This window comes from Lycium barbarum, chromosome 10, assembly GCF_019175385.1.
Source record: "Lycium barbarum isolate Lr01 chromosome 10, ASM1917538v2, whole genome shotgun sequence".
In the NCBI taxonomy this organism is placed as follows: domain Eukaryota; kingdom Viridiplantae; phylum Streptophyta; class Magnoliopsida; order Solanales; family Solanaceae; genus Lycium; species Lycium barbarum.
The window spans coordinates 123,280,948-123,418,198 of NC_083346.1; the positions used below are offsets into that span (position 1 = coordinate 123,280,948).

Consider the following 137,251-nt stretch of genomic DNA (forward strand, 5'->3'; position numbering starts at 1 on the left):
TACTCCCAGTTTTTAGTCTAAACAACAGTTGACGTGAATTAGACGTGGAGTCGTCTTCGTTAGGAAGGGTTTTACCCCAATATGTGACTTTTCGGCGTGAATTCTGACTCAGTCGGCCCCAATGCAAGTACCGAACACCATCTGGGAAGCAAAAAAAAAAAAGATTGAATTCTACCATCTCCATCACTTTTAGCCTTCTGTACACCCTTCAAGAAAACATTAATAATAAGAGTTATTTGATTCAAGTATCTTTATTGTTCTCTCATCTTTCAATCATTTACTTCTATTTTAGAGTAGTCAAGGTGAAATTGGAAAAAAAGTAATTTATTCTTTCTTGGTTTTCATAAAAGACAAGTATTTGGAATAAATATTCTGGTTCATAGTTATCTATCTTTTAAGGATTTTGTGCACCCCTTAAGAAAGTATCTAAAACTTTAATCATAAGAGTGTGCTTTTTTCTAACCTCTAAACTACCCTTTACCTCCCCCTTAAACGTCTCACATCATTAACACTCCATTAATTAGATCAGTAAGGATATATCTGGAAAAAAAATATATACAGAACTTCATGTTTTCTAAATCGTTAATGCATTTTGAAACAAATTCAGTCGGCTAAAGACGACAAATAATTGGAACCAGAAGGAGGTAGTAGCAACTTAAATTGAGTTGACTACCCTCTATAAATAGACCTCTTCCCTCTATTCACCCCTCATTACAAGTCAGAAGAGGGTGTCTATAAGCAAAGACATATTTAGAGTTTATAGAAGAGATAAATGGCAAAGGGAAAGAGGCTATCAAAGACACTCTTTGGGTCTCTGTTAATGCTTTTGATACTGTGTGAGATGATCACTTTGCCCATTTTAGGGTGCCCAACAGATGGTGATGGATGTAGAAATTGCATAGTAAATCATATGAAAAACGACTGTCCAAAATGCGCGCCTATTATGCGCTGCATGGCCAAGTGCTTGTGGGGTGGAAAGTCGCGTTCCAAATGCACAAAGAAGTGTGATTGCAAAGGTACTTACCCCAGGCTTTCTGATTGCAAGAACTGCTTGAAAACATGCAAATGTAGTTGCAGCTCTGTGTAAAACATCTTCTTGTTTTGCATATAGGTTCAATGTTTTATCAGTATAGAGACTACATCATGAGAAAAGAAAAGGTTATTTTTGGGTGGGGGGACTAGTCTGTCATGTTATTATATTCACTTGAAAGAAATATCAACTGCTAAAATGATGTAGAAAATTGATGATGGATCGATGTATAGCTTGAGAAGCTACTGTATCAGTAATAAGAACGTATTATTTCGTTGAGATGATGAACTGCACACATGCTTTTGCTAGGGTACTACGTACAACCGTCACACACACACACACACAGGCTAAATCATTAATTAACTTGATGGGTTCATCAACTTTTAAGGTTCTTACCACTCAACAGGTTCATACTTCTTCATACACTTCTTTCTTCTTTATTCTCAGTTAGTGTTAGTACTCTTTTCCCAAAATTTTACAATAGAAACGCTCTTAAGACATATATTAACCTTAAAATGTGTTTTTGTAGTTGGCTATATCATGAAGATTTTGATTACAACGTCACTTTGATACATTGAAGAAGTAACTAATACCACCTTATTTATGCAATATACTTTTCGAATACGCTTGACACAGAAACAGGGACTGGAGGAAAAATATACATCAATGTCTTATCCAGTTTCCTATGTGTGGGAAGAATTTTAGATCAAAGTTTCCAGAAAACATAGAGAAAGAAAATGTATGTCATCAGATGTTATTAGCTATATATGTTGGTTGGACTCTTCGAAAATGTCTATGGGTGAGTAGCTGTGATTTTTGGAAGATCAAACACGAGTGCGGCTGTATTGAGCAACATAGGTTATTAGCACAGAACGAAGGCAAGAAGGAAAGAGAACTCATTTACAACAGGATTACAATTCAGATATAGATATATATAATGTATTAACAAGAAAGGAAAGATGATAATACATTTCCGAACATTAAGATCATTGGTCACGGAGAAACCTTTGTAGGCACCGAAAACCCAAATGCTCAGCACAAAACGTCTCCAATTCATTCCCGCCGCCTCTCTCTTTGCATACCTCCATTTCCATCCTCTCTACAACATCATCCCAGTCCATCAAATATCCATCCCAGTTTTGAATCTTAGTGTCAGAAACAGCATCTAATATCTCTTGCAACCCCACGATCCGGTGGCTCACTTCTCGTCTAAGCTCCCTGACTCTTGGATCAACTCCTGGCACTGAGTCTAATCTCAATAACAGACCCATTAGTGCCTCGTTCATCCTGATTCTCTCTCGTTCACTAGACCTTACGGCATCAACTGTGTCCTGATATCAACAAGTCACATGTTACGGACGTGATTTGAGTGACATGATCTACAATTATAGCTACCAGCTAGATGATTTGTGTATTTTGCAACAATAGTTGATAAGATTTAACTTTGATATGGTCTACTCGTATCTAAGTGACATAATAACCAGTAATAGGATGTTCCATCATTACATCAGAACCGCAAAAACTTACAAGTTGGTATTACAGATCTGCATATATATTCCGCAGAACATTGATCTTCAAAGTATGTCAAATGGAAGAAAGTAGAAAGAAGTAATAACACCCTACTAACTAAAGGAGTCTTATACTTATACATGGTGCAACTGGAATTTTTACATCCTCTTATATGTACAAGCTGGCCCGGACACCACGATCTAATTGTAGATCATGTCACCACGGACGTGATTTGAGTGACATGATCTACAATTATAGCTACCAACTGTATGTACAAGCTGGCCCGGACACCACGATCATCAAAGAAAAGGTCAAAAAAATGCTATGGTATGTATGTAGCCCCTTCCTTCACCCAGATGACTTTATATGCCCCCCCTTGCCACAAGTTCTGGCCTTGTTGGTTACTTAGGGGTCGTTTGGTTGGAAACAAGTTATCCTAGGATAACTTATCCCGGGATTAGTATCCCTCGATTAGTTATTCCACCCTCTCACAGGGATAAAATAACACCACAATCCCGGGATTAGTTATACCACCATTTTATCCCAACCAAACGTGGAATAAATTCATCTCAAATATAATCTCGGGATTATTTATGCTTATCCCTTGTACCAAACGACCCCTTAGTTAATACTCTATCAATCATTTTGAATGTAATCAACATACAGTAGCTCGAGGAATAACAGCAATGAAGCACATCCAAACGTTCGTTCACAAATGTTCTGCATTGATGGACATACAAATAGAAGCTTATATGAAACCCACAAGCATCCCCTGTTTGGAGAAACCAGCTTGGGATTGAGGTTTAATTATTGTCATTGTAGTCGACACTAATCTTAAGCAACAACAGTTTTGCCTACATGCTTTTTTGCCTTCTCTATCGATTCCGTAAGAATTAACAGGTCTTAGGAAAAAACTGAACAAGGAAAGGATTGTACCCTCAAATCCTAGCCAGTGTCATTGTCCCAACATCTTAAACAATTTTCTTTTTGCTGGAAACACCAATGGGTAAAAGATAAAGAAAAACCATCTGAGGTCAATCTGAACTGTTTTGCGGAATTCTCATATTTCAAAAATAGCAAATGTGGTAAGTGTGATTTCGACTCAATCACAGATAATTGTATCCATCCGTTTAGCAAACAGCACACAACGTTACTTCAAATTGAGTTCATTCAAACTGGGACAACAGAAAGGAAGTAAAAAAAAAAAAAAAAATGAAAGTCCCTGACCAAAATTGAGACAATGCAATATTTTTCTGGTCCTTTCTCTTGGGGTTCATCGGTGGAAAAAAACACTGTTTATGTTGGGTTTGCGAACAAAGTACCACATTGATAGCTGAAAAGAAAGTGAAGCTACTTATAAGGTGTTGGATACTCTTAATGATGAGAGGCCTTTTGGGGAAAACTGTGCGGGCTTGGCCCAAAGCTGATAATATCACATCATGTTAAGAGTATCTTTGGGCCGTTTCAGCCCAACAACTGATGTCAGAGTCAATGGTTTGGCGAAACGAGTACGAAGATGGCAGAGTGTGGCGTGCAGAGGCGGAGCCAGGATTCGAAACTTGTGGGTTCGGGGTTCTAATTCTTTAAAGTTACTGGGTTCTTAATTAATAATTTGTACATATTTGACAAAAATTTTAATACAAATATATGGTTCGGACAAAAGCTACTGGGTTCGGCCGAACCCCCACCCGAAGGGCTGGCTCCGCCCCTGGTGGCGTGGGGCCCGGCATAGTGCCTTTGCCCGTCTATGGGCTGGTTTACGACATTTACCCATAGCTTTGAACGTGTTGGATACTCTTAATGATGAGAGGCTTTTTGGGAAAACCGTGCGGGCTTGGCCTAAAGCGGACAATATCACATCATGTTAAGAGTATCTTTAGGCCGTTTTAGCCCAATAGTTTAAACATGGTTAAATTTATATATATATATATATAGTAGAAAAATAAACCCCCTTTGGCTTGCACATGTTTACTTTTTTATGTTTTGAACCCCTAGTGAATATCCTAGCTTCGCCACTGAGACTCACTGCACCCACTGACTTAAATCATGAATAAGTCTACTATATGAATTAGATGAGCTGAAATTGTTCCAAAATTTTATATCATCCCACCACAACAACTAACTTAAAATCAATTCGCCTCTTGAATATCCTAATATATGACTAATAAAAGCTGAAATTGTCTTAAATAGTAGCAGAGCAAGAATTTTCACTAAAAGATTCAAAATATAAAGAAGTAAACATGGATGCGAACAAAATTTAACATCGTACTATATATACATTAAAAAAAATGAATTTTTATATACAGTGTAATTTTCAGGCAAAAGGATCCTAGCTCCGCCCCTGGTTTCATACCCATATATTTATTTTAAATCTGCAATCATAGGCCTTACACCAACTAATATAAAATCCCAGATCCATATATGAATTTGATTAGCTGTAATTTAGAGACCAATAGTAAAAGTGTACAATTAAGTGATCAAGAGTCAATACCTGTCGTTGGATAAGACGTTGTAAATAATTGGCTTCAGAATCAACGGCTGAGATCTTCTTTACAAGGGTTCGAATTATATGAGACCTATAAGCTGACTGTATCTTAATAGCAGCATTGTTTTTTGCTGGTTCATTTACAGGCGGGGACTGAATAGGAATTTGGATAACTTTTGGGGTTGATTTGTCATTTTCTGAAAAGTAGGTAACGGTGGTGGCAGAGGAAAAGCTGTTTCTGCTAGAAGACTTCATAGCTATGACAGATTTAGAACAAAGTTTTTTTTTTTTTTATGAAGGAAAGGAAATAGTAAGAGTTGAATTATGACTCTGAATAAAGAGTAAGAGAAAGGAAAAAGACTAGTAAATAAAGGTTTGATAGGTAGCGTAACTCTTTAAATTTGACAGTAAATTTCATTCAGACATTCGAACCGGAACTTATTTCAATAAATCAACTAAATACTTGATAAAATGTTTCGGTTAGATATGTTCGGTTCAAATTTTGGAATAACTTTCGCGCGTATTCTCAAGAATTTATTAGATAGTTAAGTTAACCATATAAAATATTTCATATCCTTTAATTATACGCATTCGCCTCATTAAGTTGTAAAACCCCAGATGTTTTTCAGTTGAGATTGATGCGTATTAAAGGAGATGATATATGTGATTAACTTAACTACTTAATATACTCTCAAGAACACGCGTAAATTTTTTTCCATAATTTGAACCAAAAGAGTTTATTACTCTTTTCGTCCCAAAAAGATTGTCTTACTTTTCTTATAAGTTTGTCAAATATTGACACATTTCAATATTTAGAAACAATTTAACTTTATGAGATGATTTACAGTCACACAAATATTTAAGGCTTGTTTTAGACCACACATTTCAAAAGTCATCTTTTATTTCTTAAATTCGGTGTCAAGTCAAATTAAATTTTTTTTTTTTGAAATGGAGGGAGTAAAATATTTAACATATATTCAAGTTCTCAATCAAAACAAACTATAATTCAAATGGCAAAATGAAATTTGCGATAAATTTAAGGGACTGTCCATGTATTAGGTGAATAGTAAAAGATAATAGCGAAAAGTGGAAAGTATTAAAATGAGTGGATGAGTATAGAAATTATTGCTGGGAATTGAGATCATACTTTTTGGCGGGTATTGGGCAAAGGTGCCGTTAGGGGACCCTCTTCTTTTATTGCCTCACTTTAACGGTCTTATTTTATTATTTTTTTTTTAATTTTTTTTTTCTCATATCATACGTTATAGTGGGTTCCATGTCCATTTGGGGGTGGCTGTAGTTGTCGGTTGTTTTTTTTTTTTTTTTTTAATAATACTAGACTGCTTATGCCGTGGGCACGAGCCCAACATTTTAGATTATAGTATATTTATGTGTGTATATAATTATTTTTAAATAGTGATAATATATATATATATATATATATATATATATATATATATATATATATATATATATATATATTATGTTCAAAACACGATTAATATAACATTGTAGTTTGTGCTCCGTATTTAAAATTTTATTATATGAATGTTCGTTATGAACACAAAATCGGCAAATTTATTAATATTTTTTAAAAGAGAAAACTTGTTTAAAAGGAAACTATTTTTTTCTCTTTGAGATAAAACAATAGCAATATTTAAGCATCAGTTGATATTTCAATTTTAATTTGATTAATTTAAAGGTGTAAAATACTTATTATTTTTTATCAAATTTTGATTTGGACAATTCTAATTCAAATTATTAAATTAATTTTACATGTTTAAAACGAAACAAAGTAGAAATTGATTTTTTATTTAAACGAATAAATACTATTTTTTAATTTTTTAGTAAATATTCTCGGTTTAGCTCATTTTACTTGTCATGTTGTCTTTTCATGGTTTTTTAAGAAAACGTCGATTAGAATTATAATTTGACTAATTTACCTTATTCATTATTTGATCTGCATTTGATATTTTTTTTTTTACTTTACGACATTAATTTCTTTTCACATTTATTAGAGTAAGAATAAAAATAAAAAAGTAATTAAATTCTGTCTTATTTTAAAATATAAATATTTTAAGTATATTTATTTTAGTAAACATAACAAATAAATGACATGGCGGAATAGCAAATACAACAGTTTAATATCTAGATTAGATCTCAGGCTAATATAAAAAAAAAATTGTATGGTTTGACTACTTAACCTTTTGAAGAAAAACAATTTCATGGATTGACACGCACGTGGTAATGAATTCATCATTATTGACTTAATGAGATACATTGGAAATTACATGAATATTGTTTGATTTTTTAATAGGGGGTGCACTTTTTTTTTTTTTGACATTATTAATTTGCACTATTTTTATGCATATATATATATATATATATATATATATATATATATATATATATATATATATATATATATATACTATATTCAAAACACGATTACTATAACATATTATATTAGTGTTTGCTACGAATATAAAGTCTGCACTTTTTTTTTTAACATTATATTTTTTTTAATATGAGGTTCACTTTTTTTTTTTATATATTGCTTGATTTTGATAATATGGGATCCACTTTTTTTTTCCCATGAGTTTAGAGACGGTGAGTTCCATTTTTTTTCTTCCCTTTTTTTTATTGCTCGGTGTTATTAGTATGGGGCTCACCCCTTTTTTTTAAGGGACAACGGACGACGAAGCATGGGTCTAAACCCATGCTTTATATAGTTTTTGTTTTTTTTATATATTATTTGGTGTTGTTTAGTATGGGGCCCACCCTTTTGGACATTATTAGTTTGCACTATTTTTATGCATATTATATATATATATATAAACACGATTAATATAACATTATAATTCGTGCTCCGTATCTAAAACTTTATTACATTAATGTTTGCTATGAATACAAAGTCTGTACTTTTTTTTTGGCATTGTTTGTTTTTTTAATATGAGATTCACTTTTTTTTTATTATTATTGCTTGATTTTGTCAATATGAGATACTATGTTCAAAACACGATTAATATAGCATTGTAGTTTGTGTTCCATATCTAAAACTTTATTATATTAGTGTTTGCTACGAATACAAAGTCTGCACTCTTTTTTTTGACATTGTTTGTTTTTTTAATATGGGATTCACTTTTTTTTTTATATTGTTTGATTTTGTTAATATGAAATCCACCTTTTTTTTCCTGTGAGTTTGGAGATGGTGGATTTCACTTTATTTACTTTTTTTTTAAATATTGGCTGGTGTTTTTTTTTTTTTTTAATATTGGTTGGTGGTTAATATGGGGACCACACTTTTTTTTTTTAAAAATGCTTAATTAGTTGGTGTTTTTTTGAATTTTTTAATATTGATTGGTGTTTAATATGGGGACCACACTTTTTTTTTAAAGTGTTTTAAGTATGTTGTTGTACAATAATTTCATTTGCTCCCACTAATGGGTTGATACGCATGTGGCAATAAATCCATCATTATTGATTTAATTGTTTGATTTTCTAAGCATTTTTGTATTTTAAGTATGTTGCTGTACAATAATTTCATTTGCTCCCTCTCAAAAATTGCAAAACGGATATATATAAGTATTTTAAGTATGTTGCTGTACAATAATTTCATTTGCTCCCACTAATGGGTTGATACGCATGTGGAAATAAATCCATCATTATTGATTTAATTGTTTGATTTTCCAGCATTTTTGTATTTTAAATATGTTGTTGTACAATAATTTCATTTGCTCCCTCTAATGGGTTGATACGCATGTGACAATGAATCCATCATTATTGATTTAATTGTTTGATTTTCTAAGCACTTTTTTTTTTAACATTGTTTGTTTTTTAATATGGGATTCACTTTTTTTTAATATTGCTTGATTTTGTTAATATGGGATTCACTTTTTTTTTCCCGTGAGTTTGAATGTGGTGGATTTCACTTTTTTTCCTTTTTTTTTTTTATTACTGGTTGGTGTTTAATATGGGGTCCATAATTTTTTTTAAAATATTAGTAGTTGTTTAAAATATGTGGGCTACAATTTTTTTTTAAAATATTAGTAGTTGTTTAAAATATGTGGGCTCACATTTTTTTTAAATATTAGTAGTTGTTTAAAATAATATGTGGGCCCACAAGCTAGCTCTATCAACAAATCTTTATCAGCCTGTTTGAGCAACCCTTTCACAAACATATCCACGAGATCTCATAAAACATAAATATTTGTCTTGATTTTGGTCTTTTAAAGTTGAGGATTCACATAATAAGGTATACTTTGAGCTATAAATGGTTGAGTAGTTGACTGATTTAATACTAATGAAATTTCCATTTGATTGTATCATTTACTTTCAAGATTCTTTGCCCTTCTTAAGTTTATAACCCAAATGAAAAGTTATGAATTGTTAAAACTTGAAAGTAGGTAGGTGTGATTTAAGCTACCAATTGTTAATGTTTATAAAGTTTGGTCGCTGAACAGGGGAAAAACATGCTTAACTAAGACAACTCTTTTTTTGGCTGGATTTATGGTTTATTTCCTTACTCCCTTCTATTGTTTGGTTTGGTTATTTCACTTTTGAGACAATTAGTGAAGAAGCTGTGGTTAAGATATTCAGAATTTCATCTGGATATCACATAGAACTTCAAATGTTTGGAAGAGTTACGTTTCAAAGGGGAAAGTGAGGAAACTCACTCTTCTAAACAGTTAGAATATATATAACCATTTAACATTTAAAATTTGTTGCCTCGATCAATCTAGAATCATACGGTGTCAAGATCAAATTAATGCACAATCACTCTTTATGGAGAATCTTTTTATTTTCAGAACTGTTAATACTTTTAGCATTTTATTTCTATGGCACTAGTATTGATAAAGAAAATCTTACTCATGCATAATATATGCATCAAATTAATGAGGAGAAAGTACATAACATGCATTTTTTATGTATGTTTTATTAATTTATTATATTTAATTAATACGTAGTCTTACTTCAATTTATGGCTTAATTGTTATAAACTAATATGGTTTGGAGTTTACATCCGGTCTAACATAATCTGGCGACTTAAGATTAGATAAGATTAAAAATGATCATATTCGCCAAAAGGTGCAAATAGTTTCATCTCTTTGACTTCTTAGTATTTACTTCTTTACGTTTTGACGTTTTGATTGCCATTCGTGAAAATATGGCTCTGTCACTATTCCCCTTTAGGCTTTAGCTATATATGACACTTTCCTTGATGTACTCTTTACTTTCAATAATTATACAATGAGTAGATTCATCTTTCAGAAAAGCCAACCAACAACATTATATTGTAATGTTGTACTTAACATTGAAAGGAGAAAAACATACAGACAGGAGAGAAAACATTTCCATAATCGAATAATTTTTATTGCTCGAATTCGTGATACTGCATTGTTTGCCTTACAAGTTACAAGTAGAACAATTTTATGCACGCGTTTGCTCGTATTCTCATTTATTTCGATGATTTAGGAGGGGACTACATTGGAGTAACAAATTCATGGTCTCAGGTTGGTGATGGAAGAATTTTACCAGAGCATTTTCCAAAACCAACTGTATAGTCATTTCCCTGCAATGAATAAAGTCTCATCAGTTTGCTATGCACCATCAACTTTCATCAATTATGTAAACAGAAAATAAATAGTATAGTTCTGATCGGTGATACAACAGCAACATATCCAGTGTAATCCCGAATGCTCTCAATCTAGTAGAAGTTCTTCTGAAGTATTTCTGTAACTAATTTACATGTTTGATAAAAGATACTCCTTCTATCCCACTTTATATGATGCAGTTAATATTTGGAGAGTCAAATGAGTTTTTCTTTTTCTGCAAATTTTCATATGCCTTTCAAATTTTTTGAATTGTTAAATGTGACTTACAGTACTTGTATAATTTTATTTTTTAAAATCTTGAAGATTCTATGTCCAAATTTGTATGGATAGTTTGACCCTCGTGCTCCTAATTGTCTCACATAAAGTGGGATGACAATAACAACAATATACCCAGTGAAATCCCACAAAGTGGATCTGGGGTGGGTAGAGTGTACACAAACCTTACCCCTACCTTGGGAGGTAGCGAGGTTGTTTTTGGTAGACCCCGGCACAAGGACAGACAACTCAAATCAATGTAAACAAGAGATGGCAAAATACTTTAAAAAGCATTATAAAACTGCCTGATATTAGGGGTGTAGCACATGAAGAAAGATAAAGGTGAAAGTTGAAACTGGATTTAAAGTAGGTTGACATTTAGTACTTTGAAAATGTTTTGTGCAACTTGAAAAGAATAATTGGAAAGGACTTTTGAATTTCTCAAAGTTAGACTTCAAAACAAGTTGCAGGAAGTGTTCAAACAGTAATAGAAAAATGTTTTACAAGCAGTGTGAATAAAGAATTTTCATGAAGTTGTCAAGCACGAACTTTCTCTGGTTTCGTTCCTACCAAAAGTAGTTTTGCTTTCAACCAAACAACAACATGATCTAGAGGATACTGCTTACCAAAAGGCTCTTACATCAGTATATCGAATAAAAAAAGTTCAGTAGATCGAACCTTGCAACACCCGGTGAAGATAATTTCATCTCCATCTTCTATGAATGTACGAGTTACGCCACCTAAAGACAGTGGCTTTGTTCCGTTCCACGTTAGTTCAAGAAGACTTCCATAAGTTCCTGGTTCCTGGACGGAATGTTAAGCATTACTTCAGAATACCAACAAAAGAAGTGCCTTCTAAGACTTGAATTAAGAAGACAAGAACAAGGAAACCGGCAGACTTAAAAAAGATGTTAGCGACTAAATTCTTACAGGTCCACTCATAGTTCCGGATCCAAGAAGATCACCAGGCCTTAGGTTGCAACCATTGACAGTATGGTGAGCAAGTTGCTGTGAAATTGTCCAATATCTATACCACGAAGAAAAAAATAATGTCAGCAATTTCTAAATTGCCATTAGCATCTTTAATGAGAATAAGATTCGCTATGAACCAGTTGATCGGTGAAATCATCTTAGCAAATAAAAATGCAGGAGGAGTATGGTCATGACAAGGATGAATTTGCGGGTTTTTATTCCCTCTGGCCTGTTCAATGTGAGACAGTTCAACTGCGCATTGACACGCGTATTATACTGGTAGGTATGGAACAAAATAATAAAGTAACAGTTGAAAAAATAGTTGATAACAGAACACTACGACAAATTCGAATTTGAATATTTAAAAGGGGAAACCAAGACAGTATTAGTGATTCAATAACGTAACTACTTTGGATTTTGTGATCACGAGAATGACAGTGGTTGAGACAGAATTCTTACAAATGCTTGAAGTTGCTTTTTGTGACAGCATAGGATTGTTCCTGTCCAGCAGGCTTAATGAAAATCTTTAAGAGAAAGAAAATCATCAAATCCACATTAAGCAATTATATAGCACTAACAAGTTGGATGCGCATGCAGCCAACGACACACTGGAAGGACCATGATACATAGCAGAAAATCTAGAATACCTCTAACTCTATGTCGTAATTTCTGGATTCCTTCTCCGCAAGATATGGTAATGGAGGAGGATTCTGCAGGGTAAAATGTGTTGGCATTTAATGGCATTAAATCTGCAGTGATTGGCCTAACACTTCATTGACTGAAGTAGTAAAGCTACCTGCTTTGGAGCGTCACATACAAAAGGCTCCAGAGCATCTAAGGTCACAATCCAAGGCGATATAGTTGTGCCTGAAAGATACCATAAGAAGGAGATTCAACATTTGTTACCATATATTAGAGGGAAGAAGATGTTATACGAAATGTGAAATTAACCAACAAGTTTTATCTTTTGCAAGTAATGCAAGCAGAAAGTACAAAATTCCTTACCAAAACTCTTCCCAAGAAAGGGACCAAGAGGCACACATTCCCAACCCTGGATATCTCTAGCTGCAGAGCTCAGTTTCTAATTAGTATGTTATCAACATTTAGTGCTGATGAAGTAGAAAAGTAACAAAATATATCATGCATATACCACTCCAGTCATTCATCAAGACGAGGCCAAATATGTGATCTGCAGCTTCATTAACATCTACAGGCTTTCCGAGTTCATTTCCAGGTCCAACTACAGCAGCCTTCAACCAGATATTAGAAAATTATGAAAAGGAAGTCCAAATTAGTGCTTTTAACAGTCATAAGGACTTACCATTTCTAACTCAAAGTCCATCTTACGAGATGGTCCAAAATATGGCGGTGAATTCCCTTTTGGACGATCCTGTCCTCTAAATAAAAATACGAGCAGCGGAAATATGAGAAGAAATTCAACTAATATCTTTCTATGAGCTAATAGCATATACAATCAAAACATATATTTAGAGACATTATACTTCAAGATGTCTAGATCATAGATGGTTTTTGTAACATTTTCCATGCAGAAAAAGGAAAGCAAACAGTTACTTCTTACATGGTCAGACCATGGCATGTATTTCTAACATTTTTAGAGAAAGTTGTCTAAAGAATGCAGAATGATTAAAAATGGAACCTTCTATCTTCAGATAAGAACCATGACTTCTCTTAATCACATAAGAGCAAGTAAATGCACATTTTTTTGTAGGATCTTGATTGGAGAATATGTCTCACCTTGGTCTTACAATGTTAGTGCCTGATACAACAATAGATGAGGCACGTCCGTGGTACGCGATAGGAAGACAAAACCTGACAGTAAGTTGATAATCCCAATGAGTAAAGAACACATAAAGAACAGACTGCTTTACTTTTTTCATTTTTGGAGATCTCATTGGGAGAGTGATATCTGTTTTAACTATTTTAGTGTCGTACCAGTTTGGCTTAATTGGGTTCTCAGAGCCACGGAACATGAGCCCACAATTCGTGGCGTGATTTATGTTTGAATAGAAGTCTGTGTAGTCTCCTACTGCGACAGGAAGAAGCATTTCCACCTTGTCCTGCAAAATTATGTACAGCAGACCTCTATATAACCATCCTCTATAACAACAATTCACTATAACGGCCTAGATTTCTTTGGAACTGATTCTTTATGTTATGTCCTATATAATAGCTAAAAAGTATCCAGACAAACGAAGTTGTTATAGAGAGGTTTAACTGTATCAGCACCGAAGAAAAGCCAGACCAACACGAATAGAATCCTCTATTACATATTGCATTAATCTGAAAATGCCCTACCATAAGGTGAAGAGCATTTTGCCTCAGACTTGCATCGTCTCGCAATGTTGGTTCAGTATCTATACAAGGAATAAGTAGAAAACATAAATTTCGAAGAATAAGTAGAAAACATAAATTTCGAACACCATATTCAAAAGAGTGGTCTCCATGGACCAAATCTTCTAATTCGTATAGAGTACATAACAAACTTCAAACAGATGCAAAAAAGTTGCTATTGCTAAAGAAAAGTGCAGACCAGACAGGAGTTTTTGTAATGTAGCACGAGCTTCCTTCCATGCAGGTCGTCCCAGTTCCAGGAACTTGTTAAGATTAGGCTGCAACATAGATGAGAAAAATCAATACCAACCGTAGATGCCAATCATAAATTCATAATCTCAATGAAACAAACAGAAGACATGTAAAAAAGCAAGAAGAAGTCTCTTAATAAATGAGATCACTAAAATGAATCCAAATATGCAAAATTTATTTCCAAATATTTTGAAGAATCTATTACCTTATTCACACTGAAAACTAAGTACCTTGATCCTCGTCCTCTAAATCATGCCAAACAAAGTGGAACAGATGGAGTATTTGTTTTTCAAACTCACAACTACTGCTCTAAGTAGTGAAGTGGAGTATTAATTAAGCGAGACGTTATAAGAGAGATGAAGGATAGTTTAAGCATATACTCTTATATTAAGGCTATTAAACGTCTTTCTTAAGTAGCGTGCATAAACCTTAAAAGACATTATAATGGACATGGTTATTGCTACTAGTTGCTACTAGTATATAAGTGAAATTATCGTCTTAAACTCTGTATTAAGTCAAACACTATCATATAAGATAACATGTAGAAAAGAAGTGAACAAATTGACAAACCTGATTGAAACAAGTGGAATTTTTTAGAAGAGGACCATCAAAAAGACCGGCAGAAGCAATAACAGAGAGGTCCAAAACGTAATCACCAATGGCAACACCAGTTCTAGCTTCACAACCCGGTGAAGGCCTGAAAACGCCATAGGGCAGGTTCTCGAGAGGAAACTGGGAATCCAATTGAACTTCAACAAACGATTTCAGCCCCATGCTTACTGGAAAACGGCACGTTTTAAAGCTCCGGCAAAAACTTGAATACAGAGTAGACTATATATATGTATACATACTTCAAATTTGTTTGTAGTAATAAAAGAGCAGTGAGTACAGTACTATAACAGTGCACTGAAAATTATGGAGGACAGTAATAACATATCAGTGTAATCTCACAAATGGGGTTCGGTGAGAGTGGTGTGTACACGGCCTTACTCGTATCTAGTGAAGGCAGAGAGAGTTTTTTAGATAGACCCTCGGCTCAAGTAAGCATACGAAAATAAACATGCATACAAAGCAAATACAGTAAGAAGTCATGCTGAAAAAAGAAAATAGTAGCAAAAACAAATAATATGATAATTGAAGCAACTGAAACAATAACTAATACTACTAAAATTGAAGAATAAGATACCAAGAGAGTAATAATAAATACTCTTATTGATACGGAGGACAGTGATGGGCATAAATAAGGCGACGTTGAATTATAAAGTTTTTGTTTTAGGCAGGGAATTAAGAAATGGAAATAATTGATAGAAGAAGATTACAAATTATTGAAACCCGCCATGAATAAAATAAAGTATCAATTATCTTGAGAATCTGAACAATGAAGCATGTTTGTCATTGCATGAATCATGACGAGACCTGTTATGAATATTGTACTCCCTTCATCTCAATTTATTTGATATAATTTAACTAGCAAATTATGAAAGAGGAAGTAGTAAATATTCTTTTTCACTTATCCATTTTATTATATGCGCTAACAATTTCTTAAAGCTTGGTTTAATTATATTACACGATCATTCTAAAATATTTTGAGTAACCTGCCTTATTTTTCATGTTTGATACTCTTCATTTTCTTCTCTCTTTTTTTTTCATGTGAACAAGGAGACTAGATTCAATTGAGCTGTTTTCAGGATGAGCAGTCCATTAAACGGAAAAAAATAACTCTTTCTAAGGCTCCACCGATGCCTCGAACTACTCAACGTTGTTGTCAATTGCCACGTCTCGATTCATAAATTTTTAACCTGATTTCCTTTTAAAGAGTATGTGCGGAAAGACAAGCAGTGGGGGGCACCCCGACTCTTAGGATTGACCAACCTATAAGCAAGTGTCATGCACATACAATTTTTTTTCTTCGGCCTTCAAAGTTCTCATTTAAGTGACTCTAATAATATAAAAGAAATAGCCTAAAAGATATATATTATCAATGAATATAGAAGTAAATTCTTTAGCATTCTGCTAATAGAAGATTAAAAAATTTCATCGTGCCTTACATGCATACTAAATTACTGAATATAAGATATGTATGTTTTATTAACACACTTATCCTTTAATCATCGAATTCTCATTTTAATTTTTCGCTGCTGTGTTAATGTAATTATCTCATAGAAGTATAAATAGTTGGATAACACTTATATAAACAAAGTGTCAATATACTACCCTCGTTGATGTCACCATCCCTATGATTGTTTTCTAAGAAATGACCCCATGAAAACAACTACCTACGTGTTCCCAAACAAAATCTATTTGCCATATTTAATTTCAAATGACTATTATATTGGAATTAGCTTCAACTGACAAGAGTAAAAAATATATAAAGCATAGATTTTTTTGTTCCCTACGTGGGGATTATTTGATGCAAACTCTTTTGGTGGTTTTCTTCACGCATTTTTACCAACTAATCATAATTAATCCAAGAGTCTAACAATCATTGAATAAATAATTATTTATAGAATCCTTCTAAATATTTTTATAAAATGAACCTTTGCATATACAATCTGATAATCTCATGCAGTCGTTATTGCAAGTTTGCAATAACACAGCTTTAAGTTTGCTAACGAAAATTGAAATTACGTCTTTTGAGTATGTTATTACAGCATACTACTCGTTTACACATATATAGAATTAACAAATTGATAAGTAAATTACAAATTATAATCAGTAGTTATAATACAGAGTACGTTGCATTACCAAAATTAAATCATAGAAATGGTAACAGCTTAATCAATATAAAGTTAATTGCTTCAATTTGTCTCAACGAGCCAAAAAGAACAAAACAAAATGGGAACCAACAACTCCAATCAAAGGAGGGATATTATTCTTAATTTTCCACGTAGAAGAAACCCAAGGGTGCGTTTTGCGTGATAGATGATATTTTTCGAAAGAAAATTTATTTCACTACCAACACTCTTTAAAAGATAGAACCTATTTTAAATAAACTATTGGAGGAAAACATAAGGGAAGAAAATCATTTCTTTCGCTAGAGAAATACTTTTTTGGTGTTCCATTAGAAATTCATCCCACCGACCCAACTTGTTTGAAACTAAAACGTAATTGTCATTGTTATTTCATTACCAAAAATATTAAATTATTATTTGAAAAATATTTTCCTTCGTACCGTACACACCCTTATTCTTCAAAACTCTTACTATATGGAGAGTAAAATATGACAATATCAGCTTCCTCAGGTAACCTAAAAGTCACTTTCTTCAATTTTCCACTTGGGATTCTACTCATTGCTTCAAATCCTTCCATTTTGGCAGCTCTTTCAGATGAATTAATACTAATTCTTGGAGAAAATAAATCTTTTTTGTTGATGACTTCTGGTGACAAGTAAACTGTAGAGAAATATAGCAGAAGAAAAGTAAATCGGAGAAACCTTCTGCTAGTCTAAGATCGTTACTAAGATCGGAAGATTCAACTAAAGAAGAAGAAGCTTTGGAAAGGAGAAGGAAAATTTTAGATAGGAGAACTTGGTTATGGAAGAAAGGATTTCTTGAATTTTCTTATATTACTTGGTTACAAATGGTCAAGGTCACCCCGATTTATACTTGTCTAAGGATGGTTCTAGAATTCTTCTAGATACATCTATAAGAAAAATCTTGCAAGCCTTATCTTCTAGCAATACTCTAGACTATCTAGAAATCTCTTCAATATATTTATGCAAGATACTATACTAGGCTATTCTAGAATCATTACTAAATATCTAGGATTTTTTGTACCTCCAAAAAATTAACTTTATTTCTTCACATTCCCCCTTAAAGTGATTTTTTGGAAACTACCCCGAGCTTGTTGTAGAAGAACTTAGACGAAGCTTTTGGGTGTGCCTTGGTGAAGATCTCAGACATACTTTCTTGTCTCCTCTTGCTTCTTCAAATGATGAAGGTTTTCTGCCATTAATTGGGCCTACAAAGAAGCATGAATACGTACCGGCAAACTTTTCATCTTTATAGCTATCTGGCTTAACAATATTTCCTTTTGGCCTTTGAGAACCACGTGAATCATCTCCATGCTGAGTTTTACGTTCTTGAGTTTCCAGACTCCTTCTTTCTCTTAGTTCATTGACAATTGTGTTATTTGGAGAAGCACCTGAGTCGGTGACGATCTGACCATTAATTTCTTGCGAAGACTCAACACCACCATAGGATCCACCACCAGATTCCCTTTTCAGCTCCTCAATAAACTGTTTGTCAGCTTCAGAGCATCCGAGAACCATATTATCTGTCTCTCCATATGAAATCGAGCCTTTAAGGTTAACCTCTTCATTTATTTGACTGTCAGCTTCTCCATCTGCTTCCAGTATTTGATCTGAGTTAGTGATTGACTCTGATTTGGCAGATGATTGACCAGAGACTTCAACTTCTACTACAACTCCCTCAATGCTTTCTCTAAAATGGTCACCATTGTCATATATAGTTTCAGAAATTTCATGCTCAGGATCTACTTCAACATCCTCTACGTCCAGACTTTTATTACCAATTTCAGGATCTACTTCGTTGATTTCCTCGATGGCAACTGCCATGTCACCAGTCTGAATGTCTTCAGAATCTTTTTGCTTTTTGTTGATGACACGAATGCGTTCTCTCTCCACGTGATGGACTGTATTATCTCCTGAATCCACGATCCGGTCTTTTTCGAAATTGAGTGAGGCTAAGACATCTACTGCTCCATTCTTAGCTACGAAGCACCTTCCCCAGTCTTTTTCTTCTTCAGCAACTTTCTCGGTTTGAGTCATGTTGCTTTCTTTGGCTCGGCAAAATCTTTTTTATGTGTCCTACTTCACCACATCGATAACATTTAATAGACTTCTTACCATAATGATTAGAAGAATCCTCCTTCTATCTTGACGAGCTTGAAGCCTCATGGAATTGAGAATGTGTCATGGGTCTTGAGCCACTTCGGTCTTGTATTTCTTTAAAATTCCTCTTGTTAGCAACAAAAACATTTCCTTCCCCTTCTTTGATAGACACAATAGCCATTTGTTTGGCTAGTAGCTCCTGTGATGACAATAAATTCTCAAACTCCTCCAAGGATGGTTGTTGAGCCATCCTTGAACTGATGCAACAAAAGAAATATATTCTTTCTTCAAACCACGAATGATAATTCTTCTCATTCGTGCTTCAGAGATATCCTCATCCGGATTTAATAATGAGATCTCTGAACATAACTTCTTAATCTTCAAAAAATATTCGGCAATAGAAAGATTACCTTGAATGATGTTAGCCAATTCATTCTCCAAGATTTGTAGTCGCGCTTCATCCTTTTTGTTGAACAGCCGATTGAGGGTCCTCCATATCTCATGAGCTGATTTGCACCTAATAATATGATCAAACAAGTTGTGAGAAATGGACCTCTTTAGGATGAATTCCGTCTTTGCATTAATCTGCTTCTACTTCTTGCATGCGTCGCTATTTTTTGGTCCGTCAATAGAAGGATTTGTGTAACTACCATTAACAACATCCCACAATCCTCTCCTACAACGTATGACTCCATGGATGTCTTCCATACCTTGTAATTGGACTGATTCAACAACTCCATCCCCAGTCCATTAACACGACCGCTCAAATCCATTCAGAAAAACCAGTTGAATCCACTACTGACCCGATCTTGAAATAAAACCCAGAAGCCAATTACGGCTATGGCTCTGATACCATGTAGAGAAATATAGCAGAAGAAAAGTAAATCGGAGAAACTTTCTGTTAGCTCAAGATCGTTACTAAGATCGGAAGATTCAACTAAAGAAGAGGAAGCTTTGGAAAGGAGGAGGAAAATTTTAGATAGGAGAACTTGGTTATAGAAGAAAGACTTTCTTGAATTTGCTTGTATTATTTGGTTACAAATGATCAAGGTCACCCTATTTATACTTGTCTAAGGATAGTTCTAGACATTCTTCTAGATACATCTATAAGAAAAATCTAGCAAGCCTTATCTTCTAGCAATACTCTAGACTATCTAGAAATCTCTTCAAGATATTTATCCAAAATACTATACTAGGCTATTCTAGAATCATTACTAAATATCTAGGATTTTTTGTATTTCCAAAAAATCAACTTTATTTCTTCACAAGCTTGTGCTTCACCACTAGAATTATTGGATTGAGAGTTTATATTTGATGAAGCCAAGAGACAATCTTGTAAAGATTTGGGAATTTTAATAGGACTTGTATTTTCATGATTTCTAGAAGGAGGATCATTTTGTTTGATCTTTTTTGGTTGCTGCACTTCTGAATTTGGCTGGTTGCGACAACAGAGTTTTGCACCCATGGCTGCTAATTTTGGAATAGTTTTATTCAAACAAGAAAAATATATATAAAATTTTTAGAAAGTAATCGTGACAAATATCAAAGGTTAGAGCAAGCGGTTGAATAAGAATTTGGAAAGGAGATTATAATAAAGGGATTTTTCGGAAAGATCAAGAAAAATAATGTGCTTTCTTGCTCGATACTGTCTTAGTTATTGTCATAGTTTACATCTTTGATGGATAGTTATCCAAATTCATGATATTCACTATTGAAAACTAAGTAGATTTCTCTTTAAAATGGCTTGGATATGTCACTGTCGATCTACAAATGTATCTTGTCCCGTAGACGTATGACTATAATTAAGGGTGTACATGGATCGGGTTGGTTCAAATTTTTTAAACACCAAACCAAACCAATAAAATTCGGATTTTTCAACCTCGGGTTTTCTAGGGTTATTCGGTTCTCGGATTTTTTGGGTTTTTTTTCCGGAATAGTCTTCATACAATACATATAACCTTTACTTCAAATATCTCTATCCTAGTAAGATACAACTATATAATTAAGGTGTTTCTTAAGAAAATAACACAAAATGTGAGAAGAGTGATGACATTGTATTAAAATATTCAACAAAAACTAATAAAATCGGTTAAAATAAATATTGCTAATTAACAAGCCATAAATAAAATGACCATAATCTAAAAATACTAAGTCATGCTAAAATAAGCACGACTAATAAGTATTAATTACATGACAAAGAAAAAAAAACTTAAGTTATGTATTTTCACTCTCTAAACTAATTATGCAAAACTAAAGAATAGATATCCAACATTATTGTCATTCCTAGTGGTAAATTGAATTTCTTTTGTTAGCGTTAGTGTTGAGCTGGTTTTGGTTTGAACTTTATTTGAGTTATAAATATCCATAGGATATAAAACTTATTGATATTCAAAATTCTAAGTTCAAGCTTGAATAATATGATAATAGATAAAAAAAACTACAAAAAAATAAAAGAAATATTTATAAATTCCATTACAAATAAATATTTTTATGTATAAAATATTTTAAAAATTGGATACATAGAATATCAGGTTGGTTTGGTTCAGTTTGACTTATTCTAGTTAAAACCAAACCAATTATGATCGGGTTTTTTTTCTAAACACCAAACCAAGTCAAACCAAACCACTAGTCGGATTTTTTTCTCGGTTTGACTTGGTTTATCGGTTTGATGCAGTTTGTCGGTTTACTTTGTACACCCCTAATTATAACTATGAAGGTGTCAAAAGGGGATAAAGTAGACCCAAAATTACAAGGAAGAAAATTGTTTGGAAGATCCACAATTTCTTGTGATGAGGCACAATGAAGAAAAAATCCATATAAATGATAGCTACTAATGGGAAGTAGAAATTATTGTTGTTGTTACTATACAAAATTTTACTAAGTCTACAAAATGCAAACTCAATTGTAGCAATTTCCAGTCTTTGCCATTCGGTAACGTAAGTTGAAACTCAAACGTAACGGGAAAAGAATATTTGTAATATTAAATGGCAAATCTAATTAATTACAAGGAGTATACCAGAAGGGAAAAGAATATATGTGCTAAACTAATTAATTATTAGGTCAATTAAGCACGTATTTTTCATCTCTCTCATCTATCTGTCTCTTATCGTTTCAAAAATGCCAATTGATTCTTGACAACCTTAGCTCATTATTATTATTCCATAAAATCACCAACCAAAAAGATGATTACGACCTCTAGCTAGCTAGGAGATTATCTGCCTATTTATATCAAACTAAATAATTTAGTTAAAAGTTAAAGATAATAAATATCATTTAATCATGATTAAGTGATAAATATTTAAGTGACGCACCTCTTGTTTTTGTTATTTGATATAAACACTAGGTGCAAATAATTAATTCTTACAATAGCAAATTAACCATTCAAAAGTATGATTCAGTGATCAATAAAATGGATTGAAAACTATGTCCCAGTGAATGGAAAAAGCAGTAAGTGATTTAATTTCTTCCCAATAGTCGGAGGCAGTACCACCCCCACCCCCACCCCCTCCGGGTATTAGGCATTTCAGTCCACAGTCCATACAAAGCTTCATTATCAATGGCGGAGCCAAATTTTTTAATAAGAAGATGAAAATATACAAAAATTATTATTTGTCTAAGCTTCTCTTATGTAAGGTAAATTCAATAGTTTATATATATACGAAAAAATATTAGTTTTTTACTGTACTTACACAATTTATTTTTCAAATGAAAGGGATCAAATTGAACTCGTCCTGACAGTTAGTTGCTTATCATTAATGAATTCGCTTATAATTAGGTAAGACTATGTCAACCTTCGACAGGGAGACAATAATGAAGATTCTAATGTTCCTTGTTAGTATATGATAAAGTTTATAGCAAATTATGTCTTCATATTAATTTCCAGAACTTGAAATTATCTAGAGAGAGAGATAGGAAAAACTAGCAACTGTTAATCTTTTGTTACGAGTTCTTTCATTTGTTTGCTTAGCGACTTCGGTCACCATCCTTACAACCTCCTCCTCTGATATGAGTGTTGCCTCCGTATTTCACAGTGATGTTGAAGTCAAGTATCGGTTTTCTGATTTCTATGGTGTTTGATTTTTACCTTAACATATATAGTTGCATTTTTCATTTTAGGGGAGTCTTGAAGCAACAGTAAAATTGTCTCCGACCTCTAGATTAGGGGTTCAAGCCATGAAATCAATCACTAGTACTTGCGTCAGGATAGGCTGCCTACGTTCACACCTCCTTAGGGGTGTGGTGCTTTCATAGACCCTGTATGAATGCAGGATGCTTTGTATATTGAATTGCTCTTTTTATAGTTGCATCTTTCATTTTTGAGAACCTTGGAGCAACAATAAAGTTGTATTCACGTGACCTATAAGTTACATGTTCGATACATGAAATTAGTCGCCGATGCTCGTAGAAGAGTAGGCTACTTATGTCGTAACCCCTTTGTGTGCGATTCTTCCCCGCATCATGCATAAGTACGTGAAATGTTTCATACACCGAACTCTGCTTTTTACAGTTGCATCTTTCATTTTGCATATATACGATTATTGCTAATATCTAGTCCTGTGAATCTATTGTTTTGATGCGAGTTTTCTGTGTGTAAACTATTTATATGATCAGGTTCAGTTGATTTATAAGAACTTGTAACTCTTTATAACAAGTTTGTTATGGTAATTTTTAAAATAGAGTAATAATCAGTTATTGCTCGTAAAATTGAACTAATAATATAAAAATAATTATGCTTTTAAATTTTAATGTATATAATTTAATTAATTAAATCTTTAGATTGTATTTCATAATTGATGCTATAAAATGATGGTTTCACGGGTACATGCTTGCTTGTTCTGGTGCCGGATTTGTGTGTTCCCTCCTACAAACTGCAATTGCAATAATCCAAGCGAAGATTGGAGATTGCATATGTGATAAACTCAGTCACTTTGACGTAAATATCGTGACAAGGTATGTTCATCTTCCTCACATATTTAATGCTTCCCAAAGTAATTTATGTGCATTATGTAGCTTGAACGGGGGAGTTTAATAAAAAAATATTTTCTTTGAGGTGATGGTTTTAAATATGATTATAATATTATGTGGTTATAAAACTTTATTAACTCAGTAGTTTTAAACATGATATACTCCCTCCATTCCACTTTAATTACTTTGACATATCTTAGTTTATTCCAATAAGAATGGTAGTATATTTTTATATCCTCTTAATGATAAACTTTAATAGTCAAAGGTGTTATGGCATGTTTAATAGTCACAAATGTTTTTCGTGTGTGTCGAGTCAAACTATGAGAAGCAGATTGAAATAGGAGCAACGTAACATTATGACTATAAAAGATTGTCATAGTGGAATAAATATGAAGTTCATATATTTCAAAATTTTAATAAATGATCATTTAAACAGATCAATAAAAAAAATGTCATTCTTTTAGGAATGAGGGACTAAGAAGTAAGAATAGAGAGCAATCTAACTCTTCCATTCATATTCACAAATTTGCATACATATATTACTTGACTTCTGTGGAATCAACCTCTAATTCTTAAACCCTGCGTGATATTTGCTTATTCGATCCATATAGTGGTTCAGAAAATTCTGGACCGACACAACATGCGGCAAACTTTGCAAGAAATGAAAATTCCAACCTGGAAATGGGAGGCGATCAATATGGATTTTGTTGTTAGATTACCTCGCTCTCGGCATAGATACGACTCCATTTGGGTGATTGTTGACAGGCTCACGAAATCAGCACATTTTCTACCGATCAGGTCTACATATTCAGCAGAGGACTATGCTAGATCGTATCTCAAAGAGATAGTACGGCTTCATGGCATTCCTATAACTATTATTACTGATAGAGGAGCACAATTCACAACTAAATTCTGGAAATCCTTTCAAGAAGGATTGGGCACTCAAGTGAAATTTAGCACTGCCTTCCACCCGCAAACTGATGGACAGGCTGAACGTACTATTCAAACCTTAAAAGACATGTTGCGGGCTTGTGCGTTGGACTTCAATGGTAATTAGGAGGATCATTTGCCACTCATTGAATTCGCATACAACAATAGTTATCATGCCAGTATCCAGATGGCCACTTATGAAGCCTTATATGGAAGGAAGTATAGGTCGCCTATCGGATGGTTTGAAGTGGGAGAAACATAGTTAATAGGCCCAGAATTGATCCAAAAAGCGGTTGAGAAGATTAAGCTTATCCGAGACCGGTTGGTGACAGCTCAAAGCCGTCAGAAGTCCTATGCGGACAATCCCCGTAGGAATTTGGAATTTCAGGTCAATGACTGAGTATTTTTGAAAGTATCACCAATGAAGAGGATAATGAGATTTGGTAAGAAAGGTAAGCTTAGTCCTCGATACATCGGGCCCTACAGGATCGTACGCAAAGTGGGCCAAGTAGCTTATGAGTTGGACTTACCCCCAGAGCTGAACTCAGTCCATCCAGTCTTCTATGTATCGATGCTTCATAAATGCGTTGGAGATCCGACCAAAATAGTACCCGCAAGCGACATTCAAGTCACTGAAAAATTAGCTTATAAAGAAATACCTGTTGCCATACTAGATAGACAAGTGCGAAAGCTTAGGAACAAAGAAGTAGCCTCAGCCAAGGTTTTGTGGCATATTACAGGAAAAACTTTGGCAAAATTTTCATAGAATTCTCGAGTGTTTAACATTCGAGGACGAATGTTCCAAAGGGGGGGGGGGGGGGGGAATGTCACACCTCTCATTTTCATATGTTGAGTTTCGCCAAATGCTAATTTTCCTAGTCTTGGGAAGTAGGATAATTTTTTCGAGGTCATGGGGATAGATATGTCCATCTTGAGTATATAATGGATAAAAACCATGTTTAGTAAGCCTCGGGAAGGTTTAAGACTCGTCGGATCATCGAAATTAAGTTTCGGTGGAAGTTTGGTAAAATGTTACATTCTGGTGCGCTTTGCGGCACAACATGCGAGCAGAAAAGCACGCTTTGCAGCCACGCAGTTGCGCAACAAAGTGTGCCAGTGAAATTTTGTGATTCTGCAAGGTCTGCGACACAACATGCGTTTAGCAAAGCATGCTTTACGTCTAGCAAAGCTTGCCGCGTGTTGTGTCGGTCCAGAATTTTTTGGACCACTATAAATAGACCCAATTTCGATCCTAACTCATTATTTTACCATTTAGTGGACATAGAAACCTCTAAAATTCTCTCCATTCTTCATCCACAAGAGAAGTGAAATAGAGTTTTGGTGCTAGAAGAGTATTTCCATTCATGGTTTGTTCATCCGCCATCTAACGTGATTTTTATGATTATTCTTGGTTGTTTAAGGTGTTGAAAGTTGATAACACTTGGATTGTAGAAAGGTATAGAAATCGGGTCATAAATGTGGAAATAGAACCATTGTTGAGTAATAGTTTGGAATGAATCATGAATGTAGATATGTTGCAATTGTAAGTATATTATCAATGACATTAGAACGTTGAATAAGTATTATATGTGAGAAAATGCGATAATGAACTATGATCATGAATATGGAGAAAAATAGGTGAAATTCAGAAATGCGGATATGATGAATGTTGCCAATTGTATTGTAAATGTTTGGGAGTTGATATAGGATATGAGGAAAGTAGTAGGAACAAACGAAATGGTGCCCCATTTTCGTTAGCCTTATTCGTTTTATTTCAGGCTTAGGTATACCTTCAACAATCTAACCTTCGTACGAACCCCTTTGTATGTAGAATTGTAAGCCGGAAGGAAAGCTTTTAGCTGACATCGTTCAAGAGATACAAAGGTATGTAAGGTTGTCCCCTTGGAGAACTTAATATACAACTCTCTATCTCAAAGGATTCTAAGCATTGCTCGTAAATGTTCCGCATGTTCCGCCCCTGACGGCGAATAAACCAGTATATCATATATAAACACAATCACAAACAGATCTAGAAAGGGCTTGAATACATTATTCATCAAGTCCATGAACACAGCTAGGGCATTAGTTAACCCGAACGACATAACACGGAACTCATAGTGCCAAATCTAGTCTGGAATGCCGTCTTCAGAATGTCTTCCTCCTTCACCCTAACCTGATGATACCCCGATCTCAAGTCTATTTTTGAGAAATATTTGGCGCCTCGTAGCTAATCAACCAAGTCATCAATTCTCGGGAGTGGATATTTATTCTTTACAATCACCTTATTCAATTGCCTATAATCAATATACATTCCCAAGGAGTCATCCTTCTTCCTTACAAATAATACTGGTGCTCCTCACGGCAATGTACTGCCCTTCTCAAATAAATCCCTCAACTGCTTCTTTAATTCTTTCAACTCCGCAGGTGTCATCATATAAGGAGGAATAAATATTGGCCGAGTATGGCAATAAATCGATAGTGAAATCAATCTCTCGCTCTGGCGGAATGCCTGGAAGCTCATCTCGGAACACCTCTGGAAACTCATTAACCACAGAGACAGACTGAAGGTCGGTGACTCTGCTTGCACATCTTGAACCCTAAACAAGTGATAAATGTACCCCTTTCTAATCATCTTCCTTGCTTTAAAGAAAATAAACCTACCTCTCGGCGAAGCAACTGTTACATCCCGTATTTTCGTACGTCGGAAAGCGTGCGAGTTAAATGATATTAGTAACGGACACGAGGTTATCGCCCAAGCTTATAGGTGGTTAAAGTGATGGTACACATGTACTGTAAGGATTTGAAGTTAAACAAATCTAAGAAAATAAGTTTTGTCGAGGATAGAAATTTATTTGATGAAATACGGTCCAAGCCATAATATGCCGTATTTTTGGACTAGGAAAAATTTAATCGTCCAATATGAGCAAAATTTACCCAAGCCCGGAGAATTCGATCATATTCAAGGATGAAAATCAAGAGCTCGGTGTATACAAGGAATGAAGTCCCAAAATGATTTAAGACGAAAAAGGGTGACGACGATGATTGAAAATAATATTTTATGTGTGGCAAATGAGGCTATGGACTATGTTATACTACATGATTATGATAATGAACATATGAAGTGTATCAAAAATGATTTATTTAAATAAATTGAGGTTAAAAATTAATTATGCGTGTGATTGATTAAGAGGGGAATTATAGTGAAAGACAAGGAATTAATGGATATAATTTAAGTGGGCTGCAAGCACTACAAGTACACATGCACGTGGTGCCTTGAATTAGTGATGACTAATGAAAAAAAAAAAAGAAGCTTCATTTCTATGGAGCAGCAACGTGGAACTTCATTGAGCAGCAACATTAGAATTATGGATATTCGTGAGAGACAATTCAATACATTAAAGGAATAGTGGATAAGTGATTGAAGTGGAGACCTTTACACGTGGTTTCATGGAGTAAAAATAAACTTGGTGACTAGTACAACCTATTTGAATCTACAAGAATTATTATATCAAAGAAAAGGATTGTTGGGGGTGGACCCCACGGTCCACTAAATAGTCTACAACTACTATTTTACTTTGATGAATACACTTGCCTCTTGAGAACCTATACATACTACACCAGCAACGTTTTTTTTTTAGCTAGTATGGAAATAATATGCATTTTTCTACTTCTCAACTTAAGTTAGGGAAAACCCCACTATATACCCTCTCAAGGATTTCCCCACCAGTTAACGAGCTACTTGCTCACTAAAATCCCATTTTAGTAGCTTCTTGCTTGTCATCATCTTGGATAAGCTCGTATATGACTCACTTTAAGGGTCCTTTACAACTTGGTGTAGTTATTTGGAAAGATAGGGAGCTTGTTTCATCAATTTAACAACTTGGTCAAGTGAAGAAGATAAGAGAAAAAGGTAAGAATTAATTCCTTTTTATGATGTTATGAAGGTTTGTTTATGTTGTAGTATGTAGAGATGAGTGGAATTTGTGGAAATATGGAAGTTTGCAAAGTGGGTGTGTATATATATATATATATATATAGCCATGGGTATGTATGTGTGTAGAAGGATGAACCAATTTTATTTGTTATGTTAATTGTGTTGTTGAAGCCTTGCAATGGAAATGGAAGGAAATGGTTCGAGTTGGTATGGGAAATTGTTGAAAATGATTATAGGAAATTATGTGATTTTAATGTAGTTTTTATGTAATTATGGAAGTGAAGTTCTAAATGTGAATTATTATGTTAGTTGGTGGATTTGGAGGGATGTAAGTCCATATTAGCATGAAAGGTTGGTTGTTAAGTTGTTATGGGAAGTTTTGTGATTTTATGGTGGATTTATGTAATAATGAAAATGAAATTGTTAAGGTGCAAATTATGATTATTGTTAATAAAATTGGAGGATGGAAATGTGTTATGGATATTTATGTCGAAGATTAGAGGTTTCAGATGAATTATGGAATTAATGGAATTGTTGAATATTGGATATATGGCTTGGAATATTCTTGGCTTATGTTTGAATGATCTTAAATTAGTGTATGAATGTGGAAATGTTGATATTGATTTGAAAGTGCAAAGTTGAATTGGAAATTGTTGCACTATTTGGAAAAGAAGACAATTTATGATAGAATGCGTTTCTAATCGATTGTTGATGATTATTGGTATTGTTGTTGGTATGGTTGTTGATATTTGAGCCGAGTTAAATCTCGGGGATGTTGTAAAAATAAGGGAGATGTTGCCCAAATTTCTGTAGACAAGAATTGGGTAAGATTGAATTCTTAAAGCCTTATGATTAATATTTGGTAAATATGACCAATTGTAGATTTTGGACGAAACGGGATTTGAATTTGGAGAAGCGTAAGGAGCGAATAAGGTATGTAAAGCTTTACCTATTCTTCTCTTGGCATGTCCTAGGTATGATAGGCTTGGATACGAGCCTTGGGGACGACTCTACTCTTAGAAATCCGCACCTAAATTTGCCCCTTTTTCATTCAGTAGAATTGAATTGAATATGTTATGAATAGTTGGAAAATTGCCTAAACATCTAGAACTTGCACAAATAGGACCCGACTACTTTAAAACTCTCATAAGTGATGTTATGAAGTGTAACATACGTAAATTATGTACGCCACCTCATTTGATCCCAGGTGGGCCCACTATTCCCGGATTTTTCTGATTTGTTCCGTTTGACTTATTTTGAAGTGGAATTCAAAGGAAACTCTTGGCTACTTTTCTAACTACTATACGACAGTTGTTTTGAAGTATTTCGTAAGTCCCACAACGTATTTTGAAACATGAAAACGATTTCAGAAAACTTATTTTGACATAAACCATTGTGACATCCGTAAGGCATACGCTATGATTACCGTTTAGTTTCTTTATATGGTTTGTCATCTGAATTATGCTATTGAGTCTCCGTAAATGTGTTATAATTTATATTGCATTAGTTTCTCACTACTCCATTCGTGGATGCCTCAATGTTTCCTTCACTGAGCCCGGGCCAGGATATGTTATCACGCGTATTCCACTGCATTGTTCGCCGTGCCTCGATGTGAGGGGGCAGGTATATATGTACATGGGTTGTGGAGTATGATGTGCCATGTACACACATTCTGATATATGATGATATGATATGATATGGCCATCTGATATGTTTGATATGTGCACATTCTGATATAATATGATATGTTACGGAGCTATTCCCTACTCTGGAGTATGCTGTGTTGTGGCGCCAGTGACAGGGTGGCGACCACGTTCTGTTCACCGTGTCCCATAATGGGGCCCGGATATGGCATATGTTCTGACATGCATTACCTATGTTTTATGAGTAAGCATTTTTTTATACTCCGGTTACTATACTTATTTTCTGTATCCTCTGTTCAGATTATGATTCTGTTTATTGCGCCTTATGCTTTACATACTCAGTACATATTCCGTACTGACCCCCTTTCTTCGGGGGCTGCGTTTTCATGCCGCGCAGGTACACCCAGATGATGCGAAGTTATTATAGAGGATGTTCCAGCAGAATTGGCAAGCTCCTTTTGCTCCGGGAGTGCTGCCGAGTCAGAGTGTATGCTATGTTTTCTGATTATTTGTTAGAGACTTTGCAGACAGAGTCGTGGGTATAGTATGTCAGTTGTGTATGCGGCTTCATCAGCCGATATGTCATTCTGTATTATGTGTTAAATTCTGCACGACCATAGATTCTGTTTGATTTGGAAAGCATCGGACAAGCATATTTTGAGAGTTTATTATATATTTTATTTTTATTTGATTTAAAAAGTCTACCAAGATTATGTGTATCCCAAAGGTATGTGGGTTCGCTCGGCTCCGGATGTGGGGCCGGGTGCCCATCACACCCTAGTGGAATTGGGGTGTGACAGCAACCTTGCCATTCCACTCAAGGACTGGCTCGCCCGGAAACTAGAATCGAACTACCTTCATTCTGCAATCAACATTAGCGTAACAGGAAGCGAACCAATCCATACCCATGATCACATCAAAATCAATTATGTCAAACTCAATCAAATCTGCTAAGGTACGGTGATTACAAACTATCACTACACAGCCTCGATATATCTGGCTAGCTATGACTGGATCACCAACTGGTGTCGACCTCAAACGGTTTAATCAATTCAGGTTCTATCCCAAACTTGATGGCGACAAATGGAGTAACATATGATAAAGTGAAATCTGGGTCAATTAGTGCATACATATCATAGGAGGAGACTGATGATATACCTGTGACGACATCAGGAGATGACTTATGATCTTGCCTACCGGCTAGTGCATAAACGCAGTGCTGAGGACCGCTCGAGCTGGATGCTACACTCCTCCCTCTGTCTCGTCCTGCTGGTGACTAGAAAGTTTGTCTTGAAGGGCGTACTGCAGAAGAAGAACCAGCCATAGCCTCTGTAGGCTGAACCATACCCTCACTCTCTCTCATCAGACACTGTTGCATCCTATGACCTGGCTAGCCACAAGCATAACAAACATCTGATCCTAACCGGCATTGACCTTCATGTAACTTGCCACACTGGGAACACCGTGACAAAGAGGGTCTCATCTGCCCTGACTCCGGTCTGTGCTGAGAACCCGAAGCTCTAGAACTCTGACCCGCTCTGGAATAAAAAGACCGATCAAACGTCGGACCTGAAAATCACGGTGGGGCACTCCCTGTCTAATGGAATATATATCGCGGATACTGTTGTCTCTGCCCTCCCCTGGACTCACCCTCGATATCTAACGATCTGGCTCTCTTTCCATGGCCCCGATCACAGTCACGCTCTGTCCTCCGCTGACGCTTGCGATCCTCCAAATTCTATACATATGACTGTATACAGGATATATCCATGTCCGGCTGTAATGCGGCAGTTGTACAAGCATCTATCAAATGCGGCTCTAAGCCCGCCACAAAACTGTGAACTCTGTTCTCCATCTCAGCCACCATGACTAGGGCATATCTAGCCATAGAATCAAATACACACAATACTCCTGGACACTCATACTACCCTGTTCGATAAGTAGAAACCTATCTTCTTGGGATCATCTGACTTCTGGAGATAAATAATGGCGAATGAAAGCATCTGAAAACTCTCGCTAACAGCTAGAGGGGCATTCTCTCCTCTAGATAGCTCCCAAGTCTGATACCACTGCACTACAATATCACGAAGCCTATACGAAGCTAACTCCACAGACTCGACCTCATCCGCGTGCATAACCCTGAAGGTCCTCTACATACCATCAATGAAGTCCTGGGGGTCCATATTTTGCTTTATCACCGAAAAATCTGGAGGGTGTAATTCGAGGAAAGTCGTAACCCTCAAACTACTAGACCTATCTGCTTGACCAACAACAACCCCCTGCCGTTGAGCCTGGGCGGCTACCAATCTAGTCAATAACTGTACAGCATCCCGCACATCCTGTCCTAATGCACTGGCTGAGGAACTGGGGCAGGTGCTGGAGGCGGGGTATGTGAAGTTTGAGATGGGCTCTCACTCCGAATCTCATCCCGAGTCATAGTAACCCGCTGGGTACGACTAGTGGCCTCACCAGACACTCTCTTTCCCTTCTGGTCAATTGTAGCTTTCTTGCTAGACATCACTGAAATCCGAATAAATCATTAGAAGTCAAACTCTTAACTCATGGCTCTATCATACGATCTAAGTGTGAAAAGAATAACATCATCCTAAATTCCCTATTGATTCATGTTGTGGTGCACAACACACCCATAAACAGGACTCTACTAGACACGGTCTGTAGACAACTCTAGGACGAAACTGCTCGGATACCACTCCTGTCATGACCCAAACCGCTAAGTCGTGACGAGTGTCATACCTCTAGTGACCAAACACCCCTATACTCATACCTAAACCATACTGAACATCAAGGGCCTATAAGTGACTTAATCTGATCTCATACTGCCTCACAAAGAGGTGACATCCTGAACTTTGTACATTTACATACATACAAGCTAAAATAATAGTGCAGCCAACTAGGCCGATACATATACTGTACACAAAAGAATAGGAGCCGACAAGGCTATATTATCTGACATACACATACGCCTGTCTATAGACCTCTACTAGAAAAGAAAATTATAGAAAGGACGGGACAGTGCCACGTTATACCCATATGCATATACATCTCAAAAGAATAGCATACCAAAATAGACTACAGCTCCGGATCAAATAGAGCGCACTGACCACTGTTAGATATAAAGGTCCTACGGAGTTAGACCACGTGTCTGTCTACCTGAACCTGCGGGCATGAACGTAGCCGCCCGAGCAATCAGGGAGTCAGTACAGATAATGTATTGAGTATATGAGGCGTAAGAGTAACATAAGTATAAGCAAAAGAATCATGAACAGAATCTATAACTCAAAGCTAAACGGACTGTCTGTATAGATTTGTATGAACATGTATCTGTATAACTGAGAATGCCTCTGTGGGCCCATAATCTACATGCTCTCAATGACAATAATGCTCATGTATATAGATATAGGTCATAGTACTGAGGAGCGTTCAGCCCGATCTATATCCTATCTAATAATGTCGTGGAACGTACAGTCCGATCCATATATCATATAATAATGCTGAGGAACGTACGGCCTGATCCATATATCATCATCAAGGTGCACCAGCTGATCAGGTGGTAATGCGTATATAACACCTATCCATTTTCCCATACCCCATGTACATATAATATACGCGTATATAATGCCTTCTGGTCATGGGTCAATATGCATATGTATATGAATGCAATGCATGACTGAAATGTATACATAGAACTCTCGGAGTGACATAAGGTCATATTACCTTCGATGGACAACTTTTGAACTAACATCATCAACATGAGTAATTTCAAGACCCATGAACAAAAGGAACAATCATACGGGGTATAGGGACATCGAAGACTGAAATACTCCTAGTGCTTCTAGTAGTAGAGTAATATGGAAGCTCGTTTACTCGCTTATTGGTTCATATCATAAGATCATGCCAAAAGGAAAGAAGTAATAGCCTTAACATAGCTTAACGTTCTCCTTCCACGTTCACAAGATCTACATTTAAAAGGATCATGTAAGGTTAAGTCTTAAAGACACTCTTAAGTTCAAACTAGAATAATTCATGAACTAGCGAAAATTGGGCAGCATTTCCCTTATTTTATTGACTTCCATTATATCATAAAACAGCTCCAAATCAACAATGACATTATCAACAATTTCGTAATTAAGAGACTTCATTACATGCCCAAAATTCCTTTTCACAACTAACACACAACAACGATTTCAATAAAACTCTATATACACTTGTATACCACACTTCCTCATCATCATTACTACCATTCATAGCAATATTATACCTGAAGTACTCCAACAATTACAACTTAAGTCAATTTACTACCCATTGCATCATCAACCCACATTTGAACTTCTTCTTTTGCTTTCTTTTCCTCAATCAAGTTATTCAACAACTAGACATTCTTAGTAATATGGAAAACAAGTATAAAAACTCACCTTTGTCACACAAGAGAAAACTTTGAGTCAAATCATTCACTTGAGTAAAACCCCAACTTCAACACCAAAGAACATCTTGAGTTCTACAAACCCTAGTGAGCCTTCCCACACTTGAATCTCTTGATTATTGCTATTTGATCTATGATCTCTCTTGGTTTGTGTGGATATGCTTGGAGGAATGCTCTAGAGCTTTTAGGGATTTTGGAAATAATGGAAATTAATTAAATGAGCAAGGGTCGTCCATATATAAAAAGAGAAAAAGCTGATCCGTCCTGATTATACGGCCATTTATACGGTCCGTATAGATTTTACGGTCTGTATAAGTGGTCGTACAACCCAACATTTCCGAAACTTTCTCGCGTCGATTCATTCAACCTACAATCCTTATGAGACCTTATTGACACTTATATAATAATTCATTAACCATTTAAGGGACTTCATATCTCTTCCTCAAGGTGATGCTAGGCAATGCATAGCTCAAGTGATACGAAATTTCTCAAAACATGGCTCAACCTTAACTTTCTCTGACAAACTTACTTTTTTATCCTCAAATGCCTTTGGAATCTTAATTAGAATCATCAAACCTTTTTCTTCACCTTACAAGGGATTCATGTCCACTTTAAGTTTACATTGGCATGTTCATAATGCGAGTGACACGAAGTTCCAAGTTGTAACAACTACTTATTTGCATTTGATGACGCTCATGTTTGTGTTGGGGTGCATTTTATGTTGGATGGGATTCTCACGGGGTAGATGGTTGTGTTCTTAACCATGATAGATGGATATTACTCTCTTTTGATCCCGATGATATTTTGTGTGACTTGGTCTTAACATAACATTGGAGGAATCCACTTCTTAATATCTCATATGCGCGGATTGATTCATGATGACTATTGAAGAGTGGTTACACCACAAGTTTATCTGTCCTTGAAGTGAGAATATGATTGTTGCCTTTTGTGCTAACCCTCATGCTTTGAGGACCATGTTTTCATATGTCTTCCCTTGGATTTTGCTAGGTTCCGATTCGAGGACGAATCCTTTTGAAGAAGGGGGGGATGATATGATCCTAGGAAGCTCAAGGACAATTATAAAGGCTAAAACCCGTGTTAGAGCTTTGGATGTGCATTTCCATACCACACACCCTTCAAAGAGAAAGATGAGGCCTTTGGAGGCCATTGAAGAGCAAGCCACAAGGGTGTGGATGATTGTTTAGGAGAGACATGGAGATGAAGGTTCATTGACAGAAACCACACAAAGTGGTTAGAAGTGCAAACATGGCTAGAAGTGCAATTCATGGCTAGGAATATAATTCGTGGCTAAGAGTGCAAATACGAGGCTAGGATTGCAATTCAAGAAAGAAGAGCCCATGTGGGTTAATTTGTGCAAAGTACCACTTTAGGGACTTTGTCGTAATAGGCATAGTATAAATAGACTACTTAGTCTTCATTTCAACTAGCACAACAAAAATTACTATAGGAAGTGCCGGGGAGTTGCTAAAACAAAAGGAACACAAATCTATGTTCTATACCAAGTTGTGGATAAAAGAAATTCCTTTTAAAATCTCATTATTTTTATATATTGTGGCGTTGGAACTACAAGTTACCTGTGGATGAGGTGGTTAACAAGATGAGAATATCTATAGTACCGAGGTGCAGGTGTTGTGTTCAACCTCAAAAAGAAACTATTTCACACCTTTTTCTTACTGGTTCATTTGTTGCATCAGTCTGGCAATACTTCACGAGTGTTGCAGGTATACTTGGTCCATTTGTATAAAAACATCAAGTTGTAATATAATGGTAGAATGCTGAGTGCCCTCCTAACTCCTAAGCTCAAGCTCTTGTTTTCGGGAAATTATCGAAGAGAAGGAACACCTCTATACACGGTGGCAATATGACAAGGAAGAAAGTGAATCATGAAATCAATCACAATATTTATCAACTAGAAATAGTAAAGTATTTGTGGCTAAAGAATTTACCACTAAATTGGCCACATCTGATTCAATTCCCTGAAGGTTGCAGGCCACAAGTAAAATGTAAGATAGTACAGTGGAGTTAACTTCCTATAAGATGGTTCAAATGAAATACAGATGGGGCTTCCAGAGGAAACTCTGGCCTATGTTTTGCTGCCTTTTTTGTTAGAAATAGTAGAGGAGACCTGGTGTATGCAACTGCAAGAAGGTTGACAGTTAAACAAACATACGTGCTGAAGTTAGGGCCATCAATATGGCACTGAGTACTGTATGAACAACCAAATAAAACATCTGATAATTGAAACAGATTCCTTAAAAATGAGAAATATTATGGAGGGAATATAGGAGATACTTTGGAAGATCGGTATGGAGGTTAATAGAATCAAATTCTGGAGGGAAAAAGGTCAAGTGCAATTTGTCCATATCTTGAGACCAATGCACTGGCAGATCTTTTAGTTAACCTAGTTTCTAATTTTGCAGGTACCATACAGTTCAAAACATTCTAGGACATGCCATCAGAAGGAAGGAAGGTTTTGAACACTGACAAAGCACTAATTCCTAACCTGAGATTCCAATCCTTCAAGAGGAGGGAGCCAGACTGAAGAAAAGGATTCTAAAACTTATCACATTAATTCTAATGTCTTACTTTAGACATTAGATTAATGTTCATCAGCATTCAGATGTCTTCACTGTAATTCTATAAGACAACAAACTAATAAATCCCTGAAAATCATAGCAGATTTCTAGTCATATAACTGGATAACTATCTAATTATTTCCTATCCAATGTGTGGTACTAACAGTAATGTCAGGTAACAAGGTATTGAAAGGACATCAATAGACAGTTAAGTTCAGATTTACAAGAAAGAGGTTATCAAAATCACAGGATACAAACCAGAGTTATGTCAGGAAACTAAAGGATCAGATACAGGTTACAAGTGTTGATTTTCAGGAAACTAAAGTCTCAAAAGTGGCTCAAAGTTGCAGCATCTTTTTGCTTGAAGAATTTTCAAGGGTTTTTTATTTAGCACCTGGTAAGAGCTTGGAGGTGATTAATGATGGAATCTAACCAAAGCAAGATGAGTTTGTTTTGCAGAAATCTTCTTATTTAGAGATTAAGTTTCATTTATACATAGTCTGTTGGAGACATGTTGTCATTCAATACACTTAGGCTTTAGCTTTCTTTTTAGATTTTAGCTTGTTTTGGTGTTGGTTTTTTTTTTAACATTTTTCCGCTTTTCAGTACTATGATTTAGACAATTTTTATTTATATAATACCACAAGCATGATGCTATGCGGGTTTGCTTTAAAAAAAGTTGAGCTTGTTAACAATTCAACCCATTATTCTTTGTGACGTAATGATTCAATAAAATCTACAACCACTTACATGATCAAAAACAAGGGATTCTATGTAAAGAAAGAATGCAGAACAAATATTAGTTACCTCAAAAATGTTCCACAGAAGAGAGAGACCACACGAGTGTTCAAATGTCATAATTTGGTGTCTATTCGTTATTTTAGAGATTTTAACTCCAGCAAAATTGGTTAACCACTACAAACAAAAGAAAAAAGATTAACTCTATATGATGATAATATTATTGATGTCCCGGAACCAAAAATATCCCTTTTGTGTAAGTAGTACTCCCTCCGTTTCAATTTGTTTGTATGGTTTTGACTTAACACGAAACTTAATAAAGTAAAAAAGACTCTTGAATCTTATAATATTAAACTAAAGATATGTAAAATGTACCAAAATGTCTTTTTGAAACAGACCTAAAAGGGAGCAAAGCTAGCTCTAGGAGTAGTTTGTCTTCACCCCATTTCATCGACGTAGTCAGAAGGAATATTGTAGACACACAAATAAAGACGAATGCATAAGTCAAACAAATTAAAACTGAGGGAGTAAGCTTAGCAGAAATTGCTAACACGGGGACCAACGTTGAGTTCGTGAATTTGAACCAATTTAAACTTTGAGTTTTGAGAACAAACGTTGCACTTGAGTAGTGTACGAATCGGCTTGTAGCACACCTCGATTACACGAGCTACCTACTACCTCACCATCACCATAAAAAATTAGGTTGTGAACAAAAAACTCGTATCATTTTGCGAACACGAGCCACAAGTGCAAAAATAGGGTTTTGAGAGGTTGGCATTAGTTATAGGGAGAGAGGAAAAAAAGAGAAATCTGAATCTGAGTATGAAGATGAAGATGAGTATATTTAAGCTTCCCTTTGTCGTTTTAGACCTGGGGGTACGGGACAGTACCTGGAAGTACCAAAATTACCCAACTGCATAATACCAATATCTAGAACTTGAAACAGAAGAATTTTCAGATCAAACAAATTAGAGGGAAAGAATTACTGAAAAGACTGGGGATTTAGAAAAAAAATTTGCTTCCTGCCTATGAAGCTGAAAATAAACATACTTCTTGCATACAAACTCTAACACGGTAAGCAAAAAGTAGAAGAGGCTAAGACACAGAAAGCGGTATTGGCTTCACAGCACTTCTAATTCTCCGGTATGCAGTCCTAACTCTCTCCTTCAGACCTTCATTTTCGCATTCAACGTCACCAGTTTGTTTGTTAAGATGAGCCACACTCCCATCAACATTGATTACCAGCTTACCATCTTCCCCAAATTTCACGTCACCAAACAGAGAAATCAGGAGCGCATGGACTATTTTCTCAGCTTTCTTTGCATCTTCCTGCTCGTTAATGGAAGTTTCTGACTCAATTGATACTTTAGGCATCTCCCTGCCAGCATTCAGAACCAATGCCACAACGGAATCAGATACCATGTCACTAATTGGATCTGCTGGCCAATGAAGGGAGATATGATTCTCTGACTCCTGCTTCACCGTCACTCGCTCATGCACCCGTAAGGTTGGGACACCAGATTCCTCATCTGTTGAGGACTCCACACTTTCATAGATCTGCTTAAGCCTGTGTTGTATAACAGCAAAAGCGCCTGAATATGGGATAGTAATTCTCTGTGTGATATTTGCAGTGGATAGCTGAGAAAAGACATGGAGATCATCAGGTGCCATGATCTGGTAAGTGAAACCTTTCTTCACAAGTAAACCACTGACAATTTCGCCCACTTCCGGGGGTTTTTCAGCCAGCTTTCCAATAGTTTTCGCCATTTTCTCAGAGTTGAAGTACATTTCAACTGACTGACAGTTCTTGGGAGTAACAATTTTAGTATTCCCATCGGCAAAGAGGGAGGTAAGTTTCTGCTTGAGCCTTCCCATCTCATTAGCCTCTCCATGGACTAGAATTATGTTGGGAGGCATAAGTTCTTTCAAGAAAATACTTGTCTGAGAATAATCCGCGTGAGCTGAGAATGATATATAATGCACGTGCATATTAAGTGGAGCAGACAAGCCATTTGTGAGGGTGACCTCCTTCGGCTCATTGATAATAGTCTTCGCCAAGGTCCCTTCCACTACATACCCAGGTATAACACAAGCATTTTTCTTGTCAGAGCACCACTTATCGAACAGTTGCCTTGACAAACCACTCTGAAGACTACCTGGACTTGCCATTACCACACATGGCTTGTTGTCTATAAAATCTTCAATACTGTTCAGGGAAGATATATGCTTGAAATTAAAGGGATTAGAACTGACAAATTGATTGCGGATCCTCTCATTCATGGCATTGATGTATGTCTGATATACAGCCATGCACCTTCTTGCAAGTGGAGAAGCATAATATATGGGGAAATTAGCTAGTTCAGGATGGTTAGACCAATACTCATCCAGGATAAGGAGAAGTTCCTGTGCACGTCCCAAGGCGAAGGCAGGAATCAGCACCCGACCCCCTTGCATGAGTGTTGAATGTATCACATCCGTGAAAAGCTTCTCTCTTATCTGACGTGGCATATGGAGTTGAACACCATAAGTTGATTCTATAATGCAAATATCTGGAGAAAATTGTGGGGTCTCAGCCGCGCGGAGATGCCTGTCTTCTTCACGGGAGTAGTCTCCCGTATAGAGAACTCTAACACCAGCAATATCAACCATAAACATGGCAGCACCAAGTACATGACCAGCAGTATAACACCAAAAGCGAATACCATTTACTTCCATAGTCTGATGGAAGTCGATAACCTACAAAACAAGTTTTCACATGTCAAATAAGCCTAACGAAATATGCTGCCTAATTTGAAAAATGATGAGTTGTAATAATTCATTGATACGGTGGGAAAAAATCCAGAATACAAGTGGTATACAAAAAGTGAACCTACACGGAAACATGGTTCCCCACAAAATAAAAATAAAATATTAGTCTAATAAAATTGGGCTAACCAAAACTCAAAGAATGTACACATTAGACCAGTTCCAGAAATAGTTGCATGGTTTAGAATACCCTTTTTTAGTTTTTTCTCTCATAGATCAACTGTGAAGGTCATGTAACTACGTAAGCATATCACAGGACCTAAGCCAACAATTTTTTTTTTTTTTTGGTTGGTGATAATGGAGAATCCCCGAGGGCATGGGACACGGTGCTAAACTCGGTTGGTAATGGGCCCAACGCTCCACCCTTCTCCACTTGAAATACCAGACTTTTGTCTGCGGTAGTGTTCGAACCCATGACGTGTGTCTCACGCACGTCACGTGCTATACTCTTACCAGTAGACCAAAGCTGGAGGCACCTAAGCCAATAGTTCTAATGAGCTCAACAGCAACAAACTGGTCAATTGCATTTCCAGAAGATTGAAAAGAGTTTAAGACCTTTTTATTTTAAGGATGGAAAAGAAGAATTTTATTTAGCAGGAAAGAGCAAGAAAAGACTAGTTCAAGGCTAAAGATGCAGTTGAATCACTGTGTACACTCTATGACATTCATAAAACATGTATTTCTCCAAGGTTGCAGATGTCCAATGAGGTATGAAACCAATTCAAAGCACAATCTATCCCTCTTGTTTTCCAGTAAGAATATCAATGTTTTTAATATTCCTTAGAAGATTAACTTTATTCATTCCAAAGCACACAGAAGGCGCAGCGAAAAGACACATAAGTCAGAGACTCCTTTAGCTAAATGAAACGCACTGTCCATCCTCATTCTCTCTAAAGATTGTAAGTTACATTTAACACTCCTTCGGGACAAGTAAACAAAAGGGAACCCAAAAGTGGCCAAAAGAATTATATTTTGTGCAGCAGCACCTCTTATGGTTCAAACAGATCAAACAATACAATCAGAATCATACTATCTGGGTGAAGACATAACATATTGAGTTGCTTTCAATTTCCAGCTTGTAGGCTGTAGGCCAAGGAAAACTCTTTTTAGGGTTAGTGTTCACATTTCAAGCAACCCATCCACCAGAATCGAATACACTAGCAAATTATCCTACCAGGAAAAAATACTTAAGCAAATTAAATTTTTATTGATTCGATTTAGAACGTAGAGTCCATTTGGTTTAGCTGAATTTAAGTAGTTTTTAAGCACCAAGTGGCAACTGTCGTAAAGCACGTTAAGTGTTGGAGTTAACAATAAGCAGTTGATATGTTAGGTTAAAAAGTGCTGATAAGCACCTTTCTGTTACATGACCAAAATGCCCTTAACACTGTTAACACTAAAAAAGAGAACCTAAATGAAATAAAGAAGTACCGGAAGCTCTTTATATAGGATTCTAACCTAAATGAAATAAAGAAAAGTGATACTACTGAGATTTTAGTTATTGAAAAATCATTCTGAATATTTAGTTATACCATGAATGTTGAGACATTCTTAATCTAATGAATCGATGAAGTTATCTACTACCAATCACAATTACCTTGACAACAACTCACTGTCTGTCATATCACCAATTCAACAATGCTACAATTTACTATCAAACTAGAAAATCTAACAATAAGATAATTCACCCCTAGGCCCTAATCCCATAGCATTTACTCTCATATATCATATTCTCAGACCAAGCAAACCTCCACAAGTCCTGATTACAAGTTTTTTTGTTGCAGAAAGCCATATCTGATATGCAAACATGAGGGGAACCTGCAAATATTATGACAAATATCCAGAACGCCCCATCTTTCCCATATTCTCTCTCCCCCCAAACTTTAATTTGGCAATATAAACACGTAGGCAATTAGACCTTATTCACCACTATTTCAAGGGGGGAAACCAATACAGGACTTGAGAAAATCCCTAAACAGAAACAGGGTGTCTTTGCCAAAAAGTTTGTAAAGAGAAGGCTAGAAAAACTACCAATCTACAGTCACCTAGACAGAACTTCCAAGAGATCTATATGTGGACCAAATGTATAATACAAACTGGTAATGGAGTGAAAATATTTTGCTCAGCGTAGAACCTGTTTTCAAACTAAGACCTCACAAGAGAAATGATTTTATAATCTGAATGACCAATCATACACTGCTTGGAGATCAAACATGGGATGTTGAAAACAAACCTCAATTTTGTCCATGGAGCGAAGAATGTCATGTTCATCAAATAACATATCTTCAACCGAGACTTTGCTCACTTTAACATAATCTGACAAAAGCAACTTGTATATGGCCTTTGTGGCATGAGTCATGAAAACGCGCCCTTTAAATGTAGTCTGAAGATAAAAGGAGCCAATAATATATGAATCAGCACAGAAGTACTAAAATGTCCAGAATAAAAAGACCATGAACCCCTGAATATACCTTTTCGAGGAAATAAGGAAGAGATGCAGCATGATCCAAGTGAAAACTGCAAAGCATTAGAGCAAGTTATAGTGAGCAGCAAAGTAAGATAAACAGGAATAGAAACCAATAAAATAGGGATAAAAACAAACAACCAACGAAATGGTCAACAGTTATTATACATGACAAGGGACTATGGCACTGCAGAGACAACTAGCGGATACAGATACACAAGTAATTTGCTCGAAACCATAACCACATAAAATAGATAATAAACTGAAACTTGATCCAGTCCACTGCTCCCACTCCATAGTCCTCCGACTGCTCCATTAAACAATAAAATAAATATTGAAAAAAAATTCTATCCAGCAACCGCTAAAATAATGAAAGCCATGGAGTACTATTCCTCTTGTTATTTGGTGGACTGTTGGAACAAAGAGGAATAGCAGAATTTTGGAAGGCAAGAAGACGTAATTAGCCTTAAGAATAGAACGTATTTTTTTAGCCTTTTGGTGCAGACGTTTTTTTTTCAATAACCATGGTGTCTGGGCTAGCTTGCGTGCACCTCGACTAATTCCACGGGGCCTCTGCTACCTCCCACCAGCACAGGTACCGGGTAACTCTATTCACCAAGGCATGGACAGATGGGAAGAAACCACCTAGTGTGTGTGCCTCCAGTGAGAAATGCTACTAAGACCTCATGATTCTCAACCCACATCATTAACCACTAGGCTTACAGCCTTAGGTGCTTTGGAGCAGACTTTCTTCTGTAAAGGATATCATCAATTTGCTCAGTGCCTCACTCTGTTTGTAAGGCTTCATCAGCACATTCTTAGTGCTGTTACATATTTAATAAAATATTAACACTAATTAAAAAAAGAACCAAAGCCACAACTTCGTACTTAATGATATGTTTGCAATTGGAAGGGTACGCAACACTTAATAGTGAATTGTGATTAAAGATTTTTTCTGACTATGGCCATTTTTCTTTTAATCACTCATTTTTTTTGTCCCCCATCTGTACGACTGGACCATCTATAAACTAGTCTGCTGAATACTTCAAATGAATTGAAATTTGCACCCATCCAAACATGTGAGAGTATAATCAGAAAACGAAATTTTCTTAATTTATATTATAACTATGTTTTTTTTTTGAGTAAAAGGTAACTGATTTATATTATAACTATGTAACTATGTAACTGATTTATATTATAACTATGTAATCACGAAAAAAGAAAATATTAAGAGGCAGCGCAGAGAAAACATTACAAGAGTTACTTCCTTTGTCCCATATAATGTTTGAACTATTTCAAGTGAGTAGAATAATTAAAGAATTACTTTCATTAATATTTTTCATTTTGAATTGGTAGGAGAGAATGTTACATTAATTGGGGCAATTTGTAACCAACGGGAAAACGAAAACATTTCATCCTAGTTTGAATTTCAGATGTTTAAGGAAATTGAATCCTTAAAAGAACTAATATATTTTTCATGTAATATGTACAAATAATCTATTCTGAATACAAGCTGTAGAAAAATGCTCCCAGGCACTCTGCCCAAGAAAGTTCTCTCTCCTACTTCTTAGGAGGGGAACTAACCCTTCTCCGGTGACTTTCTCCCGGAATTTCTTTCCGTCTCTCTCATCTATTCTCAAGTTATTACCTTCAAAAATCTAAACTGAAAAGAAAAGGAGAAAAAAAAAGGAGAGATTTAGGCTACTATGGCCGGATCCTTGTCTCTAGAGGAAAATAGTATATTCTACAATGCCGGTTTTAAGGCCTATGATATTACTAAATGCAAATCTGGTGCAGAATCTTAATACGAATGGGTCGAGCGCAGCAGGAACTTAATGAGACGAGTCAAAGTTAGGATTAAAGCTTTAAAGTGGATAGTAGCAGTATTTATTGAAGTATCCAAAGTACATGGGAAGGTGGTTAGAAGATGGAATTTGAAGGATCACTTCTCAAAAATTTTCTGCACTCCAAAATACAATGAGAGTGGCAGATACATCAGTTTCATAGCATTACAAGGCCAGAGCAAATCTGTCATTATTACACCGGAGACTACATTCAATGGAGCCAGACCCCACATAGTGGGATTATACTGGGCTTGTTGTTGTTGTTGTTGTAGACTACATTCAATGGAGGATGGACGAACATAGCTCACAAAATTGCAAAGTTTACATATGAACCAGAACAAACACAGAAGCCGCAGGAACCTACAACTAAACAGCTGGATAAAACCTTCAAAGAGGCCTGCAGCAGCAATAGATGGGTGACGGATGACACGAAAAAGGCACAAGTTCAGAGCACGAAAGACAATATAAAAATCTCGGGGGGGGGGGGGGGGGGGGGGGGGGGGGGGGCCTTCAATCTCTGAGATAGACTTGCTGAGCAGATGTGTAGTTGGAAAGTTTCAGAGTCCAACACAAGAGATAGCCACTCTAAATGATGTAAGAAGATGGCCATGCAACACTTGGAAGACTGCTTTTGGTATAAATGTCCATGCCATGAATGATGGCTATTTTCTCTTTGAGCTCCCATCAAGGAAAGAAGCAGAGCACATCATGACCAGAGAATGGACATGGAAGAAGATGCAGTTGGCACTCGAATGGTGGAAACCAACTACGGGCTGCTGTCCTGCAGAAATTAAAAGGGATTGGGTGTGGATCAGACTTCTAGGGTTTCCATTATGCCTATGGTCACAAGAAATCTTCAAACAAATTGGAGATCAATGCGGAGGGTTTTTAGAAACAGAGGAGGAGACTTCACTCAAGAACCATCTACAGTGGGCTCGAATCAAAGTGGCAGGAGATGGGAAGCAGATTCCGAGAGAGGTGGAGGTGTCCAATGAAGAATATACCTACGCTATTCTGATATGGTGTGAAGTTCCGGTGGAAGTCAGAGCAAAGGAAAGGATGAGAGAAGAAGAAATCCTTTTGTCTGATGGTTAATAAAGGACTAGGGTCTTATCAGAAGTCAGCAGAAATAAAGGGAACCCAAGTGGGGACCTCGGGAGATGGGGAAAATTTGAATTGGACAAGTGGGCTAGAAACAAGAGGGAAAGGGCCAATGGAGGCAGTTGCGGGCTCAATTAAAATAATAGAGCATTTGGGCCCAGTTAATAGAATAGAGCAATTGGGCCGAATTATTGACCCTTTTGCTGTAGTAATTCATAAGTCAATTTCTGAAGCCCATTTAGAGGACATTGTTAGTATAGAAATACAGGCTAACTTGTCAAGACTAGTAACCCAGAATATGTTTGAACCACTGGGGAACAATGATGGAGAAAAGGAGATTCAACATAATCAAATTGAACAGTTCATGGGAAATTCATCTGAAGAAAAGGAACCAGCAGTAACAGAAAAAGAAGACAAGGGCCTACATCTACAACTACAGATGCAAGAACTAGATACAGAAGATATAAATGAAGATGTTACCCCTCTAAAAATTCAATTACCAGAAGAAGCAACCATTCCAGCATCAATAACTCCAGAATGGATTCAACAGCATATAATCAGACTTAGCATAGAGTTTGGTGCTAGCTTTAAAGGGTGTCAAGAGAAAGCCAAAGAGTTATTCATGAAGATAGATAGCAACAAGCAGGATAATAAGGGGGAACAATCAATCACCAAAAGGAAGGGATGAATGAATTGAAGCGGCTAGAATTAGATACTAAATTCACGAGTAATGGCATTAGAAGTAGGGGGAATATCTAGCAATAAAAGATCAATGAAGTTGAGTATAGTGTCCTGGAATGTTAGGGGTCAGAACTGTAGTAAAAAAAAAAAAAAAAAAAGTATGATAAAAAATATTTTACTTATAAAAAATATTTTACCTACCTGGAAAGCCGATGTGGTGTGTTTCCAGGAAACAAAAGTGGAAGGGGATATCGCTGATATAGTAAGAGAAGTTGGGGGGAGCAGGTGGGTCAATTATGTTGAATTAGAATCTAGTGGGACAAGAGGCGGTATAATAATTATGTGGGACAAAGGGGATTGGGAAGGGGTGATCAGTAGTGAGGGCATGTACTCTGTTTCTTATAGAGTCACTGGAAGGAGTCAAGATTTCAGTTGGAACATGACTGGAGTTTATGCACCAAATGATAGAATGGAAAGGGAGGAAACTTGGGGAAAATAGGTGCAGCAAGGACTCTTATTCCAGGGCCTTGGGTCCTTTGTGGTGACTTTAACACGGTTAGATATCCATCTGAAAAGAAGAACTGCAGAAGAATCGACAAGGCAATGACTGATTTTTCTGATTTCATTGAAGACATGGAAATGGTGGACTGTCCCTGACAGGAGGGAAGTTTATTTGGAAGAAAGAAGACAGACACAATATTGCAGCAAGAATTGATAGATTCCGGATATCAGAAGAATGGGATGCTAGCTTTAGGAACATCAGGCAGTCCATATAACATAGGGTGGCATCTGACCATTCACCTTTGTTATTTCAAAGTGGAGAATGGGAGAAACCCAATTCTTATTTTAAATTTGAGAACTGGTGGCTAAAGACAGAGGGTTTTAATGAGAGAGTGAAGACAAGGTGGGAATCCTTCAATTACAGTGGAAAGCCAGATTTTAAACTGGTAGCAAAGTTGAAAGCTTTAAAAGGAAAATTGAAAGAGTGGAGTAAAACAGCACAAGGGAATTTGGGAATGCAGAAACAAGTGGTATTGGCTCAGCTTGCTGAACTGGAAGAGATACAAGATCATAGAATCCTAAAAGAGAAGGAGATAACTTCTAGACTGGCCCTAACCATGGAATTTGAAGACATTGCTAGGCATGAAGAGATTTGCTTGGAGACAGAGATCAAGGGCAACTTGGTTGAAAGAGGGAGACAAAAACACAAGTTTCGTTCACAGAACAGCAAATGCACACAGAAGGGCAAACACTATATACAAGTTAAGAGTAAATGGAGAAATTCTGGAGGATCCTGGAGAAGTGAAGGAAGAAATTGTGTCATATTATGAGAAGTTGTATTCAGAGACAGAAAACTGGAGACCACAATTTAATATGAGGAATTCTCCTAGGTTGGATGCTGAAGATAATGCAACTCTTATGGCCCCTTTTGAACCTCAAGAGATACTGGACTCCATCAGGACATGTGCAGGGGACAAAGCTCCACGTCCTGATGGATACTCTATGGCTTTTTTCAATCAGTGTTGGGATATCATAGGGATAGAGCTTGTAGCTGCTATACTGAACTTTTACTTTGAAGGTTATTTTGAAAAAAGTTTGAATGTCACTTTTGTGGCTTTGATTCCAAAGAAAGCTGGAGCTACAGAGCTCAATGATTTCAGGCCTATTAGCTTGATTGGGGGAGTATATAAGATCATTGCTAAATTACTAGCAAAGAGGTTAAAAAAGGTAATACATCAACTTGTGGACAGGAAAAAATGACATTTATTAAAGGAAGACATATCATGGATGCAGTTCTTATAGCTAATGAGTGTGTAGAGTCTAGACAGAGGAGTAAGAAACCTGGTATTCTATGCAAGCTAGACATTCAAAAAGCATATGATCATCTGAATTGGAGCTTTCTAATTAATATGTTGGAGAGAATGGGGTTTGGAACTAGATGGATCAAATGGAAACATTGCATTAGCTCTGTTAAGTTCTCAGTTTTGGTCAAGAAAACTCCTTGTGGTTTGTTTCCTTCTCAAAGGGGATTGAGATAAGGTAATCCTTTGTCCCCTTTCTTATTTATCCTGGCAATGGAGGGCATGAGCAATATGTTTCCCACAGCTAAGGTGAATGGATGGATAAGGGGATTTCAGGTGGGTGTAGAAAACTTGGAGATTATTCATCTGCCATATGCAGATGATAATCTTGTCTTTTGTGAAGCAGTGGAAGAAAACATTTTAATCCTACGAACTATCTTCATCATCTTTGAAGCAGTTTCCGGATTACACATTAATTGGGTAAAAGCTTCATTCATCCAATTAATGAGGTTGCAGAGGTGGAGAGCTTGGCAGAGAAATTAGGAGGTAAAATAGGGGAGCTTCCAACTATATATTTGGGCATGCCTTTGGAAGACAAGAGCAAGTCAAAAGGAATATGCAATAGAGTTCTAGAAAAATGTGAGAAGAAGCTGACAAACTGGAAAAGCCAATATCTTTCTTTTGGGGGAAGATTGACCATGGTCAATAGTGTGCCTTACCATCTTATATGATGTCCATATTCCCAATATCTGTCAATGTAATCAAGAGAATTGATACCCTTAGAAGGAACTTTATGTGGCAAAGCAACGAAGATAAGAAGAAATTTCACTTAGTCAAGTGGAGGAGCTGACTGTGAGCAAGAAGACAGGGGATTGGGTATCAAAGATTTGAAATTGCAAAACCAAAGTTTGATGATGAAATGGCTATTGAAATTTGTTACAGAGGAAAACATGCTATGGAAGGAAGTCATTACTGCAAAATATGGTTTGGAGGACAAGTGGATGACAAACATGGTTAATACTCCATATGGATGACAAACATGGTTCATTCTTAGCCAAAAGCAACATGCTACGGTTGCTGAGATGTGAACTGGACAAGGGTGGGATCTGGATCTGAGAAGACATTTGAATGATTGGGAAATGGAGATGGTAGCAGAATTCCACAATACAATGGCAGCATTCATCAACTTAACAGGGGAAAGGGATACTCTGGAATGGAAGAAGGATAGCAAAGGAATTTTTACTGTTAACTCAGCATACAAAGACCTGAATGTATAAGTATCAAGTTTTCAAGAAGACCGATGGCCATGGAAGATGATATGGAAGACAAAAGAACCCTATAAAGTGAACTGTTTTAACTGGTTGTTGGCAAAAGAAGCAGTGTTGACTCATGAAAACTTGAATAAAAGAGGTTTTCACTTATGTTCGAGATGTTTTTTGTGTGGGAATCATAATGAGACAATCAGTCATCTTTTCTTGCACTGCAAATGGACAGACCAGCTATAGAGGATGTTTATCAACCTGAGGAAGATCAGATGGGTGAAGCCTGAAGCCTGGAAGCATAGAAGGAGCGTTAAAATGCTGGAGCAGGGATGGGAATATAACAAGAAAAGAGGAGAGATGGAAGCTGGAAGATTGTCCCATCATGTATTTGGTGGACTGTTTGGAAAGAGAGGAACCAGAGATGTTTTGAGAACAAGCAGAATAATTTACAGAAGTTAAAGATGAACTACCTAGCTCTTTTTTATTTTTGGTGTAAACAGGAAATTCTAGATCAGACAGAAGATATTTTTGATGTGTTAGATCTCTTGTAAGAATAGACAACTGTAGAGATCAATGCTGTAAATGTAACCTTTTGGAGGGGGACTACATATTTTGATGTAGTACACCTGTGGATATATAGATTAATTGTTACAAGTCTCAAAAAAAAAAGAACTAATATTATGCTACTGTTAGAAGTAATATGTCATTAAGGCTAGATGTTTAGTTACTCTTTTCAATTGGCACTGTTTCTCCCCTGTAAACAGTGTGGATAATTTTTTGAATTTTGTTAGCTCCCTAGCTCTAGCACAGTAGGGGCTTAGGGGGGATATCTTTTTGGATCTTTTGACTGGTTTACAGGTTTTTGCTCAGCTAGCTTCATGTTAATTCTTGTTTGAAGCAGCCCTATGCTTAGTTGTAACCTCTGCATCTTCTTGATGCCATTCTAATACATTTTAATTACTTCACCAAAAAAATATGTCAAAAATTTTAGGAATCCCAAAACAGAAAGGTGTTCAATACTAACAAAAAAACTCTTTTAGATGTAGGGAACGAAAGGTCAAGGAAGGGATATCGAAACAACTTGGTCTTACAATCACAAGTCAGTTGGATTATCGGGTTCAATCATAATTCTTTCGATTCATGTTTTCTTTTTTCTTTCTTTTTTTTTTGGGGGGATAAGGTAAAGTTTTCTTTCCGTTCATGTTCATTGTAATCCAATACTAAATAATTGTTCTTTGAAGATAAATTACGGATTTTCTAAATCTCACAGTCACCTAAGAAGATTTAATTGAGTTCCAACTAATTGGTGTTACCTTGCTTCCATTAAATTCCGTTCTAACTTAAGTCTGCATAGATACTGAGTGATTTTAAGACATTTCATGCAACTTTCTTCCACATGATTTCAGAAAAAACTTCTTGTCCCCTCTTTATTTTGACAGAAGAAAATACAAATGAAATTGCAGCGGGCAAAATAAATCTCACCTAAGGGGCCACAAAACCTTTTTTTCTCTCTTTTTAAGAGATAGAAGAATTAACAAATTAAGCAGCTATCTTTACTTGGCTTTGGATCTTTAAGAAAGGAAAGTGATTTTGAGCTTTAACTTCCTCCTATTTCCTCTTTAAGCAAAGTTATTTTCTCCTTTAATTCCTTCGTTCTTACTTCCTCTTCTTTTCTCTACTTCCACAAATATTTTAAGCTGGCACAGACGGGGCAAAAAAGCAACTTATAATAACAAAAAGCAATAAAATAAGAAAGGGAAGACCAAGGAATCAAGTTACTGAAACAAGGGAATTAAGGAAAGGTAAAAGAGAAGCAAAAGGATATTGGCAGCAAAGAGAGCAGAGTAAGAGAGAAAAAGACGAGGAGGACAGAGAAGCTACGTAAAAATATTGGAAGAAACCAGCAAATTAGAATTGGCAGTCCTATCATCTACAAAAGTTTGGCTCAGATCAATAATTAAAAGGATAATCAGCATATTGTTTCACATTCCTATGCCAGCTACTCCCTGAACAGGTCTTCTCTTCCCTAGAAATTCGCACGGCCAAGTAGAGAAGCAGAGATAAGAGAAATGTCTTAATATAGAGAAAATCGTGCAATCCGTACAAAGAATATGGAAATGTATCTAGCACTCGACATTTAAAACTGTCCACCAAGAGAAAAAACAAAACCAAAAAAAAATAAAAAAATTGGTACCAGTCATAAAATAACTCGTGCTACAACGTCAAATTGAGGTACAATCTTCCAAACAATAAAACAAGCATCATAGAACTGAAAATCGGCCACAGAAAACTTACTGGGTAACAAGAAGAACATCAATAGTTGAAGGATCAATTTCATCAAAATAGGGCAACGCAGACATGCCTGAGTAAGCTGGATGAATGCCACAGTCAAACTGCCAAAAAAAAAAAAATCAAAAGTAATGAATCAGGTTCACAACTTGTGCCCCAAAAAAAAGAATGACAAAGTGTGTAGCCTACCATGATTGTTTTCCCTTTAAAAGTCATGTAAACACAGGACCGTCCCACTTCATTTCCAGCCCCTAAAGGAGTGATACTCAGTTTATCTCCTTCTCTATTAACTGCAGGACTAGGTCTCTTCAAAGACGATTGCGGTTGTCCAGTAGATGCCATTCTTGCATCCAAAGGACAAAAAGTTAGATTATAAAATTCTTATCATCATGCAGGATAAATACAACAACGATAACAATGCCTCCAGCGTAATCCCATAAGTAGAGTTTGGGGGGAGGGTAGGATGTACGTGGACCTTAGAGAGGTTATTTCCAACAGACCCTCGGCTCAAAAGAAACATAATAGATGCAGGATTACAATGAAAATAAGACAGCAAAATATCAAGATATAAAATAGATGAAACAATACATAATAATACACACTGAAGAGCAAGGAACTATGCAATACCTAAATAATACATGCAAGAGAAATATAATAAAAGAAATTAGCTGGTTAAACCATGATTCAGCTTCATTATGACCAAAATCAAAAAAAGTAATTAATTCATCAAATCGTAAATGCGGGTTTAATCCCTAAACATGAAAAACAGAAAGCAAAGTGAGTTTAATCTCTCAAGATTTCCCTTTTCCAAGTGGTTCACAACTTGCATACCTGCACTCATGACTATCACAACCCAACCGTTGGGCCGCGACGGGCACCCGGTGCTAGCCCACCCGGGCACCTCTTATCGTACTATCTCATTTATATCTAGGTGAGCCACATAGTTGTTCATGCTTTCTATCCATTATTCACATTAAATCCATCGGGCAGAAACACATTTATATCATCACTTGCAACTATGCCCATGTCAATGTACATAAGCCGACGAGGCTGGTCAAAATGACATCCAAAATATATGCCGACAAGGCTAAACACATCTAACTACATACACATGTTTACGAGCCTCTAAAGAGAGTATATCATATCATATAGGCGGGACCTATGCCCATGAATATGTACACAAAAGAATATATATACCAAAAGTTGCAGCTCTGAATGAAATGGAGCTCTGCTATGTAGTCCCTGAGTAGTGTAGCTATGAATCAAGTCTGTCTCCCTGGCCACCTGCGGGCATGACGCAGCGTCCACAAATAAAAGTACGTCAGTACGAAGAATGTACTGAGTATGTAAAGCATGATCAACATCGTTATAGAAGCATAATGAACAACATAAGGAATAGCATAAGATGTGAGATAGCAATATCATCGTCACAAGCACTTACTTGCTTCTCATAGGGACTTTTCGTTTCTATCGCGTAATCGTGTACATACATCCATATCCGTATCCGTACTCATAATCGTTCTCCTTTACATTCCGTGTCCATAGTCATATTCATATTCATAATCATTTCATATACGCAGTCATACTCATATCTATATCGTATTCATATTCATATCATATACATACACTTACATAGCATACCCGACCACGAAGGTTCGGTGTTTCACGTACCTGACCGTGGCTAGGTTCGGTTGTCAAACATACCTGGCCAACCAAGGCTCAGGTTACATATACCTGGCCCTACCAAGGCTTCAGGGTTATTCGTACCCAACTGCAGTAGTGCGCGCGCATCATCATACATATATACATATATCTATATACACTACCCGGCCATATAAGCTCGGGGTTTCATAATAGCCATACATAGGCACACATATACGTATAAGCTCATAGGCATCTTTAGCATTACCACTATTATCATTGCCATAATTGTCGTTATCACTATTATCGTCATCGTCATTATCTTCATCAATATTATCGTCGTTATCCTTACATCTATCCTTATAGGATCACTCTTCATACGAGAAATCTAGTACAATCATAACGTATCGAGAATTATAAACTTAGTAGCTCTTAAAGATAGAGTCATTTGGAAGACATCATAGGCTCGTAGAAAAATGGATATTTGGCCAAAGAACCATGCCTTATGAAAGAAGGGTTAGCCTTACATACCTTTCCGTTCAACTATTCTATCGTTTGCACGTTCTCCTTCAATGCTCACGTTCTACCTTCATTAGAGTTATACTATCATTAGAAAATCGATAGCTAGCATACACGACTAAGGCTAGAGAAAATTGGACAGCATCTCCTTTATTTATACGTCTTCCTCCATATTATCTATCAACTCTCAAACATCAGTTATACATTCACAATATCATAACAATAGGATTTATTCATCCACATTTCTCAATTCACTTTCAATCGTCCATATCTATGGCCATAACTCACGATTACATTCATTCGCATATAAAGTCTATCCCATGTTCTTAACATCATTTATAACATGATCATACTAACAACATATCAAGAATCATGACTCAATTCAAGTTATTACTCATTTCCCACTCATGACCCATTTTTCTATATCCCTCTACAATCCAAGTGTTTCAACTTTTAAATACCTTAAACAACATGGAAATGCCATAAATCTTACCTTATATGGTGTAGGAATGGACCTTGGGTGAAAACACCTCACTTGAGAAAAACCCTAGTTTCACCTTCACTTTGATTCCTTGCCTAGGATGAACTTTAATGGGTTTCTTACACTTGCTTCACTTGGTTTGATGTGTTTGATCACTAATATCTCTTGAAATCTTGTGGGAGAAGTGTACAGAGATGTTTTAGAGAGAAAGGGGTGTCAAGGGAAATGAAATGAAATAAGACTTGGATCCCTTATTAATGACACAAATCTGCCCGACCAGTTTCTACGGACCAACATACGGTCCATATAAATTATACTGACCGTATGTATGGCCGTAGATTTGGTCCAGAGAGGTAAGCTATTCTGGGATGGTTATACGGTCTGGACATACGGACCGTATGTTTTATACGACCAGTATGTCTGGTCGTATAATGCCCAGTTTTTCCGAAGTTCGTTTCGTCGACTCGTTTGATCTCCAATCCTTATGGAACCTTCTTAGCACTTGTTTATCACCTCATTATCAATCTAAGAGATGTTATAACTCTTCTCCAAAGCATCATTAAATCTTCACTAACTCATTACTCGTAATTCCTTTTCGATACGTATCGTATGCCTTAACCTTCTCTTGGCAAACTTTCTCCCCTACTTCGATCGTCTTTGAAATCTTAATTATGGTCATCAAATGCCATTTCCTTACACATAGAAATACCACATACTCATGCTCTTCGTTAATCTATTCACTATGCATCAACGGAAATTTTTCGAGGAGTAACATTCTTCCCCCCTTAAGAACATTCGTCCTCGAATGTTAAAGTCCTCGGGGATTCTATAAAAATTTCGCCAGAATTTTCCCTATAATATGGCACTACCATCCTGTCACAGCAACCCATAATAACAATGCCTCACAGGGCCATACATAATAGCAAAAAATAAAATTTGGCCACACACGACCCAAATGCATCATAAGAAACATACATACCTTATGATCTTGACGTCTCATCTTGGATTCCTTCTAGGAGCTGAAATAAGTGCGGATACTTGGATTTCATATTTGCTTCAGCTTCCCATGTCATTTCTTCTCGGTTGTTGTTTCTCCACAAAACCTTAACTTAGGCCACTTCTTTGTTTCTAAGCCTCTGTACTTGCCTATCTAATATGGCAATGGGTACCTCTTCATAAGTCAACTTCTCTGTCACTTGAACATCATTTATTGGCACGATCCTAGTAGGATCTCCAACACATTTACGAAGCATTGAGACATGAAAAACTGGGTTAACTGACTCTAACTCAAGAGGTAGATCTAATTCATAAGCCACTTTGCCTATTTTGCGCACAATCTCATAAGGTCCAATATACCGGGGACTAAGCTTCCCGTTTTTGCCAAATCTCATTACACCCTTCATTGGTGACACTTTTAAGAATACCCAATCTTTCAGTTGGAACTCTAAGTCCCTTCGACGATTATTCGCATAGGACATTTGACGACTTTGGGCAGTTACTACCGATCTTGTATGAGTTTAACTTTCTCTATGGCTTGTTGGACCAAGTCTGGCCCTATCAATTTAGTCTCTCCTACCTCAAACCATCCTATTAGGGATCTACACTTTCGCCCATATAATGCCTCATATGGTGCCATTTGAATGCTAGCATGATAACTATTATTATAAGCAAATTCAACAACGCGTAGGTGATCATCCCAATTTCCTCCAAAATCTATCATACATGCCCGTAACATATCCTCAAGAGTCTGAATGGTACGTTCAGCTTGTCCATCAGTCTGCGGGTAAAATGTCGTGCTAAGGCTCACTTGAGTCCCCAAACCCTCTTGGAAGGTCTTCAAAAATTAGCTATAAATTGAGTTCCCCTATCTGAGACAGATGCTGGAACACCATGGAGTCGCACTATTTCTTTAACATAAAACATGGCATAATCTTCTGCGGAATATGTCGTTCTGACTGGTAAGAAATGAGCTGAGTTCGTGAGTCTATCTACAATTACCCATATAGAATCATACTTACGCCGAGAACGGGGTAAGCCTGTAATGAAGTCCATGTTAATTACTTCCCATTTCCAAGTTGGGACTTCTATAGCTTGCAACAATCCGCCCGGCTTTTGGTGCTCGATTTTCACTTGTTGACAATTGGAACACTGAGCTACGAATTCCGCTACATCTTTCTTCATCCCATACCACCAATATATGGACTTAAGATCATGGTACATTTTCGTTGCTCCGGGGTGGACAAAATAACGGGAGCAATGGGCTTCTCTCAATACTTGGTGGCGTAAACCCGCCACATCGGGAACACATAATCTGCCTTGGCATCGGAGAACTCCGTCTCCTGTAATCTCAAATGATGACTTCTCCTTCTGAGGAGGAGGAAATAGAAGTAAATCATTTTGTGCAAGAAGGAGAATGGAACCATCAGGAAGGCTGAAACGTAATACAGATGGAGCAAGTAAAGGTAATCTTAGCAGGAGTTCATATGGTTTCTGTATAAGAGATAACAAAGGAGACTTGGTGTATGCTCAAGCCAAGGACATTAGAATAGGTCACATACAGAAGCAGAAGTTGAGGCAATCAAACAAGCTCTGAAATATTGCAAGGTAAATAGTCAACTGCACATATAAGTAGAAACAGACTCTCTAGTACTTCTCAAAATCCTACAAGATGCATGGATCACACCATGGGAGTTAAAGGACAATGTGGAGGACATCAAAGAGGATCTGAGACTCATACAAGGTAAAATCATGCACACTTTCAGGGAAGGCGACAAACTGGCAAATTTCCTCGCAAATCAGGCTTTAGACAATGAAGATTGGAACTGCATAGTTTTGCTGATGTGCCTAGAGTAGGAAGAAATATCATCAACATGGACAAGTCTCAAATCTCTCAATTGAGGATCAAAACAAGGAAGATAAATCAAATATGCAGCTGATAATCATGCTACTTCTACAACTAAGTTGCAACTTACTGGAGGAAACTGCATCAGATACATAAAAATTAAGCAACTGGAAGACTATCTTAGTTGTTTTTAGAGCAGCTGTGCAGTATACACAGTGCAATTTTCTCATTATAGCTAGTTCAAATTATAGACATCATTTTGTAGTGATCAAGGACATGTACGAGGGAGCCAAAACCAGGGTGAGGACAGTAGGAGGAGACTCAGAGCACTTTCCAGTTGTGATGGGATTGCATCAAGGATCAGCTTTTAGTCCGTTTTTATTTGCCTTGGTGATGGATGAATTGACACAGCAAATTCAAGGTAAGGTGCCATGGTGTATATTGTTCGCGGACGACATAGTCCTGATCGACAAGACTCGTAGCGGAGTTAACGCTAAGCTGGAGAGTTGGAGACATACTCTGGAGTCTAAAGGGTTTAAGCTGAGTAGGACCAAGACAGAGTACTTGGAGTGTAAGTTCAGTGAAGCACCTCAGGAGGCTGGCTTGGAAGTGAGACTTGGTACCCAGGCCATCCAGAAGAAAAGTAGTTTCAAGTACCTTGGGTCTATTCTGCAAAGCTGCGGGGAGATTGACGATGATGTCACACATCGTATTGGGGCAGGGTGGATGAAATGGAGGCTTGCTTCCGGAGTGATATGTGACAAGAAGGTGCCACCAAAACTTAAGGGCAAGTTCTACAAAGTGGTGGTTAGACCGACTATGGTGTTTGGAGCGGAGTGTTGGCCGGTTAAGATCTCTCATGTTCAAAAGATGAAAGTTGCCGAGATGAGAATGTTAAGATGGATGTGTGGACACACCAGGAGTGATAGGATTAGGAATGAGCATATTCGGGGATAAGGTGGGGGTGGCCTCGGTGGAAGATAAGATGCGAGAAGCGAGATTGAGATGGTTTGGGCATGTGAAGAGGAGAGACACAGATGCCCAGTGCGGAGGTGTGAGAGGTTGGCCATGGATGGTTTCAGACGAGGTAGGGGTAGACCGAAGAAGTATTGGGGAGAGGTAATTAGGCACGACATGGCGCAACTACAGCTTACCGAGGACATGACCTTAGATAGAAGGGTTTGGAGGACCCAAATTAGGATAGAAGGCTAGTAGATAGTCTCGTTTTCTGTTCTTATTAGTAGTCGCATTATCGCAATATGATTTCTTCTGCTCAGATTTCTGCTATTATCTGTTATTTCGTGTGCTTTGATTATCCTGTGTTATCTGTGTCGCTTGCATTATTTCATTTCATATCGCTTTGTTTTTCTAAACCTTATCTGACTTCTTTTTATGCTTTTACTGAGCCGAGGGTCTTTCGGAAACAGCCGTCCTACCTTGATAGGAGTAAGGCCTGCGTACACTCTACCCTCCCCAGACCCCACGATGTGGGATTTCACTGGGTCGTTGTTGTTGTTGTTGTTGTTGTACTATTTTAGTAAATTTGCCAACAAAAAAAAAATGTAAGGATACTTTGAGCTCGGATTTAAAATATCCATGTAAAAAATAGTTTGCCCTTTTATTTATAAAAAAAGGACAGTCCGGTGCACTAAGCTCCCGCTATGCGCAATATCAGGTGTGCCCCGTCTGAAACTAATGCCATGTGTTTGTTTGTAAGAAAATACATATATATAGATATATGTATAGTCTTTTATTAATCCATGCATTATCCACATTTTATCTATTTGGTCAACCATATCCTCAGAACTATTTTCCCAAACTCGAGCTTTGAAAGAAATCCCATTCATCTGAATTCATTAAGTTAGGTCTAGCCCAAATATTTCTTTTTTACTTTCTTTTCTTAAGTTTCTCAAATAATGAAATGTACTTTTAAAGATATATTCAAAGATAATCAACCTTTTGTGCAAGAAAACATTCATTCACTTTTAGTTACTTTAATCAAATAGAATACAACTCTTTTATTATTCGGGTAAATTTTGAAATATCGTCTACCTGAATCCTAGGTTCCAACTTATAAGAGTTTAAATATCTATACAAATATTTACAAAAAAAATGCATGTTCCTACAAAATGAAAGCAAACATATAAAATAAGAATGTTTTATACAAAAATAAAGAAGGGAGGAAAGTTTAGCTTTGTCGGCCTTGGCCCCAAATCCCATACTCCTCTAAGCATCCGATCCTATTACTTCGTCCTTAAGCTTAGCTTTCCGTGCTTGTTTTATTGGTACTTGGCACAATAAAAAGGAAAGTAGTTGGTCAAAATGATACGCCACCCCATAGGGTGACGTTTAGGAACATAAATAATAATATCCCTCAGACTCGTATCAAACTTTGAGAGCTTTGATTACGGAGGCTCAGACTCACGGTTCCGGATATGGCAAAGGAACCCGAATCATGTCGCGGCTGCAAACTAGTGGCCATTATAGTTGCCTTGCCAATGGCATGTTGGTTCCTACCTCATGATTTTACTGTAAGATCATCATTGCCTAAACCGAGGCACAACCTTTTCGGAGAAGGCATGGCCTCCAATTAAATTTTCTCATGAGCCTGAATGTAGTGTTGTGCTCAAATCAGTAAAATTCCTATCAAGTGTAGAAATTTGTTCTTTTAAATAAACATAGTAGCAACTGCTGCTTTGCTTCCATCAAATATGGCATCTGTTCCTTATAAATAAGAGCAGCACCTTGCCAAAGGTATAGCAGCAGCTTATTTCCTTTCTTAAGTATAGCACTGTTCTTATCACAGTGAAGCATCATAAAAGGCAGTAACATTTCGGCCAAATAAGTGAAAAAAAGCAATAGGAACTGACTCTAAATATATATGATATCTTTCAGTACTTTAAAGATGTAGCAAATGTAGTTGCAAAGCAAACACCAAGAGCAATAATTTGACAGTAACAACTGCTCAAAAGCAGCAGCACAGTAAACAGTGGGTTCTAACAAAGGGACCAAATTTCTCATAATGCAGCAGAGAATGTGTTCAATGTCCCAGCAACAAAGCAGCATGTAACGACCCGCCCGATCGTTATTTAATACTTCGCAAACCCGTACCTAATCGAGGCCTAAGATCTTAAAAGATAAGCCCTATGGGGTGTTTAAATGATTAATACTTGGAAAATCAATTTCGCAAAGAGTTAAAAGTCGTGGGCCCGAGCGAGTTTGGTCCGCCGCAGCAGAAAAGGCGCTGCCACAGCGGTCTCGCTGTAGTGAGACTTGGTCCGCCTAGCGATCTCACCATAGCGAGCCTGATGTTCGCCGCAGCGGACATCACGGACAAGTGAACGCGTTTTCCTACACTTAGTTATTTCACCCTCCATTTTAATAAAAGACCCTTCAAGGCTGTTATTAGGTTTTACATTAAGGAAAACCCTTGACTCCTAGAAAAAGAGGCTCCTCCAACATTCTTCACGTCTTCTCCATCAATTGTCATCTCTCACAGATTTCGGCTACTGGGTAGGAAGGTAGATACTTCATGGAAGTTTGAATAGCTGCTCTTCATCGAGTTAGGTTACGATTTACTTGAGTTAGACTTTGATTAGTAAGTCGTATATATGTGTAGAATTGACGGGAGAAAGCATGACTAGGTCTTAAGACACGGAGTTTGGATGGATATACATATAATTTAAGGAAAGTTGTATATATATATATATATAATAACTAGGATAACACCGAGTGTGTAAATGGATACTAAGTTCTGAGGTTTGTTGATGTATGTGTGTTACTTATCGGGAGAGATCACTTGTCACTATTAAGAAAGGTTACCTTGTAGGTCAGCATAATTATTCCAAGCTATATTTAGTTTCCTCAGTAAATTATTGAGTTATTTACAATATTCGTAGGGTTATTCATCCTTGCCAATAAGTGGGTTGCATTGGGTGAGTTGAAGCTAAGGCATAATAGTGTTCCGCTCGTCCAGGGCATGTTCCGTGAGATTGAGTTTATTTATTAGCATTGTTGCATATATTTTCTTACATTTATTGAACGCTGCATGGAGCGGAAAGTCTAAGTAAATATTAGTTGTACTACCCGATTTTATGGCCGAGTTGGGTTGAATCAGAGGTACTTCTTGAAAATCGATCATTGATAGTGATGTGACAGTTATGTATATGAAAAGGCACATTTGATAGGGGGTGAGGATGTGACCTAGATTATGGGCACATTTGACAGGAGGTGAGGATGTGACCTAGATTAGGGGCTCGTGATCCAAGGTCAGTTCCGGAGCGAGTGGTACATGAATACCATGGGTCCCCTACAGGTCATGACTATTAGGCAAAGACACCAATTAACATGTATGTATAGTTTGTGTATTGGGCCATTGCATTGCATTACATACCATATGTTCATGTTTACATGCTGTCATTCTACTATAATTGCAGTATGCATCTCCTACAATTGGGTTGAACTATCTGAGGAGTTCTGATCATGCATGCAGGTGTTGGCATAAGAATGAATTACTGAATTCCAGAATTTTTGTGTTATGTCTAATGGATTTAGAGAGTCACAGTGTTTGGTGAAAGAGTGTTGAGTAGGTTTCCGTGAATGCATCATACTCTAGCGAGTGAACTGAATAGAAAACTCTAGGGCTAATAATCAGAGGGCAGGCTTTAATGGAATTGATGAGGTAAAGACTAATTATTTGGCCCTAAAAGAAATACGAAGTAGGACTACACTTTGACTAGTATGGTAGCTGGTGTTATTATGGAAATAAAGGAACCGAAATAACCAGGAGTTAGTGAGGTGAGTTTGTACCAGTGTAGTTATCTATATTAGGAGTCTAAGGGTGTACGTTGACTTATCTGTTGATCTTGTTGATTTTATATTGTGTTGCGTGAACTAATCTTAGTCAACCTATGATGCTTACCAGTACGTGTGGTGTACTGATACTACTCTTGCTATATCCTTCTTGGATGTAGACATGTTGCAGGTTATTACTTGAAGTTTCTCTTAGTGGATTATAGGACATATTCCTACAGCCTTGCTCATCTCATTCCAGACAGAGGCCGTGTCATTTATTTTGGTTTCATTCTTTTGCAATAGGAGCTCTTGTATCTATCTAGGCTAGATCCAGCGAATTTTTTTTCAGTTTTCTTGTGTTGATAACAAAGTCATTATGAATATTTACATTCCATTGTGACCATTATTTTTATTATTAAAAATAAAATGTGTTTGAATATTGGGTTGGTTGGTAAGGATTCGCCTACTAGGTAATAATATAGTAGATGCCCGCGCGGCCCGTAGTTTGGGTCGTGACACAGCAGCTTCAAAGAGAAACTTTAGAACCAAAATCATCTCAGAGCAACAACAATTAGAAGGTCTATGTTAAACATCTCGGGAGGCAACATAACAGCTCACCAAAAAAAAAATGTAGTGTCTGTTTCTATTTTCTTTTAATGTAGCAGCAGAATGTGCTAACAGCCTAGCATCAAGGTGTAGCTGCTGATCAGAGAAAACAACTCAAGTGCGGCATATGTTCCTCTCAAAGTCCAACAGTCATATCACACCAAGTGCAGCATCACATTTTCATAAAAGAGACAGGCAACATCCAAAAGGAAACAACCCATAGCAAGAGCTATTCAAAAGATTCCAATATCCAATACCTCAAACTGCAGCAAATGTAGCACAACAAGTGCAATATGTGCATAAAACAGCACTAGGGAATAGCAGCCAATTTATCAAAAAAAAAAAACAGTATCACACAGATGCAGCAGTTTGCAAAACGCAGAGACTATGCATTTTAGCAGAAGCGACTCAAAGGACGTAGCAAAAACATAGCTCAAAGTGCAGGCATTGCAAACCAAATAGCAACAGCAAAATGGCACAAAAAGATGGCATCTCTCAGCCCCAATAATGCAGCAATACACAGAAGCATACGGCAAACAGCAAACCATTTTTTTTGTCAAGTACAGGATCTTTCTAGTTTAAATTCAGCAGAACGCAACAGGTCATGGCAGAAAACTCATCAAGTAGCAGTAAAGTAACAACTTTAGGCAGTTTGTGGACTCCCCAAGTCATGCAAAGAAAAGAAGAGTGAAGGATGAGTATCCAACAATAGTTCCCAACAAACAGTAACCAAATAAAATAAAAGATCTTCTTTCATTATTATGAAAATTATTGCTTAGTCTTGGTTTAAAATAGGGAAAAATGACAAAGGATTGAAGTTTTCAGGATCAACAAAATGAATGTTTTCATCCGTATTTAGCTCATAACTCAACCAAGAGTTTCCAAGAATCATTATAATAAAACACAAACTGGTCTCTTAAAGTTAAAAACCTGGAAGAACTTGATTTCTTTAAGGTGTACTTTAAAGCATAGGCTTGGCAAATCACAGGGACAACAAGCATTCAAAACAACCTAATGAATAAGATTTTGGCAACTAGTAAACCAACACACAGAAAGGAGTGCATTAACATCAATAATGGGCCTTAAAGAAAATATTAACTCTAAAGGTCTGGCCATAAACATTAGAACAAAGCAGCAGGCTTAAAAGACTGAGGCAACAAAAGGGGCTACCACCATCCGTGTTTCCAACACCACACAAGATCCAAAGGTTTTTAGAACCTCGACATGGTAAGATATTGGAGAAGGCTAAACCACACAAAAGTTTGCCTTGACTCTCACCCCGCATAACAGTAGGAAAAGAATAACATAACAGAATTCAATGCATAACAGAAGCTGTATGAAATCATCGGATAATAACATCATTGGAGAAAAATAAAATTCTAAATTAGCCTTTATCACCAGGAGTTATGCAAACTTTAGAGAGTTGAAAGAGGTGATCATGCCAAGTTCAAGTTAAGATCCTTTTCTTCATTTTTTTCTTAATAGAGCTGGGTTCAAGCCTATTCCTTTCATCTGTTCTAAATCCAATTAGAACATGTTCTAGCTCTTAATCTATTTCTTTGAATAAGACGGTAAAGAAAATTAAGACAAAATCACTGTTGAACTTAACTAGATTGATTTGTAACAACAACAAAAGTAAATCTTTGTTTGGACAAAAGGGCAGAATCAACTTAGTGTTTTGGAAGGTATATAAGTCAGCAAACACCTCAATCAATATTACAGTTATTCAAATGGTCTAAACAGAACCAAGCTATTCACATGCTGGAAGTTAAAACACAAGTTGATGTCCAATTCTAAACTAACATGTTCAGTAAAGCAACAAGGCAGATCCAAACCATTCTAAGAACATTTTGAGGTCACTTTCCTAAAATATGACAAGCTACTTTCCTAAAATATGACAAGCTAAGTGGCTATTTGATTCCAAAGATGCTATAAATATGGTAAAGATGCTACAGGTTCGATCAAGTAGTTATAGAAACAAGTTGACTAAACAGTAAACTTAGTGGGATCATTTTGCCAAAAGAAAACTCAAAAACAGTCTTTTAGTGCAGTGAAAACTACAAGCCAGTGACTTAACATCCAAATTAAAACTAAACTAATCCACTTACCATGATGCCCTATATTCAAGTGAGCACTCCTTTTTACCTTTTTCTCGTCTATACTAACAGCTAACAAACAAACAAACTAACAATGGAAACAAGCATGATTATTAACAAATCTGGCAGAGCTTAAATCCTATAGCAAGGTTGATAATTGCATTAAGCTTACAAGGCTAAGGCATGAGCAATCGCTTAAAGAGAGCTAGAACAAAATTTGAACTCAGTTAATCATACAAACATAAAATAAGACATGCCAACACAGAACAAAAAGCTTAAGAACATTGGAGAGTTAAAGAATGTGAAAGGCTGATGAAAACATTAAATGCTACATCAGCTAAACCATACAAAGGGAGTTATCCTGAACCATATTAAGATCACATCCTATCAATCATCTCTAAAGATTTCAATTGTAACAGACCTGGAACTCAAGCTTACTCTTCCTTTTTACTTAACTTAAACCAATCAAAGCTTAGCTGTCACTATTGTGTATTAATTAACATCTGAAACAGTATTCATTGCAACTTCAAAAAATATTGCAAAGCTTTAAAAACTGAAGCAGCCTTAAGACTACGTGAATACTGTTTCAAACAAATAAATCTAATCTAGAACACATAATTCGACACTATGGCAGCACATAAATAGAAAAAAGAAAGATTTCCGGAATTACCTTTTTGTCCAACAACCTTCCTCAAAGCTCACGGCTTAGCTGCCCATTGATGGTGTAGAAACCAATTTTTTTTTGGTCTCTCCAAATTTTTTTCAAATGAAAGGAAAGGGCTCCTCGAGCCAAAGTCCCGATTTTTGGTGGTAGCCCTTTGTAAATTGTTTGAAATTCAAATCTTACCACAGAAGCTAAGCAAAAATCAATTGAAAATTCAAAGACACATTACCGTTGAAGACAAATAGTTGCCAGAAAAAGCTCATGGTGAGACAGATGCTAGGGTTTTAATTGAAAAAGAAAGAAAAGGGAATGGGGGTTTTAATTTTGTGTGGGCCGGGTCGTGGTCATTTTTGGGTTGTCGGTTTGGGCTGATCTTTGTCCCAAAATAAAAAGGAAATGAGGCTGGTTTTAAAGGGTTAACAATTGAGTTTATAAAATAGCCTTTCTCATGAAAAACTATAATCAAAACTTGTCGTTTGAGATGAATTAATTATTCAATCAATTAATTAAGCTTCTTGACTTAACAAAGTAAAATAACTATTTGCAAAATTAATTAATCATGGTAATTAAGTTGTAAATGACAATTTAGAATACGTACTAAATTAAACACTTGTTTTTTTTTTTGTCATAAATTGATTGTCAACTCGATAAAAATAGACATAATTAATACTTAAGATATATGTAATGTTTACTAGGATATTTTGCCAATGAAATGACGAAATACCACCAGAAGCTGTTTCAGAAAGAATTTATGATTTTTCTAAATAATTTTTTTACTCTGTTTGAAATGCAAGAACCTTGACTAGTTACTTTGAATTTTTGAAGGACAAAAACTGGGTGTCAACATTGCAAGCACGACATTGGTTGACTTCTTAAAACTTCCCACCACCACTTATGGACATCCTTAACAACTCCAATGGCTCAACAAATATGGAGAGTTGAAGGTAACTCGACAAGCTATCATTAAGTTCAAAGTGGGAAAATACCAAGATGAAATCATTTGCGATGTTGTTCCCAAGCAAACTTGTCACCTTCTAATTGGAAGACCTTAGCAATATGATAGGTCAACCAAACATGATGGGAGAACCAACCACCTTCACAAGTTGGGGAAGTTTATAACAAAATGAGGGAGTTGAAAGAAAAGGGCAAGGTTGTACAAGGGAACAGTGAAAGGAGTAGTACTCAAGAGGGAAGTGAGAAAAAAAAGGAGTCAAGAGGAAATGCTAAGGTGGCCCTCTTTGCAAATCTAGGGGTGATTAGATAGGAGTTGGAAGAGTGACAACCGGTGATCCTCCTTACGTATAAGGATTAAGTTTTGCACACTAACGTACTAACCTCTTCTTTGCCTAGTTCTATTTCTTCTCTTTGGAAGGATTATGATGATGTGTTCCCAACGGAACTCCCAAAGAAATTGTCACCCTTAAGGAGAATTGAGCACCAAATTTACTCCATACCGAGTTCCCAATGGCTAAACAAATCGGCTTATAGAGCCAACCAGGATGATACCAAAGAACTTCAAAAATAAATAGATGAACTCCTTGAAAAGGGAGTTGTGCAAGAAAGTATGATTACACATGTCGTACTCGTGATCTTGGTACCAAAAAAAGTTGGAACATGACGTATGCGTGTTGATTGCCGAGCCACCAGGAAAATCGCGATAAAATATTGTCATCCTATCCATCGTCTTGATAACATGCTTGATTAATTGAATGGTTCGTTCATATTCTCTAAGATATATCTTAGAAGCGGATACCATCAAATCCAGATAAAAACCGGAGATGAGTGGAAAAAGGCATTTAAGACCAAATTTGGTCTATATGAATGGTTGGTGATGCCTTTCGTTCTCACTAACACTCTTAATACTTTCATGTGCCTATTGAATCATGTGATGAAATCTTTTGTTGGCTAATTTGTGTTTGTTTAATTTGATAGATATTGGTGTATAGTAGAACCATAGATGAGCAATTTTATTGGCCTAATACGCGTCAGGATGTTGCTAAGATTTATGGTCAATGCAATGAGTGTCATGGTGCTAAGTCTAGGATCCCTCCTCATGGTTTGCATATCCCTCTCCCCACTCCTCAACGACTGTGGCTTGATATTTCAATGGATTTTGTGATAGGTTTGCCAAGTATCAAAAAGGGTAAAGATAGTATTTTTGATGTTGTTGATCGATTTTAAAAAATGGCTTATTTCATTGCATGTCATAAGATTGATAATGCATTTTATGTTGCATCATTATTTGTTGAGCAAGTAGTAACATTGCATGGTATTCCCAAAATGATAATGAGCGATAGGATCTCAAATTCCTTAGCCATTTTTTAAAAGAATTGTGGGGATGACTTGGTACTAAATTGATGTTTCTACCTCATCACCCATAAATCGATGGCCAAACTGCTCACATGCGTCTATCTACTGGAATTTAGCAGATTTCTGAGTCAGCTTGGTCAACGGGGCTGAAAGAGAAGAAAATCCTTCTATGAACCTTCTACAATAACTAGACAAACCCAAGAAACTATGTTTCTCCATTGTTGTCGAGGGCCTTGGCCAATTCTTTACAGCCTCAATCTTTTGAGTATCCACTCTAATGCCTTCATCTGAAATACTATGCTACTGTTAGAAGTAATAGGTCAAACATTTTAGGAATCCCAAAACAGAAGAGTGTTCAATACTAAAAAGTCTAAAAAAAAAAACTAATACTATGCTACTGTTAGAAGTAATATGTCAAACATTATAGGAATCCAAAAACAGAAGGGTGTTCAATACTAACAAAAAAACTCTTTTGGATATAGGGAACGAAAGGTCAAGGAAGGGATATCAAAATAACTAGGTCTTATAATCACAAGTCAGTTGGATTATCGGGTTCAATCATAATTCTTTCAATTCATGTTTTCTTTTTTCTTTTTCTTTTTTGGGGCGGGGGGGGGGGGGGGGGGGGGAGAAGGTAAAGTTTTCTTTCCGTTCATGTTCATTGTAATCCAATACTAAATAATTGTTCTTTGAAGATAAATTACGGATTTTCTAAATCTCAGAGCCACCTAAGAAGGTTTAATTTAGTTCCAACTAATTGGTGTTACTTTGATTCCATTAAATTCCGTTCTAACTTAAGTCTGCATTGATACTGAGTGATTTTAAGACATTTCATGCAACTTTCTTCCACGTGATTTCAGAAAAAACTTCTTGTCCCTTCTTTATTTTGACAGAAGAAAATACAAATGAAATTACAGCGGGCAAAATAAATCTCACCTAAGGGGCCACAAAACCTTTTTTTCTTTCTTTTTAAGAGATAGAAGAATTAACAAATTAAGCAATTATCTTTACTTGGCTTTGGATCTTTACGAAAGGAAAGTGATTTTGAGCTTTAACTTCCTCCTATTTCCTCTTTAAGCAAAGTTAATTTCTCTTTTAATTCCTTCGTTCTTACTTCCTCTTCTTTTCTCTACTTCCACAAATATTTTAAGCTGGCACAGACGGGGCAAAAAAGCAACTTATAATAACAAAAAGCAATAATATAAGAAAGGGAAGACCAAGGAATCAAGTTACTGAAACAATGGAATTAAGGAAAGGTAAAAGAGAAGCAAAAGGATACTGGCAGCAAAGAGAGCAGAGTAAGAGAGAAAAAGACGAGGAGGAGAGAGAAGTTGCGTAAAATTATTGGAAGAAAACAGCAAATTAGAATTGGCAGTCCTATCATCTACAAAATTTTGGCTCAGATCAATAATTAAAAGGATAATCTGCATATTGTTTCATATTCCTACGCCAGCTACTCCCTGAACATGTCTTCTCTTCCCTAGAAATTCGCACGGCCAAGTAGAGAAGCAGAGATAAGAGAAATGTCTTAATATAGAGAAAATTGTTCAATCTGTACAAAGAATATGGAAATGTATCTAGCACTCGACATTTAAAACTGTCCACCAAGAGAAAAAACAAAACCAAAAAAAAAAATGGCACCGGTCATAAAATAACTCGTGCTACAACGTCAAATTGAGGTACAATCTTCCAAACAATAAAACAAGCATCATAGAACTGAAGATCTGCCACAGAAAACTTACTGGGTAACAAGAAGAACATCAATAGTTGAAGGATCAATTTCATCAAAATAGGGAAACGCAGACCTGCCTGAGTAAGCTAGATGAATGACATAGTCAAACTGCCAAAAAACATCAAAAGTAGTGAATCATGTTCACAACTTGTGCCCCCCAAAAAATGACAAAGTGTGTAGCCTACCATGATTGTTTGCCCCCTTAAAAGTCATGTAAACACAGGACCGTCCGACTTCATTTCCAACCCCTAAAGGAGTGATACTCAGTTTATCTCCTTCTCTATTAACTGCAGGACTAGGTCTCTTCAAAGACGATTGCGGTTGTCCACTAGATGCCATTCTTACATCCAAAGGACAAAAAGTTAGATTATAAAATTTATCGTACAAGGTATAATAAAATTATGCGTGGTATATGAAACGTATACTATGTTTAATAAAATGTATACAATACAATCACAACCCAGTGAAATCCCACAACATGGGGTTTGGGGAGGGTAGAATGTACGCAGACCTTACTCCCACCAAGGTAGGAAGGTTGTTTCCGAAAGACCCTAGGCTCAATAAAAGCATAAAAAGAGGTCAGATAAGGCTAAGAAATTCAATAAAATGTATACAGTGTATACAATGTCTACCTGAACCTGCGGGCATGAACGTAGCCGCCCGAGCAATCGGGGAGTCAGTACAGATAATGTACTGAGTATATGAGGCGTAGGAGTAACATAAGTATAAGCACAAGAATCATGAACAGAATCTATAACTCAAAGCTAAACGGACTGTCTGTATAGATTTGTATGAACATGTATCTGTATAACTGAGAATGCCTCTGTGGGCCCATAATCTACATGCTCTCAATGACAATCATGCTCATGTATATAGATATAGGTCATAGTACTGAGGAGTGTTCAGCCCGATCCATATCCTATCTAATAATGTCGAGGAACGTACAGTTCGATCCATATATCATATAATAATGCTGAGGAACGTACGGCCTGATCCATATATCATCATCAAGGTGCACCAGCTGATCAGGTGGTAATGCGTATATAACGCCTATTCATTTTCCCATACCCCATGTACATATAATATACGCATATATAATGCCTTCTGGTCATGGGTCAATATGCATATGTATATGAATGCAATGCATGACTGAAATGTATACATAGAACTCTCGGAGTGACATAAGGTCATATTACCTTCGATGGACAACTTTTGAACTAACATCATCAACATGAGTAATTTCAAGACCCATGAACAGAAGGAACAATCATATGGGGTATAGGGACATCGAAGACTGAAATACTCCTAGTGCTTCTAGTAGTAGAGTAATATGGAAGCTCGTTTACTCGCTTATTGGTTCACATCATAAGATCATGCCAAAAGGAAAGAAAGAATAGCCTTAACATAGCTTAACGTCTCCTTAATCGTTTAACGTTCTCCTTCCACGTTCACAAGATCTACATTTAAAAGGATCATATAAGGTTAAGTTTTAAAGACACTCTTAAGTTCAAACAAGAATAATTCATGAACTAGCGAAAATTGGGCAGCATTTCCCTTGTTTTATTGGCTTCCATTATATCATAAAACAGCTCCAAATCAACAATGACATTATCAACAATTTCGTAATTAAGAGACTTCATTACATGCCCAAAATTCCTTTTCACAACTAACACACAACAACGATTTCAATAAAACTCTATATACACTTGTATACCACACTTCCTCATCATCATTACTACCATTCATAGCAATATTATACCTGAAGTACTCCAACAATTACAACTCAAGTCAATTTACTACCCATTGCATTATCAACCCACATTTGAACTTCTTCTTTTGCTTTATTTTCCTCAATCAAGTTATTCAACAACTAGACATTCTTAATAATATGGAAAATAAGTATAAAAACTCACCTTAGTCACACAAGAGCAAACTTTGAGTCAAATCATTCACTTGAGTAAAACCCCAACTTCAACACCAAAGAACATCTTGAGTTCTACAAACCCTAGTGAGCCTTTTCACACTTGAATCTCTTAATTATTGCTATTTGATCTATGATCTCTCTCAGTTTGTGTGGATATGCTTGGAGGAAGGCTCTAGAGCTTTTAGGGATTTTGGAAATAATGAAAATGAATTAAATGAGCAAGGGTCGTCCATATATAAAAAAGATAAAAAGCTGATCTGACCTAATTATACGGCCATTTATACGGTCCGTATAGATTTTACGGTCCGTATAAGTTATACGGTCCGTATAAGTGGTCGTACAACCCAACATTTCCGAAACTTTCTCGCGTCGATTCATTCAACCTACAATCCTTATGAGACCTTATTGACACTTATATAATAATTCATTAACCATCTAAGGGACTTCATATCTCTTCCTCAAGGTGATGCTAGGAAATGCATAGCTCAAGTGATACGAAATTTCCCAAAACATGGCTCAACCTTAACTTTCTCTGACAAACTTACTTTTTTATCCTCAAATGCCTTTGGAATCTTAATTAGAATCATCAAACCTTCTTCTTCACCTTACAAGGGATTCATGTCCACTTTAAGTTTACATTGGCATGTTCATAATGCGAGTGACACGAAGTTCCAAGTTGTAACAACTACTTATTTGCATTTGATGACGCTCATGTTTGTGTTGGGGTGCATCTTATGTTGGAGGGGATTCTCACGGGGTAGATGGTTGTGTTCTTAACCATGATAGGTGGATATTACTCTCTTTTGATCCCGATGATATTTTGTGTGACTTGGTCTTAACATAACATTGGAGGAATCCACTTCTTAATATCTCATATGTGCGGATTGATTCATGATGACTATTGAAGAGTGGTTACACCACAAGTTTATCTGTCCTTGAAGTGAGAATATGATTGTTCCCTTGGATTTTGCTAGGTTCCGATTCGAGGACGAATCCTTTTGAAGAAGGGGGGGATGATATGATCCTAAGAAGCTCAAGGACAATTATAAAAGCTAAAACCCGTGTTAGAGCTTTGGATGTGCATTTCCATACCACACACCCTTCAAAGAGGAAGATGAGGCCTTTGAAGGCCATTGAAGAGCAAGCCACAAGGTGTGGATGATTGTTTAGGAGAGACATGGAGATGAAGGTCCATTGACAGAAACCACACAAAGTGGTTAGAAGCCACACAAAGTGGTTAGAAGTGCAAACATGGCTAGAAGTGCAATTCATGGCTAGGAATATAATTCGTGGCTAGGAGTGCAAATACGAGGCTAGGATTGCAATTCGAGAAAGAAGAGCCCATGTGGGTTAATTTGTGCAAAGTACCACTTTAGGGACTTTGTTGTAATAGGCATAGTATAAATAGACTACTTAGTCTTCATTTCAACTAGCACAACAAAAATTACTATAGGAAATGCCGGGGAGTTGCTAAAACAAAAGAAACACAAATCTATGTTTTATACCAAGTTGTGGATAAAAGAAATTCCTTTTAAAATCTCATTATTTTTATATATTGTGGCGTTTGAACTACAAGTTACCTGTGGATGAGGTGGTTAACAAGATTAGAATATCTATAGTACCGAGGTGCAGGTGTTGTGTTCAACCTCAAAAAGAAACTATTTCACACCTTTTTCTTACTGGTTCATTTGTTGCATCAGTCTGGCAATACTTCACGAGTGCTGCATGTATACTTGGTCCATTTGTATAAAAACATCATGTTGTAATATAATGGTGGAATGCTGAGTGCCCTCCTAACTCCTAAGCTCAAGCTCTTGTTTTCGGGAAATTATCGAAGAGAAGGAACACCTCTATACACGGTGGCAATATGACAAGGAAGAAAGTGAATCATGAAATCAATCACAATATGTACCAACTAGAAAGAGTAAAGTATTTGTGGCTAAAGATTTTACCACTAAATTGGCCACATCTGATTCAATTCCTTGAAGGTTGTAGGCCACAAGTAAAATGTAAGATAGTAAAACGTAAGATAGTACAGTGGAGTTAACTTCCTATAAGATGGTTCAAATGAAATACAGATGGGGCTTCCAGAGGCAACTCTGGACTATGTTTTGCTGCCTTTTTTGTTAGAAATAGTAGAGGAGACCTGGTGTATGCAACTACAAGAAGGTTGACAGTTAAACAAACATACGTGCTGAAGTTAGGGCCATACAAGATGGCACTGAGTACTGTATGAACAACCAAATAAAACATCTGATAATTGAAACAGATTCCCTAAAAATGAGAAATATTATGGAGGGAATATAGGAGATACTTTGGAAGATCAGTATGGAGGTTAATAGAATCAAATTCTGGAGGGAAAAGGTCAAGTGCAATTTGTCCATATCTTGAGACCAATGCACTGGCAGATCTTTTAGGTAACCTAGTTTCTAATTTTGCAGGTACCATACAGTTCAAAACATTCCAGGACATGCCATCAGAAGGAAGGAAGGTTTTGAACACTGACAAAGCACTAATTCCTAACCTGAGATTCAAATCCTTCAAGAGGAGGGAGCCAGGCTGAAGAAAAGGATTCTAAAACTTATCACATTAATTCTAATGTCTTACTTTAGACATTAGATTAATGTTCATCAGCATTCAGATGTCTTCACTGTAATTCTATAGGACAACAAAATAATAAATCCCTGAAAATCATAGCAGATTTCTAGTCATATAACTGGATAACTATCTAATTATTTCCTATCCAATGTGTGGTACTAACAGTAATGTCAGGTAACAAGGTATTGGAAGGGCATCAATAGACAGTTAAGTTCAGATTTACAAGAAAGAGGTTATCAAAATCACAGGATACAAACCAGAGTTATGTCAGGAAACTAAAGGATCAGATACAGGTTACAAGTGTTGATTTTTAGGAAACTAAAGTCTCAAAAGTGGCTCAAAGTTGCGGCATCTTTTTGTATGAAGAATTTTCAAGGATTTTTTATTTAGCACCTGGTGAGAGCTTGGAGTTGATTGATGATGGAATCTAACCAAAGCAAGATGAGTTTGTTTTTTGCAGAAATCTTCTCATTTAGACATTAAGTTTCGTTTATACATAGTCTGTTGGAGACATGTTGTCATTCAATACACTTAGGCTTTAGCTTTCTTTTTAGATTTTAGCTTGTTTTGGTGTTGGTTTTTTTTTTAACATTTTTCCGCTTTTCAGTACTATATTTAGACAATTTTTATTTATATAATACCACAAGCATGATGCTATGCGGGTTTGCTTTAAAAATAGTTGAGCTTGTTAACAATTCAACCCATTATTCTTTGTGACGTAATGATTCAATAAAATCTACAACCACTTACATGATCAAAAACAAGAGATTCTATGTAAAGAAAGAATGCAGAACAAATATTAGTTACCTCAAAAATGTTCCACAGAAGAGAGAGACCACAGAGTGTTCAAATGTCATGATTTGGTGTCTATTCATTATTTTAGAGATTTTAACTCCAGCAAAATTGGTTAACCACTACAAACAAAAGAAAAAAGATTAACTCTATATGATGGTAATATGATCCTAACTTATTGATGTCCCGGAACCAAAAATATCCCTTTTGTGTAAGTAGTACTCCCTCCGTTTCAATTTGTTTGTATGATTTTGACTTAACACGGAACTTAATAAAGTAAAAAAGACTCTTGAATCTTGTAATATTAAACTAAAGATATGTAAAATGTACCAAAATGTCTTTTTGAAACGGACCTAAAAGGGAGCAAAGCTAGCTCTAGGAGTAGTTTGTCTTCACCCCATTTCATCGACGTAGTCAGAAGGAATATTGTAGACACACAAATGAAGACGAATGCGTAAGTCAAACAAATAAAAACCGAGGGAGTAAGCTTAGCAGAAATTGCTAACACAGAGACCAACGTTGAGTTCGTGAATTTGAACCAATTTGAACTTTGAGTTTTGAGAACAAACGTTGCACTTGAGTAGTGTACAAATCGGCTTGTAGCACACCTCGATTACACGAGCTACCTACTACCTCACCATCACCATAAAAAATTAGGTTGTGAACAAAAACCTCCCATCATTTTGCGAACACGAGCCACAAGTGCAAAAATAGGGTTTTGAGAGGTTGGCATTAGTTATAGGGAGAGGAAAAAAAGAGAAATCTGAATCTGAGTATGAAGATGAGTATATTTAAGCTTCCCTTTGTCGTTTTAGACCTGGGGGTACGGGACAGTACCTGGAAGTACCAATATTACCCAACTGCATAATACCAATATCTAGAACTTGAAACAGAAGAATTTTCAGATCAAACAAATTAGAGGGAAAGAATTACTGAAAAGACTGGGGATTTAGAAAAAAATTTGCTTCCTGCCTATGAAGCTGAAAATAAACATACTTCTTGCATACAAACTCTAACACGGTAAGCAAAAAGTAGAAGAGGCTAAGACACAGAAAGCGGTATTGGCTTCACAGCACTTCTAATTCTCCGGTATGCAGTCCTAACTCTCTCCTTCAGACCTTCATTTTCACATTCAACGTCACCAGTTTGTTTATTAAGATGAGCCACACTCCCATCAACATTGATTACCAGCTTACCATCTTCCCCAAATTTCACGTCACCAAACAGAGAAATCAGGAGCGCATGGACTATTTTCTCAACTTTCTTTACATCTTCCTGCTCGTTAATGGAAGTTTCTGACTCAATTGATACTTTAGGCATCTCCCTGCCGGCATTCAGAACCAATGCCACAACGGAGTCAGATACCATGTCACTAATTGGATCTGCTGGCCAATGAAGGGAGATATGATTCTCTGACTCCTGCTTCACCGTCACTCGCTCATGCACCCGTAAGGTTGGGACACCAGATTCCTCATCTGTTGAGGACTCCACACTTTCATAGATCTGCTTAAGCCTGTGTTGTATAACAGCAAAAGCGCCTGAATATGGGATAGTAATTCTCTGTGTGATATTTGCAGTGGATAGCTGAGAAAAGACATGGAGATCATCAGGTGCCATGATCTGGTAAGTGAAACCTTTCTTCACAAGTAAACCACTGACAATTTCGCCCACTTCCGGGGGTTTTTCAGCCAGCTTTCCAATAGTTTTCGCCATTTTCTCAGAGTTGAAGTACATTTCAACTGACTGACAGTTCTTGGGAGTAACAATTTTAGTATTCCCATCGGCAAAGAGGGAGGTAAGTTTCTGCTTGAGCCTTCCCATCTCATTAGCCTCTCCATGGACTAGAATTATGTTGGGAGGCATAAGTTCTTTCAAGAAAGTACTTGTCTGAGAATAATCCACGTGAGCTGAGAATGATATATAATGCACGTGCATATTAAGTGGAGCAGACAAGCCATTTGTGAGGGTGACCTCCTTCGGCCCATTGATAATAGTCTTCGCCAAGGTCCCTTCCACTACATACCCAGGTATAACACAAGCATTTTTCTTGTCAGAGCACCACTTATCGAACAGTTGCCTTGACAAACCACTCTGAAGACTACTTGGACTTGCCATCACCACACATGGCTTGTTGTCTATAAAATCTTCAATACTGTTCAGGGAAGATATATGCTTGAAATTAAAGGGATTAGAACTGACAAATTGATTGCGGATCCTCTCATTCATGGCATTGATGTATGTCTGATATACAGCCATGCACCTTCTTGCAAGTGGAGAAGCATAATATATGGGGAAATTAGCTAGTTCAGGATGGTTAGACCAATACTCATCCAGGATAAGGAGAAGTTCCTGTGCACGTCCCAAGGCGAAGGCAGGAATCAGCACCCGACCCCCTTGCATGAGTGTTGAATGTATCACATCCGTGAAAAGCTTCTCTCTTATCTGACGTGGCATATGGAGTTGAACACCATAAGTTGATTCTATAATGCAAATATCTGGAGAAAATTGTGGGGTCTCAGCCGCGCGGAGATGCCTGTCTTCTTCACGGGAGTAGTCTCCCGTATAGAGAACTCGAACACCAGCAATATCAACCATAAACATGGCAGCACCAAGTACATGACCAGCAGTATAACACCAAAAGCGAATACCATTTACTTCCATAGTCTGATGGAAGTCGATAACCTACAAAACAAGTTTTCACATGTCAAAATAAGCCTAACGAAATATGCTGCCTAATTTGAAAAATGATGAGTTGTAATAATTCATTGATACGGTGGGAAAAAATCCAGAATACAAGTGGTATACAAAAAGTGAACCTACACGGAAACATGGTTCCCCACAAAATAAAAATAAAATATTAGTCTAATAAAATTGGGCTAACCAAAACTCAAAGAATGTACACATTAGACCAATTCCAGAAATAGTTGCATGGTTTATAACGTGAATGCCCTTTTTTAGTTTTTTCTCTCATAGATCAACTGTGAAGGTCATGTAACTACGTAAGCATATCACAGGACCTAAGCCAACAATTTTTATTTTTTTTTTGGTTGGTGATAATGGAGAATCCCCGAGGGCATGGGACACGGTGCTAAACTCGGTTGGTAATGGGCCCACCGCTCCACCCTTCTCCACTTGAAATACCAGACTTTTGTCTGCGGTAGTGTTCGAACCCATGACGTGTGTCTCACGCACGTCACGTGCTATACTCTTACCAGTAGATCAAAGCTGGAGGCACCTAAGCCAATAGTTCTAATGAGCTCAACAGCAACAAACTGGTCAATTGCATTTCCAGAAGATTGAAAAGAGTTTAAGACCTTTTTATTTTAAGGATGGAAAAGAAGAATTTTATTTAGCAGGAAAGAGCAAGAAAAGACTAGTTCAAGGCTAACGATGCAGTTGAATCACTGTGTACACTCTATGACATTCATAAAACATGTATTTCTCCAAGGTTGCAGATGTCCAATGAGGCATGAAACCAATTCAAAGCACAATCTATCCCTCTTGTTTTCCAGTAAGAATATCAATGTTTTTAATATTCCTTAGAAGATTAACTTTATTCATTCCAAAGCACACGGAAGGCGCAGTGAAAAGACACATAAGTCAGAGACTCCTTTAGCTAAATGAAACGCACTGTCCATCCTCATTCTCTCTAAAGATTGTAAGTTACATTTAACACTCCTTCGGGACAAGTAAACAAAAGGGAACCCAAAAGTGGCCAAAAGAATTATATTTTGTGCAGCAGCACCTCTTATGGTTCAAACAGATCAAACAATACAATCAGAATCATACTATCTGGGTGAAGACATAACATATTGAGTTGCTTTCAATTTCCATCTTGTAGGCTGTAGGCCAAGGAAAACTCTTTTTAGGGTTAGTGTTCACATTTCAAGCAACCCATCCACCAGAATCGAATACACTAGCAAATTATCCTACCAGGAAAAAATACTTAAGCAAATTAAATTTTTATTGATTCGATTTAGAACTTAGAGTCCATTTGGTTTAGCTGAATTTAAGTAGTTTTTAAGCACCAAGTGGCAAGTGTCGTAAAGCACGTTAAGTGTTGGAGTTAACAATAAGCAGTTGATGTGTTAGGTTAAAAAGTGCTGATAAGCACCTTTCTGTTACATGACCAAAATGCCCTTAACACTGTTAACACTAAAAAAGAGAACCTAAATGAAATAAAGAAGTACCGGAAGCTCTTTATATAGGATTCTAACCTAAATGAAATAAAGAAAAGTGATACTACTGAGATTTTAGTTATTGAAAAATCATTCTGAATATTTAGTCATACCATGAATGTTGAGACATTCTTAATCTAATGAATCGATGAAGTTATCTACTACCAATCACAATTACCTTGACAACAACTCACTGTCTGTCATATCACCAATTCAACAATGCTACAATTTACTATCAAACTAGAAAATCTAACAATAAGATAATTCACCCCTAGGCCCTAATCCCATAGCATTTACTCTCATATATCATATTCTCAGACCAAGCAAACCTCCACAAGTCCTGATTACAAGTTTTTTTGTTGCAGAAAGCCATATCTGATATGCAAACATGAGGGGAATCTGCAAATATTATGACAAATATCCAGAACCCCGCATCTTTCCCATATTCTCTCTCCCCCCAAACTTTAATTTGGCAATATAAACACGTAGGCAATTAGACCTTATTCACCACTATTTCAAGGGGGAAAACCAATACAGGACTTGAGAAAATCTCTAAACAGAAACAGGGTGTCTCTGCCAAAAAGTTTGTAAAGAGAAGGATAGAAAAACTACCAATCTACAGTCACCTAGACAGAACTTCCAAGAGATCTATATGTGGACCAAATGTATAATACAAACTGGTAATGGAGTGAAAATATTTTGCTCAGCGTAGAACCTGTTTTCAAACTAAGACCTCACAAGAGAAATGATTTTATAATCTGAATGACCAATCATACACTGCTTGGAGATCAAACATGGGATGTTGAAAACAAACCTCAATTTTGTCCATGGAGCGAAGAATGTCATGTTCATCAAATAACATATCTTCAACCGAGACTTTGCTCACTTTAACATAATCTGACAAAAGCAACTTGTATATGGCCTTTGTGGCATGAGTCATGAAAACGCGCCCTTTAAATGTAGTCTGAAGATAAAAGGAGCCAATAATATATGAATCAGCACAGAAGTACTAAAATGTCCAGAATAAAAAGACCATGAACCCCTGAATATACCTTTTCGAGAAAATAAGGAAGAGATGCAGCATGATCCAAGTGAAAACTGCAAAGCATTAGAGAAAGTTATAGTGAGCAGCAAAGTAAGATAAACAGGAATAGAAACCAATAAAATAGGGATAAAAACAAACAACCAACGAAATGGTCAACAGTTATTATACATGACAAGGGACTATGGCACTGCAGAGACAACTAGCGGATACAGATACACAAGTAATTTGCTCGAAACCATAACCACATAAAATAGATAATAAACTGAAACTTGATCCAGTCCACTGCTCCCACTCCATAGTCCTCCGACTGCTCCATTAAACAATAAAATAAATATTGAAAAAAAATTCTATCCAGCAACCGCTAAAATAATGAAAGCCATGGAGTACTATTCCTCTTGTTATTTGGTGGACTGTTGGAACAAAGAGGAATAGCAGAATTTTGGAAGGCAAGAAGACGTAATTAGCCTTAAGAATAGAACGTATTTTTTTAGCCTTTTGGTGCAGACATTTTTTTTTTCAATAATCATGGTGTCTGGGCTAGCTTGCGTGCACCTCGACTAATTCCACGGGGCCTCTGCTACCTCCCACCAGCACAGGTACCGGGTAACTCTATTCACCAAGGCATGGACAGATGGGAAGAAACCACCAAGTGTTTTTGCCTCCAGTGAGAAATGCTACTAAGACCTCATGATTCTCAACCCACATCATTAACCACTAGGCTCCACTAGGCTTACAGCCTCGGGTGCTTTGGAGCAGACTTTCTTCTGTAAATGATATCATCAATTTGCTCAGTGCCTCACTCTGTTTGTAAGGCTTCATCAGCACATTCTTAGTGCTGTTACATATTTAATAAAATATTAACACTAATTAAAAAAAGAACCAAAGCCACAACTTCGTACTTAATGATATGTTTGCAATTGGAAGGGTGCGCAACACTTAATAGTGAATTGCGATTAAAGATTTTTTTCTGACTATGGCCATTATTCTTTTAATCACTCATTTTTTTTGTCCCCCATCTGTACGACCAGACCATCTATAAACTAGTCTGCTGAGTACTTCAAATGAATTGAAATTTGTGCACATCCAAACATGTGAGAGTATAATCAGAAAACGAAATTTTCTTAATTTATATTATAACTATGTAATCACGAAAATAGAAAATATTAAGAGGCAGCGCAGAGAAAACATTACAAGAGTTACTTCCTTTGTCCCATATAATGTTTGAACTATTTCAAGTGAGTAGAATAATTAACAGACAGAAGATATTTTTGATGTGTTAGATCTCTTGTAAGAATAGAAAACTGTAGAGATCAATGCTGTAAATGTAACCTTTTGGAGGGGGACTACATATTTTGATGTAGTACACCTGTGGATATATAGATTAATTGTTACAAGTCTCAAAAAAAAAAAAAAAACTAATACTATGCTACTGTTAGAAGTAATATGTCAAACATTTTAGGAATCCCAAAACAGAAAGGTGTTCAATACTAACAAAAAAAACTCTTTTGGATGTAGGGAACGAAAGGTCAAGGAAGGGATATCAAAACAACTAGGTCTTATAATCACAAGCCAGTTGGATTATCGGGTTCAATCATAATTCTTTCGATTCATGTTTTCTTTTTTCTTTTTTTTTTTTTTTTGGGATAAGGTAAAGTTTTCTTTCCGTTCATGTTCATTGTAATCCAATACTAAATAATTGTTCTTTGAAGATAAATTACGGATTTTCTAAATCTCAGTCACCTAAGAAGATTTAATTTAGTTCCATCTAATTGGTGTTACCTTGCTTCCATTAAATTCCGTTCTAACTTAAGTCTGCATTGATACTGAGTGATTTTAAGACATTTCATGCAACTTTCTTCCACATGATTTCAGAAAAAGCTTCTTCTCCCTTCTTTATTTTGACAGAAGAAAATACAAATGAAATTGCAGCGGGCAAAATAAATCTCACCTAAGGGGCCACAAAACCTTTTTTTCTCTCTTTTTAGGAGATAGAGGAATTAACAAATTAAGCAGCTATCTTTACTTGGCTTTGGATCTTTAAGAAAGGAAAGTGATTTTGAGCTTTAACTTCCTCCTATTTCCTCTTTAAGCAAAGTTATTTTCTCCTTTAATTCCTTCTTTCTTACTTCCTCTTCTTTTCTCTACTTCCACAAATATTTTAAGCTGGCACAGACGGGGTAAAAAAGCAACTTATAATAACAAAAAATAATAAGATAAGAAGGGGAAGACCAAGGAATCAAGTTACTGAAACAAGGGAATTAAGGAAAGGTAAAAGAGAAGCAAAAGGATACTGGCAGCAAAGAGAGCAGAGTAAGAGAGAAAAAGACGAGGAGGACAGAGAAGTTGCGTAAAAATATTGGAAGAAAACAGCAAATTAGAATTGGCAGTCCTATCATCTACAAAAGTTTGGCTCAGATCAATAATTAGAAGGATAATCAGCATATTGTTTCACATTCCTATGCCAGCTACTCCCTGAACAGGTCTTCTCTTCCCCAGAAATTCGCACAGCCAAGTAGAGAAGCAGAGATAAGAGAAATGTCTTAATATAGAGAAAATCGTGCAATCCGTACAAAGAATATGAAAATGTATCTAGCACTCGACATTTAAAACTGTCCACCAAGAGAAAAAACAAAACCAAAAAAAAAAAAAAATTGGTACCAGTCATAAAATAACTCGTGCTACAATGTCAAATTGAGGTACAATCTTCCAAACAATAAAACGAGCATCATAGAACTGAAAATCTGCCACAGAAAACTTACTGGGTAACAAGAAGAACATCAATAGTTGAAGGATCAATTTCATCAAAATAGGGCAACGCAGACATGCCTGAGTAAGCTGGATGAATGCCACAGTCAAACTGCCAAAAAAAAAAAAAAAAAGTAGTGAATCAGGTTCAAAACTTGTGCCCCAAAAAAGAATGATAAAGTGTGTAGCCTACCATGATTGTTTTCCCTTTAAAAGTCATGTAAACACAGGACCGTCCCACTTCATTTCCAGCCCCTAAAGGAGTGATACTCAGTTTATCTCCTTCTCTATTAACTGCAGGACTAGGTCTCTTCAAAGACGATTGCGGTTGTCCAGTAGATGCCATTCTTACATCCAAAGGACAAAAAGTTAGATTATAAAATTCTTATCATCATGCAGGATAAATACAACAACAATAAAAATTGCGTCCAGCGTAATCCCACAAGTAGAGTTTGGGGGGAGGGTAGGATGTACGTGGACCTTAGAGAGGTTATTTCCAACAGACCCTCGGCTCAAAAGAAACATAACAGATGCAGGATTACAATGAAAATAAGACAGGAAAATATCAAGATATAAAATAGATGAAACAACACATAATAATACACACTGAAGAGCAAGGAACTATGCAATACCTAAATAATACATGCAAGAGAAATATAATAAAAGAAATTAGCTTGTTAAACCATGATTCAGCTTCATTATGACCAAAATCAAAAAAAGTAATTAATTCATCAAATCGTAAATGCGGGTAAAATCCCTAAACATGCAAAACAGAAAGCAAAGTGAGTTTAATCTCTCAAGATTTCCCTTTGCCAAGTGGTTCACAACTTGCATACCTGCACTCATGACTGTCACGACCCAACCGGGGGGCCGCGACAGGCACCCGGTGCTAGCCCACCCGGGCACCTCTTATCGTACTATCTCATTTATATCTAGGTGAGCCACATAGCTGTTCATGCTTTCTATCCATTATTCACATTAAATCCATTGGGCAGAAACACATTTATATCATCACTTGCAACTATGTCAATGTCAATGTCAATGTACATAAGCCAACGAGGCTGGTCAAAATGACATCCAAAATATAGGCCGACAAGGCCAAACACATCTAACTACATACACATGTCTACGAGCCTCTAGAGAGAGTATATCATATCATATAAGCGGGACAGGACCCCGCTATGCCCATGAATATGTACACAAAAGAATATATATACCAAAAGCTGCAGCTCCGAATGAAATGGAGCTCTGCTATATAGTCCCTGAGTAGTGTAGCTATGAATCAAGCCTGTCTCCCTGGCCACCTGCGGGCATGACGCAGCGTCCACAAATAAAAGGACGTCAGTACGAAGAATGTACTGAGTATGTAAAGCATGATCAACATCGTTATAGAAGCATAATGAACAACATAAGGAATAGCATAAGATGGGAGATAGCAATATCATCGTCACAAGCACTTACTTGCTTCTCATAGGGACTTTTCGTTTCTATCGCGTAATCGTGTACATACATCCATATCCGTATCCGTACTCATAATCGTTCTCCTTTACATTCCGTGTCCATAGTCATATTCATATTCATAATCATTTCATATACGCAGTCATACTCATATCTATATCGTATTCATATTCATATCATATACATACACTTACATAGCATACCCGACCACGAAGGTTCGGTGTTTCACGTACCCGACCGTGGCTAGGTTCGGTTGTCATACATACCTGGCCAACCAAGGCTCAGGGTTACATATACCTGGCCCTACCAAGGCTTCAGGGTTATTCGTTCCCAACTGCAGTGGTGCGCGCGCATCATCATACATATATACATATATCTATATACTCTACCCGGCCATATAAGCTCGGGGTTTTATAATAGTCATACATAGGCACACATATACGTATAAGCTCATAGGCATCTTTAGCATTATCACTATTATCATTGCCATAATTGTCGTTATCACTATTATCGTCATCGTCATTATCTTCATCAATATTATCATCGTTATCCTTACATCTATCCTTATAGGATCACTCTTCATACGAGAAATCTAGTACAATCATAACGTATCGAGAATTATAAACTTAGTACCTCTTAAAGATAGAGTCATTTGGAAGACATCATAGGCTCATAGAAAAATGGATATTTGGCCAAAGAACCATGCCTTATGAAAGAAGGGTTAGCCTTACATACCTTTCCGTTCAACTATTCTATCGTTTGCACGTTCTCCTTCAATGCTCACGTTCTACCTTCATTAGAGTTATACTATCATTAGAAAATCGATAGCTAGCATACATGACTAAGGCTAGAGAAAATTGGACAGCATCTCCTTTATTTATACGTCTTCCTCCATATCATCTATCAACTCCCAAACATCAGTTATACATTCACAATATCATAACAATAGGATTTATTCATCCACATTATCCACATTTCTCAATTCACTTTCAATCGTCCATATCCATGGCCATAACTCACGATTACATTCATTCGCATATAAAGTCTATCCCATGTTCTTAACATCATTTATAGCATGATCATATTAATAACATATCAAGAATCATGACTCAATTCAAGCTATTACTCAAAATGACGCTATTACTCAAAATGACACGATTTCCCATTCATGACCCATTTTTCTATATCCCTCTACAATTCAAGTGTTTCAACTTTCAAATACCTTAAACAACATGGAAATGCCATAAATCTTACCTTAGATGGTGTAGGAATGGACCTTGGGTGAAAACACCTCACTTCAGAAAAACCCTAGTTTCACCTTCACTTTGATTCCTTGCCTTGGATGAACTTGAATGGGTTTCTTACACTTGCTTCACTTGGTTTGATGTGTTTGATCACTAATATCTCTTGAAATCTTGTGGGAGAAGTGTAGAGAGATGTTTTAGAGAGAAGGGGTGTCAAGGGAAATGCAATGAAATAAGACTTGGATCCCTTATTAATGACACAAATCTGCCCGACCAGTTTCTACGGACCAACATATGGTCCGTATAAATTATACTGACCGTATGTATGGCCGTAGATTTGGTCCAGAGAGGTGAGCTATTCTGGGCTGGTTATACGGTCTGGACATACGGACCGTATGTTTTATACGGCCAGTATGTTTGGCTGTATAATGCCCAGTTTTTCCGAAGTTTGTTTCGTCGACTCGTTTGATCTCCAATCCTTATGGAACCTTCTTAGCACTTGTTTATCACCTCATTATCAATCTAAGGGATGTTATAACTCTTCTCCAAAGCATCATTAAATCATCACTAACTCATTACTCGTAATTCCTTTTCCGATACGTATCGTATGCCTTGCCTTCTCTTGGCAAACTTTCTCCCCTACTTCGATCGTCTTTGAAATCTTAATTATGGTCATCAAATGTCATTCCTTACTTATAGAAATAGCGCATACTCGTGCTCTTCGTTAGTCTATTCACTGTGTATCAACGGAAAATTTTTCGAGGTGTAACATTCTTCCCCCTTAAAAACATCCGTCCTCGAATGTTGAGTCCTCGGGGATTCTATAAAAATTTCGCCAGAATTTCCCCTATAATATGGCACTACCATCCTGTCACAGCAACCCATAATAACAATGCCTCACATGGCCATACATAATAGCAAAAATAAAATTTGGCCACACACAACCCAAATATATAATAAGAAACATACATACCTTATGATCTTGACGTCTCATCTTGGATTCCTTCTAGGGGCTGAAATAAGTGCGGATACTTGGATTTCATATTTGCTTCAGCTTCCCATGTCATTTCTTCTCGGTTGTTGTTTCTCCACAAAACCTTAACTGAGGCCACTTCTTTGTTTTTAAGCCTCCGTACTTGCCTATCTAATATGGCAATGGTACCTCTTCATAAGTCAACTTCTCTGTCACTTGAACATCATTTATTGGCACGATCCTAGTAGGATCTCCAACACATTTACGAAGCATTGAGACATGAAAAACTGGGTTAACTGACTCTAACTCAAGAGGTAGATCTAATTCATAAGCCACTTTGCCTATTTTGCGCACAATCTCATAAGGTCCAATATACTGGGGACTAAGCTTCCCGTTTTTGCCAAATCTCATTACACCCTCCATTGGTGACACTTTTAAGAATACCCAATCTTTCAGTTGGAACTCTAAGTCCCTTCGACGATTATCCGCATAGGACTTTTGATGACTTTGGGCTGTTACTATCCGATCTTGTATGAGTTTAACTTTCTCTATGGCTTGTTGGACCAAGTCTGGCCCTATCAATTTAGTCTCTCCTACCTCGAACCATCCTATTGGGGATCTACACTTTCGCCCATATAATGCCTCATACGGTGCCATTTGGATGCTAGCATGATAACTATTATTATAAGCAAATTCAATAACGGGTAGGTGATCATCCCAATTTCCTCCAAAATCTATCATACATGTCCGTAACATATCCTCAAGAGTCTGAATGGTACGTTCAGCTTGTCCATCAGTCTGCGGGTAAAATGTCGTGCTAAGGCTCACTTGAGTCCCCAAACCCTCTTGGAAGGTCTTCAAAATTAGCTATAAACTGAGTTCCCCTATCTGAAATAATAGATGCTGCAACACCATGGAGTCGCACTATTTCTTTAACATAAAGCTTGGCATAATCTTCTGCGGCATATGTCGTTCTGACTGGTAAGAAATGAGCTGACTTCGTGAGTCTATCTACAATTACCCATATAAAATCATACTTACGCCGAGAACGGGGTAAGCCTGTAATGAAGTCCATGTTAATTACTTCCCATTTCCAAGTTGGGATTTCTATAGCTTGCAACAATCCGCCCGGCTTTTGGTGCTCAATTTTCACTTGTTGACAGTTGGAACACTGAGCTACGAATTCCACTACATCTTTCTTCATCCCATTCCACCAATATATGGACTTAAGATCATGGTACATTTTCGTTGCTCCGGGGTGGACAAAATAACGGGAGCAATGGGCTTCTCTCAATACTTGATGGCGTAAACCCGCCACATCGGGAACACATAATCTGCCTTGGCATCGGAGAACTCCGTCTCCTGTAATCTCAAATGATGACTTCTCCTTCTGAGGAGGAGGAAATAGAAGTAAATCATTTTGTGCATGAAGGAAAATGGAACCATCAGGAAGGCTGAAACGCAATACAGATGGAGCAAGTAAAGGTAATCCTGGCAGGAGTTCATATGGTTTCTGTATAAGAGATAACAAAGGAGACTTGGTGTATGCTCAAGCCAAAGACATTAGAATAGGTCATATACAGAAGCAGAAGTTGAGGCAATCAAACAAGCTCTGAAATATTGCAAGGAAAATAGTCTACTGCACATACAAGTAGAAACAGACTCTCTAGTACTTCTCAAAATCCTACAAGATGCATGGATCACACCATGGGAGTTAAAGGACAATGTGGAGGACATCAAAGAGGATCTGAGACTCATACAAGGTAAAATCATGCACACTTTCAGGGAAGGCAACAAACTGGCAAATTTCCTCGCAAATCAGGCTTTAGACAATGAAGATTTGGAACTGCATAGTTTTGCTGAAGTGCCTAGAGTAGGAAGAAATATCATCAACATGGACAAGTCTCAAATCTCTCAATTGAGGATCAAAACAAGGAAGATAAATCAAATATGCAGCTGATAATCATGCTACTTCTGCAACTAAGTTGCAACTTACTGGAGGAAACTGCATCAGATACATAAGAATTAAGCAACTGGAAGACTATCTTAGTTGTTTTTAGAGCAGTTGTGCAGTATACACAGTGCAATTTTCTCATTATAGCTAGTTCAAATTATAGACATCATTTTGTAAGGATACTATTTTAGTAAATTTGCCAAAAAAAAAATGTAAGGATACTTTGAGCTCGGATTTAAAATGTCCGAGTAAAAAATAGTTTGCCCTTTTACTTATAAAAAAAAAGGGCAGCCCGGTACACTAAGCTCCCGCTATGCGCGATATCGGGTGTGCCCCGTCTGAAACTAATGCCATGTGTTTGTTTGTAAGAAAATACATATGTACAGATATATGTATAGTCTTTTATTAATTCATGCATTATCCACATTTTATCTATTTGGTCAACCATATCCTCAGAACTATTTTCCCAAACTCGGGCTTTGAAAGAAATCCCATTCATCTGAATTCATTAAGTTGGGTCTAGCCCAAATATTTCTTTTTTACTTTCTTTTCTTAAGTTTCTCAAACAATGAAATGTACTTTTAAAGATATATTCAAAGATAATCAACCTTTTGTGCAAGAAAACATTCTTTCACTTTTAGTTACTTTAATCAAATAGAATACAACTCTTTTATTATTTGGGTACATTTTGAAATATCGTCTACCTGAATCCTAGGTTCCAACTTATAAGGGTTTAAATATCTATACAAATATTTACAAAAAAAATGCATGTTCCTACAAAGTGAATGCAAACATATAAAATAAGAATGTTTTATACAAAAATAAAGAAGGGAGGAAAGTTTAGCTTTGTCGGCCTTGGCCCCAAATCCCATACTCCTCTAAGCATCCGATCATATTACTTCGTCCTTAAGCTTAGCTTTCCCTTGTTTTATTGGTACTTGGCACAATAAAAAGGAAAGTAGTTGGTCAAAATGATACGCCACCCCATCGGGTGACGTTTAGGAACATAAATAATAATATCCCTCAGACTCGTATCAAACTTTGAGAGCTTTGATTACGGAGGCTCAGACTCACGGTTCCGAATATGGCAAAGGAATCCGAATCATGTCGCGGCTGCAAACTAGTGGCCCTTCTAGTTGCCTTGCCAATGGCATGTTGGTTCCTACCTCATGATTTTACTGTAAGATCATCATTGCCTAAACCGAGGCACAACCTTTTCGGAGAAGGCATGGCCTCCAATTAAATTTTCTCATTAGCCTGAATGTAGTGTTGTGTTCAAATCAGTAAAATTCCTATCAAGTGTAGAATTTTTTTCTTTTAAATAAACATAGTAGCAACTGCTGCTTTGCTTTCATCAAATAAGGCATCTGTTCCTTATAAATAAGAGCAGCACCTTGCCAAAGGTATAGCAGCAGCTTATTTCCTTTCTTAAGTATAGCACTGTTCTTATCAAAGTGAAACATCATAAAAGGCAGTAACATTTCAGCCAAATAAGTGAAAAAAAGCAATAGCAACTGACTCTCAATATATATGATATCTTTCAGTACTTTGAAGGTGTAGCAAATGTAGTTGCAAAGCAAACACCAAGAGCAATAATTTGACAGCAACAACTGCTCAAAAGCAGCAGCACAGTAAACAGTTGGCTCTAACAAAGGGCCCAAATTTCTCATAATGCAGCAGAGAATGTGTTCAATGTCCCAGCAACAAAGCAGCATGTAACGACCCGCCCGGTCGTTAATTAATACTTTGCAAACCCGTACCCAATCGAGGCCTAAGATCTTAAAAGATAAGCCCTATGGGGTGTTTAAATGATTAATACTTGGAAAATCAGTTTCGCAAAGACTTAAAAGTTGTGGGCCCGAGTGAGTTTGGTCCGCCGCAGCAGAAAAGGCGCTGCCACAGCGGTCTCGCCGTAGTGAGACTTGGTCCGCCTAGCGGTCTCACCATAGCGAGCCTGATGTTCGCCGCAGCGGACATCACGGACAAGTGAACGCGTTTTCCTACACTTAGTTATTTCACCCTCCATTTTAATAAAAGACCCTTCAAGGTTGTTATTAGGTTTTACATTAAGAAAAACCCTTGACTCCAAGAAAAAGAGGCTCCTCCAACATTCTTCACGTCTTCTCCATCAATTGTCATCTCTCACAGATTTCGGCTACTGGCTAGGAAGGTAGATACTTCATGGAAGTTTGAATAGCTGCTCTTCATCGAGTTAGGTTACGATTTACTTGAGTTAGACTTTGATTAGTAAGTCGTATATATGTGTAGAATTGACGGGAGAAAGCATGACTAGGTCTTGAGACACGGAGTTTGGATGGATATCCATATAGTTTAAGGGAAGTTGTATATATATATATATATATATATATATATATATAATAACTAGGATAACACCGAGTGTGTAAATGGATACTAAGTTCTAAGGTTTGTTGATGTATCTGTGTTACTGACCGGGAGAGATCACTTGTCGCTATTAAGAAAGGTTACCTTGTAGGTCAGCATAATTATTCCAAGCTATATTTAGTTTCCTCAGTAAATTATTGAGTTATTTACAATATTCGTAGGGTTGTTCATCCTTGCCAATAAGTGGGTTGCATTGGGTGAGTTGAAGCTAAGGCATAATAGTGTTGCGCTCGTCCAGGGCATGTTCCGTGAGATTGAGTTTATTTATTAGCATTGTTGCATATATTTTCTTGCATTTATTGAACGCTGCATGGAGCGGAAAGTCTAAGTAAATATTAGTTGTACTACCCGATTTTATGGCCGAGTTGGGTTGAATCAGAGGTACTTCTTGAAAATCGATCATTGATAGTGATGTGACAGTTATGTATATGAAAAGGCACATTTGATAGGGGGTGAGGATGTGACCTAGATTATGGGCACATTTGACAGGAGGTGAGGATGTGACCTAGATTAGGGGCTCGCGTCCAAGGTCAGTTCCGAAGCGAGTGGTACATGAATACCATGGGTCCCTACAGGTCATGACTATTGGGCAAAGACACCAATTAACATGTATGTACAGTTTGTGTATTGGGCCATTGCATTGCAGTACATACCTTCATATGCTCATGTTTACATGCTGTCATTCTACTATAATTGCAGTATGCATCTCCTACAATTGTGTTGAACTATCTGAGGAGTTCTGATCATGCATGCAGGTGTTGGCATAAGAATGAATTACTGAATTCCAAAAATTTTGTGTTATGTCTAATAGATTTAGAGAGTCACAGTGTTTGGTGAAAGAGTGTTGAGTAGGTTTCCGTGGATGCATCATACTCTAGCGAGTGAACTGAATAGAAAACTCTAGGGCTAATAATCAGAGGGTAGACTTTAATGGAATTGATGAGGTAAAGACTAATTATTTGGCCCTAAAAGAAATACGAAGTAGGACTACACTTTGACTAGTATGGTAGCTGGTGTTATTATGGAAATAAAGGAACCGAAATAACCAGGAGTTAGTGAGGTGAGTTTGTACCGGTGTAGTTATCTATATTAGGAGCCTAAGGGTGTGCGTTGACTTATCTGTTGATCTTGTTGATTTTATATTGTGTTGCGTGAACTAATCTTAGTCGACCTATGATGCTTACCAGTACGTGTGGTGTACTGATACTACTCTTGCTACATCCTTCTTGGATGTAGACGTGTTGCAGGTTATTACTTGAAGTTTCTCTTAGTGGATTATAGGACATATTCCTACAGCCTTGCTCATCTCATTCCAGGCAGAGGCCGTGTCATTTATTTTGGTTTTATTCTTTTGTAATAGGAGCTCTTGTATCTATCTAGGCTAGATCCAGGAAAAAAAATTTCAGTTTTCTTGTGTTGATAACAAAGTCATTATGAATATTTACATTCCATTGTGACCATTATTTTTATTATTAAAAATAAAATGTGTTTGAATATTGGGTTGGTTGGTAAGGATTCGCCTACTAGGTAATAATATAGTAGATGCCCGCGCGCCCGTAGTTTGGGTCGTGACACAGCAGCTTCAAAGAGAAACTTTAGAACCAAAATCATCTCAGAGTAACAACAATTGGAAGGTCTAAGTTAAGCATCTCGGGAGGCAACATAACAGCTCACCAAAAAAAAAAAAAAAAGTTCAAACGTAGTGTCTGTTTCTATTTTCTTTTAATGTAGCAGCAGAATGTGCTAACAGCCTAGCATCAAGGTGTAGCTGCTGATCAGAGAAAACAACTCAAGTGTGGCATATGCTCCTCTCAAAGTCCAACAGTCATATCACACCAAGTGCAGCATCACATTTTCATAAAAGAGACAGGCAACATCCAAAAGGAAACAACCCATAGCAAGAGCTATTCAAAAGATTCCAATACCTCAAAGTGCAGCAAATGTAGCACAACAAGTGCAATATGTGCATAAAACAGCACTAGGGAATAGCAGCCAATTTATCCAAAAAAAAAAAAAAAAAAAAACAGTATCACACAGATGCAGCTGTTTGCAAAACGCAGAGACTATGCATTTTAGCAGAAGCGACTCAAAGGACGTAGCAAAAACATAGATCAAAGTGCAGTCATTGCAAACCAAATAGCAACAGCAAAATGGCACAAAAAGATGGCATCTTTCAGCCCCAATAATGCAGCAATACACAGAAGCATACGGCAAACAGCAAACCATTTTTTTTGTCAAGTACAGGATCTTTCTAGTTTAAATTCAGCAGAACGCAACAGGTCACGGCAGCAAACTCATCAAGTAGCAGTAAAGTAACAACTCTAGGCGGTTTGTGGACTCCCCAGGTCATGCAAAGAAAAGAAGAGTGAAGGATGAGCATCCAACAATAGTTCCCAACAAACAGTAGCCAAATAAAATAAAAGATCTTCTTTCATTATTATGAAAATTATTGGTTAGTCTTGGTTTAAAATAGGGAAAAATGACAAAGGATTGAAGTTTTCAGGATCAACAAAATGAATGTTTTCATCCGTATTTAGCTCATAACTCAACCAAGAGTTTCCAAGAATCATTATAATAAAACACAAACTGGTCTTTTAAAGTTAAAAACCTGGAAGAACTTGATTTCTTTAAGGTATACTTTAAAGCATAGCCTTGGCAAATCACAGGGAGGGACAACAAGCATTCAAAACAACCTAATGAATAAGATTTTGGCAACTAGTAAACCAACCCGCAGAAAGGAGTGCATTAACTAATAACGTGAATACTGTTTCAAACAAATAAATCTAATCTAATCTAAAAGACATTAAACAAAGCACACATAATTCGACACTATGGCAGGACATAAATAGAAAAAAGAAAGATTTCCGGAATTACCTTTTTGTCCAACAACCTTTGTCTCAAACTTCCTCAAAGCTCACGACTTAGCTGCCCATTGATGGTGTAGAAACCAATTTTTTTTGGTCTCTCCAAACTTTTTTCAAATGAAAGGAAAGGGCTCCTCGAGCCAAAGTCCCAATTTTTGGTGGTAGCCCTTTGTAAATTGTTTGAAATTCAAATCTTACCACAGAAGCTAAGCAAAAATCAAGCTAGGGTTTTAATTGAAAAAGAAAGAAAAGGGAATGGGGGTTTTAATTTTGTCTGGGCCGGGTCGTGGTCATTTTTGGGTTGTCGGTTTGGGCTGATCTTTGTCCCAAAATAAAAAGGAAATGAGGCTGGTTTTAAAGGGTTAACAATTGAGTTTATAAAATAGTCTTTCTCATGTCAACTATAACCAAAACTTGTCGTTTGAGATGAATTAATTATTCAATCAATTAATTAAGCTTCTTGACTTAACAAAGTAAAATAACTATTTGCAAAATTAATTAATCATGGTAATTAAGTTATCATTAAGTTCAAAGTGGGAAAATACCAAGATGAAATCATTTGCGATGTTGTTCCCAAGCAAGCTTGTCACCTTCTACTTGGAAGACCTTGGCAATATGATAGGTCAACCAAACATGATGGGAGAACCAACCACCTTCACAAGTTGGGGAAGTTTATAACAAAATGAGGGAGTTGAAAGAAAAGGGCAAGGTTGTACAAGGGAATAGTGAAAGGAGTAGTACTCAAGAGGGAAGTGAGAAAAAAAATGAGTCAAGAGGAAATGCTAAGGTGGCCCTCTTGTAAAATCTAGGGGTTATTAGGGAGGAGTTGGAAGAGCGACAACCGGTGATCCTCTTTACGCATAAGGACTAAGTTTTGCACAATAACGTACTAACCTCTTCTTTGCCTAGTTCTATTTCTTCTCTTTTGCAGGATTATGATGATGTGTTCCCAACGGAACTCCCAAAGAGATTGACACCCTTAAGGAGAATTGAGCAACAAATTTACTTCATCCCAAGTTCCCAATTGCTAAACAAATCGGCTTATAGAGCCAACGGGGATAATACCAAAGAACTTCAAAAATAAGTAGATGAACTCCTTAAAAAGGGAGTTGTGCAAGAAAGTATGAGTCCACATGCCGTACTCGTGATCTTGGTACCAAAAAAAGCTGGAACATGGCGTATGTGTGTTGATTGCCGAGCCACCAGCAAAATCACGATAAAATATTGTCATCCTATCCCTCGTCTTGATAACATGCTTGATGAATTGAATGGTTCGTTCATATTCTCTAGGATAGATCTTAGAAGCGGATACCATCAAATCCAGATAAAAACTAGAGATGAGTGGAGAACGGCATCCAAGATCAAATTTGGTCTATATGAATGGTTGGTGATGCCTTTCGTTCTCACTAACGCTCTTAGTACTTACATGTGCCTATTGAATCATGTGATGAAATCTTTTGTTGGCTAATTTGTGGTTGTTTAATTTGATAGATATTTATGTATAGTAGAACCATAGATGAGCAATTTTATTGGCCTAATATGCGTCGGGATGTTGCTAAGATTTATGGTCAATGCAATGAGTGTCATGGTGCTAAGTCTAGGATCCTTCCTCATGGTTTGCATGTTCCTCTCCCCACTCCTCAACGACCGTGGCTTGATATTTCAATGGATTTTGTGATAGGTTTGCCGAGGATCAAAAAGGGTAAAGATAGTATTTTGGATGTTGTTGATCGATTTTAAAAAATGGCTTATTTCATTGCATGTCATAAGATTGATAATGCATTTTATGTTGCATCATTATTTGTTGAGCATGTAGTAAAATTGCATGGTATTCCCAAAACAATAGTGAGCGATAGGATCCCAAATTCCTTAGCCATTTTTGGAAAGAATTGTGGGGATGACTTGGTCCTAAATTGATGTTTTCTACCTCATCACCCATAAATCGATGGCCAAATCGCTCACATGCATCTATCTACTGAAATTTAGCAGATTTCTGAGTCAGCTTGGTCAACGGGGATGAAAGAGAAGAAAATCCTTCTATGAACCTTCTGCAATAACTAGACAAACCCAAGAAACTATGTTTCTCCATTGTTGTCGAGGGCCTTGGCCAATTCTTTACAGCCTCAATCTTTTGAGTATCCACTCTAATGCCTTCATCTGAAATACTATGCTACTGTTAGAAGTAATATGTCAAACATTTTAGAAATCCCAAAACAGAAGAGTGTTCAATACTAACAAGTCTCAAAAAAAAAAAAAAAAACTAATACTATGCTACTGTTAGAAGTAATATGTCAAATATTTTAGGAATCCCAAAACAGAAGGGTGTTCAATACTAACAAAAAAAATCTTTTGGATGTAGAGAACGAAAGGTCAAGGAAGGGATATCAAAACAACTAGGTCTTATAATCACAAGTCAGTTGGATTATCGGGTTCAATCATAATTCTTTCGATTCATGTTTTTTTTTTTTTTTTTTTTTTGGGGGGGGGGGGGGGGGGATAAGGCAAAGTTTTCTTTCCGTTCATGTTCATTGTAATCCAATACTAAATAATTATTCTTTGAAGATAAATTACGGATTTTCTAAATCTCACAGTCACATAAGAAGATTTAATTTAGTTCCAACTAATTGGTGTTACCTTGCTTCCATTAAATTCCGTTCTAACTTAAGTCTGCATTGATACTGAGTGATTTTAAGACATTTCATGCAACTTTCTTTCACATGATTTCAGAAAAAGCTTCTTGTCCTTTCTTTATTTTGACAGAAGAAAATACAAATGAAATTGCAGCGGGCAAAATAAATCTCACCTAAGGGGCCACAAAACCTTTTTCTCTCTCTTTTTAGGAGATAGAGGAATTAACAAATTAAGTAGCTATCTTTACTTGGCTTTGGATCTTTAAGAAAGGAAAGTGATTTTGAGCTTTAACTTCCTCCTATTTCCTCTTTAAGCAAAGTTATTTTCTCCTTTAATTCCTTCTTTCTTACTTCCTCTTCTTTTCTCTACTTCCACAAATATTTTAAGCTGGCACAGACGGGGTAAAAAAGCAACTTATAATAACAAAAAGTAATAAGATAAGAAAGGGAAGACCAAGGAATCAAGTTACTGAAACAAGGGAATTAAGGAAAGGTAAAAGAGAAGCAAAAGGATATTGGCAGCAAAGAGAGCAGAGTAAGAGAGAAAAAGACGAGGAGGAGAGAGAAGCTACGTAAAAATATTGGAAGAAACCAGCAAATTAGAATTGGCAGTCCTATCATCTACAAAAGTTTGGCTCAGATCAATAATTAAAAGGATAATCAGCATATTGTTTCACATTCCTATGCCAGCTACTCCCTGAACAGGTCTTCTCTTCCCTAGAAATTCGCACGGCCAAGTAGAGAAGCAGAAATAAGAGAAATGTCTTAATATAGAGAAAATCGTGCAATCCGTACAAAGAATATGAAAATGTATCTAGCACTCGACATTTAAAACTGTCCACCAAGAGAAAAAACAAAACCAAAAAAAAAATTGGTACCGGTCATAAAATAACTCGTGCTACAGTGTCAAATTGAGGTACAATCTTCCAAACAATAAAACGAGCATCATAGAACTGAAGATCTACCACAGAAAACTTACTGGGTGACAAGAAGAACATCAATAGTTGAAGGATCAATTTCATCAAAATAGGGAAACGCAGACATGCCTGAGTAAGCTAGATGAATGCCACGGTCAAACTGCCAAAAAACATCAAAAGTAGTGAATCAGGTTCACAACTTGTTCCCCAAAAAAAGAATGACAAAGTGTGTAGCCTACCATGATTGTTTTCCCTTTAAAAGTCATGTAAACACAGGACCGTCCCACTTCATTTCCAACCCCTAAAGGAGTGATACTCAGTTTATATCATTCTCTATTAACTGCAGGACTAGGTCTCTTCAAAGACGATTGCGGTTGTCCAGTAGATGCCATTCTTACATCCAAAGGACAAAAAGTTAGATCATAAAATTTATCGTACAAAGTATAATAAAATTATGCGTGGTATATGAAATGTATACTATGTTTAATAAAATGTAAACAATACAACCACAACCCAGTGAAATCCCACAACATGGGGTCTGGGGAGGGTAGTGTGTACGCAGACATTACTCCTACCAAGGTAGGACGGCTGTTTCCGAAAAACCCTCGGCTCAATAAAAGCATAAAAAGAGGTCAGATAAGGCTAAGAAATTCAATAAAATGTATACAATGTATAATAAAATTATACGAGGTATATAAAATTTATTATACAAGGTATAATAATATGTATATAGGATATAAAAGACAGTTACAGCAGAATTCACCTATTAGTGATATATATTTGTATAGTTTAATTCTGATTAATTTTAATTTCAAAATATTACTTAACATAGGTTTCCTTATACATAGGAAGTTGTTTTAGCAAAAAAGTAGGAACGTATGGAGGTTGGAGGTTTCCTTATACATAGGTAGTTGTTTTACTATAGAATTCTTAATTAAACTGCTACAAAATGTTTATTGCATTTACCTGTTAATAATTTGTAAATATTTTTATATTTCTGTCTACTTATGTTTTTTCCCCTTAATTTTCCCCTTTAGAATCGAGCTGATGCCTCGGGAGTCATAAGTTTTTTACGGGGTCATTTGCACAAATGTCCCTATTTCGAGGTGGTCTTTAATTTTTACCCTTCAAATTTGTGATCTTTAATTTTTGGCGCGGCATAATTTAGATTTCGTAAGGCATAGTTTACGTTTAACTTAAGCATATATATCATAATATACACGGAAATTATGCCGGATAAGGCAAAACATTCAATACTCAACATAATTTGAAAAACGACATAATTTTAGATTTTGCTCGGCATAGTTTATGTTTAATTTCGGCATATGTATCATATCATCTACACAAATTATGCTGAATAAGAAAAAACGTTCAATACTTAACCTAATCTGAAAAATACTACAAAACTTATGCAGCATAACTTAATTCCTACATAATTTATGCCGAGGAAGGTAAAAGTTTAGTTTCTGAAGATAAAAATGATACAGATTATGTCTTGTAAACTAGGTCTGTATGTTTCATTAAATAAGTAGGAGGGCCAAAAATTAAAGACCACAGCTATGAGAGGCAAAATTAAAGACCATTGCGTTTGAAGGGAAATCCGAGCAAAAAAATGTACGTTATGGGCGTGAAGCATGACTTGTGAGATATTATGATACGAAAACATAAACTTATACCCCGCAAAAAAGTTATTTGTATTGAGGGATAAAAATTAAAAGACCAGCACAAAATAGGCATGAAAGTGCAAAATGTCAATCAATGATTTGGTAAAAATATCAGCCAATTGATCGCAGAATTGCAGTACTAAAAAGTTTGTACCTTAATCATAATGACCCATCTCCTAGTCTGGTGGGGGGAATGAAATTGAATTACATACAATATTTGGCCAACCTAACTATCACTAATTTCGTTAAAAGGTTTGAATTACACACTATTGAAGGAAGCCTAATTATCAGAAAAGCGCATTGGCTACTACCAGTCTAACACCCTCCGAATCCTTTTCAAAAGTCATTTTAGCTAAATAATTACTTCCACCGTTCCATAATAAGTAGTGCTTTTATCTTATGCACGCCCCTTAAGAAATTGCTTGCTCTTAAAAAATTATGAGTGTTTTTACTAATTTATCCCTAATTAATACCGAGAAAAAAAAAGTTAATGATTCTATTTTATAAATAAGGGTAAGTTTGGAAGAATAAGATTAATTTCTTTTTGAAATACTAAAACACCACTTATTTTGAAACAAAATGAAAAGCCTAAAACACTACTTATTATGAAATGGGGGGAGTATGATCCAAAATAAGTGTCACTTTAGAAACCAATAAAACATCAACTATTTTAGTCCAAATCTATTTTTCTCTAATATATAATAGATAATTTGTATAATTTTCTTAAAGGTCTCTCAATATTTATTTACTCATTTTAGAAAGATAAAGAGCAATTTATTTTAATTTTATATTTTATAAAAAAGAGAGTAATTTCCATTAATGAAGTAACTTTTCATAATTATTACTGTTAAATAATCTTCTTAATCACCATGCCAAAATTTTAAAGAGAAAATTTATAAGTTTAGAGCGTAACTACGGAAAGTAGTTATAGTTTGCGTATTTATGAAATGTAGCTGCATTTGCTGTATTAGGTGGAAGAATTGTCTCGGACGGATATGAGTTGTATTAGCGAAAGAGATCAGGAATGTATGTACCATGCGGGTATCAAACTGTATCAGGGCATATTGTATCAGTTGAAATTGTGCAAAAATATATATCAACGTTGATAGTTACATTCCATAAAATATATAACTATGTTTCTTAAAATTTTAAAACTATAGCTACATTTCATAAATACCTCACGTTTCTTAAAATTTTAAAACTATAGCTACATTTCATAAATACCTCTTCTAAGTATTTGGCACATCTTGTAATTTTTCCAACTTTAAACCACATTTAAAAGGGACCAATAACAACAATAACAATATATCCAGTATAATTTCACAAGTGGAGTCTGAGAGATAAAATGTACGCAAATCATACTTTTACCTTTATGGATGGAAGGACTGTTTCCGATAGACCCTCGGTTAAAAGGAAATGTCACCCTAAACAGAATGAAACTGAGAAAATTTCCTTAGACCAAAGCATTCTAAGAAAGAAGTTCAAACCACAGCCCATTAAATAAGCTTATTTGGGAACACAAACAAGTATGACAAGTTGAACAAATCTCCAACATGGGAAAAGAAAAAAGAAAATCACCGAAGGGTATTCCGTATACAAACAAAAACATAAATTCAGACAAAAAATGTGAGACTTAGAGCCCGTTTGGATTGGCTTATAAGTTGCTTATAAGCTGTTTTCAGCATTTTTGAGTGTTTGGCTAACCAGTTTAAAGTCATTTTATGCTTAAAATAAGCTCAAAAAAATAATTGGATCCATTTGACTTAGCTTATCTAAAGCAGCTTATAAGCTGAAAACAGCTTATAAGCAAAAAAAAAATAAGTTAGACTACCCAACTTATTTTTTTAGCTTATAAGCTGCAAACAGCTTATAGACAAATGCAAAAAATATCTCCATTAACTAACTAGAATACTTTGATAAATAAATACAAAAAAAAAAAAAAAATGAACTGGAAATAAGAAGCCAACAGGAACTCCATCAATGGCTTGGACAACTGTGGTTGTCGTTGTTTGCCTTCTTGTTGGCGCCTCTGTTGTCCACAACTTTTTCAAACCTGATCTGGTAAGCTCCCCAACTTTTGCTTTACTTATATAAACCCCTAATTTGTCCTGAATTTTTTTGTTATTGATTATTGGAATGACATGGGTCGAAATTGGTGAGGATTCAATATTGAGTATTATATAGCTGACCCTAGATAGGAGGGTGTAGAGGTTGACAATTAGGGTAGAAGGCTAGCAAATAGTTACGTTTTTTTGCTTTTTCTTATGACCAGTAGGATTGGAATTATTTTCGTCATTTCTATTAGAGATAATGGTCAAAAATACACCTCGACTAGTATTTGATGGTGCGTATTGTACATTTTTTTTTATTTTTTTTTTAAATGGTTCTAAATGACACTTCATGCAGTTAATTGAAGGAATTAATTGGAAAATTAAAAAATTAAGAGATAATGGTAAAAAATATCACTTTTTTTTTTTGAGTTTACAACACTAGTCGAGGTGTGTCTTGATAAATAGTTGATGATAGTTCAGGTAGAAAACGTGAACACTTGATAGTTCAAGTGTATTTAATAAATAGTTGGTGATAATTTAGGTAGGAAACTCACAAAAACGTGATAGTTGAGGTATATTCTTTACCATTGTCTCTTTTTATTATTGAAGTATCCTCGTATTCCTTATTCTAGTTCTCTATTACTATCTGTTGTCTCTTCTATTTCAGTTTTCTTAATATCCTGTTGGTTGTTAGCGCGTATGTTTTCATAATTGCTGTGTTTTGAGTCGAGGGTGTGTCAGAAACAGTCTCTCCACACCTCAAAAGTAGGGACGAGGTCTGCATAGATGCTAAATGTTGTTGTATTATATAGTTGACTAAACTTGTTTGGAATTGAGACGTAGTAATTGAGCCTTTTGGTCCTTATGCTTTAAATCACCCAATTTGTTTGTTTAAGTTGTTGTTTGATGTATCACATTAGTATTATAAAGATTTAGTTGTGTTATGTGACGAGCTCGACCCAGAAGGCAAATCCCCTACTGTCATTAGCAAGGGGTTTCGAACCTGAGACCTCCATTATGAAAGCCCCATGCTCAACCAACTGAGTCACCCTTGCGGGTGTGTTATGTGATATGTTTACTTAGCATGGGCAGAGAGTGTGGGCTTTCTCCTATTCATTTACCTGTTTGATAGAATGCCCCTTTGAAATTCTGCTATGCTGAATTGTAATTCCCGCTTTATTACTTTTAGAACCCCCTAATTTGTCCTGAAATTTGTTCTTTTGATTATTGGAATAATACGGGCCCCGATGGTGCGGCATGAATATTGAGAACGTATTGGAATTAAGATGTTGTAGGTGAAAATTTTGGTGCTTATGCGGTAGGAAGTTTTGATGAAGTAGCAAGTTTATTTAAGTTGTTGTTTGATGGATCCAACAACATTAGTATTCTGAGATATAATTGTGTAATGTGATATGCTTACTTAGCAAGGGTGATTTATCTGGCCTTTCTCCAATTTCATTTACCCGTTTGGTAGAATGCACCTTTGAAATTGCGGCTATCACTATAGTGTCGGTTTAAGACAACTTGGGACATCTCTAACTATGTGCAGTTAAAAACTGATTTTCTTTTTGGGTACATGATATATGAGTAGACAAGCTTTATACATGCTGGACTGTTATTAAAATGTCATGGAAGGATCCAAGAATGAGATCGACGCTGTAGTCAGCATTATAAAGATATCTAATTTTTATATAATTTAGTGCAAATCTTCTTTGCATTCTTAGTGTCATATCTGGTCAAATAAACAGAGTAAGAGGAAGTAACACATTGAGGTCCCTAAATAATTCTCAAGTGTGTCATGACGTACAATGCGAATATTTGAATACACTCACCAAAGACAACCATTAGTTGGGAAAACAGCAATAGTCTACTGATTGGAACTTAGTTTTGCCAGGAATGGCGATAAAAGCAAAGCAAACTTATAATCTTGCCAAGCTTGTTTGCATGACAGGAAAAGCATGATATATTTTATGTTCAAAACCATAACACTAATTAGACAATCATTGTTGGATTTGATAAGTATTTTAGGCATAATACATAAATTGACCCTCAAACTTGACCTCAGCCGGCAAATATGCTCTCCAACTTTGAATGTGTGTAGGCATTTCAGCTTGTCTCCACTTTGATACTTTGATGTACCACGTCAGCATTTATGTTTGTGTTAAACTTTATACAAGTTAGTTGAGGTGCCCGCACCCAAAGTTAATGGGCACACTTGTAAGCTGAGGCCAAGTTTGAGGGTATTATGCCTACATTTTATGTTGAAAGCACTACCATCGTTTTAAAGGATGAACCTTCTTCCAAACATATAAGAGACTCTTAACAGAATAAAGTTAATGATGTGTTTGATTATTATCATAATCTATGAATTCATCAATAAACTACTATACACTAACTACATTAGGGTGACAACAAGGAAAAGAACATTATTCACCTATGAAAACCTTTTTATAGGTGAATAAGCACAGGCACGCTATCACACTGCAGAAAAGCAAGAAAGTATCGAAGAGTTGTTTACTTTAGTCGATCTTTGATCAAACTGGTTTTGTAATACTAATATCACAACATCAAACTCAATTGTCTTATCAAAGTACACAAAAACAACGGTAACGAAACAATTGTATGGTGTTTTTCATGTATGCACCTATAGACGCAAACTGCTGGAAGTCAAAGCAGTCAGCCTGGAGAGTGCAAAGATGATCTAGAAAAGGGCATTTTGAAAAGGCTAAATTCTATTCCATTTCCTTCTTCTCCCCTTCTCATCAAGGGCCTTATATCACACATACACATATATATCTACAGAGATGAATCACAACTAGTACTGCAAATGTAAGAAGTTCGGTAAGCAGATATGTCGACAGCAGAACAACAACCGGCCAGTAAATTTCTCAAATTGAATTCATGTTGCTACAGCCACATTGGCAAAATCAAGAACAAGGGTACTCAATTTAACCCTCCTCTTGGTACATGTAGCTTTTAAATCAAGCATTACAATTTCAAAATATCTAATATAAGCAGATAAATCACATACTGACAACTCCAAAGTGCAAGCATGTTTATTTTATGTGTACACAAACAGACATAAATCCGTCTCGCATGCGAATGAGAGAAGCAAGACAGCAGAGCAAGAAACATTTTAAATTGTGACACTCAAACATAGCTATCACAAAGAATAAACAGTTCTCACAGAGGAAAATCTCATTGCATATTCGAATATAAGATGATTCTCATCAAAAAAGTATTTAGCAAGAACCATTAAACTCTTTCAAACAGAACAGGCTGCAAACGTATAAAAGGATCAAAAGAGAATGATTTAGAAAGAGTACTATAGAATTTGTTTGCCTAAAAAACTAGCTCATGTGGTTTCATGCCTGACTTGAGTGAGAACCTTGCGGACAAATACTCCTTCAACTCGGGAACACCCTCAATGGCCTTGATCAATGCTGCATCTACAGCTTTCTGATCATCTTTCTTTTCCTGTGGAAGCACATTCTTCTCCTGCAATCAACAAGAATGAATATCATGCGAAGAGAACAGTACAGTTCAGATCAAAGATTCATCAGTATATATCATTCAAAATCAATCAACACGGCGTCAATTAAAATTAGTTAAACTCAGCTGTATTTTTTTTAATAAAGAAGATGAGAGATTTCAAAAATAGAAGCAAATGTGAGACCTTTCTATGGAAGCAACCAATGGAATAAAATTGCAGAGATGAAGAAAGGACTCGAAATCAGTATATGCCTGCAACGGAACTAGAGCGCCATTGTCTCTGTTCTCTCAAAGGCAATATTTAAAACTAAGCTGTATGAATCCTACATATCCATTTTAATAAGGGAATATTCCATATATGTTGCAGTTTATCCGAGTCAATTTCATTCATTTACGGGTAACTGAATTACAAGAAGTAGTGGAAATGTAAGAAGTTCAGTAAGCAGATAAGTCGACAGCGAAACAACAACCGGCCAGTTAACATCTCAAAATTGAATTCATTTAGCTACAGCCACATAGGCAATCAAGATTTTGGGTACTGAATTTCACCCTTCTCTTGGTACATGTAGCTTTCAGTCAATCATTACATTCTGATCTTTTCTAATATCAAAGGCAAATCCACAGAGGCGGATTAAGCATTTAAATTTAGTCAGTTCAACTTTTAAGATTCTTAGCATTGTACTCATGAAATTATGGGTTCAGACCTGATATATCTTGATATTTTAGTATGTTTTTACATATATATATATATATATATCCATACTCAGTCGAAGTTATGGGCTAAGATAACCCCGTAGCTAAAAGGCTAAATTCCATGCCAACAGATCCATCATTTATTGACAACTACACAGGGTCCACGTGTTTAATTACAAGTACACGAGCAATGGCACTCCTGCTAACATTTTAAATGTCATTGCTCGTGTACTTGTAAATAAACACGTGGACACTTGTGTACTTGTCATTAAATGACGGAAGAATAGACAATTTCAACCAGGAAATCTCATGTTTCTTTAGAAGTAATGGTATATTGGAAAACCAGCATAAGGACCACAAAATCTCATGTTGCATGCTCTAATTTAAGATAGCCATCTTTGTGAATTCTCCATAGCCATTTTTAAAATGGAAATACTCCATATCTGTTCCATTCTTTTAATTACAGGTAATTGAATTAAAACTAGTCTAGGAAATGCAAGAAGTTCGGTAAGCAGATGTGTCGACAGTAGAACAACAACCGGCCAAATGAATTCATGTAGCTACAGCCACATTGGCAATCAAGATCTTGGGTATTGAATTTCACCCTTCTCTTGGTACAATGTAGCTTTCAATCCAGCATTACATTTGGATCTTTTCTAAAACATGTGATTGCATGTTTATTTTACATGTACCCGAGCAATGGCACCCCTGCTAACCTAACCTTAGATGCCCACATAGCTTAGTCATAATTTTGGAAGAACAGACAGTTCTAACTTAAGATGATTCAATCAAAATCAATCAACGCCCTAAATTAGTTAAAACTCTGGTCAAGGAGGCTCGAGAGACCTCGATCACATATTATTCACTTAACTCACCAAACCAACAAATTTGAATCATAGATTTCTATATGCCTAAGGAAAATGGGATTTGCATAGTAGGATGCGAAAGTTTATTTACATACAATGGAGTTTGTGAATTCTCTATGTCCAGTTTTTTAAGGGTCTCCACAGCCGTTCCACATTATAGTGTTTATTTCATTCCATTTTGAGGTTCGATATGTCAAAAATATCTTACCTTTTTAACATGTTTGAGGTTCGGCATGTTTGATGTTCTGTGTCCATTTCATTCCATTTTGAGTTTCTAGATATTCAAATCTTATCTTTTTAACATGTTTGAGGTTCTAAACTAAGCATTTTTAAGGTTCTACCAGCTACATGAATTCTCCTCATGATCCATTTCACTCTATTCGGACCTATGGGATGAAAATTTGTATTTTCCAGTAAATGAGAATCTCTGGGTATACTTAAACTAAATCAATATATCTAACCAGAATATAAGGCAAAAAATCAGACAAACTAACAAAAGAATTTAAAGCAGAAAATGAACAAACAAACCTCTTTTTTCTCTTCAAAGAACTCGCCTTCACCCTTCTTCTGCTTCTTCTCAGCTTGTTTAGCAAAATACTTATCATCAATCTTCTCAGCATTTACTCCACTAACATCAACTTTCGTCGAAGTAGCAATAACATAAGCTTGATTAACACGTCTTAATGGAACACCATTAAGCTTAAAAGGCCCAGTAACAAGAAGCAACCCAGATTGAAGCTGTTTCAAAAATACCACTCTCTTTCCCTTAAATCTACCAGCAAGGATAATCAACACGGTACCTGAAGAAAAATGGAAAAACTAAGTAATGTAAATAATTATGCTCCATAATTACATTTTATAGTGATATTTTAAAATATTACAAAATATAACTCTATTTAATCATTTATAGCAGAATACACAAGTACAAGTACCCAAATTGTAGGCACAATTTTTGTACTTGTGCATACTGCGTATACACGATCCGGGTTTACATATTGTAGGAAAATTACCATTTTTAGTCCCCGAAATACTGAAAAATTCTGATATTGATCCTTGTGATTTCTGGTCAAGCACATTTAATCTATTGTTGAGCTGTTAATAATAAATTTGTACTGCTACCCCATATTTGAGGATAATATATTTTAGTTCATTGAAGGCTAAATATGCTTAGCCAACTACTTCGACGATCAAAAACGGAATTTACTAATAACTAAGGAACCAAACATGCAATTACCCCTATATTGTAACATACAATGTATCAGTGTATATACACTGATATTGTATGCATCCGCAGACAGTGTATATGCTACATTTTGAAAGAAAAATACTGCTTGTTTTGGCGGAAAAAAATAATGTCGAGAAATAATAGCCCTTAGCTTTGTGGGTTTTCGTTTAGGAAAAATTGACTAATGTAGCTGATTGTGCTCCATAATTACATTTTAGCAGTACTTTTAAACATTACAAAACATAACTATGTTATTATTTATAGCAGAATGCACAATATTTGTATGCACACATACTGTGTATATGCTATCCGTGTATATATGCAACATTTTCCAAGAAAAACCCAACATAAAATATCAATATACTTTATACCTAGGGAAAACATTACACATAATGTATCAACCTTGTATTAAGTGTATAATAGTGTATAATTTACTACTTTTAAGAACAACATGTAGTAACAATACAAGCTTAATATAATAAATGGGTGGCAGAACGACTAATAATTATCACAAGCAAATGGATCAAAAGTGCACATTTCTATTAATTGGAGGTTAAATGTGCTTAGACAAATATTACAAAAGGTACCAAAAATGCATATTAAGGTATCCGTGCATATACTTAGATATTGTACGTGCGCCCATCAGGGGCGGAGCCAGCGTATGTCCAGGGTTCCCTCGGCGAAAAATTACAGTGTATTTTTAAAGTTAAAATTATTTTATTATGTATATATAATAGATGTTGAATCCCTGACTTCTTCGTATATTTACCTTTTACAATTTTTGAACCTGAATGAAAATTCTGGCTCCGCCACGGGCGCCCATACATTGTATATGCTACGTTTTGAAAGAAAAATACTATACTACGTATTGCAAACAAAATAATATCACTATATTTAATACTGTACCTGGAGTAATACTTGCTCTTAGTTTTGTGGGTTTTGGTTTGTGTTTGTTAACAAGGGGTTTTGCCACGTCATCAGCTGGGTAAAATTTTGGTGGTTTTTCAGTTGTTGGAGCTGTGATTGGTTTTTTTTGGTGTGTAGGGAATTTACCACCATTTTTTTTCTTGATAGCCCATAAACCTTTTTTGTGGTACATTTTGGTACGTGAGTATTTACCAACACCACGAATTAGATCTGGGTTTCGTGTTGTTTTTTTGGCCGCCATTGTTGTTGAAAGCTCTGTTAGAGAAAGAGAGACTTAGGATAAACCCTAGCAAGATTGTTATATAGATACACAAGCTAGGGTTAAATGTTAATGTCCATTGGGCTTAACTTAGATTATTATTTGATACTTATAATTTAGATCTGGCCCCTTTTGCTGCGTGGACTCAAAAGTTGGGCTTTTTCAGTAAAAGCCCAATGACTTGATTATCAATCATTGGCACAGGTATCCTATCCTATTATGGGGGCGGTCTTTAATATTTGGCCTTCAGCAATTTACGTGGCCGAAAATATCCCTGAGATTCTGAATTCGAACTCCACCAGAGTTAAAAAAAAAAATGCAAGGCGGAATTTCGTAGCAAATTATGCTTATTCGCCTAGAAGTTAGGCCTTCACTTCTATAGAAACTCCGTAGAGGTAAAAAAAAAAATATATATATATATATATATACATCGTAAGGCAACATTTCATAGCAAACTATGCCTATTCAGGGTAAAGTTATGTCTTAAGGCATAGTTTCTATATAGAACTTATGCCTTGAGGCACAGTTTCTACATAAAGGTTACTATGTCTTAAGGCCTTGAGGGACAAAAATTAAAGAGCAATCCATATGAAGGGCAATCCGCGCAATTTTTTTTATTATTATCCTATCCACCGAGACAACATTCTGGATGAAATTTCATAAATAGCTTATAGCCTATTTTGTCAAGCTTAGTTTTCCTCCAAAGTGCTTATTTTTTTCCATTAAGTGTTTATTTAAAAAAAAAAAGTTTGGCCAAACTTTTGGGAGAAAATAAGTGTTTTTAGGGAATAGCAAAAGTTGCTTTTCATAAACTAAAAAATTAGATTTTGGCCAAAAACATTTTTGAGAAATACACTCAGAAGCACTTCTAAAAGCTTGGTCAAACACTGATTGTTACTTAAACATGTTCTTAAACTAATTCGTCAAACACAAATTGTTTTTCGCCAAAAGTGTTTTTCTGAAAAACACTTTTCAAACACAAGTTGATTTTAGATGCTTGGCCAAACAGGTTATTAGTTTAGAGCGTAATTACAAAATGTACCTACAATTTGCGTATTTACAAAACGTAGTTATAATTTTTGTATCAGGTAGATATCAGTTGTATAAGCAAAAGAGACATCAACTAACAACACACCGAAGAGTTCTATTAGCGCATATTATATATACCTACGTTTCAGAATTTTTTGAAACTATAACTACATTTTGTAAATACATTTTTCTTGACATGTCGCATAATTTTTCCTTTATTTCTCTTCCTTTTCTTCACTTTGTTTTCCTAAGAATTTCTATAATTTATAGTAAGGGTGTACATGGATTGGGTTGGTTCGAATTTTTTAAACACCAAACCAAACAAATTGCGTCGGGTTTTAAAATTTATACACCAAACCAAACTAATAAAATTCGGGTTTTTCAACCTCAGATTTTCTCGGGTTATTCGATTTTTTCGGATTTTTTTTTCGGAATAGTCTTGATACAAAACATATACACTTTTACTTCAAATTTTTTTTAGTCCTACTAAGATACAACTATATAATTAAGGTGTTTCTTAAGAAAATAACATAAAAATTGAAAAGAGTAATGACATTGTATTAAAATATTCAACAAAAGATAATAAAATCGGTTAAAATAAATATTGCTAATTAATAAGCCATAAAGAAAATGACCATAATCTAAAAATACTAAGTCATGCTAAAATAAGTACGGCTAACAAGTATTAGTTACGTGACAAAGAAAAAAACTTAAGTTATGTATTTTCACTCTCTAAACCAATTATGCAAAACTAAAGAATAGATATCCAACATTATTGTCATTCTTAGTAGTAAATTGAATTTCTTTTGTTAGCATTAGTGTTGAGTTGGTTTTGGTTTGGACTTTATTTGAGTTACTAACATCCATAGGATATAAAATTTATTGACATTCAAAAATTCTAAGTTTATGCTTGAATAATATGATAATATATAAAAACTACAAAAAAATTTAAGAAATATTTATAAATTACATTACAAATAAATATTTTAAAAATTGAATACATGTAATGTCGGGTTGGTTTGGTTCGGTTTGACTTTTTTTAGCTAAAGCCAAATGAAACCAATTATGGTCGAGTTTTCTTTTTCAACACCAAACCAAGTCAAACCAAACCAGTAGTCGGATTTTTTTCTCAGTTTGACTTGGTTTATCGGTTTGGTGCGGTTTGTCGGTTTACTTTGTACACCCCTAATTTATAGTCATATGTATTAGTATTTGAGATTTTGTAGGATTAATCATGAATTCATGTTTTTGGTCATATTAATGTGTTTTTTAACGCCATTTTATTTCTTGATTGCCCATAAACTCTTTTTGTAGAACATTTTGGAACGTGAATATTTTTCAACGCCGCGAATGAGGTCTGGGTTGTGGATTGTTTTTTTGGCCGCCATTGTTGAAGCTCTACAGAGAGTTAGAAGAAACTCTAAGCAAGAATGTTATATAGAGTGATGGTGTTATAGCTAGGGTTTAACACTCTTTTAAACGAAAATAATTTATTCAGACCTAACCGGTATATCAAAATCAATATCTGTATAACATGTGTATCTTACAAATAGGTTTTATCATTTAATTATTGTTAATCAATATGCATTTTATAATCAAAGTAAGTTAACTCTACTAATTAAAATTAGTATGAGGATCTGTATAACTTGACCACACTTAATTATAACTTTTATTTATGAAATATATTAATTAACTTTTACCTCGTTCAATGCATGCATCAAATTGAATGGCTATTTTGTTGAATAAAATTCGTATATTCACTTTTCAATCACTATCATTGAAAAATAACTATCATGATGAAATTTCAAATTCGTGTAATTCCAACCATAAAATTCGAAACTTCATCGCAGAATTTTAAAAATAAAATTGAAAAATGGCTAGTGTCTATTTCTATCCATTTTGTTTTGATAGTAACATATGCAAAGTGTTTATTTTGCTATCGAGCTAAGCACTTCCCAAACTTATTAAGTTCTTTTACTAGATAGCGAAAAAAGGAAGATTTTTTCCATTAGAAAAGAACTCGGCCGGTTATCAGCAAGGTCCGCCAAGGACGACGGTGTTGCGTCAAAATAGTCTTTTAAGTTTGACAAAAGTTAACAATTTTAGTGTATGTCAAATATTTAACGGTTTATATTCGTTAGATTTGACGAAAATAACATATTTTTTTCAAACATAAATATCAAAGAAAATTCCATCAAATCATAAAATATGCAACACAAAATTGCAATAGACACTAAAAATATACAAAAAAACAATAACAGAAATTACACATCAAAAAGTTAAGTCGGACTTTGAAATATATAGCAGTAATTACAAAAATTGTAACCCTAACTGTCAGTTCTCACAACTTTTTTACAAAATTCCCATCAAATCTAAAAAATAAAACTCATTAAATCCGTCAAATATAACAAATAAAATTCATTAAATATTTGACAGTGACTAAAAGTGTGTAAATGTTTGACAACTTTAATGGACCAAAATTGCAACGTGCATACTTAAGGTACTATAATTACCGAGTCAAAGAACTACTACTGTTGCTCTTTATTTTGCTCCACAGCTAAGCCCACTTCAAGAACTCCTATTAAGCTCTTATATCACATAATGAAAAAATGGGTTATTTTTTTCTCCATCAGAAGAGAAAAAACTTGGTCCTTTAAGTTTGCCGAAAGTTAACACTTTTGATCCTTATCAAATATTTAACAATTATATTGTTAGATTTGACGAAAACGGTGTGAAAACCACAAAATAACAAGAGATTTATATTAAATTCTAAAATATACAACACAAAATTGCAATAGACACTAAAAATATATTAAAAGAAATAACATAAATTATACATCAAAAAGTTACATATGATTTTAAAAAATATGGCAACAATTACAAAAATTGTACCCCTAGTTTCCGCAATTTTTCTATCATAATTCCCGTCAAATCTAACAAATAAAATTCATTAAATATTTGATTGACAACTTTAAAGGACCAAAGTTGTTACGTGCATACTTAGTGGTCGTTTCGCACGCGGACAAAGTTATGCTGGGATTATAGTTCTGATATTATAATCCTGGGATTATTTAGTACTTGTTCTTTATTTGATTCACTGGGTTAAAGATGGGATATACCATGTATAATCCAAAGCATATGTTTGGTATTAGTTATACCAACTATAAAATGGGATAATATTATCCAAGATTGTGATATAATTTTATACCAAGACTAATTAGTAACTCAATCCAAATATGGTACAAATTCAACCCAAAAATTTATTACCGATATATATGTTGCCTTATACCACGTACCAAACGACCCCAAAGGTAATATAATTACCTAGTCAAAGAAGAGTCCGGAACCAAAATGCCTCCAAAAAAAATATTTTGAACCAAAATACCCCAACAAAAAAAAAGTTACTAAAGTACCTATAGCGCAGTATTTTACTGCGCTATAGCACTAACGGAGACGGACCCGTCAAGTCCTGTAACGCAGTAAAATAATGCGCTATACGAAATACGGTCCGACCTATAATGTATTATTTTACCGCGTTATAGGAGGGAGAGAAACTCTTATAACGCAGTAAAATAATGCGTTATAGGAGTCTCCCATTTCCATTCACTCCTTTTTACTTAATTTATCTTTTTTACGTAGTTTAGCCGTATATTAATTATGCTTTGAGACTCCGAAACTTCAATATTTTATATAAAACTCTAGTTATATTTGTACAATTAATAAAATAGGCTCAACACATCAAGAATACGTGATACTTTGAATTGTCGTTTTAATAGTTGAAAAGTGCTCGAAGTCCTTTTTTGTTTGAAGACTTGTAGTCATTAGCTTTAAGTTATTTATCTTTTAGGGTTTCGTCTTATTTTTAAATTAATGCTTAACTTTATTTCGAATGTGTCACGTTTTTTTTATTATCAATAATAAAGACTAATGATAATATTTATAAATATGCAAAAAATATATAATATTTACGATAAATTGTATAACACTAATGTATATACACTATCGAGGACGTCCCACATGTAGTATGCCGGAGACTATCCCTAGGCCTAAGGCTCATACCATCCCCACCGCCCTCGCCATCGTCTCTGTCGCCCTTTTTCCTCTTAATAACCGGGCGCTCCAAGTCATGATCATCTCCTCTTCCCCTAGCCCTTGCGCCCTTAACTAGAACGTGCTTCTTCTTGGGATCTTGTCCCGCTAGCACGCTCAGAACCTCAGGCTGAGCTGGGTCTGGAAACTCGACCTCTTCCTCGTTGGGAGTCGCCACCGCAGGCGCCGAAGGATGAACCTGAAAAATATATAAATATTAGTACCATTTCTTATTTATGTTGAATACATTAACGTTATTTATTTAATCAAACCTGTTTGTCAACGGGCGCCTGAGATGGGTCTGTAGCCTCCTGAAATGGGTGTGATGGTGAATATGAGGTAGTCTCCTGGACGAGATGTTGTTCGAAGTCCAAGTAAAGGTTATAAAAATTAAATAAACATTTACCTTATATTGAATAAAATTAGTTTTAAGTAAAAAACTTACATGCGCCTCGGTAGTCTCATGAGAAGACACCTCTGCCTCGGCAGGCTGATGAGAATGCTCCGGAATGGGCAGCTCCTGTGGACCCACTGGCACCGAATCCTAAAATATGAAAAAAATGAAATAATAAGTATTTTAAATGATCAAATATGTATATTAAAAATTGACCTTATATTGAATAAAATAAAATTTAATAAAAAGCTTACCTGTGGCTCGGTAGTCATATGGGAAGACATTGCTAGCTCGGCAGACCCATGAGAAAATGCCTGAGTGGGTGGCTCTGATGGACCCGCTGGCGCCGAATCCTAAAATATGAAAAAAATGAAATAATAAGTACTTTAAATGATCAAATATGTATATTAAATATTGACCTTATATTGAATAAAATTAGTTTTAAGTAAAAAAATTACATGCGCCTCGGTAGTCTCATGAGAAGACACCTCTGCCTCGGCAGGCTGAGTGGGTGGCTCTGATGGACCCGCTGGCGCCGAATCCTAAAATATAAAATATTACTAAATAATGAATAACACACACACACGTATATATATTTAAAATAAATAATTTAAATGAACAAATAAGTATTTTAAATACCAAGATCAAAAACTCATCAAAGTCAAGAATCCGGGTTCCCTCTAAATTCCTCACAAGCCGCTCATCAGCTAATGAAGCGCGTAACGCCGCCCAATCAACGTTATCACGCTCCTCCATGTATGCATTATGGCTCGGCTGTGATGAAGACCCGGGTACCTCAGCAAGTAAGAGCGCCGGCGTAAACGTAGGTGAGTCTCCAGGTGAGTTGCCACCGGCCTGGAAGGGCTGCGGATGGACTAGACCGTGAACGCCCTCTGGAATGGGATCGGCCTCATCCGCTTCATCTACCAGTCCTCCACCACCAGGTCCTCTAGCAGCAGCGCCGCGTCCTCTACGCGCACGGCGTCCTCTGGGAGCCCCCGGTACTGCTTGATACTCAGCCTCCGGAACAGGCTTCGCCATGCGCCTAATCTCGCCTGCCTGGCGGATACCATCCTCGGAAATCCTAACCATCTCCGCGGCAAGCCCCGCAAGCCCAGGGTAAGGCATATGCTCTAACCCCAAGATGCGTAAACGCTGTACGGCCACCAGCTGCATTTGTGCTTAACAGAAACAAAAAAAGTTTATTTTTAAAACGTAACAATTAATGAAATTAGATAAATCTAACTATGATAAACTTACCAATGCCTCATACTGCCCCGCGAGTGCTGAATATCCTACATCCCTAAGGGGACGCAAAGCTGGGTTGCCGATCAATCGGCGTGTGATCTGATGATACCAGCGCATGTAATGCTCAATGGGAGTAAAATGGCCGACCACCGCTGTCACACCCCTTTTTTGCGCTCCCGCGCTATAACCGCGCAAGTTTTTATTATTAAAGGGTTTTTCCATTTGAAGTGACGGTTTTGAAAAGGGAATATTTTATTTACAGAGTCGTCACTTGGAATTGGGTTTTAGTGTTCCAAGCCACCTTATGAATCCCTAATCAAAAGGAAGTGACTCTTTTATTATGGTCCGTGAAAATAGAAGACCGCGTAAGGAATTCTGTTGACCGGGGAGAAGGTGTTAGGCATTTCCCGAGTCCCGTGGTTTTAGCACGGTCGCTTTATCGACTTATACTTAGCTTAAATTAATTTTTGGATATATTACGTATCTGAGCCTTGATCTGCTCGTACCTTTTATTGTTGAACTTTTTATTAGTTTTAACTCGAATGCATAACCGCATTCCGGATCTTTTAAGCGTCTCAAAATAAGATGCATAACTGCATTCTTACTCGAAACAAGATTAATTATTAAAACGAATTTAGCCAAGGTGTGTCACCGCATCCTTGAGTTATTAAAAAAATGTCTCGAAATAAGATGCGTAACCGCATTCTTAATCGAAACAAACGTCTTAAAACGTGCCTAAAGCTCGTCTAGCGTTAAAGGCAATTATTTGTCTCTAAAATCTGAGACTTAAAATTATTTGGTTAAAATTAATTATTATTATTATTATTATTATTATCTATTTATTTATTTATTTCATTCTTTTGACAATGGATTTTGAAACGTGTTCGCAATCCATCTCGCTTCCTCACAATTGGTTTTACCACTCTTTTCTTTTATACTTGACAACGAAGTTTGAAATAATTCGCACCCCATCTCGGTTATCTCACAGTTAAACTCATTAATCCGTGCTTTGAAATGATAAGCCAAAAATAAATATGAACCAGTGACCCATTCAAAAAAAAACCCACAAATGAAATTAACACTAATGACTAAAATTCAAAATAGGTTTACCACCGTGACCCATCTATCTATTATTTTTTAAAGAAAAATCCCTACCCCTCTGAATATTACTGCTATAAACTTGTTTCCAGATCAATTCATACATACACATCAAATCTAGAAGAAAGAGTCTCATACGTTCAACTGAATATGATAAAATACTAACGAAAATGAGCCGCCGTTAAACAAAATCTGCTTATGGAAACATACATTACATTCGCATCTTGCTAATTATGTGATTGATATGATATAATGAGAATACCAAAACAGGCCCAATAGTTACTAACACCTTTAATTACTCCTAGAAAATAATAAAATTAATTTTAAAAGATTACTAAACAACCAGCTATCTAATTTTCCATTAAGCCGAGAGGTGCAACTTATTTTAGGATAGAAATGGTCAATCACGATAGTACCAGCAAACAGAAAAATTCATACAAAAAATAATTCAAACATCAACGGAAAATAGCAAGAATTAATAGCACTCTAAACGCATATAACTAAATAGGAAGACCAAAGAGCGTGGAAATAAAGAATTGGACCTTCAATAGAGGTAACAAACAAACACTGTTACAAAATTCCAAAATATTGAAGGCAATAAACTGAGATTGAAATGGACCTTTCAATGTGGGAAATAACACTTTCCTTTGAATGAGATAGCCAAACGGAGCTTTGAACCGGAAAACCCCGACCAAAACCGACCAAAACGGCGTCGAATATTTTTTAGATCTAAACCCGAAATCTCAACTCAACTCTGTCAATGAAATTTTGGTTAAAAGAAAATGGATATTTTAGATTTAAGTGGTTTAACGATGGTGTGGTTTTTGAGGTGATTGTTGTTTAAGGTGAAAAAAAAAATGAAAGAAGATGATGATAATATATATATGTTTTTTGTTGTTGGATTTTCCGATGATTTTTCCGGCGAGGGGGGGGGGGGGGGGGGGAGTTGTTCACGGTGGTTTGTGAAAAATTTGAAGAAGATGATGGATGATTTTTTTTTTTTTGGAGTTAAAAGGGTGAGCTGCTTATATGGTCCTTTGGTGTACTAAGTTTTCTTAGTTTTATATCATTCTTGGGTACACGTTTTAGCTACTAAAAAGGAAAAAAGAAAAGATCTCATGCGGCCCCTCCTTTTTTCTTTTTGTTATGGTGGCTGTAGGTTCCTATATTCTAGGTTTTTTTTTTCATTTGTTTTTGCGGCTCAATCCCCTGATTCCCTCATATGCCTCTCCTTTTTGTATCAGTATCTGTATTGCCCTATATAAAAGTAATGAATCCCCTTTTGTCACGTGCTCTCTCCCTCTTTCTTTCATTTTTCTTTTTGTGTGGGCCCCACCTGCAACAATAATTTATTCCCTATCACGTGAACCCCTCCCCTTTGTGATAAGGTTTGTTACCAAACTTTGTCATTTTGTGGTGAGGTGGTACAATTCTATTTGCTCATTTTTTTTAAATGTAAACAAAATAAATAAAAATAAATAAAAACAAATATATATATATATATATATATATATTTAATAACTATTTCTAGATAACTGAAAAGAAAGAAAAAAAAATCTTAAAATAAATAATTGTCTAAGTAAAATTAAAACCTACAAAGCATATTTTTGTAATTTTCTTTCTTTAAAATACAAAACTTATACTCTAAAAATAGCAAATATTTTGTTCTTTTTTTGATTTTCGCAAATAAGCCTACTAAATAAAAATAGAATAAAATCGACACGTCAAGAATTAAAATTAAAAGAAATATTTAAACACTATAAGGTGAAACACACGGGGAGGGTCAAAAATCACGTGTCTACAGCTGTCCCTGTTTGATTGGGAACGCGAAGAGTTTTCAAACAAACAAGTAGACAAAGAGACTAGTTTGACCCTACCGTTGTTCTAAAAGGAAGGGAAAGAAAGAAGATAATGCAACTGAGCCCGGGTTTTGGGCATCCTGCATATCCCGGGTTATAAGGGAATCAAGTCACGCGTAGTTCAAGAGTAAGAAGGGAGATGAAACATATTGAGGTGAAAGTCGAGCGAGGTCCTGTCGAGGCTCCGGTCCGCGGTCCTATTATTACATCAAATGAAAGATAAAGGTTAAAAAGAAAATACAAGTACAAGACCCTATCTATGCAGCTTCTCTTGAATCTTGACTTGAACTTTCATGCTTGTTTCTAAACTTTAAAATTTAAAGTCATCCCTATTCTCCAGGCGGGACTCCTTCTACTTCTGACTGAACTTGAAAGCAACTCAAAGTACACCCCATTCTTCAGGCGGGCTCCTGAGCTTGAAATTGAAAAGCAGTTGAATGTTGACCCTATTATTCAGGCGGGCTCCTGAACTTGAAATTGAAAGGTGGCCCTATTCTCCAGGCGGGTTCCTGAACTTGAAATTGAAAGGTGGCCCTATTCTCCAGGCGGGTTCCTGATCATCCCATTCTTCAGGCGGGTCCTGACTTGTTTCCCATTCTTCAGGCGGGTCCTGACTTGTTCTCAATCTTCAGGCGTGTCCTGACTTGCTTCCCATTCTTCAGGCGGGTCCTGCAAATTACCAAAAACAACGAACACGAACAAAATTTCCTGTCCCAGTTCATACCAGGAAATTTTTTGGTGAGTGTTAGCAAAATTATAAACTATAAAATAATTTAATTATGGAAGTAAAATCAAATGTACTAACTAGGAAGTGCGTCCCTTAACTATACCCCATTTTCCTAGGAGGGTCTTGATAAACTATACCCCATTTTCCCAGGAGGGTCTTGATAAACTAGATCCCATTTTCCAGGAGGGTCCTGATGAACTAAATCCCATTTTCCAGGAGGGTCCTGACAACTAAATCCCATTTTCCAGGAGGGTCCTGACAACTAAATCCCATTTTCCAAGAGGGTCCTGATAACTAAATCCCATTCTCCAAGAGGGTCCTGATAAACTAAATTCCATTTTCCAGGAGGGTCCTGATAACCTAAATCCCATTTTCCAGGAGGGTCCTGATAACCTAAATCCCATTTTCCAGGAGGGTCCTGCTAAACTAAATCCCATTTTCCAGGGGGGTCCTGATAAACTAAATCTCATTTTCCAGGAGGGTCCTGATAACCTAAATCCCATTTTCCAGGAGGGTCCTGATAAACTAGATCCCATTTTCCAGAAGGGTTCTGGGTTTTGTCCTCGTAATACTTGCGCCTTGCATTTTTCAGAATGTACCTGCAGGCAGCGAATAAAATTTTATGTCCCTGTTTCAAACAAAGAAAAATTTGTGAGTTTCAAAACTTTGTGGTTGGTTTGCGGCTTGTCTGTGAAAGCAACTGCTTTTTGCACTCATCTTGTTTGGCTCCGCTTTTAGACAGTTATCGCATCCTGTTGACCCACGGCATTACTGACTCAAACATGGTTTCCAAAATGTCTCAGAAGTAACTTCAACACCAGACCATACATCTCTTGTTTCATAATGTCCGTTAACTCAAACTTTATTGAACCTTGTATTTCACTGAATCCAAAACTTATTAATGGTCGACAGTTGGTTGAGTACCTTACGCCGACTGAATTATGTTACCTTCATGTGATAGCCAAAATGTTTTGCTTTGCAATTGGGAAAACTGGTAGCAAGTTTTGTGATCCTTTCTTACTTATCTCACAACAGAATGACTCAAAGAAAAAGCCTGAAATCCAAACGACGAAAGCAAAATAAAAGATAAAGATGAAAAGAGGTTAACAGAAGGATGTCCTCTTCGAGAAAGAAAAGAATGGGGAAAACTTATATGAATGTTGTAGCCAGCTCCAATGATATGACATGCATTTTGGCTTAATCAGTCTGATTTGTCCATCCTAATTATTCATAAACTCTTACTAACCCTTTGACTTTGAAACCGAATGTCTACACCCAACAACTGCGTCAAAATCAAGGCCTTCATACAATTAGTGGACCAACAAGTCTCACTCATGTTCAATTCTCTCAACTCACCATCGCCTTATGGTGCTCGTGAGGGTTTTCACCAGTAAGACTCTCTCATTTTATATATATATATATATATATATATATATATATATATATATATATATGTATGTATATATTTTTTTTTCATCTCACCATCGCCTTATGGTGCCCGTGAGGGTTTTCACCAATAAGACTCTCTCATTTTCATTTTTCTTCTATCTCCCTTATGATGATGCCACAAGTGATGCCAATGATGCAAATGCCTTATACTCATAGCTTGCTCAGCCTTGACATTCTTAATGATTGATCTGAAGGTCTTTTATTTGGTTGTAACGTGGCTTTTGGATAGGGTTGGAAATAAAGGATGGCATGGAGGCTCAAAGACAATACAAAAGTAATAAGGGATGAGACTTACAACGTTTGGAATCGACTCAAAAGAAAATAATAAATTCTGTCCCAGTTTCTTCGAAACGGGAAATTTTGGATTTTCTTTGGTTGGACCGAACCCCAAAATAGGGTTGCCTACGTATCTTGTCTAGACAAGAATCAGGTCAGACGTAGTTCCGAAACAAATTTTTTTTCCTTTTTTTTTTTTGATTTTGTTGTTGTTGCTGTTTTTTTTTATTATAATAATATTTATGAAAAGCTTGATTCCAAACGAGGGTTGCGAAAGAAAAATAAACTATAGCTCAAAAGGGGTAGCAAGGGATGACATAATGTATAGGTAGCAGAATAGAATGCTTTCGTCATATCAACCCTTAAAAATATCAAGCACCCAACAAGTAAATCAAAGGTAGGGAGATGAAAATCATACATGATATCTTTTCACTGCATCTGCATTGATGGCAGTTTCAGACATTGTGCCTTCTATGTCTGTCAGATACAAAGACATTGTACCTTCTTCACCACGAATGGCCCCTGCCAATTTGGGGCGAACTTGCCTTTGGCCTCGGCCTGATGTGGAAGAATCCGCTTTAACACTAATTGACCCACTTCAAAATGTCTGGGGCGCACCTTTTTGTTGTGTGCTCGTGCTATCCTCCTTTGATACAGTTGACCATGACATACCGATGTTAATCTCTTTTCGTCAATCAGACTCAATTGCTCTAAACGGGTTTTGACCCACTCATTGTCATCAATTCCAGCTTCCTCAATGATTCGAAGGGACGGGATTTCAACTTCTGCAGGTATAACTGCTTCGGTCCCGTATACCAACAAATAAGGAGTTGCACCTACTGAAGTGCGAACAGTTGTGCGATAACCCAATAAAGCAAAAGGCAACTTTGCATGCCATTGTCTCGAACATTGCACCATTTTGCGCAGTATCTTTTTAATGTTCTTATTAGCAGCTTCCACAGCCCCATTTGCCTTCGGACGATATGGAGTTGAATTCCGATGTGTAATCTTAAACTGCTGACATACCTCACGCATCAGATGACTGTTGAGATTCGCCGCATTATCTGTAATCATTGTCCTCGGGATCCCGAACCTGCAAATAATGTTGGAATGAACGAAATCCACCACGGCTTTTTTAGTCACCGACTTGAGAGTTACTGCTTCCACCCACTTTGTAAAGTAATCGATGGCCACCAAAATGAACCTATGCCCATTGGACGTTTTCGGCTCAATTGGCCCGATCACATCCATCCCCCAAGCTGCAAAAGGCCATGGAGCAGACATTGTGTGTAATTCTGGAGGAGGAGAATGTATCAAGTCGCCATGTACCTGGCACTGATGACACCTACGAACGAAACAGATGGAATCCCGCTCCATGGTGAGCCAGTAATAGCCTGCTCGAAGAATTTTCTTTGCCAAAACATACCCGTTCATGTGCGGTCCACAAACTCCTGAATGTATCTCAGTCATGATAGTTGCAGCCTCTTTAGCATCTACACACCTCAAAAGTCCTAAATCTAGAGTCTTTTTATACAAAATTCCTCCACTTAAGAAAAATCCGCTTGCCAATCGTCGAATAGCTCTCTTCTGGTCACTGGTAGCATGTGCTGGATATTTCGCCGACTCGATATATTCTTTAATATCATGGAACCAAGGCTCACCGTCAAGTTCCTCTTCAACTGTATTGCAATAAGCATGTTGATTGTGAGTTTGTATATGTAAAGGGTCAATGTGAGCCTTGTCTGGGTGCTGAAGCATTGAAGACAAGGTGGCCAAAGCATCAGCAATCTCATTATGAATCCTAGGAATGTGCTTAAATTTTACTGTAATGAACTGTCTGCAAAGATCCTGCAAACACTGGTGATATGGTATAAGCTTCAAATCACGGGTTTCCCACTCTCCTTGAACTTGGTGGACTAGCAAGTCTGAATCCCCCAATACCAATAATTCTTGAATCCCCATGTCGATAGCTAACCTTAAACCCAAAATGCAAGCTTCATACTCCGCCATGTTGTTGGTACAATAAAATCGAAGCTGGGCTGTTACAGGGTAATGTTGTCCTGATTCTGAGATAAGAACGGCCCTTACCCCAACTCCTTTCCTGTTAGCAGCCCCATCAAAAAACAACTTCCAACCCGGATCGTTATCCAAAATGACCTCCTCGAGGCATGACACTTCTTCATCAGGAAAGTACGTTTTCAATGGCTCATATTCTTCATCCACTAGGTTCTCCGCCAGATGGTCTGCCAAGGCTTGGGCTTTCATTGCGGTCCGAGTCACATACGAAATATCAAACTCCGTGAGTAATATCTGCCATTTTGCAAGCCTGCCCGTGGGCATGGGTTTCTGAAATATATACTTCAAGGGGTCCAAGCGGGAGATAAGATAAGTAGTGTAGGACGAAAGATAATGTTTCAATTTTTGTGCAACCCAAGTCAAAGCGCAATACGTCCTTTCTAGATGAGTGTACTTAGCCTCATAAGTAGTAAACTTCTTGCTGAGATAATAGATTGCCTGTTCCTTCTTGCCTGTAACATCGTGTTGACCCAATACGCAACCAAAGGAATTGTCCAGAACTGATAGGTACAATATTAAAGGTCTCCCAGGCTCGGGAGGAACCAATACAGGTGGATTCGACAGATACCTCTTGATTTTGTCAAACGCTTCTTGGCATTCGTCAGTCCATTCAATCGCAGCATTCTTCTTTAACAACTTAAAAATGGGCTCGCAAGTTGTTGTGAGTTGAGCAATAAATCGACTAATTTAATTCAACCTCCCAAGTAGGCTCATTACCTCGGTTTTGTTCTTTGGCGGTGGTAACTCCTGAATAGCTTTGATTTTTGCAGGATCCAATTCAATACCACGCCGACTGACTACAAACCCCAAAAGTTTCCCTGACGGGACTCCAAATATACATTTCGCTGGATTGAGCTTAATATTGTACCTGCGAAGCCTTTCGAAAAATTTCACCAAATCCTTGACATGGTCAGACTGCTTTCTTGATTTAATGATCACATCATCCACATATACTTCAATTTCTTTATGCATCATATCGTGAAATATGGTGGTCATCGCTCTCATATATGTTGCCCCAGCATTCTTCAAACCAAACGGCATGACTCGATAACAATATGTACCCCATTCTGTGATGAAGGATGTCTTCTCTGCATCATCATCATCCATAACGATCTGGTGATACCCTGCGTAGCAATCTACAAAAGACGCAATCTCATGCTTAGCACAGTTGTCTAACAAAATATGGATATTGGGCAATGGAAAGTCATCCTTCAGGATTGCTTTGTTTAGATCACGATAATCCACACACACACGCGTTTTGTCATCCTTCTTCGGAACGGGGACAACATTGGATAACCAAGTAGGGTATCGAGCGACTCGGATGACTTTGGCCTCAAGTTGTTTTTCGATTTCTTCTTTAACCTTCACACTCATGTCTGATTTTAGTTTCCTTAATTTCTGCTTCACAGGAGGGAATGTGGGGTCAGTTGGCAATTTGTGAACCACCAATTTAGTACTTAAACCCGGCATATCATCATAAGACCATGCAAAAACATCCTTATATTTAAACAAAGCATGGATTAATTCTTTCTTGGAATGTGGTTGAACATGCACACTTAGCTTAGTTTCCCTGACATTATCTTGATCTCCTAGATTGATTGCTTCGGTTTCATTCAAATTAGGGTTCGTTTTATCTTCGAAGTGTTTCAAATCCCTTCTTATTTCCTAAAATACTTTTTCTTCATCATATTCAACTTCTTGGTTCATTGTTTCATGGTTAGGTCGGATTTTAAGATCTGGCTGAGAATTCCGCATGCATGTCATATCATTAGAACCAGCACAAACAGAACTGTACAAAAGAAAATAAACAAACATATTAGAATTTACGGAAAAAAACAAATTGCATTTCATTGAAAGGAAGGATAGAAGGGTTTGAACATTAAAACAAGCGAAAGATAAAAATCTGAATTACAACCCTGGAATAACTCGGATAAAGGAAAGGAAAACAAAAAAAACTACCAAAACTCCTTCCTGGTTGGGAGAGGAGTGACTTCCCAATTGCTGAGTTGGACATCATGGCCAATGAACTGCACATCCGCGTTACTGGGACCCCCTCTAATTTCAACCATATCAGCTTCAACAAACAAGTTCTGGAAACACCCAATCAACCCAAAATCCACATCCAGTACTGGCTGGGAAAAACTGTTGGTATTCTTGACGAAGGACTTGTAGATTGGTGGCACAGGCTTAGTAAGTGACCATGCTTCCTTTTTTCGCTTTTTAACCCTCTTTCTATCTTCAGCCGTTGGTTTGAACCCCAGACCAAATGGACCTGGACTCTCACGTGGACACACCGGATAAACCATACCTTGTAGAGAAGCCCCCAAGCCTTTTCCTGGCTCAAAACCATATTTCAACATTTCATTTACCACCATAACAGATGTTGGAGGCAACTGCGGTCTCAGAATGGGTTTCCCTTCAGGGATCTGCTCAGCTACCACTATCTCAGAAGCTTGATACACCAGTGTTTCATCAGCATTATCCACTTCGATAAAGGGAACAGTGGAGTCTTTATAAATGGACAAATCCCCTTCACCGTGAACGATCATTTCCTGCCTATCATATTCAAACTTGATCATCTGATGCAATGTGGATGGGATTGCCCCAGCCATATGTACCCACGGTCTTCCCAACAACATATTATAGGAGGCATTGATGTTCAATACTTGAAAATCTATGGTAAAATCAGCAGGCCCTATTGTAAGCGCAAGATCTATCTCACCGATGGCGTCAGTTTTCGCTCCATCAAAAGCTCTAACACACACATTATTTGGTCGAATTCTTTCAGTAGTTACATTTAGTTTTTGTAAGGTTGACAGAGGACAAATGTTTGCACCACAGCCCCCATCAATCAAAACTCTCGTGACATAGGAAAGCTCACATTTTACAGTAATATGAAGGCTTCGGTTATGTCCAGTACCTTCAACGGGTAGTTCATCATCTGAGAAAGTGATTCTATTTACCTCAAAGATCCTCCCAGCAATTTTCTCCAATTGATTAACTGTAATCTCAGTAGGGACATGAGCTTCATTCAAAATCTTCAACAAAGCTTTGCGGTGTTCATCTGAGTGTATTAATAAAGACAACAAAGAGATTTGAGCAGGGGTTTTCCTTAATTGCTCCACAATGGAATAGTCTGGCAATTTCATCTTTTTCAAGAACTCTTCAGCTTCTTCCTCTGTTATTGGTTTCTTAACGGGTATTTGGCCTTCCCTCACCTGCTTGGTTTTCCTTAACTCTTCCGGAGCGAAGCATCTTCCTGAACGAGTCAGGCCCCCTACTTCGTCTACTTCTTTGATGATTTCCTTCCCTTGGTAAGTAACCATAGTCTGATTATAATTCCAGGGAACCGCCTTAGCATCAACTATTGAAAGTTGTGTCACTGGCTTAATAATGATAGGAGTGGTGAACGCCCCTTTGACAGTTAAAATAGGCCTGCTCGACACCCCTGGCACGATCAACTTTGGTTTTCCCTGACTTGCCCCAACCTTCTCTGGAGCTCCCTTCACAATCAATAAGGGTTTCATCGCGTGTGACTGGATTGGTCTCTTTGTAACCTCATTTAACCCCAAAGGTGCTGTTTTTGCGGAATCTGCCACATTTACTGATTTCTCCACGCCTGCTTCAATCTTCATGATAGGCTTGTACGGAACATCAGCCCATCACTACCATAGATCAACTCCAACATGTTTGTTTCTTTATGATTTGGTAGTGGGTTTTGATTGATATTCGGTATATCTGCATTTTGCACCACAATTTGTTGTGTATCAATCAAATCTTGGATTGCTTTCTTCAAATACCAACATTTCTCTATATTGTGTCCCGGGGTATCAGAGCAATAAGCACATCTTTGAGAGTAATCAAGATTTTTCGGAGGAGGGTTTGGGATCCTTCCTTCAATTGGGCTTAAAACATTTAATGCCCTCAACTTCTGAAACAAATCAGCATATGATTCCCCAATGGGGGTAAAGTTATCCTTGACCGTATTTGCCCTTTTGTACTCCGGCCTGGGCCGAAAATTGGATCTGGGAGGGCCTTGGTAAGTCTGTGGAGGTGGAGGACGGACTTGCGGGGTTGGTGCACGCCATTGCGGGTAACAAGGGGGCTGGACATATGGTTGCGCACTGTATATGGGGTACTGAGGGGGCGGAATAGAATATTGTGGGTTTTGGGGAGGGAAGTAGTGTTGTGGGTAATTATATGGATCTTGGGTGTAGTTTTGGGGTTGGGGTTGAGTGTATTGGCGAGGCGGGCCCCTCGGGTTTCGCCGTAGCCCAGGCGCAACCGTAGCTACGTCTTCCTTTTTCTTCTTTCCACCAAAACTCCCTGAACCATTTTGAATGGCTTGGGTTGTTGCCTTCAACGCGGCAAAGCCGACAATGCGTCCTATTTTGATTCCTTCTTCTATTATTTCTCCCATTTTAATGGCCTCAATGAACGGTTTTCCTAGGGCTGGGATCATGTGTTGATAATATGTCTCATCTTGTGCTTGGAGAAAAGTCTCCACCATCTCTCCTTCTCTCATTGGTGGCTTTACCCTTGCAGCTTGTTCACGCCAACGAACCGCAAACTCCCTAAAACTTTCGGTAACTTTCTTCTTCAGGTTGGTTAGAGACTTTTTATCAGGAACCAGATCAATATTGTACTGAAATTGTTGCACGAACTCATTTGCCATATCATCCCAAGTATGCCATTTCACAATGTCCTGATCAATAAACCATTCCGAAGCTAAACCAGTCAGACTCTCCCCAAAGTAAGCCATGAGCAATTCCTGATTACCCCCAGCTCCTCTCAGTTGGTTGCAGTATCTCCTCAAATGAGCTATGGGATCACCGTGCCCATCGTACTTGTCAAACTTCGGTGTTTTAAACCCCGGAGGTAAGTGAACACTCGGGAACATACACAAATCACTGTATGAAATGCTTTTATAGCTTCTTGACCCCTGCAAGTTCTTCATAGCTTGTTCTAGACTTTTCATCTTCCTAACCATTTCGTCATGCTCTACATTCTTAGTAGCAACTCCATACTCAGCGCCAAGATGCGTAACCGCATTCTTAGCAGGACCTCCATATTTATGGCCAAGATGCGTAACCGCATTCTTAGCAGGTCCTTCAGAATCGATTAGGGGACTAAAATGTAGAGTTTGATGATAAGGATCAGGAGCCCCAAATGCAAAATCGGGTGCAAAATGCTGCTCTTGAGGGATGTCAGATGGTGGCACAAGGTTTGACCTTTGCATAACCGCAGGTGGCGGTATTGTGTAAACGGGTCTTACATTTGCAACATGATTGGGGTTAGACAGTGGGTATGTGTAGGCAGGCCCAGTGGTTGCAATCCCGAAATGATCGGTCCTGATTGGTACCCTTGGAGGACGACCTACAGAAGTTTCCGCCGTATTGGAAAAATTGGTGTAATGACCGAACCCAGGTGGGTATATCGGGTCTTCCGCAGTAGATAACGGTGCTTGTGAGCATGCCTGTGCGGCAGAAGTGATGTCGGGGAACCCAGGGATTGACTGAGGAGGTTGCTGACCATTCGACCACCCTTGCAACATCTCAATCATTTGTTGCCTGAGAATTCTATTCTCCTCGGCGATGGCAGATTCTTGTTGAGCCACCCGTTCCGTTTCATCCCCCATGTTGATCATCGGTAGCGAAGTCCCTTCCGTCATTCCGATACTGCCCTTTGACCTTGTGAAATAATGATGCGTTGCCAGTATGGCCACAAACCAACCACTTTTACCTTAACTCTTCTCTGTAAAACAACCAATGTTAGGGTTAAGCAATTCATAATCACTCATTCATATGCATGTATCAATTCTACTATGGCAGGCCCTATGTCTCATCCCGGCTTATCTAGGTGCAACCTCGTTTTTTTTTTCATCTCTCGTTTCTCTTTTCTTCTTCTCCCTTGCTTTCTTTCAACCTCTCCTTTCTCTCATTTTTTTTGGCAGGTTTTAGAAGCTTCGATCGAACCCGTTGGGGGTTGCCTACGTATCATGTTGAAAACATGAATCAGATCGTTACGTAGTTCGTACAAATAGCTGGGTTATTTTAAAAACAAAATCTTTTCCATTTATTTTCAACTTTCATTCCATCATTTTTACAAAGACTCAAAGAAAGGATGAAAAAATGAACTAAAATCGACTCCACTAGTACTAAAGACAACGTAACGCTGACTCAAAAGAAAAATGAAAGAGCAAAAGGTAAAAGATGAACACGTTGACTGCATCGACACTTCTATTCCTTGTCCACTTCATGATGACTCTGATTCAGCTGGCCACCCATATCCTTATATAAACCTTGCAGTGTACGGGTGAGATGATCGACAAAGGTAGGTATTTGCGAATGAAACTGCTCGTAGCCCAATCTTTCATATTCCAAACCTGCTTGTGAAGAGCGAATGGCCATACCTCAGACCCTACCTCGAACCGTCCCACATTTGTACTCTAATTCTTTTATCCTTAACTCACGGGCAGCGGCCTCTTCTCTCGCCTTTTTCTCACGCACGGTCACTGACTCTAATTTCTCTTGTAACATCTCCCTTTCCTGAATTAACTGGGACATATCAGAGCCTACATTTTGGCGAGCCAAGTTCCTTTTTGCTTCCTCCAATTCTTCGTGAAGTTTATCTTGGGAGCGTAACCACTCAGCCTTCTCTTTTTTAAACTGTTCTTCTTTTCGTTCAAACTCATTCTGCTGCTGGTGCATATCCTCTTCAAGGATGCTCAATCTCTCTTGCAAACCTTGTCTAACAATTTTAGCACGTTTCGCTATCTGTGACCCCTAATCGTGGCCAGTTGAAGCTTTCCCTGTAGTGCGGTTGTTTTGGCCCTTTCCTCGGCAATTTCTGCATCCCGCTGCTGAATTATAGCCTTAGCGTGCTCCAGGTCCGTGTTTATAGTTTGCAGTGTGGATTGATAATCTGCTCCTACTTCTAAATGGGCTTGTCTGATCTTTTCCTCATACTCCATTTGTTGTTGGGCCAAGCTTGCTCTAGCACGCTCTAAATCTGCTTGTAAGAGTAGATTGGCGGCATGGTGCTCCTTCATCGCCATCGCGATTTTTATGTCCATTTCGGCTTCATAATCTACTGGCCCTTTTGCGGATCTCTTGGGTTGAACTTTCACAACTGGTTGGTTCTCGAGCCATATAGGGTATCCCGGATGCACTTCCCCCGAATGACGCTCGGTAACCATTGTATCGAATGTCATTACCCAACAGCCATTCCAAATCTCCACAACCAATCCTTCAGGCAAGGGGATTTCTGGTCTTACCTCAAATACAAAATTCGTCATGTCTTCTACTACAGGTATTATCTGGCGCCGACCCAATTGTCGTAAAACTCGTAATGGTACGTACGGTTGAACACCCCTTATACCCATCAATAAGAGAGATGGGCGATGTGTAGATGTGTATATGACTTCTCTCCAAGGGAACCAAGGGAAGTTCCAAGTGATCTTATCTGACGTTAATGAACGAAATTCTCCAATCCATGCCGCCACACCGTCCGGTTGCTTATAATCCTTTACCCTAGTTTCATAGCTTGAAATGTAATCACTCCGATCATGAACAAATCTTGCCACGTGACGGGGTCGGAAGATATGCTCCACTATCCACATTTGCAATAATATGTTACACCCTTCAAAGTAACCCTTTCCCTTTTGACAAACCGTCAAGGCCCGATAAATATCTGCTAAGATCATTGGCACAATGGTATGATCCTTCTTTGTGGTCAAGACGTCTACTATCCCGGCTAAACGGATGTTGATTTTCTGCCCCCGTCTTGGGAAGACCATTATTCCTAAAAATGCCACCATGAAGGCAAAACGACTGTAGTCTTTCCAAATTTCAAAATTTCCTTTATTACTGAGCCTCTTTCCAAACCTCTCAAACCCGTCTCTTCTCCCGTACCTCTCATACGAGAATTCTAAAGAAACTCATCCTTTGTCCAGGGATTCTCAACCCTCATCCAGAAATTCTTCCTTGCCCTTTTTCTTCTCATCCTCTTTGCGCTTAGCGATGTTCATTTTTGTGAGGAAACTGTTCACAGAAATAAGTCTTGGGGCTACAAGCTTTTGGCGGTGTAGGTTCTCACCAAGTCCGGTATAGCCAGAATTTCCTCTAAGGTAGGGGTCAGCTCGAAGTCTGAAAATCGGAACACATTCTTTGTAGGGTCCCAAAAGGATAGCAAAGCATCAATCACGTCCCTCCTAGGGTCGATTTTCATAATGTTGGTCAAGAACTCCATATGCTTAAAGATCTTTGTGTGTTCTAGCACATCCATTTCATTCCACCATGTCCAAAGTTTCCAAGGGACCTCATGAACAACCTGAAGTGGTATACTCCCATCTCGCTTCCACTTTTGACACTTCCCACGGCCCGGATAAAACATGTTGTACCTATGGATGTAAATACATGGTTAAGACTCATATAGACCTGTTGGATATGAAAGTAATGACCTTTTTAGACTTGGACTCATGAATGCACGTGGACGACAAATAAACTTATAGAAAAATATGTGGTTTTAAAAGCTAAGGCAAGAAAAATCACAATCAATCTCCGTATGTTTTTTTTTTTTTTTGACAGCAGTCTACCGTGACCCAGATAGCAAAACTCAACAAAGTTGCCCAACATTGGACTTGAAAACCAAACCTAGAGTGACTTGTCTAAATACCCTGTCACCGATTCGTGGGTACGTTTAATTTTATGACAAGGACTCTGCAAAGTGACTTAGTATCTTTATTGTTTTGACAAACTAACCTGACACAAATGGACAAAAGGACTACACAAATGACACAAATGAACCTCTCAAACCTGAGAAGGTGGGGCCGAACTCGAAGAGAGTTGCCTACGTATCTCACGGACGGTGAGAATCAGGCTCGCGTAGTTCGTATAAACTCAAAAAAAAAAAAAAATGGGGATGATATTTGACCTCCTCTCTTTTCTTTTCTCTCTCTCTCTTTTTTTTTTTTTTTTTTTTTTTTAAATGATCCAAAAGTCAGTGATATTTATCTCTCTCAAACCCCCTTGGTTATCCTAAAGCCGGTCAACAATCATGCACCTTCCAAGTATATTACAATTAGCACATTGGATGCACATGTTGGTCTGATAAAAAGGTCACCTGTCCTAGTCAGACCCGGCCCCTGTGCCGAGTCCCGCTAAGTCAAATGCACGTGATGCAGATAAGCGTAGCCTACTAGGGATATCAGTTTTGCGTTTTCAGTTTTGCTAGGTTTAAAACCTAATGGCAAAGGTGTCTAGACGGGGTCACCCGAGCGGACAACTCGAGCCGGGGAGGGGCAATACTGTCGGTAGCAGTGCTATTCCGACTTCATTGCTTATCCTGTCCCGCCTAACATGTGTGACTAAAATCCTCCACCGGGCGCCAAGACGCTCCGGCTTTATCTTGACAGAAAGTTAGGATGCATAACTGCATTCCTGTGCCCGTGTGTGAAGTGTTTCAAAGACCCAGAAGGGTGCGCGAGAGAAGGCATTTTATAATACAGTTCAACAATATCAAAGCGGTAATTGAGCGGCAATTAGCACATTAGGCCAAAAACATAATAAATCCAAATAATAATAATAATAATAATAATAAAAGCCAAATATAAGGCAATATCACAAAGCTCGAATTCTGGTTACACTCCCCAGCGGAGTCGCCAGAGATGTCACACCCCTTTTTTGCGCTCCCGCGCTATAACCGCGCAAGTTTTTATTATTAAAGGGTTTTTCCATTTGAAGTGACGGTTTTGAAAAGGGAATATTTTATTTACAGAGTCGCCACTTGGAATTGAGTTTTGGTGTTCCAAGCCACCTTATGAATCCCTAATCAAAAGGAAGTGACTCTTTTATTATGGTCCGCGAAAATAGAAGACCGGGTAAGGAATTCTGTTGACCGGGGAGAAGGTGTTAGGCATTCCCCGAGTCCCGTGGTTCTAGCACGGTCGCTTTATCGACTTATACTTAGCTTAAATTAATTTTTGGATATATTACGTATCTGAGCCTTGATCTGCTCGTACCTTTTATTGTTGAACTTTTTATTGGTTTTAACTCGGATGCGTAACCGCATTCCGGATCTTTTAAGCGTCTCAAAATAAGATGCATAACTGCATTCTTACTCGAAACAAGATTAATTATTAAAACGAATTTAGCCAAGGTGTGTCACCGCATCCTTGAGTTATTAAAAAAATGTCTCGAAATAAGATGCGTAACCGCATTCTTAATCGAAACAAACGTCTTAAAACGTGCCTAAAGCTCGTCTAGCGTTAAAGACAATTATTTGTCTCTAAAATCTGAGACTTAAAATTGTTTGGTTAAAATTAATTATTATTATTGTTATTATCTATTTATTTATTTATTTATTTATTTTATTCTTTTGACAATGGATTTTGAAACGTGTTCGCAATCCATCTCGCTCCCTCACAATTGGTTTTACCACTCTTTTCTTTTATACTTGACAACGAAGTTTGAAATAATTCGCACCCCATCTCGGTTATCTCACAGTTAAACTCATTAATCCGTGCTTTGAAATGATAAGCCAAAAATAAATATGAACCAGTGACCCATTCAAATAAACGCACAAATGAAATTAATACTAATGACTAAAATTCAAAATAGGTTTACCACCGTGACCCACCTATCTATTATTTTTTAAAGAAAAATCCCTACCCCTCTGAATATTACTGCTATAAACTTGTTTCCAGATCAATTCATACATACACATCAAATCTAGAAGAAAGAGTCTCATACGTTCAACTGAATATGATAAAATATTAACGAAAATGAGCCACCGTTAAACAAAATCTGCTTATGGAAACATACATTACATTCGCATCTTGCTAATTATGTGATTGATATGATATAATGAGAATACCAAAACGGACCCAATAGTTACTAACACTTTTAATTACTCCTAGAAAATAATAAAATTAATTTTAAAAGATTACTAAACAACCAGCTATCTAATTTTCCATTAAGCCGAGAGGTGCAACTTATTTTAGGATAGAAATGGTCAATCACGATAGTACCAGCAAACAGAAAAATTCATACAAAAAATAATTCAAACATCAACGGAAAATAGCAAGAATTAATAGCACTCTAAACGCATATAACTAAATAGGAAGACCAAAGAGCGTGGAAATAAAGAATTGGACCTTCAATAGAGGTAACAAACAAACACTGTTACAAAATTCCAAAATATTGAAGGCAATAAACTGAGATTGAAATGGACCTTTCAATGTGGGAAATAACACTTTCCTTTGAATGAGATAGCCAAACGGAGCTTTGAACCGGAAAACCCCGACCAAAACCGACCAAAACGGCGTCGAATATTTTTTAGATCTAAACCCGAAATCTCAACTCAACTCTGTCAATGAAATTTTGGTTAAAAGAAAATGGATATTTTAGATTTAAGTGGTTTAACGATGGTGTGGTTTTTGAGGTGATTGTTGTTTAAGGTGAAAAAAAAAAATGAAAGAAGATGATGATAATATATATATATGTTTTTTGTTGTTGGATTTTCCGGTGATTTTTCCGGCGAGGGGGGGGGGGGGGGAGTTGTTCACGGTGGTTTGTGAAAAATTTGAAGAAGATGATGGATGATTTTTTTTTTTTTGGAGTTAAAAGGGTGAGCTGCTTATATGGTCCTTTGGTGTACTGAGTTTTCTTAGTTTTATATCATTCTTGGGTACACGTTTTAGCTACTAAAAAGGAAAAAAGAAAAGATCTCATGCGGCCCCTCCTTTTTTCTTTTTGTTATGGTGGCTGTAGGTTCCTATATTCTAGGTTTTTTTTTTCATTTGTTTTTGCGGCTCAATCCCCTGATTCCCTCATATGCCTCTCCTTTTTGTATCAGTATCTGTATTGCCCTATATAAAAGTAATGAATCCCCTTTTGTCACGTGCTCTCTCCCTCTTTCTTTCATTTTTCTTTTTGTGTGGGCCCCACCTGCAACAATAATTTATTCCCTATCACGTGAACCCCTCCCCTTTGTGATAAGGTTTGTTACCAAACTTTGTCATTTTGTGGTGAGGTGGTACAATTCTATTTGCTCATTTTTTTTTAAATGTAAACAAAATAAATAAATAAATAAAAATAAATAAAAACAAATATATATATATTTAATAACTATTTCTAGACAACTGAAAAGAAAGAAAAAAAAATCTTAAAATAAATAATTGTCTAAGTAAAATTAAAACCTACAAAGCATATTTTTGTAATTTTCTTTCTTTAAAATACAAAACTTATACTCTAAAAATAGCAAATATTTTGTTCTTTTTTTGATTTTCGCAAATAAGCCTACTAAATAAAAATAGAATAAAATCGACACATCAAGAATTAAAATTAAAAGAAATATTTAAACACTATAAGGTGAAACACACGGGGAGGGTCAAAAATCACGTGTCTACAACCGCTAAAGTGCCCAACCTGTTCTCCCAACGATGGAGCTGGACATCCATGAAAGCCAAAAAATTATCATCAATGGCAGCCCGATCGTCCCGCTGGTAGTGTCGGAGCTCATGACGGACATCAGGGGGTATACTCTGTGTATGCCCAAACTGTCGTAAGACACGCTCGGGCATGTGATCCTCTACGATGTCCAGGTGTATCAATGGACACCGCGAGTCCGCAACCTCCAAACCCCCTGACCTGCCCTACAGAAGGGGGGGGGGGGGAACCATCTAATATAGCAGCGTACGGCGTCCATATAAATAGCTACATAACATATAAATACAAATCAGTGATCTCCATGTAGAAAAGACGTTTAATTAAATTATTAATGTAAATTTAAATAGTTTTACCGCATCATCCGTCATGTGATCAAGCTGGTCCCGGAATGGAAAAATACTGTGGTGCGTATCGACATCCCGGTCAAAACCCGCTGTCCACCTCCTCGCATAAGGCATGTCAATCTCGAGGTGATGCCTAGGTACGGGCTGAAAAGGCAGCATCCTCTCCCACACCCATAACTGTAAGCGATATTAGAAAATACGATTTTTTAGTCGCCCTTTCAAGAGGTTTGTTGACATTAAAGGAACGCACACTTAAATATTACCTGGAGAAGAGCAAAAAATCCACACACATCTCTGACAGCACCAATAGACGCTCGACACAGGCATCTGTAAAGATACGCCAAAACAGCACCGCCCCAGCTGTAGTCTCCCAAGCGGTCCAAATGCTCCAAAAAAATCAAGTAACGTAAACTGACAAAGGCACCTGATGAATTCGGGAACAAGATGCCCCCGAATATAATAAGCAGGTACAAACGGGCATGACGATCAACATCGTCCTGCGGGGTGCCGTCGTCAACCGGATCCAGACCCTCCAAATAAGTGCAGAGTGCACTAAGATGAACCCGACTTTGTCCGGATATCTGGGCCGCGGCATCAGGCACGAAGTGGGTGAGCCTAGTCAACTCTGTCACCCACGTCCGACCAGGAGGAGGCTCGTACCGAGTGTACAGTGGCTCTCCATCAATCCTCAATCCAAAGAGGACCTCTACATCCTCAAGTGTAATCGTGGCCTCACCAGTGCGAAGATGGAAGGTATGTGTCTCTGGCCTCCACCGCTCAACCATGGCCGTGATGAGCGCCCAATCAT

At 36.9% G+C, this 137,251-nt stretch overlaps 6 protein-coding genes, 3 non-coding genes and 1 pseudogene across 13 annotated transcripts; 1 reads left to right on the forward strand and 9 right to left on the reverse strand.

The window, feature by feature from the left end:
- The first annotated feature begins 532 nt into the window (after positions 1-532).
- LOC132614936 (uncharacterized) lies at positions 533-1,452 on the forward strand. The gene has a single exon (XM_060329483.1). The coding sequence runs from the start codon at positions 773-775 to the stop codon at positions 1,085-1,087; it is 315 nt and encodes a 104-aa protein (XP_060185466.1). The 5' UTR covers positions 533-772; the 3' UTR covers positions 1,088-1,452.
- Positions 1,453-1,929: 477 nt separating this feature from the next.
- LOC132614935 (BAG family molecular chaperone regulator 5, mitochondrial) lies at positions 1,930-5,367 on the reverse strand. Its single transcript, XM_060329482.1, has 2 exons — positions 5,031-5,367; positions 1,930-2,361 (listed from the first exon to the last, which is right to left on the reverse strand). The coding sequence occupies exons 1-2, from the start codon at positions 5,277-5,279 to the stop codon at positions 2,017-2,019; spliced, it is 594 nt and encodes a 197-aa protein (XP_060185465.1). The 5' UTR covers positions 5,280-5,367; the 3' UTR covers positions 1,930-2,016.
- A 5,008-nt stretch (positions 5,368-10,375) lies between these two features.
- Positions 10,376-15,710, reverse strand: LOC132614750 (fumarylacetoacetase-like). Its single transcript, XM_060329277.1, has 14 exons — positions 15,041-15,710; positions 14,418-14,496; positions 14,183-14,241; positions 13,820-13,944; positions 13,622-13,696; positions 13,188-13,263; positions 13,017-13,116; positions 12,872-12,931; positions 12,663-12,733; positions 12,514-12,576; positions 12,326-12,390; positions 11,825-11,921; positions 11,573-11,698; positions 10,376-10,596 (listed from the first exon to the last, which is right to left on the reverse strand). The coding sequence occupies exons 1-14, from the start codon at positions 15,242-15,244 to the stop codon at positions 10,534-10,536; spliced, it is 1,263 nt and encodes a 420-aa protein (XP_060185260.1). The 5' UTR covers positions 15,245-15,710; the 3' UTR covers positions 10,376-10,533.
- A 23,765-nt stretch (positions 15,711-39,475) lies between these two features.
- LOC132615837 (cleavage and polyadenylation specificity factor subunit 3-I-like) lies at positions 39,476-94,888 on the reverse strand. 3 transcript variants are annotated; one of them, XM_060330430.1, is made up of 7 exons: positions 94,738-94,888; positions 66,468-66,501; positions 53,008-53,161; positions 52,825-52,922; positions 43,847-43,892; positions 43,609-43,758; positions 39,476-41,306 (listed from the first exon to the last, which is right to left on the reverse strand). In XM_060330430.1, exons 3-7 carry the CDS (start codon positions 53,158-53,160, stop codon positions 39,666-39,668), a joined length of 2,088 nt encoding a protein of 695 aa, XP_060186413.1. In that variant the 5' UTR covers position 53,161; positions 66,468-66,501; positions 94,738-94,888; the 3' UTR covers positions 39,476-39,665. The 3 variants fall into 3 exon arrangements, with proteins under 3 accessions (XP_060186413.1, XP_060186411.1, XP_060186412.1); XM_060330428.1 differs by lacking the exon at positions 94,738-94,888 and adding an exon at positions 54,016-54,102 and having other exon boundaries at positions 66,468-66,747; XM_060330429.1 differs by lacking the exon at positions 94,738-94,888 and having other exon boundaries at positions 66,468-66,747.
- On the reverse strand, positions 76,670-94,913 carry LOC132615836 (cleavage and polyadenylation specificity factor subunit 3-I-like). 3 transcript variants are annotated; one of them, XM_060330426.1, is made up of 7 exons: positions 94,692-94,831; positions 85,003-85,089; positions 83,979-84,132; positions 83,800-83,897; positions 81,048-81,093; positions 80,810-80,959; positions 76,670-78,499 (listed from the first exon to the last, which is right to left on the reverse strand). In XM_060330426.1, the coding sequence occupies exons 3-7, from the start codon at positions 84,129-84,131 to the stop codon at positions 76,859-76,861; spliced, it is 2,088 nt and encodes a 695-aa protein (XP_060186409.1). In that variant the 5' UTR covers position 84,132; positions 85,003-85,089; positions 94,692-94,831; the 3' UTR covers positions 76,670-76,858. The 3 variants fall into 3 exon arrangements, with proteins under 3 accessions (XP_060186409.1, XP_060186410.1, XP_060186408.1); XM_060330427.1 differs by lacking the exon at positions 85,003-85,089 and having other exon boundaries at positions 83,979-84,176; positions 94,817-94,913; XM_060330425.1 differs by lacking the exon at positions 85,003-85,089 and having other exon boundaries at positions 94,692-94,832.
- Positions 94,914-104,768: 9,855 nt separating this feature from the next.
- Positions 104,769-104,859, reverse strand: LOC132616394 (small nucleolar RNA snoR109). The gene has a single exon (XR_009573176.1). It is a non-coding gene; the product is annotated as a small nucleolar RNA snoR109 (small nucleolar RNA).
- Positions 104,860-105,123: 264 nt separating this feature from the next.
- Positions 105,124-109,427, reverse strand: LOC132614049 (large ribosomal subunit protein eL6-like). The gene is made up of 3 exons (XM_060328405.1): positions 109,126-109,427; positions 107,523-107,794; positions 105,124-105,441 (listed from the first exon to the last, which is right to left on the reverse strand). The coding sequence occupies exons 1-3, from the start codon at positions 109,385-109,387 to the stop codon at positions 105,286-105,288; spliced, it is 690 nt and encodes a 229-aa protein (XP_060184388.1). The 5' UTR covers positions 109,388-109,427; the 3' UTR covers positions 105,124-105,285.
- On the reverse strand, positions 105,858-105,949 carry LOC132616393 (small nucleolar RNA snoR109). Its single transcript, XR_009573175.1, has one exon. It is a non-coding gene; the product is annotated as a small nucleolar RNA snoR109 (small nucleolar RNA).
- On the reverse strand, positions 106,620-106,697 carry LOC132616397 (small nucleolar RNA snoR109). Its single transcript, XR_009573179.1, has one exon. It is a non-coding gene; the product is annotated as a small nucleolar RNA snoR109 (small nucleolar RNA).
- Positions 109,428-121,376: 11,949 nt separating the features above from the next.
- LOC132615781 (uncharacterized) lies at positions 121,377-127,411 on the reverse strand (annotated as a pseudogene).
- Between the last annotated feature and the right edge of the window lie 9,840 nt (positions 127,412-137,251).

Excerpts from the sequence above, each read along its gene's own strand:
- LOC132614936 (XM_060329483.1), top strand. The coding sequence starts at position 773 with ATGGCAAAGGGAAAGAGGCTATCAAAGACACTCTTTGGGTCTCTGTTA.
- LOC132614935 (XM_060329482.1), bottom strand. The coding sequence starts at position 5,279 with ATGAAGTCTTCTAGCAGAAACAGCTTTTCCTCTGCCACCACCGTTACC. Across the intron at positions 2,362-5,030 it reads AACGTCTTATCCAACGACAG|GACACAGTTGATGCCGTAAG; the intron begins GTATTGACTCTT and ends TGTTGATATCAG.
- LOC132614750 (XM_060329277.1), bottom strand. The coding sequence starts at position 15,244 with ATGGGGCTGAAATCGTTTGTTGAAGTTCAATTGGATTCCCAGTTTCCT. Across the intron at positions 13,117-13,187 it reads TGGACTTTGAGTTAGAAATG|GCTGCTGTAGTTGGACCTGG; the intron begins GTAAGTCCTTAT and ends ATCTGGTTGAAG. Across the intron at positions 12,577-12,662 it reads TATGTGACGCTCCAAAGCAG|AATCCTCCTCCATTACCATA; the intron begins GTAGCTTTACTA and ends TTTACCCTGCAG.
- LOC132615837 (XM_060330430.1), bottom strand. The coding sequence starts at position 53,160 with ATGGCATCTACTGGACAACCGCAATCGTCTTTGAAGAGACCTAGTCCT. Across the intron at positions 43,893-52,824 it reads GATGTTCTTCTTGTTACCCA|TTTTCACTTGGATCATGCTG; the intron begins GTAAGTTTTCTG and ends AATGCTTTGCAG. Across the intron at positions 43,759-43,846 it reads TTCCTTATTTCCTCGAAAAG|ACTACATTTAAAGGGCGCGT; the intron begins GTATATTCAGGG and ends TTTTATCTTCAG.
- LOC132615836 (XM_060330427.1), bottom strand. The coding sequence starts at position 84,131 with ATGGCATCTACTGGACAACCGCAATCGTCTTTGAAGAGACCTAGTCCT. Across the intron at positions 81,094-83,799 it reads GATGTTCTTCTTGTTACCCA|TTTTCACTTGGATCATGCTG; the intron begins GTAAGTTTTCTG and ends AATGCTTTGCAG. Across the intron at positions 78,500-80,809 it reads GCTCCATGGACAAAATTGAG|GTTATCGACTTCCATCAGAC; the intron begins GTTTGTTTTCAA and ends CTTGTTTTGTAG.
- LOC132614049 (XM_060328405.1), bottom strand. The coding sequence starts at position 109,387 with ATGGCGGCCAAAAAAACAACACGAAACCCAGATCTAATTCGTGGTGTT. Across the intron at positions 107,795-109,125 it reads AAGAGCAAGTATTACTCCAG|GTACCGTGTTGATTATCCTT; the intron begins GTACAGTATTAA and ends ATTTTTCTTCAG. Across the intron at positions 105,442-107,522 it reads TCTTTGAAGAGAAAAAAGAG|GAGAAGAATGTGCTTCCACA; the intron begins GTTTGTTTGTTC and ends TGTTGATTGCAG.